Source organism: Pseudophryne corroboree, chromosome 1 (assembly GCF_028390025.1).
Source record: "Pseudophryne corroboree isolate aPseCor3 chromosome 1, aPseCor3.hap2, whole genome shotgun sequence".
Taxonomy (NCBI): Eukaryota; Metazoa; Chordata; class Amphibia; order Anura; family Myobatrachidae; genus Pseudophryne; species Pseudophryne corroboree.
Window position 1 is genome coordinate 464456125 of NC_086444.1, and position 144179 is coordinate 464600303.

A 144179-nucleotide genomic window follows, 5' to 3' on the forward strand; every position below is an offset into this window, starting at 1 on the left:
AAGACCTTACAGTCACTACTCCTATAGCAAGATAGGGAGTGAATACACTAGTGTTCCTTTCTTTATAGGACCGCTGCTTCCCACCATCATATATGGCCCGGAATTCCATGGGAATAGATATATATATATATATATATATATATATACAGGTTGGGTATTCCTCTTATCCAAAATTCAAAATCACACATTTTTGGTTCCCCTACTGAGATAATGACACATATATATGTATATTCTATTCTATATCTATATAATATATCTATATATACACATAATATATAATTTATATGTCATTATCTCAGCAGGGGACCCAAAAATGTGGGATTTTGGATAAGGGACACTCAACCTGTGTATATATATTTATAATCTAAACATATATAAGAGTAAGTGGAGAACAGAAAGGCGACAAAATACAAATATATATATATATATATATATATATATATATATATATGGATGGGCAGACTTTAATAGAGATGCACCCCTTGCCAAAAATATAGTGTTCATTTTGTGGCCCTTGAGGCTACTAGAGTTTGAGACCCCTGGGAGCAATTTTGCAATTGCAATCCATGCTGAATGAGGGCCATTGGCCTTTAGAGGAGGAACATTGTGATGATGATGATGATGATGATGATGATAGTGTGTGTACTGTATGACAGTGTGAGTGTGTGTGTGTGTGTGTGTGTGTGTGTGTGTGACATCACTAAGTAGCTACAAAAATATATATTTTTCCTTGTAGTTTTCAAAATTTTTCTAACTAATGTGTTTACAGAGAAAAGATCCTTTATTTGTTCATTGAAAAGTTATCTTGCATTGTTATAGACTTCTCATATCTGTCTATGGTACTCTGAGAGATAATTCTCACCATAAGATCTTCCTGCACTAATTTCATTCCCATCACATATTGGTTAGTGCCGTGAGGGGTCACCTGGTACACTTAATGAATCACAATAACTTTTGAAAGGCCCGCATTGCCGACACACTACCCTTATATCTCTTTTATACCGAGATCGTGGGTCGCAGCCGGGAGCCTGCCGGGTTGGTGACGTAGACGATGATGCAGCGGGGGCGGCGCTTGGAGATCACATGATCTCCAAGCACTGCCCGTACATTCTCTGTAAACGTGAAGCCGGGTCGATGCAACCCGGCTACCGTTTACACTGCACAGTTTGCCGGGTTGAACATGTGTTCAACCCCGCAAACTACCCGAGCTGGAATACCGGGTCACTCGACCCTTAATATTCCAACTCTGCCCTTTTACACCAACCAGCAACATGGGTTATGCACGTTCATGTGCAATATCCTGTGTTATATGCTGGCGGTGTAAAAGGGGTATTATTCAACTCTCCCTGATTGTCAGAAAGACTTCCTGAAATAATGGTGATCTCCCTGAAGAGTTTATCAATCTCCCTGTGGCAGGGCTGGTTCACACCACAGTGATGACATTGTCACTTTCTGCCCACCGTGGAGGATACACTGACTGTGGAGAAGAATAAGGTGATATGTGCTACAAGAAAATGGCCAATGCTTTCAAGTACATTGAGTGCCAAAGATATGTGGTGAATTACTTGAACCTGGTATACTAAAAGGGAGAGAGTTAGAGGGTTAGAGGGAGTCCTTTAAGATGGTAGAAAAGAGTGCATCATATTGTTAATGCACAGTCATGGTAAAACATCTATCATTATTACATATGCATTGCCTACTCTTCCGGAACAGCTGGGAGGTACCCATAAATGTGGTTGTCCTCCTGGCTGCCTGGAAGAGTGAGCAAGGCTCCCAGTTTCAACTGCACCAGTGACGTGCAGTGGGGTGAGGCAGGTGAGGCAGAGCCTTTCCTGTCATACTAATGTTTGTGTCAGAGTTTACACTGTATAAAGTATATGAAATATACAAAGAATATGTTTGAAATATCTTCTTTGTATTATTCTAATCAATTTTATAGCCAAAACTCTGGAGTAAAAAGTCTATGGCAGGTGAGGCAGTGCCTGTCTTTTCCGCACATCACTGATCAAAACTCACCAAATTTCCAGGAGTTTATAGTACTGCTGCACCTGTGTATAACGCCCAGATGTACCCTTTGGCTCATATATTGCATGTAAATCTGTCTCTGGTGATAGCCAGTGCCTCCTGAGCCATTTAGCTCACCACACGTTCCTGAGCTGCACTCCTGCCCGGCTGGCTACTCTCTCGGAAAGAGCAGCCAGGAAGTCGGCAGTACATGCTCTCTTCAGTGCAGCATGCAAAGGTTTTGCTTTTACAAGCTCCCTTACATGCTTTTTCAAAAGTAGACAAGTATGATAAATGGGAGTGTGGTATACAAGAACTACAATGTCTAGGCTGACAGTCATTAGGTTGACCCATATGGTGGACATGCATTAAGTTGACACTTACAAAATGTCGACATGGACAAAAGGTCAACCTATGAAAGGTCAACACAGGAAAAGGTTGACAAGTACAAAAGGTAGACACATGAAAAGGTCAATGCGGGAAATGGTCAACACAAAAAAGAGGTTGACACACCTTTTTTATGTTATTTTCACTGTCAGGGCACAGGGAACCCAAATGAGTGTACCACGTCTCCTTCATGGCTTGCTTCGCTCATTACTATTCCCAGTTGCAGTAAATTTTATGGTAAAGTATGAAAAAGGTGTAAAAAATGCAAAGAATTTAAAAAGTTGTGTCGACCATTGCCATGTCGCAAATTTGAACCTGTTGACCTTTTGTAGCTACCAATCCTTTCCAGTGTGGACCTTCCATAGGTCGACCTTTTGTCCATGTCAACCTTTTGTCAGTGTCAACCTATTGCATGTCTAATATATGGGGTCAGCCTAGACATAGTCTGGCTATACACTTGAACCTGATAAATGTATTAATTCACACATAAAAAGAATCTCTGAAAACCCGAAGGTTAGTATACAAGTCTGATGTTGGGGGGTAGGGGGGTCTGTCTGTGCATGTGCAGAACAGGTCTTGCAAGCTCGTACAGAGTGACCCCCCCAAGCAGCAGCATGACTGATATGCTGCGGTCGTTTGGTGGTGTGACAGGGGCACCAATGGTGATCCTATGCAGCATCTTCGGACGCAGCACTCGCTCTACGATGATATCAGGTGGCGGCTGTTGTCAGATGCCTCCTGCAGCTGTGCAATACCATACAACTATGAATCAGGCCATTAGAACCTAGGTAAGAACATGGAGGCAGCAAGTGGAAGTTCACATGGCTACTGTTTTCCCACCAATGGTTAAAATTCTATGACTACCCCTCACCCTTTACACTAGTATACTAGAGTACTGTGGTTAAAAATATCTTATTATAAAAGTATTTTTTAATTAATAAAGTATTTACAAAGGCTTTCCTTGATGAAAAAACAAGGTTTCATTTTTATTCAAAAATTATTCCTAGTTAGGTATAGTCAGCAAACCAAGATGTACTAAACCTTGGAGAAAGATAAAGTGGAGAGAGATAAAGTACCAACCAACCAATTTCTGTCATTGTCAAACCCAGCCTGTAACATGGCAGTTAGGAGTTCATTGGCTGGTACGTTATCTCTCTCCACTTTATCTCTCTCCAATGCTCAGTAATTAGATCCTCAAGTATCCTACCGTAATTCTGTCAATCTGGCCACTGGGGCACTGTTCCACTGGAGCAGAGGAGGATTTACCACAAGGCAGACAAGGCGGCTGCTTAGGGCCCTGTGGGTCCCAGGGGAGGTCGCCGATAAGGCTGTATGGAGGGCATTTCTGGACTGCGACCATTGTCAAAAATGTGGGAGCACTGGGCTGGCTGAATACTCCGAAAATGTGGTATGGGGACCTGCTACATTCAGTGAGGGGATCACAGATCTAAAATGCAGTAACTGAGTGGTGTAATAATGGAAGTTAGAGGTGAGGGGACATGGTACAATCAGTGAAGGGGGAAAGTAATATACTGTAATAGAATATAAAGAGGAAAAACAACAAATAATGTAAGAGGCATAAATCAAGAATGAAAATATAGTGCTATTCATTGTTCGAGGTAGAGGGGCCCTAAATCGGTATCTTGCTTAGGGCCCCCGTGAGTTCTAAATCCACCTCTGCATTGGAGTCTAGGGGACTATTAAATTGGCTCAACTTCAACGGCACATCACGATCAGTAACAATGCTAGTTTCTCCCCATGCCCCATAAAGGAGTGCAGGAAAATGACTGCTGTTTAGCTTGCGGTAATACACTGTATGGACATGTGTACACACAAACATCATGGGATGCGCAACGGCACGTTGCCGCTAATTGAATTGACCCTCATGCCTGATATTCCCTTCATATTTTTTACACTACAGTTACTGACAGACAATTTTATTATGAGGGGAATGTCAGAAACAGTGCCAGTAAAGTCTCTCAGTATAGTTTAGCCATGTTGTTCAGTTATCTGAAACTGGGAAAACCTTTAGTCCCAAGAATATAGAACAGTAAAGCCAAACTGTAGCCTATATAAAAACACAATAGGAAATAAATGAGGGTATATTTTCTATTTAAAGCTATTTTTAATCTACAAAGCCATATCAGATAGCCAGATATCTTGAATGTTTCTGTATGTCCTAAAACACCCTACAGTCAATGAACAGATAACTATCTAACCAGTTCAAACTACAAGTCTATACTGTAAATAATATCAGGTATCCAACACGTCTGCTCTTATAAAAATGTCATTCTGCAGGTTTGTAGCAGATCTTTTTTCATGTCCTTCTCACTTTACTGTAATATAGCCAAACTACTATATAATCTTGCAGGGTGAGTACATATTAGATACATTATTGTTGGATAATGACAGGTTAGTCAACCGCTTTGCTCAAAATTGAGCAAAAATGTTTTATTGTCTGTTCTATAATGTGTTCATCTAAAGTTTACTGTATCCCGGAATGTTACTGTATCCTGACAGTTTACTGTATCCCGAAATGTTACTGTATCCCGAAATGTTACTGTATCCTGACAGTATACTGTATCCCGGAATGTTACTGTATCCTGACAGTTTACTGTATCCCGAAATGTTACTGTATCCCGAAATGTTACTGTATCCTGACAGTATACTGTATCCTGAAATGTTACTGTATCCTGAAAGTGTTAGAGAGAACTCTTTATATAAACTAAATTTAGAGCAGAAAACGATTGACAAGGGCTTTGCAATTTACCGCTCAAAGGGGAAAAGCGCACGCTCAATGCTTTTTCTATGGGAAAAATCACAACTTTGACATGTTATTCCTCAACAACCTGACCGCTTATCAAAGTTCTGTGACCTTATTGCAAACCTGTCACACATCCTATGGAATGACACATTAAAATTGGTGTTGTCATTGCAGAGTAGTTGCTCTCACACACAAAATTGCTTAGCTAATTAGATATATAGATGCCTCTACAGTAGGTATGGTACATTAATGGAATGTTCTGGCTTATAGCTGAATATCTTCTATTCACCTCTGCCTATGCCAGAAGGCAGTAATGGTACTGTATGTTCTCTGAGAATAACCGGTCATGAGTGCATGCTTAGCAGTGCCACCAGTGCTGGTTTCCAATTACGGACATTTCAAATACCAACTATGAACAAAAGAGATGATATATATTCAAGTTGTAGGCCTTGTTATAGTATCATTTAGCAATGTGGATGGGTTTTTGTATATACAGGTCCAGTGAATCAGTCATATTGCTTAAAAATAACATTTTTAAAACTGTTCCATATAATATTTGCCTCATTCCGCAATGATGAATTTGCCCATTAGTGTTCCCAGTCCCACCCCAATTACAATACACAGCAGTATGAATTAACTGTCGTCACCTCCGCCCTGATCCTTCTAAATGCACTGCGTAATGACATTCCACAGAATGGCAATGTACAAACAGGAATTCACATCTCTGTGAATCTGCTGCCTTGCCACAAATCGCAACTGGCATGACACTCCACCAGCATTTCACACATCACCCCATACAAGCACTTTCCCAAGGTGGCAGAGAACATGCTTTCAAATAGTTCAGCATATTTCAACTAATTCATTTATCTTTGCTTTAATGGGTACATTTTATGTGATATAAGGTACAGTATATGGGGAACTAAACCTTGAGTAAAGAATCCTTAAGTCTTTGCTTGGCATATCTAATGAATATTGCTTTTATACTGAAATCATGGGTCGCAGCCGGGAGCCTGACACGAGTGCTACCTGGCTGTGACCCGCATCAGCCCCTTTTCCCACTGCAGTCACCAGCCCAGCATTCAGTGGGGCATATGTATTAAGCCTGGAGAAGTGATAAAGCAGTGATAATGGCAAGGTGATAATGCACCAGCCAATCAGCTCCTAACTGGAAATTTACATATTGTAACTGATTGGCTGGTGCGTTATAACCTTGCACGTATCACTGCTTTATCACTTCTCCAGACTTAATACATCTGCCCCAATGTTTGCAGGATATCCTCAGATATTAAGTATAACCCCAAAGTACCATGAAGGGACTGCAGCAGATATCCCCAATAACTGCTGCAGTCCCTCCATTTCCAACAGCTGATGCAGTGTCCATAAGTTTCTAGCTGTCAGATTTACCAAGCTCCGGAATGCAAAGCTAACGCCATCCGATAACTGATACATCTGCCCCTAAGAGTTCTTCTGACTATAGTGTTCTCTATTCTCATACAGTATGTGTAGGATTAGATCATGCAAACTTAAGTGAGCATATGGGGTATTATTTACTATTAGTTTATGGGTGTTCATTTATATTATATGGGGTGTTAATGCTATTCATGGCTATTATGGATAGGGCAATCCTATTTGTCTAAAAATGGAATTCAAACATATACACCAAAAACTACACTACAAGTAAACAAAAATGTCTTGTGAGCGATACACTTAAGGTAAGTTTTTTGATGTACGCATGTTACAGCAGCTGTACAGTAAATATCATGAATGTGATATGTTACTATGTGGAGATTCGGAAACGTAGCTCGCTCATCACATGATAAAACACATACACTGCCATAGAACGCAAGCTCACCTATATCTTAGAAATCCTTAAAAAAAAATAACATCAGTTTGTGTACCAGTATGCTGTATTACACATATTACAGATTACTATATTCTGAATTTATTGCATATTATTATTATTATTCTTATATAGCACAGCAATTTCCGTTGCGCTTTACAATTGGACGCAATGATAAAACAAAATTGGGCAATAACCAACAGTCATAGAGGTAGAAAGGCCCTGCTCGCAAGCTTACAATCTATAGGGAATCAAATAGGTTTGTAGGATCAATAACTGCAAAACCATTTGCTTCCTTTTTGCTATAGAAATAAATGTAGATTGATAGAATTTGGCAAATGTCCCATACTTATCCCATTTTACCTAGAACCACAGCAGCAATGTACAGCATCCTATTGTACTAATACTGCTACAGAACGGTCTGTACTGATTAAGTACTAACAGAATATATAGCAAATTGTTTCTTAACCCCAGGAGAAAACATTTGGGATAGCTAGATTATAAATAATGCTAGTGAGTCTCTGATATCGCAGTTGTGTGGCAGTGCTACATATTGCCCCTTAGACTGAGGTTACAGTCTGTAACTTACATAAGCTTCTATGGAAACTGTAAAATGCACATCTACTATTCTGGCATTATAACTACTTTTATATTTACACATTCAACTTTTTAGGCTCTTTCCAGCAAAGTGTCATATCAGGTAATATAATACACGTGTAGATACTTTTTGCTACATTGTAATACACTATATGTAATACATAATACACTATACAACATTACCTACAGATGAATGTGTACACTTACATGTTACCATAAAAGTCACTTACCTAAAGTTTATGCTGCTTTTAACAAATTCCACCTAAAACAATGTCCCAGAGCAGTCTTGTATTATCCCAGACTCACAGGAGTTGCAGACATTCCCCCAGATCAGCGGAGCAGAGTTCTCCTGTGTAGACAAGGCAGCGGTATCATTATGTGATGCGTTCCCAGCCAGTATACAGCATGTGAATGAGTGCAGTACAACGCCTCTCTCTGTGACTCCCATTACAGGACCTCCTCCTCTGTCATTCTATCAGTGTACTACATAGCTGCTGGGCACATCAGCCCGGACACATTGTAATGGTGATTCTGCACTGCCAAAGGGCACAGATTTTCACAATGCCAAAATACGTTTTTATTTGCAACTGAACTAGAAGAGAAAAAAACAACAGTACAAGTAAAACATACAGTATATGCGGTATATGCAGGTTTCTGCTACCCAGTGTTTATATTCAAAACTGGAGCTCTTTCCTGTCTTGTCTAATACATTAGTATTTAGTTTTATAAACAATACATTGGTATATAGAGGTACTGTATGTGACAGCAAGATACAGCGTATTTTATCACACAGCATTGATAACCAAGCTTTGGAAAAAAAGATCTTTAGGGGCCCTTGTGTTGGGATGGTGAATCAATGATCAAAATGTAGAAAAACATCCTAAACTAGGGATTGGGAGGTAGTGATAATATAAAGGGAACACAAGAAAACGTTTTTGGGTGCCCGTAAGTCATGGGCTTCCGAAGGGCGAGTATGAATTGTTTTGCAGATGGACACAAGTGCTGTGGGCGCCCATTGTTTATGGCCTATATTGTGCTTAAATGAATCAGGAAAAGTGGATAAACCCAAATTATTGGGCAGGCTGGCAAAATGGCACTTTTGCCAATCAAAAGCCCAACTGTGGGTGTTTTAATGGCACTTTTGCCAGTCAAAAGCCCAACTGTGGGTGTTTTTTTTGTTTTTTTGTTCGCCACCTCAGGAGGGTGCAAGCAGAAATAATGGGTGCCTGCAGCACTTGCGCCCATCAGCAAAACAATTGGATTCCTCCATACAATTTACTATTATCACTGTTTACTTTTAACATAAAATGCGTCCAAATCTACATGAGCCCCTGTATGACACATATAGCATATGCTGCTGCTTTAGTAGGTTCAGTATGCAGTGTAGATAGTCACAATGTCAACACTGACACTGTGGACGGCAGAATGCCGAACACTGCACGCCGACATGGTAGTAATGTGATATATAGGACTGTAACCATGTAGGCAGTAGAACTGTAAACATGGCGGTAAAGCATCATGTTTAAAGTTCTAATGCAAACACAGTTAGAATGCATTATATCACATTACTACTGTGTCGGCAACTGGTGTTTGACATTCCACCGTCCACATTGCCGGTGTCATCTTCGACAACTTAACTACACAACGCTTTAGCAGAACTTTAAATCTACTTTCTACGTTAACAACTGGGGGCATATTTACTAAAGTGAAGGTTTTTAGAAGTGGAGATGTTTCCTATAGCAACCAATCAGATTCTAGCTATTATCTTCCAGAATGTGCTAGGTAAATGATAAGTAGAATGTGATTGGTTGCTATTGGTAACATCTTTACTTCCAAAAATCCCCTTGTTGTATCAGTTTTGTCTTTTTAAGATTACTGATTATGTATTTTCAGAATTCCTTGTTTTATACAGTATATATACAGTAAGTGACCACTGTCACTGTTATCCTGTTCAATAACCAAGAGAAAAAATATCTTGGGTATCCACTGGTAAAATAAAATAGTACATCCTCTAATAGAAATCTAGGCAGAAATCTGAGCTGCTTGCCTTTTTGTTCCCTGTGTGCTATCCTGTTCATCCCATAGCTATTGTGATGGACAGGCACGGAATGTGTTTTCTAGTGCCTTGCTTTGTCCAATTTTATGCTCCAATTAATACTTTCATCCATTTTCCAATTCATCACATGGAAATGTCACTTAATTCAGCACAGGTGTTAAAACTAGTGCTGTGTGGAGACTGCAATCATAAGCAGCCGGCTGGGTTTTGTGCCTGACATACTGTAGTATGAAATCAGGATAATAAAATAAATCTGTGAGGATGTAGGACATATCTTCTGAGGTTCTGTTTCACGTACAGTATAACTTCTTTCTACTCATCAGTGGCCCATACAGAGTCTTCTTCCTATTAGCCTCACTAAAAATGATATTAAAAGAGCGGCGTATTGTCGTGTGACAAAAGCTATAACAATGCACTTGGACAATTTTCTTGGGTTTTTTCTTTATCAACCAACATTTGACCTGTTAATTACTTGTGAAGGATGAAAGGGGATCTGAGAGGCATGTGGGTGTTTGATTGACATATAGATAGGTCTGAATGGAGTTTTGGCAGCACATGAGGGATCTAAGGGCATGTTGAGCACCTTGTGGTCAGGTTGGAGTGGTGTATGGAGGTAGTTTTTGGTTATGTTCTTTTTTGTGCTTCAGAACTGTTTGTTTTACATTATTATTTTTGGATTCAGCCAGACGTGCAGAGTTGAGAGAGAGCAAGGTGGGAGCAGAGTAAGTAGGAGGCAAGTATTTGGTTTAAACTTTAAATGTATAATTTTAGCTTATCACTTAAAGGGCAATGTGCTACCCCCTTGAGAGTTGGAGGACCACACATGAGGACCTTGAAATGTATCCAGTTGCCCATCACTGATAGACCACTTTAGGATGTTCTCATATTGGCCCCTCCAGGATCCAGCTGATAGTACTTCATTAGTTAGTGCTATGGCTATATTATGTTATGCTGCCAGTGTCTTCTCGGATTTGTTAATGACCATGAAGACTATTGAAGGCAAAACGAATTATTATAACTGTGCTTTTTATCTTGTGAAAAAAACATGTTTTATTACTTGCGAGACATAATAGGAAACAAATGTGTAGTAACTTGGCAGAAGTGATGGTTTTCATTTAGCAACAAAATAGATCAAATAACATGGACACAGCTAGAAATCATGGGGCATATTTAATAACGAGTGATATTCTTGTTATCACTTGTTAATGATCTTAAATGGTGCTCCAACCAATCATCTCCTAACTGTCAGCTGATTGGTACGAGTTATAACAAGTATATCACTTGTTATTAAATATGTCCCATGTGTGCAGTGATTGTATTTAACCACTCCAATAAGTATCTACTTATTTATCTAGTACCTTCTAGAACAGGGGTGTCAAACTCGCGGCCCGCGGGCCACATGCGGCCCCTACAGCGGGCAGGGGTTCTTATGCAGCCTGCTGGCAGGGGTCCTTTTGCGACAGGGTTAACTCGGGCTGGAAAGAGTTAACCGAGTCCGCCTCCATCCACCTACACTGCATCCTCGTACGCCCACCACCGTCTGCCACATTTGTCTACACTGCCCACCTCATCCAGTTATGGCTGCTGCAGGAGAAGAGGAGGCTGGGTTCTGGGTGGGCTTACCACTACCTGCTCTACCCTCTACACACAGTTATGGCTGCTGCAGGAGGAGAAGATGCTGGGTTCTGGGTGGGCTTACCACTACTTGCACCGCCCTCTGCACTCAGTCATGGCTGCTGCAGGAGGAGAGGAGGCTGGGTTCTGGGTGGGCTTACCATTACTTGCACCGCCCTCTGCACTCAGTCATGGCTGCTGCAGGAGGAGAGGAGGCTGGGTTCTGGGTGGGCTTACCACTACATGCACTGCGCTCTGCACTCAGTCATGGCTGCTGCAGGAGGAGAGAAGGCTGGGTTCTGGGTGGGCTTACCACTACCTGCACCACACTCTGCACTCAGTCATGGCTGCTGCAGGAGGAGAGGAGGCTGGGTTCTGGGTGGGCTTACCACTACTTGCACCGCCCTCTGCACTCAGTCATGGCTGCTGCAGGAAGAGAGGAGGCTGGGTTCTGGGTGGGCTTACCACTACTTGCACTGCCCTCTGCACTCAGTCATGGCTGCTGCAGGAGGAGAGGAGGCTTGGTTCTGGGTGGGCTTACCACTACCTGCACCGCCCTCCGCACTCAGTCATGGCTGCTGCAGGAGGAGAGGAGGCTGGGTTCTTGGTGGGCTTACCACTACCTGCACCGCCCTCTGCACCCAGTCATGGCTGCTACAGGAGGAGAAGAAGCTGGGTTCTGGGTGGGTTTACCACTCTACCTGCACCCAGTCATGGCTGCTGCTGGAGGAGAAGAGGCTGGGTTCTGGATGGACTTACCACTGCCTGCACCACACTCTGCACCCAGTTATGGCTGCTGCAGCAGGAGAGGAGGCTGGGTTCTGGGAGGGTTTACCACTACCTGCACCGCCCACCGGTGCCCATATAAACAAAAGGCCCCACCCTGCTTTCAGAGATGATATCAGATTACATGTCTCCTGTGAGGAGGGAAGCTGCCCTGAGAGCGTAGGCATTTCTATCATGAGTGCAAATGTGGGACCCACACTGCACACATTGCACCATGGGGGCAATTCCAAGTTGATCGCAGCAGGAAATTTTTTAGCAGTTGGGCAAAACCATATGCACTGCAGGGGGGGGGGGGGGGCAGATATAACATCTGCAGAGAGAGTTAGATTTGGGTGGGTTATTTTGTTTCTGTGCAGGGTAAATACTGGCTGCTTTATTTTTACACTGCAATTTAGATTGCAGATTGAACTCACCACACCCAAATCTATCTCTCTCTGCACATGTTATATCTGCCTCCCTGCAGTGCACATGGTTTTACCCAACTGCTAACAAAGTTCCTGCTGCGATCAACTTGGAATTACCCCCCATATTTTAATAAATACCTCTCGCAGTCTAGCGGCTGGCACTGCAGCCACAGCCGCCCATGTGGATGCTGAAGACCATGAATGTGAGTCTCACCCACAGAGATCTTACAGCTACAGTAGTTAAAAGTTAGCCCTTCCATCCATGTCCATACTCTCTGTATGTTACCCTGTTTCCTCACTGTGTGTGATTTCCATGCCTCTCCCCAGAATAGAGAAATATATAGATATAATAAGAATAAGAATAATAAGAGGCTCAATGTTATGTTCATATGCTGGTTTTCACAGTTTGCTATTTGGGAGGTACATGATATTATTATTGTTATGGAATTATTGTTATATATATATATATATATATATATATATATATTAACTAAATTAAGAGGAGAGGAGATTATTCTAATTAATGAAAGCAAACACGTCTCCTGCCTGGTCCAGACTGACAGACTTTCATCTTGGTTCAGTTTTAAAGGTTATCACATCCAATATATTTCTCCTGAAATTGGAAAGTTGGTGAAAGCAAAGAGATGTAACGTATCGGGAAGAAAACATTAAAGTTAATGTTTTCTTCACGATATTATATTGTTGGTTTTTCTAATAAACCTTTGAAAATTGCATATAAGACTTTTTATTTTTCTTGCGGCCCACACATGACTAAAGACCTTGATTATTCGGCCCATTTGGGATTTTGAGTTTGTCATGCCTGTTCTAGAAAATAATAGCTAAAATCTGATTGGTTACTGTCAGCAACATCTCCACTTCTATAAACCCACACTTTAGTAAATAAATATACCCCTAGCAGTGCTTATTACAAACCATGAACAGTCCATCTTTTTTGACAACAAAGTACAAAAATTTTACAAAGACATTTTTGACATCACAAAATGAATCATGTACCCATTGCCATGGATTATACTGTCACATGAGGATCCGTGCTCTGGTAGACTGATGGAACTGGGCAACTGATGAAGGGGCCTGATTTATATTTGTAAGTAAAGCAAGAAAAGCATGTAACTTTGTGTCTGGAACAAACCATGCTGCCGTGCAAGGGGAACAAATACATTTATATTGTTTCTGTGCAGGGTAAATACTGGCTGCTTTTGCATGTAGCCCACAAAAGTTAGACAGCTTTATTTTTACACTGCAATTTAGATTTCAATTAGAACACACCCCACCCAAATCTAAATATCTGTGGAGATGGATAAAGAGTGATAAATGACCAGTCAAGCAGCTTCCTAACTGCCATGTAACAGGCTGTGTTTGAAAAATCACATGTAGGAGATTTAATAAATCTCCCACTTAGTTTCAAGCATGCATTGAGGTACTGTAACAGTTATGGCTGACTTGGGTTCAACTCTACATTGGCCGCTAAGTGCCTGATTACGTGGCAGAGTCCCAATGACAAGATTTCATATAACAGCTAGGAAAAAAAAAGAGCTTCAAGTGGGTTATGTAGGGGTTGATAATACTTTCGCAAGCAATGTTTTATAGCTCGGAAAAAGTCTACATTTTAGCAACAAGTCAGAATGATGCTCACACGAGAGGCACCTCTTATCTCCTTTCTGAGATATGCAATATGGAAATAAAGGCTAATCACACAGTACTTTCTGTGTGTTTACAAACTTTCTCGAGTCATGGCACCGTAAAGTATCAGAGTATTTTCCTGACACCCCTAGGCCAAAAGTAAATTAAGCAAATTCTGCTTATCTGTCACCCCAGGGTTCAGTTATGCGGTGGAGGACAGGATTGTGCTTTTGTTTTATGTGTTTTATGATTAGCAGCCACCAGCACTGGTTTTGCCAATGACACTGACCATTAAAAATGTGACTTGGTCCTGGTCCACTAACCCATGGCACTCATACAAGAACAGAAAGAGGAGAGCCACATGTTTAGTCTAGTGATGTGCACCGGACATTTTTCGGGTTTTGTGTTTTGGTTTTGGATTCGGTTCCGCAGCCGTGTTTTGGATTCGGACGCGTTTTGGCAAAACCTCCCTGAAATTTTTTTGTCGGATTTGGATTCGGGTGTTTTTTTTTACAAAAACCCCTCAAAAACAGCTTAAATCATAGAACTTGGGGGTCATTTTGATCCCATAGTATTATTAACCTCAACAACCATAATTTCCACTCATTTTCAGTCTATTCTGAACACCTCACACCTCACAATATTATTTTTAGTCCTAAAATTTGCACCGAGGTCGCTGGATGACTAAACTAAGCGACCCAAGTGGCCGACACAAACACCTGGCCCATCTAGGAGTGGCACTGCAGTGTCAGACAGGATGGCACTTCAAAAAAATAGTCCCCAAACAACACATGATGCAAAGAAAAATGAAAGAAAAAAGAGGTGCAAGATGGAATTGTCCTTGGGCCCTCCCACCAACTCTTATGTTGTATAAACAGGACATGCACACTTTAACAAACCCATCATTTCAGCGACAGGGTCTGCCACACGACTGTGACTGAAATGACTGGTTGGTTTGGGCCCCCACCAAAAAAGAAGCAATCAATCTCTCCTTGCACAAACTGGCTCTACAGAGGCAAGATGTCCACCTCCTCCTCATCGTCCGATTCCTCACCCCTTTCACTGTGTACATCCCCCTCCTCACAGATTATTAATTCGTCCCCACTGGAATCCACCATCTCAGGTCCCTGTGTACTTTCTGGAGGCAATTGCTGGTGAATGTCTCCACGGAGGAATTGATTATAATTCATTTTGATGAACATCATCTTCTCCACATTTTCTGGAAGTAACCTCGTACGCCCATTGCTGACAAGGTGAGCGGCTGCACTAAACACTCTTTCAGAGTACACACTGGAGGGTGGGCAACTTAGGTAAAATAAAGCCAGTTTCTGCAAGGGCCTCCAAATTGCCTCTTTTTCCCGCCAGTATATGTACGGACTGTCTGACGTGCCTACTTGGATGCGGTCACTCATATAATCCTCCACCATTCTTTCAATGGTGAGAGAATCATATGCAGTGACAGTAGACGACATGTCAGTAATCGTTGGCAGGTCCTTCAGTCCGGACCAGATGTCAGCACTCGCTCCAGACAGCCCTGCATCACCGCCAGCGGGTGGGCTCGGAATTCTTAGCCTTTTCCACGCACCCCCAGTTGCGGGAGAATGTGAAGGAGGAGCTGTTGATGGGTCACGTTCCGCTTGACTTGACAATTTTCTCACCAGCAGGTCTTTGAACCTCTGCAGACTTGTGTCTGCCGGAAAGAGAGATCCAACGTAGGTTTTAAATCTAGGATCGAGCACGGTGGCCAAAATGTAGTGCTCTGATTTCAACAGATTGACCACCCGTGAATCCTGGTTAAGCGAATTAAGGGCTCCATCCACAAGTCCCACATGCCTAGCGGATTCGCTCTGTTTTAGCTCCTCCTTCAATGTCTCCAGCTTCTTCTGCAAAAGCCTGATGAGGGGAATGACCTGACTCAGGCTGGCAGTGTCTGAACTGACTTCACGTGTGGCAAGTTCAAAGGGTTGCAGAACCTTGCACAACGTTGAAGTCATTCTCCACTGCGCTTGAGTCAGGTGCATTCCCCCTCCTTTGCCTATATCGTAGGCAGATGTATAGGCTTGAATGGCCTTTTGCTGCTCCTCCATCCTCTGAAGCATATAGAGGGTTGAATTCCACCTCGTTACCACCTCTTGCTTCAGATGATGGCAGGGCAGGTTCAGGACTGTTTGCTGGTGCTCCAGTTTTTGGAATGTGGTGGCTGAATGCCGAAAGTGGCCCGCAATTCTTCGGGCCACCGACAGCATCTCTTGCATGCCCCTTTCATTTTTTAAATAATTCTGTACCACCAAATTCAATGTATGTGCAAAACATGGGACGTGCTGGAATTTGCCCAGATGTAATGCACGCACAATATTGCTGGCGTTGTCCAATGTCACAAATCCCCAGGAGAGTCCAATTGGGGTAAGCCATTCTGCGATGATGTTCCTCAGTTTCCGTAAGAGGTTGTCAGCTGTGTGCCTCTTCTGGAAAGCGGTGATACAAAGCGTAGCCTGCCTAGGAACGAGTTGGCGTTTGCGAGATGCTGCTACTGGTACCGCCGCTGCTGTTCTTGCTGCGGGAGGCAATACATCTACCCAGTGGGCTGTCACAGTCATATAGTCCTGAGTCTGCCCTGCTCCCCTTGTCCACATGTCCGTGGTTAAGTGGACATTGAGTACAACTGCATTTTTTAGGATACTGGTGACTCTTTTTCTGAGGTCTGTGTACATTTTCGGTATCGCCTGCCTAGAGAAATGGAACCTAGATGGTATTTGGTACCGGGGACACAGTACCTCAATCAAGTCTGTAGTTGCCTGTGAATTAACGGTGGATAACGGAAACACGTTTCTCACCGCCCAGGCTGCCAAGGCCTGAGTTATCCGCTTTGCAGCAGGATGACTGCTGTGATATTTCATCTTCCTCGCAAAGGACTGTTGGACAGTCAATTGCTTACTGGAAGTAGTACAAGTGGTCTTCCGACTTCCCCTCTGGGATGACGATCGACTCCCAGCAGCAACAACAGCAGAGCCAGGAGCAGTAGGCGTTACACTCAAGGATCCATCGGAGGAATCCCAGTCAGGAGAGGACTCGTCAGACTTTCCAGTGACATGGCCTGCAGGACTATTGGCGTTCCTGTCTAAGGAGGAAATTGACACTGAGGGAGTTGGTGGTGTGGTTTGCAGGAGCTTGGTTACAAGAGGAAGGGATTTAGTGGTCAGTGGACTGCTTCCGCTGTCATCCAAAGTTTTTGAACTTGTCACTGACTTATGATGAATGCGCTGCAGGTGACGTATAAGGGAGGATGTTCCGAGGTGGTTAACGTCCTTACCCCTACTTATTACAGCTTGACAAAGGCAACACACGGCTTGACACCTGTTGTCCGCATTTGTGTTAAAATAATTCCACACCAAAGAGGTGATTTTTTTTGTAATTTGACCAGGCATGTCAATGGCCATATTCGTCCCACGGACAACAGGTGTCTCCCCGGGTGCCTGACTTAAACAAACCACCTCACCATCAGAATCCTCCTTGTCAATTTCCTCCTCAGCGCCAGCAACACCCATATCCTCATCCTGGTGTACTTCAACAGTGACATCTTCAATTTGACTATCAGGAACTGGACTGCGGGTGCTCCTTCCAGCACTTGCAGGGGGCGTGCAAATGGTGGAAGGCGCCACCTCTTCCCGTCCAGTGTTGGGAAGGTCAGGCATCGCAGCCGACACAATTGGACTCTCCTTGGGGATTTGTGATTTAGAAGAACGCACAGTTCTTTGCTGTGCTTTTGCCAGCTTAAGGCTTTTCATTTTTCTAGCGAGAGGATGAGTGCTTCCATCCTCATGTGAAGCTGAACCACTAGCCATGAACATAGGCCAGGGCCTCAGCCGTTCCTTGCCACTCCGTGTCGTAAATGGCATATTGGCAAGTTTACGTTTCTCCTCAGACGCTTTTAATTATGATTTTTGGGTCATTTTACTGAACTTTTGTGTTTTGGATTTTACATGCTCTCTACTATGACATTGGGCATCGGCCTTGGCAGATGACGTTGATGGCATTTCATCGTCTCGGCCATGACTAGTGGCAGCAGCTTCAGCACGAGGTGGAAGTGGATCTTGATCTTTCCCTATTTTACCCTCCACATTTTTGTTCTCCATTTTTTAATGTGTGGAATTATATGCCAGTATCAATAGCAATGGCCTACTACTATATATACTGCGCACAACTGAAATGCACCACAGGTATGGATGGATAGTATACTTGACGACACAGAGGTAGGTAGAGCAGTGGCCTACTGTACCGTACTGCTATATATTATATACTGGTGGTCAGCAAACTGTGCAAAGCTGAAATGCACCACAGGTATGGATGGATAGTACAGTATACTTGACGACACAGAGGTAGGTAGAGCAGTGGCCTACTGTACCGTACTGCTATATATTATATACTGGTGGTCAGCAAACTGTGCAAAACTGAAATGCACCACAGGTATGGATGGATAGTATACTTGACGACACAGAGGTAGGTAGAGTAGTGGCCTACTGTACCGTACTGCTATATATTATATACTGGTGGTCAGCAAACTGTGCAAAACTGAAATGCACCACAGGTATGGATGGATAGTATACTTGACGACACAGAGGTAGGTAGAGCAGTGGCCTTCTGTACCGTACTCCAATATATTATATACTAGTGGTCAGCAAAATTATGCACTGTACTCCTACTATATACACTACAATGCAGCACAGATATGGAGCGTTTTTCAGGCAGAGAACGTATAATACTGGTGGTCACTGGTCAGCAAAACTCTGCACTGTACTCCTCCTATATAATACTGCTGGTCCCCAGTCCCCACAATAAAGCAGTGTGAGCACAGATATATGCAGCACACTGAGCACAGATATGGAGCGTTTTTCAGGCAGAGAACGTATAATACTGGTGGTCACTGGTCAGCAAAACTCTGCACTGTACTCCTCCTATATAATATACTGGTGGTCAGCAGTACCCACAATAAAGCAGTGTGAGCACAGATATATGCAGCACACTGAGCACAGATATGGAGCATTTTTCAGGCAGAGAACGTATAATACTGGTGGTCACTGGTCAGCAAAACTCTGCACTGTACTCCTCCTATATAATACTGCTGGTCCCCAGTCCCCACAATAAAGCAGTGTGAGCACAGATATATGTAGCACACTGAGCACAGATATGGAGCGTTTTTCAGGCAGAGAACGTATAATACTGGTGGTCACTGGTCAGCAAAACTCTGCACTGTACTCCTCCTATATAATACTGCTGGTCCCCAGTCCCCACAATAAAGCAGTGTGAGCACAGATATATGCAGCACACTGAGCACAGATATGGAGCATTTTTCAGGCAGACAACGTATAATACTGGTGGTCACTGGTCAGCAAAACTCTGCACTGTACTCCTCCTATATAATATACTGGTGGTCCCCAGTACCCACAATAAAGCAGTGTGAGCACAGATATATGCAGCACACTGAGCACAGATATGGAGCGTTTTTCAGGCAGACAACGTATAATACTGGTGGTCACTGGTCAGCAAAACTCTGCACTGTACTCCTCCTATATAATACTGCTGGTCCCCAGTCCCCACAATAAAGCAGTGTGAGCACAGATATATGCAGCACACTGAGCACAGATTTGGAGCGTTTTTCAGGCAGAGAACGCATAATACTGGTGGTCACTGGTCAGCAAAACTCTGCACTGTACTCCTCCTATAATACTGCTGGTCCCCAGAATAAAGATATTTGCAGCCCCCTGAAACAGTGAGAGGATGCCTGCCACGTCCTCTCACTATCATTTCCAATGCACGAGTGAAAAATGGCGGCGACGCGCGGCTCCTTATAGAGAATCCGAATCTCGAGAGAATCCGACAGCGGGATGATAACGTTCGGGCGCGCTCGGGTTAACTGAGCCATACGGGAGAATCCGAGTCTGCCTTGGACCCGTGTAAAATGGGTGAAGTTCGGGGGGGTTCGGATTCCGAGGAACCGAACCCGCTCATCACTAGTTTAGTCTGTACTTTGAGTTAATGTTTTGACTTTAAAAATTATGTTTATCCATGTCCATCCGATTCTTGACAATATATTTGCAATACTTAGGGCAAGCATCTAAATTTATTCAAGAGAGTGCAAGTGGAACAATAAATGCAGTATGTCTTTAGTGATGAATTATCTAGTCATGTATAATGCATAAACAACTATACACAATGAGCTGAGCTACATTACAATGTTGTATGCATTGTATGTGCCCCGCACTGTGATTTGTACAATAGTGCAACCACAATATTTGAGAGGATGCACAGGAAACGTGTTTCATTTCTCAGTACATGGAGATCAATGAACTAGCATAACAATCTATAGTATATACTGTACATATGGATTTTTTTTTATGTGATACTCCAATTTAAAAAGGATGGTGGACTAGAGATTTAGAGATTTTTTTCCAGGGATAATTCCTGCAGTTGCATGCATCTGTATACAATGGGTTACATGGGGATTCATTTCCATTCACATTCTTTCACACCAATAATCAGAAACCAGTCCGTAATATGAGGATTTATCTTCACATATATGATTGATGAGTAGTGTGGCTTGGTATGTGGTATTAAACACAGTACATGCCTCACTTTGGTATCTGCTTCTTTCCAGGGCTCACATAAACAGTGTTAAATGCTTCCCTGCTGATAGTTTCTTTTAGATGGTGATTATGGGGCGTAATTGCCTATATACTGTACATACTTTTCCTGTGGCTGCACATCTGTCAGTCTTTAAATGGGGGGAGGCTCTTACTTTTATTCTATACTCTTGTTTAGTATTACTGCATATATGTTTTGTTACTGTTTATAGTTTCCTTTATAAAGTAACTGCATAAAGAAATAAAAAAAATAGGGATGAGCGGGTTCGGTTCTCTGAGAACCGACCACCGCCTCCCACCGAACTTTGAGATCTGAGCCCAGATCCGAGTCAGGCTCGGTTTTTCGCGCCTAACTCGGATCCGAAAATGAGGCAAAACGTCATCATCCCGCTGTCGGATCTTGCGGGTTTTGGATTCTATATATAGTCCCGGTGATCTGCGCCATCTTCACTCCGGAATTGGAGAGTGCACAGTAAGAACATGTTCCTTCTGTGCTGTATTCTGTGCTGTAATCGGATAGGCAGTTTAGGGAAGGGGGGAAGAAGAGAGCAGAGCGATTGCAGCAAGAGAGTTAAGTTAACCTGGGGTGCTGCTTGTGTAGGTATGCTGTGACTGTCACTGTGATAGGGCTCTGCATAGTAGACAGTGCACTGCATATAGCATACTGTGGCTGTGTATAGGACCAGGTGTTGTTCTCTGTCTATAAGGGGGTAAGTACTGCCGTACACTACTGCTATATATCCTCTGTATGTGATCCAAAGCAAAAAATATATTTCTATTGGTGCGTCACTCTACTAGTACAGCGGCTGCCATACACTACTGCTATATATCCTCTGTGTGTGATCCAGAGCAAAAAATATATTTCTATTGGTGCGTCACTCAGTGACGAGTACCAGCACCGCCATACATTTCTGCTATATATCCTGTGTGTGATCCAAAGCAAAAAATATATTTCTATTGACGCATCACTCAGTGATGACTATTAGTACTGCCGTTCACTACTGCTATATATCCTCTGCGTGTGATCCATTGCAAAAAATATATTGCTGTTGGTGCGTCGCTCAGTGATGAGTACTAGTACTGCTAGACACTACTGCTATATATCGTCTGTGTGTGATCCAAAGCAAAAAATATATTTCTATTGGGTGTGTCACTCGGACTACTAGTACAGCGGCTGCTGTACACTACTGCTATATATCTGTATGTGATCCAAATCCAAAAATATATTTCCATTATGTATTTGAAAGGGGTACTCTGTCTGCTGTATCTGAAAGGGGTGATCTGTGCGTCCATCCAGGGGCTCCGCCCCAGTGTAAAATTAAAATAAAAACTAAAAGCCTAAAATTCGATTTATAAAAAATATATTTATTTGTTTGTGCTGTACCCCAGTGTACTATACAATTTTATTTCATTTTCATAAGTACTGTGACACTGCTGGTCAGACTGCAGTATATTATTTTCTACTCATAAACACATTGTGCGACACTGTTGGTATAGTCAACCGCAGTACGTAATTATTATATATATTTCTGATTCATTTGTGCGACTCTGTAACCACCTGTATATGATATAAAAAATACTTCTACATATTTTTTACTCATTTGTGCGACACTGTATCCGCAGTGTGTGATATAAAAAATAACATATATATTTTGATTTAAATTAATATTTTGTGCTTTGTCATCCCAGTATACATCCAGGAACTCCAGCTGCTCCATCCATCTAGGGGTGATCTGTCAGTCCACCCAAAATAAAAGACATCTTTTTTTTTTATATTTTGTGCTGTATCCTCCAAGAATACATCCAGACGTGCTCCATCCATTTCAGGGTGTGGTGTCTGTAGCTCATATTTTGTTATAACTTATTGTCCTTTTTTCATAACTCTTCTTATCACCACATTGTAATTAATTCAAATGAATATTATTTATAATAATTATAAATTAGATACATTTAAATTAAATGAATATAAATAAACTCTCCACACTCATATAATGAACTTTCTGCATATCGAAGAATTTGATTCTAAATAAATAAAATAAAATAAATTCTATTAAAATAAATTGAAATAAAAATAAATGAAATCTAAAATTTTGTCTTTTTTTATTCCTCTTTGCCTTAATCATCTGTTTGTGAACTGAAATCTTGAGCCTTGCCTAATGCGTCTTTTTTTAATATACATTCTTTTTTTAATATTTTGTCCTTCCAGTATATACATCCAAGGGCTGCTGCTGTTCTGTCCAGCTACGTTGGTGCAACCTTTTGGCCTAAACTGGATAAAAACAATATTGTGAGCTGTGAGGTGTTCAGAATAGTCTGGAAATGAGTGGAAATTAATGTTATTGAGGCAACAATACTGTAGGAACAAAATATTTAAAAAAAAATATCCAGGTCCAAAACCAGAACCTGCAATCCAGATACAAAACACAAAGTAGATCCAGATCCAAAACCAAAACACAACCCCCCCCCACACACACACACAAAATGGCCCGGGGCATACCACTAAATGACAGAGATATCAAATTTGTTTATTTGTATTTCATTAGAAAGGTTTCCATTTCTTCTATTGCAGTTTTAATCCTTCTCACTTTAGTCACAGAGAACCTTCCTGATTATGGTGACTACCACCCAGGCTACTGAATCTCATGTCTTGATGCAGCTACTTCTTGTGGTCCTCCTAGTTTGCTCATGTTGCCTACTGGGTTTTACCATGCAAGTTTCCCTAGCTACTGTAGGTATGCTGCTTTGTCAAACACCAGTACTGCATGACCAGCCTAGGACTATAGGGAGTAATTCAGATCTGATCGCTGGGCAGCAATTTTTGAAGCCCTGCGATCAGAAAGTCGCCGCCTACAGAGGGAGTGTATTTTCACTGTGCAGGTGTGCGATCGCATGTGTAGCAGAGCTGCACAAACTGATTTTGTGCAGTCTCTGTGCAGTCTAGAACTTACTCAGTCGCTGCGATCACATCAGGCTGATCAGGACCGGATTTGATGTCAGAAACTCCCTGAAAACGCTTGATCCTGCCTGCATTCTCCCTGACTCCCAGTACACGGTCAGTTGCCACCCAAACAACGGCTTCTTTCTGTCAATCTCCTTGTGATCGCCCATGCAAATGGATTTTTTGCACCATCACATCGCAGGGTGCCGATGCCCATTGCAGACGTGAGACATGCCGGTGCACTGTGGCGCATGCGTAGTTCGGATCTGATCGCCTGCTGTGCGACAACTTACAGCAGCGATTAGATCTGAATTAATTAGGCCCATAGTCCAGTCCTGATGGGGCATAGTTGGGTGAATGGGGCTGCAGGCCTGTCTTCATCATCCATAGCAAGCATCATGTTGCACCTGTTTCCATCTAGTGTACAATCTAAACCAATTAGTCTACACGCACATTTGTCGTGATGTTCTTGCAACGATGGTCGTAATGAGAATTTATTTGCAAAGGAAGTAACGGTGGTGTTGTTCTCAAATGCAGGTATGTCGCAACCGTTTCAGGGTATGCTGCAGCTTGCGACTGTGATCTTGTATACAATTACAATGGCGACAATGTTTTAAGCTGGGTACATACTAGACAACATTTTAAACAAATTTGAATGAGCAATCGTTATGACAAAATTCTTAAAATCAATCAGTATGTACAGGGCTGCAATCAGAAATTCTGGGGCCCGGGACCCACAAAATAGGCAGGTGTCCCCCTCCTCCTTCCCCCCCCCTTCCCCCCCAAAAAATAAAAATAAAATTAATATACAGTATATAATAAAAAAATATATATATAATAATAATAATTATATATATATATATATATATATATATATACATACATATATGCACACACACAAAACATACTCATACATACATACATACATGCAGATTCACACACACACACACACACACACACACACACACACACACACACACACACACACACACACACACACACACACACACACACACATTCTCTCTCCCACTCACTCTCCATTAACTTACCTATCACAGGCTGACCGCAGCTGTAGCAGATGTGGTAGCAGCCTAGTCCCGTGTAACTCCGCCCCCTCAATTTCATGTAGCTCCACCCCCTTTTCATGATCGAGATCTGGCACTGTCACAGGAGGGGGAGAGTATGCTGCAAGCTTCTATTGTAAACGTCCCTCCGAAAATGTCCGCCGCCTCAGAGGAAACAGTTATTAAAGATACTAGAGGAGCCTCCTCTAGTATCTTTAATAACGGTCTCCTCTGAGGCGGCAGCCATTTTTGGAGGGACGTTTACAATAGAAGCTTGCAGCGTCCTCTCCTGTGACAATGCCAGGACTTTGTCATGAAAAGTGGGCGGAGCATCGCGGCGGGTGGACGGAGACATGAATGGCCCGGGCCCTCTCCTCTCTGTTAGGAGGCAGGGCCCGGGACAGCTGTACCCACAGCACCCCCCTGATGGTGAGCCCGAGTATGTATGCACTATAATGCTAGCGATGCGCACTCCCATTGGTCTCATTTGTACATGCAGCTCAATTTTGAAAATGTTGCAACTAGAAGCATATCGTGCTGATTCGTGCAGTGTGTACGCTACCAACAACGATCGATATGTTAAATTAGACTGAAATCCAACAATTTGGTAGTGTCGAACAATCCAAGTATATCTTTTGCTCGTTTGTAAAATCACTCAGGGCCTGATGCATCATCGCTTGGAAAGTGATAAAATGGAGAGTGAAAAAGTGCCAGCCAATCAGCTCCTGTCATTTTTCAAACACAGGTTGTGACATGGGAGTTAGAGAAAGTACCAGCCAATCAGCTCCTTTCTCCATTTTATCACTTTCCAAGCGATGATGCATCTAGCCGTCAGTGTGTATATACAATATCGTTTGTCTGTGAGTTCCAGGGAGTTCAATAGAAATCGTGAGCGACATTGTATCATTTGCATATTGTCTAGTGTGTACCCAGCATTACTTCCAACAACCATAGGATTACTGGGAAGGTCAATTATTGGCCCTTGTGTGTCCTCGATATCTGTATCTTTGTGCACAAGCAGCAGATCTCAGACTCAATACAAATCCCGCCAGCTGCGACACTTGCATATTTTCACACAGCCACTACATACTGAGGGGGAAATGTACTAAGCAGTGGTGAATTTCCCATTAGGCACCTAGGGGAGGCACTTGTTTGGGGGCGGCCGTTGGATGCTTCTGTTGGTACTGTCAACCTAAAAAGTACCAGTAACTACAAAAAATTTCCACTGTGGTGAAAAAGAGAAGGGTGAGAGTGGTGATGGCGCTGTATGAATTTGCTGGGTCTGCACGAAGGGGGGGCTATTGACTCTGAAAAAAAATTGGTAGTGGTAGAGAGGTTTGCTCCCCCTTATTCGTGTGGCGCCCAAAATCAGTCTATTGCTGGGTGTGAATAACAGATGTCAGCAATTAAAATAATGGATATTTAATGAAACATTAATATGCACAATAAAAATAAGAATTTACTCACCGGTAATTCTATTTCTCGTAGTCCGACTCCGTAGTGGATGCTGGGGACTCCGTAAGGACCATGGGGAATAGACGGGCTCCGCAGGAGACTGGGCACTCTAAAGAAAGATTAGGTACTATCTGGTGTGCACTGGCTCCTCCCTCTATGCCCCTCCTCCAGACCTCAGTTAAGGAAACTGTGCCCGGAAGAGCTGACATTACAAGGAAAGGATTTTGGAATCCAGGGTAAGACTCATACCAGCCACACCAATCACACCGTACAACTTGTGATAACTTTTTACCCAGTTAACAGTATGAACAACAACCGAGCATCACTCAACGGATGGCTCATAAAAATAACCCTTTATTAAGCAATAACTATATACACGTATTGCAGAAAGTCCGCACTTGGGACGGGCGCCCAGCATCCACTACGGACTACGAGAAATAGAATTACCGGTGAGTAAATTCTTATTTTCTCTAACGTCCTAGTGGATGCTGGGGACTCCGTAAGGACCATGGGGATTATACCAAAGCTCCCAAACAGGCGGGAGAGTGCGGATGACTCTGCAGCACCGAATGGGCAAACACAAGGTCCTCCTCAGCCAGGGTATCAAACTTGTAGAACTTTGCAAATGTGTTTGAACCTGACCAAGTAGCAGCTCGGCAAAGCTGTAAAGCCGAGACCCCTCGGGCAGCCGCCCAAGAAGAGCCCACCTTCCTTGTGGAATGGGCTTTCACTGATTTTGGATGCAGCAATCCAGCCGCCGAATGAGCCTGCTGAATCGTGTTACAGATCCAGCGAGCAATAGTTTGCTTTGAAGCAGGAGCACCCAGCTTGTTGGATGCATACAGGATAAACAGCGAGTCCGTCTTCCTGACTCCAGCTGTTCTGGTGACATAAATCTTCAAAGCCCGGACTACGTCCAGCAACTTGGAGTCCTCCAAGTCACGAGTAGCCGCAGGCACCACAATAGGTTGGTTTAAATGAAAAGATGACACCACCTTTGGCAGAAATTGTGGACGAGTCCACAATTCTGCCCTGTCCATATGGAAAACCAGATAGGGGCTTTTACATGACAAAGCCGCCAATTCTGACACCTGCCTAGCCGAAGCCAAGGCCAACAGCATGACCGCTTTCCACGTGAGATACTTTAGTTCCACAGTTTTAAGTGGCTCAGACCAGTGGGATTTCAGGAAATCCAACACCACATTAAGATCCCATGGTGCCACTGGTGGCACAAAAGGGGGCTGAATATGCAGCACTCCCTTAACAAACGTCTGAACCTCAGGCAGTGAAGCCAGTTCTTTTTGAAAGAAAATGGATAGGGTCGAAATCTGGACCTTTATGGACCCTAATTTTAGGCCCAAAGTCACCCCTGACTGTAGGAAGTGCAGGAATCGACCCAGCTGGAATTCCTCTGTAGGGGCCTTCCTGGCCTCACACCAAGCAACATATTTTCGCCATATACGGTGATAATGTTTTGCTGTCACGTCCTTCCTAGCCTTTATCAGCGTAGGAATAACTTCATCCGGAATGCCCTTTTCTGCTAGGATCCGGCGTTCAACCGCCATGCCGTCAAACGCAGCCGCGGTAAGTCTTGGAACAGACCGGGCCCTTGTTGCAACAGGTCCTGTCTGAGAGGCAGAGGCCAGGGGTCCTCTGTGATCATCTCTAGTAGTTCTGGGTACCAAGTCCTTCTTGGCCAATCCGGAACAATGAGTATTGTTCTCACTCCTCTTTTTCTTACTATTCTCAGCACCTTGGGTATGAGAGGAAGAGGAGGAAACACATAGACCGACTGGAACACCCACGGTGTTGCTAGTGCGTCCACAGCTATCGCCTGAGGGTCCCTTGACCTGGCGCAATATCTTTTTAGTTTTTTGTTGAAGCGGGACGCCATCATGTCCACCTGTGGCAGTTCCCATCGATCTGCGATCTGCGTGAAGACTTCCTGATGAAGTCCCCACTCTCCCGGGTGGAGGTCGTGTCTGCTGAGGAAGTCTGCTTCCCAGTTGTCCACTCCCGGAATGAACACTGCTGACAGTGCTAGCACATGATTCTCCGCCCAACGAAGAATCTTTGTGGCTTCCGCCATTGCCACCCTGCTTCTTGTGCCGCCCTGGCGGTTTACATGGGCGATCGCCGTGATGTTGTCTGACTGAATCAGCACTGGTTGGTCTCGAAGCAGAGGCTCCGCTTGACTCAGGGTGTTGTATATGGCCCTTAGTTCCAGCAGATTTATGTGCAGACAAGTCTCCTGACTTGACTACAACCCTTAGAAGTTTCTTCCCTGAATAACTGCCCCCCATCCGCGGAGGCTTGCATCCGTGGTCACCAGGACCCAGTCCTGTATGCCGAACCTGCGGCCCTCGAGGAGGTGGGCACTTTGCAGCCACCACAGAAGAGACACCCTGGCCCTGGGGGACAGGGTGATCAGACGATGCATCTGAAGATGCGACCCGGACCACTTGTCCAGCAGATCCCACTGAAAGACCCTCGCATGGAATCTGCCGAATGGAATGGCTTCGTATGACGCCACCATCTTTCCCAGGACTCGCGTGCAGTGATGCACCGATACCTGTTTTGGCTTTAGGAGGTCTCTAACCAGAGTCACGAGCTCCTGTGCCTTCTCCTCCGGGAGAAGCACCTTCATCTGGACTGTATCCAGAATCATGCCCAGGAAGGGCAGACGCGTCGTAGGAATCAGCTGCGACTTTGGGATGTTCAGAATCCAACCGTGTCGACGCAACACTTCCTGAGAGTGTGCTACGCTGATCAGCAACTGCTCCCTGGACCTCGCCTTTATGAGGAGATCGTCCAAGTATGGGATAATTTTGACCCCTTGCTTCCGAAGGAGCACCATCATCTCTGCCATCACCTTGGTAAAAATTCTCGGTGCCGTGGACAGGCCAAACGGCAACGTCTGGAATTGGTAATGACAGTCCTGTACCACAAACCTGAGGTACTCCTGATGAGGCGGATAAATGGGGACATGCAAGTAAGCATCCTTGATGTCCAAAGATCCCCCTCTTCCAGGCTTGCAATGACCGCTCTGAGCGATTCCATTTTGAATTTGAATTTCTTCAGATAGATGTTCAGGGATTTTAAATTCAGAATGGGTCTGACCGAACCTTCCGGTTTCTGTACCACAAACCTAGTGGAATAGTAGCCCCTTCCCCTTTGAAGGGGGGGAACCTCTACCACCACCTGCTGGAGAAAGTTTGTGAATTGCCGCCAGCACTACCTCCCTTTCCCTGGGGGAAGCTGGCAAGGCCGATTTTAGGTAACGGTGAGGGGGGGTCACTTCGAATTCCAGCTTGTATCCCTGAGATACAATTTGAATAGCCCAAGGATCTACCTGTGAGCGAACCCACTGGTTGCTGAAATTTCGGAGACGCGCCCCCACCGCTCCTGGCTCTGCCTGTGGAGCCCCAGCGTCATGCGGTGGATTTAGTGGAAGCCGGGGAGGACTTTTGTTCCTGGGAACTGGCTGCGTGGTGCAGCTTTTTTCCTCTACCCCTGCCCCTGGCAAGAAAGGATGCACCTCTGACTTTCTTGCTCTTTTGCGAGCGAAAGGACTGCATTTGGTAATACGGTGCTTTCTTAGGCTGTGGAGGTACATAAGGCAAGAAATTTGACTTCCCAGCCGTAGCTGTGGAAAGTTAACTAGGTCCGAGAGACCGTCCCCAAACAATTCCTCACCCTAATAAGGTAAAACCTCCATGTGCTTTTTTGAGTCGGCATCCCCTGTCCATTTCCGAGTCCATAAGACCCTTCTGGCAGAGATGGACATTGCATTTACTCTAGAGCCCAGCAGGCAAATATCCCTCTGGGCATCCCGCATATATAGGACCGTGTCCTTCATATGTGCCAGGTTCAGCAAAACAGAGTCTCTGTCCAGGGTATCTATCTCCTCAGATAGAGTATCCGTCCATGCCGCTACCGCACTACACATCCACGCCGAAGCAATGGCAGGCCTCAGCAGTGTACCAGAATGTGAGTAAATAGACTTCAGGATAGCTTCCTGCTTTCTATCTGCAGGATCCTTAAGGGCAGCTGTATCCTGAGACGGCAGGGCCACCCTTTTAGACAAGCGCGTTAACGCCTTGTCTACCCTGGGCGAGGATTCCCAGCGTAACCTGTCCGTTGGCGGGAAAGGATACGCCATCAGCAATCTTTTGGAAATCACTTGCTTCCTATCCGGGGAATCCCACGCTTTTTCACATAAATCATTTAATTCATGTGACGGGGGAAAAGTCACTTCTTGCTTTTTCTCCCCATACATATAAATCCTTTTGTCAGGGACAGGATTTTCCTCAGAAATGTGTAATACATCCTTCATTGCCACAATCATGTAGCGGATAGCCTTAGTAATTTTAGGCTGCAATTTTGCCTCATCGTCGTCGACACTGGAATCAGAGTCCGTGTCGACATCTGTGTCAACTAACTGGGATATTGGGCGCTTTTGATACCCTGACGGCCTCTGCGCTGTGGGAGCAGGCATGGGTGGAGACCCCGACTGTCCCAAGGCTACAGCTGTATCCAATCTGTTATGTAAGGAGCTTACATTATCATTTAACACCTTCCACATATCCATCCAATCCCGTGTCTGCACCGTCGGGGGCGACACCACATCTGTTTGCACTTGCTCTGCCTCCACGTATCCTTCCTCATCAAACATGTCGACACAGGCGTACCGACACACCGCACACACACAGGGAATGCTCAGACTGAGGACAGGACCCCACAAAGGCTTTTTGGGGAGACAGAGAGAGAGAGTATGCCAGCACACACCCCAGCGCTATATAACCCAGGAATTACACAGTATTGTAGTGTTTACCCGGTAGCTGCCGTTTTTATATTATATATGTATGCGCCTAAATTTATGTGCCCCCCCTCTCCTTTTTATCTAATGCAGCTGTATACTGCAGGGGAGAGCCTGGAGAGCGTCCTTCCAGCGGAGCTGTGAAGAGAAAATGGCGCTGGTGTGCTGAGGAAGAAGGCCCCGCCCCCTCAGCGGCGGGCTTCTGTCCCGCGTCTCATGTGTAAAAATGGCGGGGGCTCGCACCTATATACAGTGCCTGACTGTATATATGTGTATTTTGCCATCAGGTATCTTAATTGCTGCCCAGGGCGCCCCCCCCCCTGCGCCCTGCACCCTACAGTGACCGGAGTTGCAGTGCTGTGCGCTACCTTTAGTGAAGACAGGAGTCTTCTGCCGCCGATTTCAAAGTCTTCTTTGCTTCTGTACTTCTAGCTCTGTGAGGGGGACGACGGCGCGGCTCCGGGAACGGACGATCAAGGTTAGGGTCCTGTGTTCGATCCCTCTGGAGCTTATGGTGTCCAGTAGCCTAAGAAGCGCAACCTAGCCACAGTTAGTAGGTTTGCTTCTCTCCCCTCAGTCCCACGTAGCAGAGAGTCTGTTGCCAGCAGAAGCTCTCTGAAAATGAAAAACCTAACAAAATACTTTCTTTACTAGTAAGCTCAGGAGAGCCCACTAGGAGCACCCAGCTCTGGCCGGGCACAGATTCTAACTGAGGTCTGGAGGAAGGGCATAGAGGGAGGAGCCAGTGCACACTAGATAGTACCTAATCTTTCTTTAGAGTGCCCAGTCTCCTGCGGAGCCCGTCTATTCCCCATGGTCCTTACGGAGTCCCCAGCATCCACTACGGACTACAAGAAATAGAATTACCGGTGAGTAAATTCTTATTTTTATTGTGCATATTAATGTTTCATTAAATATCCATTATTTTAATTGCTGACATCTGTTATTCACACCCAGCAATAGACTGATTTTGGGCGCCACACGAATAAGGGGGAGCAAACCTCTCTACCACTACCAATTTAGAACGTTAGAGAAAACATGTGAAATTGTGACTAAAAACAAGAGTGGAGACTGTACTGGCAGGAAAAAGTCATACCGGTGAAGGCAAATGGAGCCACAGGTGTCAGACAAGCAAGGTATCCCGGGATATACCCTGCTTAGGCTCCAAAGAGTTTAATCCCACCAGCCGTCGATGGAAAGTTCTGGATGTCCGTCCGTGTTGAAGATAGGCACAGCAGGGCAGCGCTGACGCGTTTCGGGACTATCCCGTCCCTTTTTCAAAGCAGGTTTGTCCCGACGGCTGGTGGGATTAAACTCTTTGGAGCCTAAGCAGGGTATATCCTGGGATACCTTGCTTGTCTGACACCTGTGGCTCCATTTGCCTTCACCGGTATGACTTTTTCCTGCCAGTACAGTCTCCACTCTTGTTTTTAGTCACAATTTCACATGTTTTTATTGTGCATATTAATGTTTCATTAAATATCCATTATTTTAATTGCTGACATCTGTTATTGACACCAAGCAATAGACTGATTTTGGGCGCCACACGAATAAGGGGGAGCGAACCTCTCTACCACTGCCAAAATATTTCCACTGTACTCATACTGTACCATATGCCAGTGCCGTAACTAGACATTTTAGCGCTGTGTGCAAGTAATCTCATTGGCTTCTTACCCCCCCTATTTATACAAAACTGGGTCAGTGCGCGCCTCAGGCGCGCACCAAAATTATAGGGGCATGGCTTCATGGGGAAGGGACACAAAATATAAATACATATTACGCTGTACAGAAGTGTCCATTATTCAAATTACACCACACAGTAGCGTCACTTACACACATTACGCCAGGTAGAGCCCCATTTTTCACATCACTCCAGGTAGAGCCCCCCTTTTACACATTACGGCAGCACAGTCACCCTTTTTACACATTACAGTGCACACACCTAGTTATGGCACTGGGTCCCAGTACTGTGCTGTATGACACACACAGACACTACGCATCCCAGTACAGTAACATGGAGATGTTATACACGGTCCCTGACATATGCATTACCGCAGGACAATACACGGCAGTACAGAGAGCAGGGCCGGGCATCCCCCTGTCATTGCGGCACTTGGATGCCGCCCAGCTCCACCAACCCTGTGCCCGGGACTAGGTGACATCCACACCCCACACAGCGCTGCTCTCGCTTTATGACCCTCTTCTCCTCCTCCGCAGCCCAAGCAACACGAGCTGTTACCTTCAGTAAACAGCCACGCAGGTCTGAGCGGAGTCCTCTATATCCACTGAACGGGCGGTGAAGAGGACTCTGACAGCCGCGGCACTTCCAGCTCTGCCTCTGGACGCTGACGCTGACAGGCGCCGCGCGAGAATCTCACAGCACAGAGAGGCACGGGAGCACTAGACCACCAGGGCTGTTTGAGGAGCGGAGGAGGAGACTGCCTTGCAACGCAGCAGCCGGGGTTGGTGCTGCGGCATGGGATGACACTGCCACACTTGCAGGGTAGGACAGCGACAGCCAATCAGGGATAAGGCGCATCTGATGCGCTCCAATCACAAATGCGCTGTGTGCAGTGCACACAGCGCACACACCTAGTTACGGCACTGCCATATACCATCTTGAATGGAAGGTAAATGGTAGGACATGCACATACTGCCCCTGTAAGCTGTTCTACTTAGTAAATATGTATACATAATTAAAATGCCATAGTGGCTTTTTTTAATTATTCTATTAAATTGGATATAATCAAATGAGGGCTTATAACCAATCAATAAAAATAATAAAATTAGTCAGGTAGTGATAAGGTGGAGAGAGATAAAGTACCAGCCAATCACCTGCTAGCTGCCAAGTTACAGGCTGTACTTATAAGATGGCAGGAGGTGACTGGTTGGTACTATGGGCCTAATTCTGAGTTGATCGCAGCAGCAAATATGTTAGCAGTTGGGCAAAACCATGTGCACTGCAGGGGGGACAAATATAACATGTGCAGAGAGAGTTAGATTTGGGTGGGGTGTATTCAAACTGAAATCTAACTTGCAGTGTAAAAATAAAGCAGCCAGTATTTACCCTGCACAGAAACAAAATAACCCACCCAAATCTAACTCTCTCTGCAAATGTTATATCTGCTCCCCTTCAGTGCACATGGTTTTGCCCAATTGCTAACAAACTTGCTGCTGCGATCAAATCAGAATTACCCCCTAAATCTTTCTCCACTTTATCTCTTTCCAAGGCTTAGTACATATGCCCCTTTTTCGCAGCTGCAACATCTGCGTACATCTCTGAATCAGGAACCCCTCACAGACTGATTCAGCCAGGAGTAGACCATTCCTAACAGGAGTTCTTACCTTCATATCTACTGTAGTTACCACTATACCATTAAAGAGAGCAACACAAGACATGCCCTATAGCTTTTAAGGTCTTTTTAGGTAGCCACAAGCTGTGCAAATGATTTTCAGATATTATTGCCTTTATGATTAACAACTCTTTAGTAAGAGAAACACAATAACATTCTCTTTTTTTCCACTGCAACTAATTCATTCATTTAATTCTTAATTTAATAATAATATCCTGTAACTAGCATGGGATGTTTCAGTTCAGTGAGCACTGGATACACAAACTAAGGATACAACTGATGCAACATATGTAATGCTGTACCTAGAATATACTATTAGGAAATGAATAAGCCTTGAAATCTTTTAGCTCTGACTCGGCCTAAAATAAACAAATTTGTAGCAGAAATATGTTATAAGGACAAATATCATGTTATCAGCCAGTCAAAATGATGGAAAACATAACAGTAATGTCAGCACCAGCAGCTGTGCGCACCCAAAAGGAGTGGCCGCTGGTGCACAAAACACTTACATTCCCCCCATAGATATAAGGAGCAGCGTAAGCCTTTTATTATATAGGATTGTAATAATATAAAATGGTAATAATGTTATAGTAAGAACGACTACAGTATATTGTTCTTTCATTTAAAGTACTTAGGGGTCTATTTACTAAGCCTTGGGTAGAGTTAAAGTGGACAGTGATAAAGTACCAGCTAATCAGCTCCTAAATGCCATGTCACAGGATGTGTTTAAAAAATGACAGAAGCTGATTGGCTGGTATTTTATCTCTCACCACTTTATCTCCATCCAAGGCTTAGTAAATAGACCCCACTACGATCTGCTGCAAGTACCCCATTACATACCTCCCAATATATGGTCCCAGGTCTTAGGGACCCTTGCGTGCTGGAGGTGCACACACTCTAGAAAGTGGGTGTGGCCTTAGCTGGGAGGGGTGTGGCCTTATCGGAAGTGCCGCAATCATGAGCCACACCCTTGTTTTCGTCACTGTGGAGACATTCCCAGTGCTCTATAAGCTGCTGGCCATGACCCTAGACCCTCTGCCAGTGAATAGATGCCGGTGCGCATAGTGTGTATTCACTGCTCTGCAGCAAGTTAGAGAGGATCTCCCAACTGCCCCCCCACTACGGGACACTGCGGCCTGCGGGTGGGACAGTGCCAAAAAATGGGACTGTCCCACTAAAATCGGGACAGTTAGAAGATATGCCATCAGAAAGGGGGCATTAATTTTACCGGATGTCAGGATCCCGGCTGTCAGGACACCGACGCCAGAATCCTGACAGCTGGTGAAATACCAGCGGTCGGAATCCCAACGTTGTGATGTTAGTGTATTAGAATGCTTATTATTTGTAGACACTCCCTTACTAATGTGTGTAAGCTTGAATCTTCAGTGATGGTCCCTGGGACCAGGGGGATGCTGGGAAGTGGGTGGTCCAGTGTGCAGTGTGCCTGGAGTTGGTGATGGAATAAAAAGCACAGCAGTTAACTCACATGTCTGTGTCCTTATGACAGGATTTACAAACATATGAAAAAACATGGTGTCAGAAGTAGTTTAACTTGGACTGCTAGTGCTCTCAGAGTGTGAAAGAATCCTGCAGCAGTCTGTAAAGCTGTGATACTCTGTCTGCAAAGCCTGCCGTGTGCTCCTCTCTTCAAACAGTGAGTAACCATGGATAAACTAGTTCCTCCAACCGGCATGCTGATGTCTGGTAACTTGTCTGAAAACTGGAAAAGATTTAAGCAAAGGTTTAATATATATCTTGCTGCATGTGGAGCTGATACAGAGGCTGACAAAACTAAGGCATCCATTTTCCTCCATGTGATAGGAGAGGATGTGCTGGACATTTATAATAGTTTTCAGTTTGCCGAGGGGCAGAATATGGTGTTTTCTTCTATAATGCAAAAGTTTGAAGATTACTGTGTGCCAAGGAAAAATGTGACATATGAAAGATATAAGTTTTTCACATGTAATTAGAAGTCTGTAGATGGATTTGATCAGTATGTTACAGAGCTGCAATCACTCAGTAAAACCTGTGAGTTTGGTGATTTAAAGGATTCACTGATTAGAGATCGTATTGTCTGTGGAATACCTGATAATGGACTCAGAGAGAGACTGCTGAGAGAGCAAGACCTAACACTAGACAAGGCAGTGACTATGTGTAGATCTGCAGAAATAAATAGATTTCAAGCCAAAACGTTACACAAGGAAGTTGATGCTGCTGTCAATGTAGTGCAGACAACAGAGCCAAGCAAAACTCCATTCTCAAGAATGAAGCCGTCTAAGCCACAGTCTTATAAGGAAATGTGTAGTAGATGTGGAAATGCTCACAATCCTAAAATGTGCCCGGCTTATGGTAAAACCTGCATGAAAAGTGGTAGACTTAATCACTTTGCAAAATGCTGTAAAATTAAAAGTAAAACAACCAATGTGCATGCTGTTAAACAAAAAGAGGAATTCTTTGTGGATTGCATCGAACTTTGCAGTGCAGATAAGAAAGAATGGATTGTCCCTTTAACTGTGAACGAGATGGTCATTCCCTTTAAGCTTGATACTGGCGTGCAGGTGAATTTAATATTGTTTCAAGACTATAAGACTTTTAGAGTAAAACCTAAAATTCATCCAGCCAAAGTGAAAGTTACAGGGAACACTGGGGAGGAAATTCCTGTGAAAGGTACATGCTTAGTGAGGAAAAAATTTGTATAGCTTGCTGCACTGTGAAAAAAGCTGCTCAGGTTATTATGGAGTGCAGTATTGGAGATTTGAGCCGAGCGCTATGTATGCTGATGAGTGGTGTTCTGTGCAAATATGTAGAAAAGTAATAAAGATAAAATAAAAATAAAAAAAATAAGTAAAATAAATAAAATTAATAATAATAATAATAATAATACAAGAAAAAGAAAAAGAAAAAATAGAAAAATAATAATAGGGGAAGGGGGAGGGGGGATTGCAATGTTTACAGCTCCTTGTTGATATTTTGTTGGAGCTTTAAGACACTTTTTCAGCAGGGAGGAAAGAACAGTCTTTTAAATGAGCTATCCCTAACTTACCCGGTTTCTTTTTCTTTGCTGTGGCCGTGACCGGGAGTAACTTCTGGTAATGCTGATGTTATTGGCGGTGGTGTTACTTTAACTGGGTAAGCTAGCCTCTCCTGTGTTTAGGCTGTGGCTGCTACCAGAGTCCCTTTTCCACTTGCCGTGCTGTGGCTGTCCGATCCACCGTAACCGGAAGTTCGGATCTTCACTTCACTTAGTTCGAGTGCTGGCGGCGGCGGTGCTGGCGTCCTTTGTGTCTGCTTCTTCTTATCCCAACGCATTTCGAATCCCAATCTGGATTCTTTCTCAAGGAGGTGTTAAATTGTTTGTGGTTATATTCCTTTTTATATGCTAACTTTATTAAAAAAACAGGAAGTGACCGGAACCTTACATGTTTCTAAGTTCCAATACAGCCGAATTAAGTGATTTGTGGTCTGAGGCGTGAGCTTCTTCAGCTGGGTGTAATGAAGCAATGATTGCAGTATACATGCAGTATACTAAAGTTTTAATAAAGTTAGCATATAAAAAGTAATATAACCACAAACAATTTAACACCTCCTTGAGAAAGAATCCAGATTGGGATTCGAAACGAGTTGGAATAAGAAGCAGACACAAAGGACGCCAGCACCGCTGCCGCCAGCACTCGAACTACAGGAAGTGAAGATCCGAACTTCCGGTTACGGTGGATCGGACAGCCACAGCACGGCAAGTGGATAAGGGACTCGGGTAGCAGCCACAGCCTAAACACAGGAGAGGCTAGCTTACCCAGTTAAAGTAACACCACCGCCAATAATATCAGCATTACTGGAAGTTACTCCCGGTCACAGCCACAGCAAAAAAGAAGAAACAGGGTAAGTTAGGGATAGCTCATTTAAAAGACTGTTCTTTCCTCCCTGCTGAAAAAGTGTCTTAAAGCTCCAACAAAATATCAACAGAGGAGCTGTAAACATTGCAATCCCCCCTCCCCCTATTATTTTTCTATTTTTCTTTTTCTTTTATTAATATTATTATTAATTTTATTTATTTTACTTATTTTTAGTTTATCTTTATTATTTTTCTACATATTTGCACAGAACACCACGCATCAGCATACATAGCGCTCGGCTCAAATCTCCAATACATGCTTAGTGACACTGAAATATAAGGGACAACAGTTTAAAACATCTCTACTGATTGTGGATAAAAATGTGCAACCGATTCTAGGATTAAGTTCCTGTGAAAAACTAAGCTTGCTAAAGAAAGTTTTTATAGTGACATCACAAGTAGAAGATGACTGCAAATCAATGTTTACAGAATACAGAGACTTGTTTGAAGGTCTAGGTTGTTTGCCTGGAGAGCATACAATAGATATAGACACGCAAGTTTCTTCAGTGATACACCCCTGTAGAAAAGTGCCGTTTGCGCTGAGAGAAAAACTGAAACTAGAGTAAATCGCATGGAAGCCTTGGGTGTGATACAGAAAGTTGATGAGCCTACTGAATGGGTAAGCTCCTTAGTATTTGTTGAAAAGAAAAATGGACAACACAGAATATGTCTAGACCCCAGAGATTTAAACAAAGCTATTAAACGAGAACATTTCAAACTACCAACCAGAGATGAAATCATGTCGCAATTTGCGGGAGCAAAATGGTTCAGTAAATTGGATGCATCTTCAGGATTCTGGCAAATGAATCTAGATGAGGCCAGCTCAAAGCTTTGTACATTTAATACACCAGAAGGTCGATACAGATTTCTTTGACTACCATATGGAATATTGTCTGCTGCAGAAGTATATCACAAAAAGATACACATGATTTTTGAACATATTCCAGGTGTTGAAACAATGATGGATGACATTATTGTCTGGGGATCTACAAAGGAAGAACATGATTCTAGATTGAGACAAGTAATGGAACTTGTCAAGAAAGTGAATCTAAAGCTAAACAAGGACAAATGTGAATTTGGCGTGAATACACTTACCTTTATGGGTGACGTGGTCTCGGATCAAGGTGTAAAACCAAACCCAAGGAAAATATCAGCCATAGTGAACATGGAACGTCCTAACAAAGACGACGTCAGAAGATTCCTAGGAAAGATTACTTACTTAGGAAAGTTTATTTCTCAACTCTCTGAACGAACAGCCTCTCTTAGATGGTTGTTGGACAAAGATAACGAGTGGATGTGGTCACATGAACAAGTAGAAAGTTGGCAAAACTTGAAACAGATCATTACAGAGCACCAGTGCTAAAATTCTTTGATCCTGCGAAAAGAATAAGAATTTCAGCAGATGCGTCGCAATTTGGCCTATTCTCAGTGCTGTTACAAGAACATGAGGATACATGGCAACCCGTAATCTATGCATCAAGAGCACTGACAAGTGCTGAAACAAGGTATGCTCAGATAGAAAAATAACTTCTAGCGATCACATATGCATGTGAGCGATTCCATCAGTTTGTGTATGGTCAAACATTTACAGTGGAAACTGACCACAAGCCATTGGTAGCTATCATGACTAAATAATTGCATGACTGTCCCATGAGACTTCAACGAATGCTTATCAGACTACAGAAATATGTTGTACACTTGCTGTACTGTCCCAGCAAATACATGTACATTGCTGATACACTTTCTCGTGCTGTGGACAAAAGTGAAGGCTCCAAAAGTCTGATGGATGAAGAGATAGAAGCCTATGTTAATTTGATTGTAGCTTCTCTACCAGTGTCTCTTGCAAGACAAGAACAGATTAGGAATGAAACAGAGACAGATGACACAATGAAAGTGTTGAAAGATATCATTCTGAAAGGTTGGCCAGCAGAAAGACATGCGTGCCCGCTGTCTATCCATGATTATTGGATGTACCACAGTGACCTTACAGTTGTCGATGGTATTATTTACAAAGGCAATAGGTTTGTCATACCTGCACGACTAAGAAAAACTATGCTGTGTGAGATACATGAAGGCCACTTAGGAGAAGAAAAATGTAAGCAGAGAGCACGTGAAGTTATGTATTGGCCTAGAATGAACCAAGACATAGCACAGACTACAGCTACATGTGAATTATGTCTTACGTATAGACCGAAACAACAAGTCGAGCCACTGAGTCCTCACGCAGTGCCAGAGAGACCGTACCAGAAAGTTGGCGCAGATTTGTTTGATTGTAATGGGAAAACGTACATTGTTGTGACTGATTATTACTCTAACTACCCTGAGGTGAAGACACTACATACAATTACTAGTAAAGCCGTAATCAATTGCATGAAGTCAATCTTTGCAAGGCATGGTGTTCCTATGGAAGTGTTCACAGACAATGGTCCTCAGTTTTCCAGTGCTGAATTTAGACAATTTGCTGATGAGTGGGAATTTGTCCATACTACGTCAAGTCCCCACTATCCACGCTCAAATGGGTTGGTGGAAAGTTCAGTAATAACTGTAGAGTCATGAAAAAAGCTCAAGAAGGTAAAGAAGATTTCTACAAAAGTCTTTTAATCTACCGCAGTACACCTTTACAGAATGGACTTTCTCCTGCACAAATGCTGATTGGAAGGAGGATTAGAGCAGATCTCCCGATACATGATGAACTGCTTAATACACATAACTCAGCGTTGGTCAGACTGAGTAAGGAATATCAACAGGCGAAACAGAAACTGTTCCATGACAGGCGAGCAAAATGTTTATCTGATCTAAAATCGGGTGCCCAAGTCCGTCTCAGAGATCACGAGAAAGGTATTTGGGTGCAGAAAGGTATTGTGCAAGCACAAGTAGCACCAAGATCTTATACTATACGTACAGAGCGTGGAACGGAAGTAAGAAGAAATCGGGTGGATTTAAGATCTCAACCTAACCATAATGAAGACAACATAACTGAAGAATACCCTTCATCTGACATGTATGATGATCCTGATAATGGTGAACAAACCACGATTCTAGAAAGGTCCAACATGGTCGATGAAACACAGACTGTGTATGAAAGACCCAAAAGGGAAATACGCAGACCTGAGAGACTCATTGAAACGTGTTAGATGATGTTCTTTATATGACGTTGTTAATTGTTGCATTGAAGCGTACAGGGCTTATCTTTAAAGAAAAGAGGATGTGATGTTAGTGTATTAGAATGCATAATATTTGTAGACACTCCCTTACTAATGTGTGTAAGCCTGAATCCTCAGTGATGGTCCCTGGGACCAGGGGGATGCTGGGAAGTGGGTGGTCCAGTGTGCAGTGTGCCTGGAGTTGGTGATGGAATAAAAAGCACAGCAGTGAACTCACATGTCTGTGTCCTTATGACTGGATTTACAAACATATGAACAAAACAAACGTCGGCTGGGGTCCCCACTCAGGCCCGTAACTACGTGTGTGCCAGCAATACCTGGCAAACAGCGCAGTCGCCCTGAGTGCGCAACTGCCATATCCCCGTTGTGATGCCACATCGCCACCACAATGGGGATGCGCTCAACACCACCAGGATATGAAACCAGGCAGCCGCTAGTATGCTGGGAAACACAGCGGTGCTCCCAGCCTGTCCTTGCTGCACATTCCAAGCCTCGTACTGCACATCCGGACCCAGGCGTTTCCCGCTGGATTCCAGGCTGGTTGTAATTTCTCTCATCTGCACACTCACTGCAAAGGGGCTAAAGTGGGCGTCCTGATATACCAGGCACTGCCAGGTACAGCTGTTAGCTGTCCTGCTACTGCAACACAGGCGGATCTAAACTTTTCTCTTAGGGGAGGGCTGTCTGCATTTTATATTACTAATATGACACATGTGCTACAGTTAGATCAGGGCCAGCATGCAATTGCCAATGACTGGGGTCATAACTGGGCTCAGAATATGTTATATTTTTTATTAATCATTTAGGGGCTGATTCTGTGGCCACGGCTGCTTCACGGACGATTTCATTAAAACTGAGAGCCCACTTGCAGCTTCTAAAATCAGTGCAGTTCCATCTCAGTGCATCTTTAGTCGCCCCTACGGCAGGTGCAGTTTCTCCGTCCAAGTATGGCCTCATGTGTGAGTGGTTGTGACTCTTACAGCATCAGGCCCACATTTGCTTTGCCACCCCCCTGTCACCTCCAAGGAATGCCCTCTGATTTTCACAGAACCTGTTCTGCCCCTCTGAACGCTAAGAATCAAGACGCTTGTGCTGTCCAACTGGAATGGGTGTAACTGGAATGCATGCACTGTGTGACTGGGACGTGTGCGCTGTGTGACTGGGACGTGTGCGCTGTGGGAGTGAGACACGCACTGTGTCACTGGTACGCGTGCTCTGTGTCACTGGGACACGTGCGCTATGCAGGGGTTAAAGTGAGCCGGAATGGGGCGGAAGTGCGTTCTGTCAGTTCCACTTGGAGATGTAACGCCTCCTCCGACTCACCTAACCCGACGTGTGTCCGGCGCCGCAGGAAGATGCCGAGCGCCCCCTGAGATTGTGTTACCAGCAGGCGCCTGGCTTTCCACAGTGGAAGCCGGTGGTAGGAGCTCACTGCCGAGCTCTGGCTTCCGGCACCCGGCTTTGTCAGTGTGCGCTATGGGAGAGACGTCATAACGTCTCTCCCATAGTGCAAAGGAGCGGACGCCGGAAGGACCACAGCTGTCGGACACAGAAGCGGGGCTTGGTGAGTATGGTGGGGTTTTTTTTTAAACATATGTGCGAGTGTATTAGCGGTGCATCTACTGAGGGGAAAGTACAAGGGGGATAGCTACAAGGTGGCAAGCTACTGGGGGCAAACTACAAGGGGACAAGCTACTGGGGGCAAACTACAAGGGGGCAAACTACAAGGGGGCACATTACTACTGGGGGCATAACTACAGGGGCATTACTACTGGGAGCCAAAACTAAAGGGGCATTACTACCTGGGGGAAAACTACTGGGGCCATTACTACTTGGGGGCTAAACTACAGGGGGGGGGGGGCAAACTGCATGGGGAAAACTACATGGGGCTAAACTACTGGAGGCATAACTGCAGGAGCTAAACTACAGGGGGCATTACCACTGGGGGCAAACTACATGGGGAAAACTACATGGGGCCTACATGGGGCAAACTACTGAGGCATTACCACTGGGAGGCTAAACTAAAAGGGGGGGGGGTAAACTACTGGGGTCATAACTAGTGGGCCTAAACTACAGGGGGCTAAATGGCTGGGGGCATTACTACAGGTGAAATTACTACTGGGGGCAATACTACACGGGCATTACCATTAATGGCATTACTAAAGGGGGCACTACTAATGAGGGCATTGTAAAGGGGGCACTTCATAAGGGCATCACTCCTTGGGACATAAGGGACACTACTACTGCGGCCATTGCATAAGGGGCACCACTACTATGCACTCTATATAAGGGGCACTACCACTGTGGGCACTACCAGTACAGTGGACATTGCATAAGGAGCACTACTACTGTGGGCATTGTGTATTACGGGGTGCTACTATGGGCATTATGTGTATTAGGGGTGCTACTACTGTGGGCATTATTACTATTGTGTAACCACACCCCTTGCTTTTTGAGACCACGCCCCTAATACCGTTATTGCATAGGCGTTGGGAGGGGGGGGGGTGAGTTACACTGTGTGACTGGGATGTGTACGCTGTGTGAGTGAGACATGCACTGTGTGACTGGGACGCGTGCTCTGTGTGACTGGAACATGCGCTGTGTAACTGAGACATGCACTGTGTGACTGGGACACGTGCACTGTGTAACTGGAACATGCGTTGAGTGACTGAGATACATGGGACTCTGCCTGACGTAATGTGTAAAAAGGGGATTGCCTGCTGAAATTTAAAAAAAACGGATTGGCTGCCGTAATGTGTAAAAAGGGGACTGTGCCTGCTATAATGTCTAAAAAAGGGACTCTACCTGGCGTAATATGTAAAAGGGCTCTACCTGGTGTAGTGGCGCTACTGTGCAGCATAATTTGAATAATGGAGACTACTGTGCAGTGTAATATGAAAATCGGTATTATTTTGTGGCCACACCCCTTCCCCAGAAAGCCACGCCCATAAATTTCTGATGCATGCCAGCGGCACACACTGCCCCTATTTTAAATAGGGGGTGGGCGCCGATGCTGTTTCTTGCACACAGCGCTAAAATTATGTAACTGTCCCCATCACCCGAGGAGGAATATAACCCTGTGTCACCACCTGGCCTGTTGTGTGGTGAGCAGAGCGAGACCACGAGGGGACATGCTGCGCTCACCGACAGTATTCCGGCTGTCGGTCTCCTGAACGCCTGGATCCCGAGACCCGGCATATCATACTGAATCCCATTAGAACACTATCAACAGGTGAACACAACAGGCCATACAAGGTCTTATACTTATAGGTTACAATGAGGTATCTGAGTTCAGTAAGCACATAAAAGAGAATTCATAGAAGCTTAACCCGTACAGATTGAGCCTTTGCCAAAGGTAAAATAAATCCAAATTTCATGAGGGATTGAAGTACCTCAACGGCACCAGTTTATACCACATCCCACAGCCATGCTTAACAGACAGGGCTGTAGCATGATGATGTAGCAATTAGCGGTGAGGCCCTGCTGCATCCCTCTCTGATTAAATTCTTCACTCCCCCTCGTTTCCATCTTGCCTGGAGGGGAGAGGTGGGTAATACAGTGTTGATTCATCCTTGGTGCAAGGGGCCCACAAGTAAAGGAAATGGCATAGTGCCCCCTTGTGCAGCGTTCCTGGACCTCAATCTCTGCACCATATTCAGATATGTCAGTGCTGGAAGCATGTTTATTTCATTGTACTGTAGAACAATGGGCCTAATTCAGAGTTGATCGCAGCAGCAAATTTGTTAGCAGTTGGGCAAAACCACGTGCACTGCAGGTGGGGCAGATATCATATAACATGTGCAGAGACAGTTAGATTTGGGTGGGATGTGTAAAAATAAAGCAGCCAGCATTTACCATGCACAGAAACAATATAACCCACCCAAATCTAACTCTCTCTGCACATTTTATATCTGCTCCAACTGCAGTGCACATGGGCCCTCATTCCGAGTTGATCGGTCGCAAGGCGAATTTAGCAGAGTTACACACGCTAAGCCGCCGCCTACTGGGAGTGAATCTTAGCTTCTTAAAATTGCGACCGATGTATTCGCAATATTGCGATTACTAACTACTTAGCAGTTTCAGAGTAGCTCCAGACTTACTCTGCCTGTGCGATCAGTTCAGTGCTTGTCGTTCCTGGTTGACGTCACAAACACACCCAGCGTTCGCCCAGGCACTCCCACCGTTTCTCCGGCCACTCCTGCGTTTTTCCCGGAAACGGTAGCGTTTTCAGCCACACGCCCCTGAAACGCCGTGTTTCTGCCCAGTAACACCCATTTCCTGTCAATCACATTACGATCGCCGGAGCGATGAAAAAGCCGTGAGTAAAAATACTTTCTTCATAGTAAAGTTACTTGGCGCAGTCGCAGTGCGAACATTGCGCATGCGTACTAAGCGGATTTTCATTGCGATGCGATGAAAAATACAGAGCGAACAACTCGGAATGAGGGCCATGGGCCCTAATTCCGAGTTGATCGCTCGCTAACTACTTTTAGCAAACACATAGTCGCAGCCCACGGGGGGAGTGTATTTTCGCTTTGCAAATGTGCGATCGCATGTGCAGCTGAGCGGTACAAAAACATTTTGTGCAAAACAAGACCAGCCCTGTAGTTACTTATCCTGTGCGATGATCGTAGCGTCGGAGGTCCCGGAATGGACGTCAGATATCCACCCTGCAAACGCCTGGTCACGCCTGCGTTTTCCCTACCACTCACAGAAAACGGTCAGTTGACACCCACAAACGCCCTCTTCCTATCAATCTCCTTGCGATCGGCTGTGCGAATGGATTAGTCGCTAGAAGCATTGCACAGCAACGATGCTGTTTGTACCCGTACGACGTGCATGCGCATTGCGGTGCATATGCATGCGCAGTTTTGCCATTTTTTTACCTGATCGCTGCGCTGCGAAAATCGCAGCGTGCGATCAACTCGGAATGACCCCCATGGATTTTGCCCAACTGCTAACAAATTTGCTGCTGCAATCAACTTTGAGTTACCCCCAATGTGCTAGGATGCTTGTTGCTGCACTTCTGCATCTAGAACAAACCTTTGATATAGGGGTCTGTTTATTAAAATTATTTTTACAAAAATAATGTGAAAATGGGTGTTTGTTTTCACACCCTTTTTCACATTATTTTAGTATCACCTGAATGTATTAAAGGGCATTTGGAGCAGTTTTCATAAAAACTGCTCCAAACCAATTCACTTTTTTTTAGTAACCCACATCGCATTCCCCATACTTATAACTGGGAAATGTGATGTGGGCAAATTTATGAATTTTTTTTTTTTTTTTTTAAATACCGCAGTGTGCACTTTGATAATCTCGTGAGCTCAGGCTGGCGAGTTCACAGGGCAGCACTGCGATGTGCACCCTTTTGCCCAGCTTTCTCTGCCCCTGGCAGAGAAAGCTGAGCGAGGGCCCGGCAGAGTGATCAGCTATGTGTGTCCGATTGACACACAAGCTGATCAGTGTAAAAAAAAACCCAAAAAACAAAACAAAAAAACCCTACTCACCTGTCCAGGGAGTCGGTGTCCGCTGCTCCGGTAAGCGCTGCCGGGCGCCGGGTCCCCCATATGCTGCGCTGTGACCCCGGTGCAGTAAAGTGACGCTGCAAAACGGCAGCGCACTTTACAGCACCAGGGGTCACAGCGCAGGAGAAGGACCCGGCGCCCGGCAGCCTCCTGAAGCAGCGCGGACCGGGGTCCCTGGACAGGTGAGTATTAGTGATGAGCGCCTGAAATTTTTCGGGTTTTGTGTTTTGGTTTTGGGTTCGGTTCCGCGGCCGTGTTTTGGGTTCGACCGCGTTTTGGCAAAACCTCACCGAATTTTTTTTGTCGGATTCGGGTGTGTTTTGGATTCGGGTGTTTTTTTCAAAAAACCCTAAAAAACAGCTTAAATCATAGAATTTGGGGGTCATTTTGATCCCAAAGTATTATTAACCTCAAAAACCATAATTTCCACTCATTTTCAGTCTATTCTGAATACCTCACACCTCACAATATTATTTTTAGTCCTAAAATTTGCACCGAGGTCGCTGTGTGAGTAAGATAAGCGACCCTAGTGGCCGACACAAACACCGGGCCCATCTAGGAGTGGCACTGCAGTGTCACGCAGGATGTCCCTTCCAAAAAACCCTCCCCAAACAGCACATGACGCAAAGAAAAAAAGAGGCGCAATGAGGTAGCTGTGTGAGTAAGATTAGCGACCCTAGTGGCCGACACAAACACCGGGCCCATCTAGGAGTGGCACTGCAGTGTCACGCAGGATGGCCCTTCCAAAAAACCCTCCCCAAACAGCACATGACGCAAAGAAAAAAAGTGGCGTAATGAGGTAGCTGTGTGAGTAAGATTAGCGACCCTAGTGGCCGACACAAACACCGGGCCCATCTAGGAGTGGCACTGCAGTGTCACGCAGGATGTCCCTTCCAAAAAACCCTCCCCAAACAGCACATGACGCAAAGAAAAAAAGAGGCGCAATGAGGTAGCTGACTGTGTGAGTAAGATAAGCGACCCTAGTGGCCGACACAAACACCGGGCCCATCTAGGAGTGGCACTGCAGTGTCACGCAGGATGGCCCTTCCAAAAAACCCTCCCCAAACAGCACATGACGCAAAGAAAAAAAGAGGCGCAATGAGGTAGCTGACTGTGTGAGTAAGATAAGCGACCCTAGTGGCCGACACAAACACCGGGCCCATCTAGGAGTGGCACTGCAGTGTCACGCAGGATGTCCCTTCCAAAAAACCCTCCCCAAACAGCACATGACGCAAAGAAAAAAAGAGGCGCAATGAGGTAGCTGTGTGAGTAAGATTAGCGACCCTAGTGGCCGACACAAACACCGGGCCCATCTAGGAGTGGCACTGCAGTGTCACGCAGGATGGCCCTTCCAAAAAACCCTCCCCAAACAGCACATGACGCAAAGAAAAAAAGAGGCGCAATGAGGTAGCTGTGTGAGTAAGATTAGCGACCCTAGTGGCCGACACAAACACCGGGCCCATCTAGGAGTGGCACTGCAGTGTCACGCAGGATGTCCCTTCCAAAAAACCCTCCCCAAACAGCACATGATGCAAAGAAAAAAAGAGGCGCAATGAGGTAGCTGACTGTGTGAGTAAGATAAGCGACCCTAGTGGCCGACACAAACACCGGGCCCATCTAGGAGTGGCACTGCAGTGTCACGCAGGATGGCCCTTCCAAAAAACCCTCCCCAAACAGCACATGACGCAAAGAAAAAAAGAGGCGCAATGAGGTAGCTGACTGTGTGAGTAAGATAAGCGACCCTAGTGGCCGACACAAACACCGGGCCCATCTAGGAGTGGCACTGCAGTGTCACGCAGGATGTCCCTTCCAAAAAACCCTCCCCAAACAGCACATGACGCAAAGAAAAAAAGAGGCGCAATGAGGTAGCTGACTGTGTGAGTAAGATAAGCGACCCTAGTGGCCGACACAAACACCGGGCCCATCTAGGAGTGGCACTGCAGTGTCACGTAGGATGGCCCTTCCAAAAAACCCTCCCCAAACAGCACATGACGCAAAGAAAAATAAAAGAAAAAAGAGGTGCAAGATGGAATTGTCCTTGGGCCCTCCCACCCACCCTTATGTTGTATAAACAAAACAGGACATGCACACTTTAACCAACCCATCATTTCAGTGACAGGGTCTGCCACACGACTGTGACTGATATGACGGGTTGGTTTGGACCCCCCCCAAAAAAGAAGCAATTAATCTCTCCTTGCACAAACTGGCTCTACAGAGGCAAGATGTCCACCTCATCATCATCCTCCGATATATCACCGTGTACATCCCCCTCCTCACAGATTATCAATTCGTCCCCACTGGAATCCACCATCTCAGCTCCCTGTGTACTTTGTGGAGGCAATTGCTGCTGGTCAATGTCTCCGCGGAGGAATTGATTATAATTCATTTTAATGAACATCATCTTCTCCACATTTTCTGGATGTAACCTCGTACGCCGATTGCTGACAAGGTGAGCGGCGGCACTAAACACTCTTTCGGAGTACACACTTGTGGGAGGGCAACTTAGGTAGAATAAAGCCAGTTTGTGCAAGGGCCTCCAAATTGCCTCTTTTTCCTGCCAGTATAAGTATGGGCTGTGTGACGTGCCTACTTGGATGCGGTCACTCATATAATCCTCCACCATTCTTTCAATGGTGAGAGAATCATATGCAGTGACAGTAGACGACATGTCCGTAATCGTTGTCAGGTCCTTCAGTCCGGACCAGATGTCAGCATCAGCAGTCGCTCCAGACTGCCCTGCATCACCGCCAGCGGGTGGGCTCGGAATTCTGAGCCTTTTCCTCGCACCCCAAGTTGCGGGAGAATGTGAAGGAGGAGATGTTGACAGGTCGCGTTCCGCTTGACTTGACAATTTTCTCACCAGCAGGTCTTTCAACCCCAGCAGACTTGTGTCTGCCGGAAAGAGAGATCCAAGGTAGGCTTTAAATCTAGGATCGAGCATGGTGGCCAAAATGTAGTGCTCTGATTTCATCAGATTGACCACCCGTGAATCCTTGTTAAGCGAATTAAGGGCTCCATCCACAAGTCCCACATGCCTAGCGGAATCGCTCCGTGTTAGCTCCTCCTTCAATGTCTCCAGCTTCTTCTGCAAAAGCCTGATGAGGGGAATGACCTGACTCAGGCTGGCAGTGTCTGAACTGACTTCACGTGTGGCAAGTTCAAAGGGCATCAGAACCTTGCACAACGTTGAAATCATTCTCCACTGCGCTTGAGACAGGTGCATTCCACCTCCTATATCGTGCTCAATTGTATAGGCTTGAATGGCCTTTTGCTGCTCCTCCAACCTCTGAAGCATATAGAGGGTTGAATTCCACCTCGTTACCACTTCTTGCTTCAGATGATGGCAGGGCAGGTTCAGTAGTTTTTGGTGGTGCTCCAGTCTTCTGTACGTGGTGCCTGTACGCCGAAAGTGTCCCGCAATTCTTCTGGCCACCGACAGCATCTCTTGCACGCCCCTGTCGTTTTTTAAATAATTCTGCACCACCAAATTCAAGGTATGTGCAAAACATGGGACGTGCTGGAATTTGCCCATATTTAATGCACACACAATATTGCTGGCGTTGTCCGATGCCACAAATCCACAGGAGAGTCCAATTGGGGTAAGCCATTCCGCGATGATCTTCCTCAGTTGCCGTAAGAGGTTTTCAGCTGTGTGCGTATTCTGGAAACCGGTGATACAAAGCGTAGCCTGCCTAGGAAAGAGTTGGCGTTTGCGAGATGCTGCTACTGGTGCCGCCGCTGCTGTTCTTGCGGCGGGAGTCCATACATCTACCCAGTGGGCTGTCACAGTCATATAGTCCTGACCCTGCCCTGCTCCACTTGTCCACATGTCCGTGGTTAAGTGGACATTGGGTACAGCTGCATTTTTTAGGACACTGGTGACTCTTTTTCTGAGGTCTGTGTACATTTTCGGTATCGCCTGCCTAGAGAAATGGAACCTAGATGGTATTTTGTACCGGGGACACAGTACCTCCAACAAGTCTCTAGTTGGCGCTGCAGTAATGATGGATACCGGAACCACGTTTCTCACCACCCAGGATGCCAAGGCCTCAGTTATCCGCTTTGCAGTAGGATGACTGCTGTGATATTTCATCTTCCTCGCAAAGGACTGTTGGACAGTCAATTGCTTGGTGGAAGTAGTAAAAGTGGTCTTACGACTTCCCCTCTGGGATGACCATCGACTCCCAGCAGCAACAACAGCAGCGCCAGCAGCAGTAGGCGTTACACGCAAGGATGCATCGGAGGAATCCCAGGAAGGAGAGGAATCGTCAGAATTGCCAGTGACATGGCCTGCAGGACTATTGGCATTCCTGGGGAAGGAGGAAATTGACACTGAGGGAGTTGGTGGGGTGGTTTGCGTGAGCTTGGTTACAAGAGGAAGGGATTTACTGGTCAGTGGACTGCTTCCGCTGTCACCCAAAGTTTTTGAACTTGTCACTGACTTATTATGAATGCGCTGCAGGTGACGTATAAGGGAGGATGTTCCGAGGTGGTTAACGTCCTTACCCCTACTTATTACAGCTTGACAAAGGGAACACACGGCTTGACACCTGTTGTCCGCATTTCTGTTGAAATAGTTCCACACCGAAGAGCTGATTTTTTTGGTATTTTCACCAGGCATGTCAACGGCCATATTCCTCCCACGGACAACAGGTGTCTCCCCGGGTGCCTGACTTAAACAAACCACCTCACCATCAGAATCCTCCTGGTCAATTTCCTCCCCAGCGCCAGCAACACCCATATCCTCCTCATCCTGGTGTACTTCAACACTGACATCTTCAATCTGACTATCAGGAACTGGACTGCGGGTGCTCCTTCCAGCACTTGCAGGGGGCGTGCAAATGGTGGAAGGCGCATGCTCTTCACGTCCAGTGTTGGGAAGGTCAGGCATCGCAACCGACACAATTGGACTCTCCTTGTGGATTTGGGATTTCGAAGAACGCACAGTTCTTTGCGGTGCTACTGCTTTTGCCAGCTTGAGTCTTTTCATTTTTCTAGCGAGAGGCTGAGTGCCTCCATCCTCATGTGAAGCTGAACCACTAGCCATGAACATAGGCCAGGGCCTCAGCCGTTCCTTGCCACTCCGTGTGGTAAATGGCATATTGGCAAGTTTACGCTTCTCCTCCGACAATTTTATTTTAGGTTTTGGAGTCCTTTTTTTACTGATATTTGGTGTTTTGGATTTGACATGCTCTGTACTATGACATTGGGCATCGGCCTTGGCAGACGACGTTGCTGGCATTTCATCGTCTCGGCCATGACTAGTGGCAGCAGCTTCAGCACGAGGTGGAAGTGGATCTTGATCTTTCCCTAATTTTGGAACCTCAACATTTTTGTTCTCCATATTTTAATAGGCACAACTAAAAGGCACCTCAGGTAAACAATGGAGATGGATGGATACTAGTATACAATTATGGACGGACTGCCGAGTGCCGACACAGAGGTAGCTACAGCCGTGGACTACTGTACTGTGTCTGCTGCTAATATAGATTGGTTGATAAAGAGATGTAGTATGTATGTATAAAGAAGAAAGAAAAAAAAACCACGGGTAGGTGGTATACAATTATGGATGGACTGCCGAGTGCCGACACAGAGGTAGCTACAGCCGTGGACTACCGTACTGTACTGTGTCTGCTGCTAATATAGACTGGTTGATAATGAGATGTAGTATGTATGTATGTATAAAGAAGAAAGAAAAAAAAACCACGGGTAGGTGGTATACAATTATGGACGGACTGCCGAGTGCCGACACAGAGGTAGCTACAGCCGTGGACTACCGTACTGTACTGTGTCTGCTGCTAATATAGACTGGATGATAATGAGATGTAGTATGTATAAAGAAGAAAGAAATAAAAACCACGGGTAGGTGGTATACAATTATGGATGGACTGCCGAGTGCCGACACAGAGGTAGCTACAGCCGTGGACTACCGTACTGTGTCTGCTGCTAATATAGACTGGTTGATAAAGAGATGTAGTATGTATGTATAAAGAAGAAAGAAAAAAAAACCACGGGTAGGTGGTATACAATTATGGATGGACTGCCGAGTGCCGACACAGAGGTAGCTACAGCCGTGGACTACTGTACTGTGTCTGCTGCTAATATAGACTGGTTGATAAAGAGATGTAGTATGTATGTATAAAGAAGAAAGAAAAAAAAAACCACGGATAGGTGGTATACAATTATGGATGGACTGCCGAGTGCCGACACAGAGGTAGCTACAGCCGTGGACTACCGTACTGTACTGTGTCTGCTGCTAATATAGACTGGTTGATAAAGAGATGTAGTATGTATGTATAAAGAAGAAAGAAAAAAAAAACCACGGGTAGGTGGTATACAATTATGGACGGACTGCCGAGTGCTGACACAGAGGTAGCTACAGCCGTGGACTACCGTACTGTACTGTGTCTGCTGCTAATATAGACTGGATGATAATGAGATGTAGTATGTATAAAGAAGAAAGAAAAAAAAACCACGGGTAGGTGGTATACAATTATGGATGGACTGCCGAGTGCCGACACAGAGGTAGCTACAGCCGTGGACTACCGTACTGTACTGTGTCTGCTGCTAATATAGACTGGTTGATAATGAGATGTAGTATGTATGTATAAAGAAGAAAGAAAAAAAAAACCACGGGTAGGTGGTATACAATTATGGACGGACTGCCGAGTGCCGACACAGAGGTAGCTACAGCCGTGGACTACCGTACTGTACTGTGTCTGCTGCTAATATAGACTGGTTGATAATGAGATGTAGTATGTATGTATAAAGAAGAAAGAAAAAAAACCACGGGTAGGTGGTATACAATTATGGACGGACTGCCGAGTGCCGACACAGAGGTAGCTACAGCCGTGGACTACCGTACTGTACTGTGTCTGCTGCTAATATAGACTGGTTGATAATGAGATGTAGTATGTATGTATAAAGAAGAAAGAAAAAAAAACCACGGGTAGGTGGTATACAATTATGGACGGACTGCCGAGTGCCGACACAGAGGTAGCTACAGTCGTGGACTACCGTACTGTACTGTGTCTGCTGCTAATATAGACTGGTTGATAATGAGATGTAGTATGTATGTATAAAGAAGAAAGAAAAAAAAACCACGGGTAGGTGGTATACAATTATGGACGGACTGCCGAGTGCCGATACAGAGGTAGCTACAGCCGTGGACTACCGTACTGTACTGTGTCTGCTGCTAATATAGACTGGTTGATAATGAGATGTAGTATGTATGTATAAAGAAGAAAGGAAAAAAAAACCGCGGGTAGGTGGTATACAATTATGGACGGACTGCCGAGTGCCGACACAGAGGTAGCTACAGCCGTGGACTACCGTACTGTACTGTGTCTGCTGCTAATATAGACTGGATGATAATGAGATGTAGTATGTATAAAGAAGAAAGAAAAAAAAACCACGGGTAGGTGGTATACAATTATGGATGGACTGCCGAGTGCCGACACAGAGGTAGCTACAGCCGTGAACTACCGTACTGTGTCTGCTGCGACTGGATGATAAATAATGATATAAAAAATATATATATATATCACTACTGCAGCCGGACAGGTATATATTATATAATGACGGACCTGCTGGACACTGTCTGTCAGCAGAATGAGTTTTTTATAGAATAAAAAAAAAAATACCACACAAGTCACACGACGAGTATTTAACTTTTTCAGGCAATCACAATATAGTATACTACTAACTATACTGGTGGTCAGTGTGGTCAGGTCACTGGTCAGTCACACTGGCAGTGGCACTCCTGCAGCAAAAGTGTGCACTGTTTAATTTTAATAATATGTACTCCTGGCTCCTGCTATAACCTATAACTGGCACTGCTCCCCAGTCTCCCCCACAATTATAAGCTGTGTGAGCACAGTCAGATATATACATAGATGATGCAGCACACTGGGCTGAGCAGTGCACACAGATATGGTATGTGACTGAGTCACTGTGTATCGTTTTTTTCAGGCAGAGAACGGATTATATTAAATAAAACTGCACTGTCTGGTGGTCACTGTGGTCAGTCACTAGTAAACTCTGCACTCTCTACAGTACTCCTAAGCTCCAGTAAATCAAGTGTCTCTGTCTCAAATCAATCTCACTCTCTCTCTTCTAATCTAAATGGAGAGGACGCCAGCCACGTCCTCTCCCTATCAATCTCAATGCACGTGTGAAAATGGCGGCGACGCGCGGCTCCTTATATAGAATCCGAGTCTCGCGATAGAATCCGAGCCTCGCGAGAATCCGACAGCGTCATGATGACGTTCGGGCGCGCTCGGGTTAACCGAGCAAGGCGGGAAGATCCGAGTCGCTCGGACCCGTGAGAAAAAACATGAAGTTCGGGCGGGTTCGGATTCAGAGGAACCGAACCCGCTCATCTCTAGTGAGTATATTGATCTTCTGGGATGGGGTTCGCGGCGCGTGTAAGTAGTCGCGACGGGGCACAGCTGTAACTAGACTTTTTGGTGCTCTGTGCCAGAGAGAGAATTGGCGCCCACTGCCCCCCATTTTTCCAATAAGGGCATAAGGCGCATGCCTTGTGGGGAAGGGGCATGACAAGATTGATCCCAGAGAAAGCACCCTTTTTATATATAATATATTGTAATATATTATACTATACAGGTTGAGTATCTCATATCCAAATATTCCGAAATACGGAGAGTGAGCTAGTGAAACCTTTGTTTTTTGATGGCTCAATGTACACAAACTTTGTTTAATACACACAGTTATTAAAAATATTGTGTTAAATGACCTTCAGGCTGTGTTTCTAAGGTGTATATGAAACATAAATGAATTGTGTGAATGTAGACACACTTTGTTTAATGCACAACGTTACAAAAAATACTGGCTAAAATTACCTTCAGGCTGTGTGTATAAGGTGTATATGTAACATAAATGCATTCTGTGCTTAGATTTAGGTCCCATCACCATGATCTCATTATGGTATGCAATTATTCCAAAATACGGAAAAATCCGATATCCAAAATACTTCTGGTCCCAAGCATTTTGGATAAGGGATACTCAACCTGTACTATATATATATATATATATATATATATATATAAAACTTGAGAGCTTGTTGTTATTCAGTTACAAAACACTTTATTAAATAACTATACTGCGATACCCAGGATTCAAACCTATAACCTGTTGAATTCTAATCAGACACCCTACTCATTGAGCTATTTGATCCTACATAAAAACTATGAACACTATATAAAGCTACTGGTACTTTGTAAAAAATAATGATCAGCATTGCAGTTGAGCAGATCTATGTAGTGTGCAGCCACACATCCAATCTCTTGCAGCCACACACTACATAGATCTGCTCAGCTGCAATGCTGATCATTGTTTCACAAAGTACAAGGTAAGCCTCAATTCGTTAGAATTCTCTAGCTTAGAATTATCTACCTTTCCATACAAGGGCAGATAGCTCAATTAATAGATGTCTGACTGCAATGCCACAGGCAATGGGTTCGAATCCCGGGTATGCCAGCATCTTGAAATGTAATAAAGGACAGTGTGACTGAATAACAAAGAAACCACAAGTTGAGTTCATGAATGTTGTATAGGTATTAGTGATAGAAGGGGTCAGGGTAGGAGACAGCGACGGTCAGGAGATGCCGGGCTTCAAAAAAAGGGGAAGCTGCAAGTGAAAGTAATTAAAACAGATAATTGACAAGTGCCGCCAACAGCGCCCCCTACCCTGCAGCGCTATGTGCGGTGCCCCCTCCGCACACACCTAGTTACGGCCCTGCGACGGGGTCGACCGGGCAGCGGTGGTAGCGGCGATTTCGGCGGGGGCGGCGCATGCGCAGCAAGACATCGGGGTATTTTTTACGAAAAATACCCCGATGATGCTGCGAAGAGGCATCGCAGGGACAGAGCTTGACCGCAAGCTATGTTCCTGCATGCGATAATTGATACATCCCTGCGATGTAATCAATTATCGCAGTGCGAGTTTGGGCGATTTTATCACCTATCATCCGCATCCTGGATGCGGATGGTGATAATTTTAAATAGGCCCCAGAATCACTAAAGTTAACCTGGATAAGCCAGAAAAGAGAACAGCTTGTTGTCACTGGTATTGCTAGCTGAAGTATGTGCCAGCAATAAATAATGTAAGCAGTACATCTGTACCTTTGAAATTTGAGAATTTTTTTAGCTAAAAAAATGCAAGTGCAAAAAACACAGATATACGGAAGAACTCTATATATTATACACTGTAGCTCTTGTAAACAATTCCTTATATTGAATAATTAAAACATATTCTCATTTAGCTGATGTGTTTCCATGCTTTCGCTATAAAGCTGGTAATATACCTTCATGTGATCAATAAGCAAATATATTTTTCTTACTTTGATATAGCCTAGGTAATAGTTTTCCATATAGTAATTTCATTAGATTGTGCATTTGTGCTCTGGGTCAATGTGCTATCGATCTTTCCTCTCGTGATATTACTCAGAAATGCATATACTAATCTTTTCTTGGAAGAATCATCAACAATGTTGTTTTTTTGTCGTATTCTTAAATTATTAATATGATATTCCCAATAGAAGTTTGTTATGTTGAAATGTTGGTCCCTGGCAAGAAAGGGGATGCAGTTAAAATGCCAGCCGTCGGGATCTCTGCGTTCAGGAGACTGACGCCGGAATCCGGACAGCTGGCATTTTTGCCGCCGGACAGAAGCTTGACACCTGCCGATAGAACCTGTGGTGAGCGAAGCAGACCACCGGCCCAAAGTGCAGTGAGCGAAGTGAGCCCGCGAGGAGACTCGCAGGAATTCCGGCAGATGGAGTGCCGCTGTCGGTTTGCTGACAGCTGGCATCCCGTCTGAATTACTGTAATCTCCTTCTAACTGGCCTCCCTGACAATTACCTCTCTCCACTCCAATCTATCCTCAATGCTGCTGCCCGGCTCATCTTCCTCACCAAACACACTAAATCCACCTCCCCTCTCCTACAAGCCCTTCACTGGCTTCCCTTCCCTTTCAGAATCCAATTCAAACTTCTCACACTCACTTACAAAGCACTCATCCACTCTTCTCCCACATCTCTGACCTTATCTCCCTTTACTCCCCCACCCGTCCTCTTCGCTCTGCTAATGCACGCCAACTCTCCTGTCCGTTCTGATTACTTCCTCCCACTCCTACCTCCAAGATTTTTCACGTGCTGCTCGCTTACACTGGAATTCTTTACCTCTCCCCCTCAGACTCTCCACCTCTCTACAGAACTTAAATCGGGCTCTTAAGACCCACTTCTTTACCAAAACCTGCCAAATCTCATCCTAACCTTCTGTCTCACGCTCGGTCTATCCCATCTGTGTCACCCCTGTCTGTCTGCCCCTCCCCTTTAGAATGTAAGCTCTCACAAGTAGGGCCCTCTTCCCTCATGTGCTTACCCGTTTCTTACTTTAATAATCCTCAACTGCCCAAATCCTGCAGTTTTTCGGCCACCTTGAAACTTATCTCAGTGTCATCTACTGATGTAGTTATGCTTAGTTACCCTGTACTTGTCCTATATTGTCTTCAACTGTAAGTCACTGTTTTCCTGTTTTGATTATGTGTACTCTGTAATTGGGCGCTGCGAAACCCTTGTGGCGCCATATAAATAAAGGATAATAATAATATTAATAATAATAATAATAATAATAATAATAATAATAATAATAGGTGCAGGGTGTACTGTGTGCAGGCTCGCTGTCTGTCTACTGATAAGTGGACACCGCGTTGCGGACATCCAGTGATAACTTAGGAAAGATGGTGCTGTTCATTGAAAGCAATGACTGCCACTGTGCCAGAGCCTTTGCCAACGTCAGTGCATGCATCATCTCCCAGAATATTACTGGGAAGATGGCTCTGGTACGGAAAGTAGGGGGAGAAGTGTGCCTGCTGTATGGGTGCGGTGGGAGTGGGTGGGTGGGGTTGCTGTATTTGGGCCTCCCTGGCAATGTCCAAGATGGCAGGTTAGATGCATCATCGCTTGGAAAGTGATAAAATGGAGAGTGAAAAAGTACCAGCCAATCAGGTCCTAATTACCATGTCACAGGCTGTGTTTGAAAAATGGCAGTTAGGAGCCGATTGGCTGGTACTTTTTCACTCTCCATTTTATCACTTTCCAAGTGATGATGCATCTGGCCCATAGACTTCTAATCTTTTTTTGTGACTAATTTTCTATTTAGACAATTAATGTGGAGGAGATGTAAACTATTGCCAGCAACTAATTGATCTTTCCACTTAATACTTAACCAAAAGGTTTATAACCATGGAAGGAAGCATGCTGCTGGTTCCACTAAAAAATGGGGTCAGAAAGTAATGTGGGTTAATAATAATCTGATGTTATAGAATGGGAAGGGGAACAAATGGCCGGCTCAACATTTACTCAAGGGGTGCCAGCCTGCAGAGGATACTGCTAGGAGCAAGACAAATTAGTAATGGCCACCAATGGCTCTGCCATCAAAGGTCAGTTGTTTTTCACCATCAGTAATTAATAATAGATGGCAAGTCATTGATGATTAAGCTATGCACCTGCGTAGAAGGCACCAGTGCATGCACGCAGCGCTGCTGACGCTTACCATCGGGGATCAGCCACTAAAGCCTCACCATTGGTGGCATCCCATCAATGGTGAAAACACTCATCATCAGACCATTAATGGTTGGCCACCCCTAAGACAAATGTTCCATTCACGGAGCCCAGCATGCAAGACTCAGAGGAAGGATGATAGGGCTAGGGATTTTCTCTTTCACCTCCAACACGGACCCACGATCACCCTCTTGGCAACAGTACAACAGAAAGTGAGAGGCAGGGGGAGGATGGGGTAAATTCTGTGTGCTCCTTTCCATCTGTGAAAGGGTCTGTCCGCCCCTAAAGGGCAGTTCAGGTGACCAGTGTATTTCAGCAGGGACAGGAAGATAGGTAAAAGCAATTGGTGCAATCAGCATCCCCTTTTGCCAGATGAAAACACAGAAGTAAGGAAGTGCTAGTCATAGTACTGATGAGTACTGGAAGGCAGAAATATTGCCAAGATTTATCACGCCTTGGAGAGTGATACATTGCACGGTGATAAAGTATAAGCCAATCAGCTCCTAACTGCCATGTTACAAGCTGGGTTTAAAAAATGACAGGAGCTGATTGGTTGCTACTTTATCACTGTGCAATTTATCACTCTACAAGGCTTGATGATTATTATTATTATTATTATTATCATCCTTTATTTATATGGCGCCACAAGGGATCCACAGCGCCCATTGCACAGTACATAATAGCAAACAAGAAAACAGCACTTACAGTACAGGACAAAATAGGACAGGTATAGAAAACCAGGGGTTTTGACAATGGAGACTTCTATGTAGATGGCAAGTGTTTCATTAGAATGGAATGGCCCACTGATGGCTATTGTCACAGGTCACCGGTGACATGGTGGTCCTATCTGATGCCATGGGAAAGTAAGCAGGAATGGCTTGGAGATGTACAAACTATGATCAATTAGGTATTGGTGTTAGGAGAGAAAGATGAGCTCTTCCTTATTGTTTGTCCTTGGATGAAAGAGATCCATAAAATAGGATGCAGATACGACCTAATGACAGTAAATACAATCTCTCAGGATGACTGTATCACTTGCGTGCTAATGCGGGTGTTGCTGTAAAAATGTACAATAAATACTGGACACATATAGATATATAATCCATAACATAAACATTTCTTTAAAATCCATATATAGAGAATAATGTAATTGTATGTAGAGAATAAAATATAACTGGCACTTTCCCGCAATTTGATGGAAAAAAGTACCCTCATAGAATCGGGAACACTGATGGTTGCTAACCATCGGCTTCTGATATGCAATCCTAGGATGAATGAAGGGGTCTCTGTGCATGGATGCAAACAGCGTATGTCTGTCCTGTTCTGACTATGACGGAACTTGGCTGTAGCTGTATTTCCGTGAAATTCTGCATTTCAGGGCAGGGACTGGGACACATGGAATTGCATCAACTTGTGGGCGGGTCAGGGGAGTGTATTCAGGGAAAGCTTGTTTCAGATTTTTTTCTTGCACCTAGCATGATGGTGATTGTGGCAGCTGCCATAAAATCAATGGGCGCCCCAGCTTTCCTCCTGCAGATGTATGGACCCCTGGATTAACTGGATGGAAGCACTCTGCAAGGCTTAGTGCATCTGCCCCTATATCTGGCTACTGCAGCTGCCAGCAAATACAGCCACTTTGTGTGCGACTCTTAAGGGCCGTATTCACGGCACAATATAGGGAGAGATGTGTGCTGAGCGAACCGCTCAGCACACATCTCTCCCCCCGCTCAGCACAGCGCGATGTGTGCTGAGCGTGTGGAGGGAGACCGGGGGGGGGCGCTCATTTCACCCAGCGGGTGAAGTGACTGACCTGCTAGATTGGCCTGTCCACCACCTGCAGGCCAATCTAGCGCCAGCGATAGAGCGATGCGCGGGGCTGCGCATCGCTATCGCTGTGAGGGGTACACACGGAGAGATCACTGCTTAAATTCTAAGCAATCTAGTCAGATTGCTTAGATTTTAAGCAGCGATCGCTCCGTGAGTACCCCCCTTTAGTGGTATTAGTGTACAATCTTACTTAAATCTTCAACAGATATTCCAAATGAGTCCAATCAATCAAATTGTATCATGACAGGCTTATTAGCTGCTATTTCTTAAAGAGATGCCACATAACCACTGAAGTCTCTGTCTGGGGGTATTGTTTTGGTCTTCCATGTATGTCAAGGCAAATAGGAAAGTATGATCTATATGGTATAATCACCCAGACTTCCAAGATGGTGTACAGAAGGCCATATGTTGCTCAATGTTTCTTCCATGGGTGCTGGGAATCATCTGCTACGGGTGGGTCTCAGGAGTGAGTATTGGAGGGAAGGAGCATTAGAGTATCCCCTTTGCACCAGATACAGTAGCTGCAGACTCTGCACTGTATCACCTGTACCTACAGTTCTTCTTGATTACCTAATGCTGGGCCTGGTGAGAGGTATATTTATGGCTGTGGACCAATAACATACAGTATGTCTCTTCATTTCCAGGCTGTCACATAACTTGTAGCAAATCAGTAAATAACACTTAGTTCATCAGTTCAACAGTAGACAATAAAACATTTGTACTTGATCAGTGAGTATAAACGAATGTGCAAATAAAGACATGCAACACAATTTCCAAGGGCAGATCCAAACGGGTAAATGGAAACTTACAGAACAAGGGCAGAAGGCGGATACAAATGGGCAGATGAAAATTTGTAGAGGGAGATCAGGAGATTACACAAGTAGGTACACAGTGAAGACAAAGACAGGAGAGATACAGGGAATACATATTATTTACCGGCGGGCGGGATGCCTGCTGTCAAGATTCCGACAGCAGCATCCTGCCCGCCAGAATGCCGGCAACAGGGTGAGCTCTAAGAGTCCCATTGCAGGCTCGCTGCACTCACCACGCTGTTACTCGACATAGGTTCTATTCTCACTCTATGGGTGTCGTGGACACCCACAAATGGGAATAGCCCCTGTGCACCGGAATTCCAACTGTTGGCATTGTCGGCTGTCAGGATTCCGGCATCGGTATACTGACAGCCGGGATCCCTACAGCCGGCAAATTGATTGCATCCCAAATACAGATGCGTTCTCACTTATGTATCCCTCTGACTTAGTAAGAGCAGCATGAAATGATACAGTTCAAGTGAAGAGGTGTTACAAACATTTATTTTATAGTACACTATTCTCTATAGATGTAGCCAGCAGAGGATTCCCCTGGCAATTGCTGCCACACATGCATGGTCATTCAAGTGTAAAGGGGTAATTTATCATTAGGCATTGGAGATCATATGATCCCGCACTTGGTTCTATATATGTGTAAGGGAGTGCATTTATCGGATATTGACATAGGCATATTTATATATTGCTTATTGTCTGTAACGGATTTAATGACTGTATCTATGTTTTTATTTGAGGGGGGCCCTGGTATTGGCAGGGCCGTTGAGAGCCATGCCAGGCCCCGGTAAAGGCCTGGGGGCATGGCTAATTAAGTGGGCACGGCTTTGTCCTTTAGTATAAAAATATGTGAATAATAAAATAATTGATGCTGGCCACTAGAGAACAAAGACTCTAGAACAGTGCCAGAGTCTTTGCTTTTTATGAGCGGTGTCATCTTTCTGAAGGTATAACTGGGAGGATAGTGCCCCCGATGGTTGGCCACAATACAGATATCCTCGGGGAGGAAGGAGGTGTTAGCGGACCAGGCCGCCCCAGCAGCCCGGGCCCTGGTAATTTGTACCCGCTCCCCCTACCTCTTGGCGCCACAGGGTATTGGCTGTGGTGGTTGTGGTCCTGTAAGGGCTGTCAGCCCAGAGTTTGGGTTATTATACCCCAGTTTGGGTTTGTCCCCAGGATGGAAGGCATCAGGCGGCAGCATGATGGACAGTGGACACTGTTAATGTGGCACTTGGCTTATGGCTTATCCAGTGTGCTGTATGTGGCCCAGTGGTCAGTGGGTTGCTCTGTATGCCCCTCCCTTAAAACTGGAGGGCTTAACATTTAAGGTTATGGCCATTTTCTCTCAAATGCTTGCTGTTGTGTCAATGAGTGATAGGTAGCTGAACTGTGGCACACAGATGCAAATATATATATATACATATATATATATATAAAAACAAATATGATATAGCGCTGATTAATATCAAGCAGAGTATTTAACATATATAAATGATGTGTATATAAAAATACACTTGACGTGTGTCCATATAGTTGAATCACTGCAACTTCTTATAGATGCTACAAATGTGCACTAGATCCTCGTTTTATTAGTAGGACCGCAGCTCCCCTTCCAGCAATCCGAACTCCTCCGGAGAAGAAATATCTGTCAATAGAACATATATAGGGGGCGCTCCATAGTGCGTAAAAACTTTTTATTTTTAAAAATATACACAAAGTGTTAAAACCAGCTGTTTTATATTCGTACCAGAAGGCAACCAGTGTGGGCTGGTTACCACGTGATTCAAATCAAATGATCGATGGGTATAGCAGGAACAAGTGTCAAGCGATCATACCGGATACCTCCACCCGCCGGCGGCTGGTCTCCCCAGGGTCTCGGGCAGGAATCACAGACGTCCCCGACTCCTCGCTCAGCAATACCAACGATCCTGTACGTCACCAGACTCCGCCCCAACGCGTTTCGTCATAGACTTCGTCAGAGGGCTGGAGTCTGTGACGTTCAGATCCATTATAAAGTGTTCACTGTCTAATTTACATAAATGTGAAATTGACTACACCTGAGCTGCAGGCTGTCGTTTGGTGCTATGACAGGCATATACCGTCTAGGTATTCCATGATTTTACATGGATGTCTAATACTAGTAGACTATAAATTAGTGTCTTAAAAGATATTATTAATACCAACTCACCGTTAAAGGTGTAGGGATTACAGGAGCTGTACTAGCTTCATTTTTATACTATTACACCAATTTCGCTAATTTACAAACCACAGTGTGCAGCTGAGTTTACAATGCATTAAGTGTCTAATTTATACAGATATCTCAACTACAACACCTAAGCCGCAGGCTGTCGTTTGATTTAAATATATACGTTCTGATTATTCCGAAATACTGCATGGAAGCGTGATGTTATTTAGCTGTAATTTAGTAGCTTAATAGCATTAAATACTGCTCAGCATTGAAGATGTATATGTTACAATAATAGTATTGCTTCCATATTTTAACTGATTTAGCCGATTAACAAACCACAGTATGCGGCTAGGTTTAACAATATATCTAAAATGATGGAGACATTGTCCAGCAACCCTAGTGATACATTATAAAAATGATGCATACACCAGAACTTATTACTTAACATCCATTTATGAAAATATTTTTTTTTTTTTTTTTATATAAATATAGATTAGTTTTTAGTGGAAGATATATACATGTAAGAATATATAGCCAACTCTTTTGGCTTCTATAAAACTACAGTACAGGTATATTGAGGAATAGTAAGAACAAAAATGACAAAATAATTAAATAAAATATATAAATATGGATATACATAGGATTATTAGCTGAAGTCTTATTTATAAATTTCATTTGAGGAACGGGGTGATCTCAAACCCTTCATTTAACCCCTCTGGCTTCAATGTTTTAAGAGTGAGTATCCAGAACGTTTCTCTTCGTTCCAGTTCTAGGTCCCTGTCTCCACCATTCTTGTTCACACTTATATGTTCAATACCTTTAAATCGGAGCTTCAAAGGGTCACTGGAATGATGTTCCCTGAAGTGCCGTGGGACACTATGATTGGTGACCTGATTTTTTATGTTTCTAGTATGTTCAAGTATACGTGTTTTTAGCATTCTTTTTGTTTTACCTATATATCTATATCCGCAAGGACATATAATCATGTATACTACATGAGTGGAGTTACAATTAATAAAACTGTTAATTTGATATGTTTTAGTTTTATTTTTGTCATAAAAAACAGTTTTTTCCTTATCAATGAGTTTGCACACCTTACAACTGCCACATGCATGACTACCTTTGAGGTCATCCAAAAAATGTTTTTCTTTTTTCTCTCTAATGGGTTCTAGCCGACTTCTTGATACCATTGTTTTAACATTTTTGGCTTTCCTATAGAAAACCCCTGGGTGATTGGGAAGATGTTCCCCTAGTATAGGGTCTAATTGTAAAATGTGCCAGTTCTTTTTAAGTATCATTTTTATATCTCCTGCTTCATTATTGAAATCTGTGATAAATGGACATATGTTTTTATTTTTCTCCAACTCCATGCTTCTTGCTTTATCCTTATATACAAGTAGGTCTTGTCTATCCTTATCCCTTGCTCGTTTTTTGGAATGTTCAATTAAGCCTAATGGGTAACCTCGATCCAGAAACCTCTCTGTATATATTGAGGCTTGTTCATCAAATTTGTCCAAAGTGGCACAATTTCGTCTTAGTCTAGTAAACTGAGAAAAAGGAATATTTCTTTTCCAGCTTGGTAAATGACAGCTATAAAAATCAAGGTAGCTGTTGCAGTCGACTTTTTTAAAAAATGTGCATGTATTGATTTTTCCAGTGGTTATAGATTCAGTGCTATCAAGAGTAAGATCTAAAAATTTGATTTTAAATTTATCCACCTTATGTGTAAACTTTAAATTATATTCATTGATATTAATAGTATTAATGAATGTCTTCAACAGCTCCTCACCCCCCTTCCATATTATCAGAATATCGTCTATAAATCTTTTGAATAAGACTATGTGGTCCGCGAATTGACCTATTGATGAATTTTCCCATTCACCCATATATATGTTCGCTAGACTTGGGCGGAGTCTGGTGACGTACAGGATCGTTGGTATTGCTGAGCGAGGAGTCGGGGACGTCTGTGATTCCTGCCCGAGACCCTGGGGAGACCAGCCGCCGGCGGGTGGAGGTATCCGGTATGATCGCTTGACACTTGTTCCTGCTATACCCATCGATCATTTGATTTGAATCACGTGGTAACCAGCCCACACTGGTTGCCTTCTGGTACGAATATAAAACAGCTGGTTTTAACACTTTGTGTATATTTTTAAAAATAAAAAGTTTTTACGCACTATGGAGCGCCCCCTATATATGTTCTATTGACAGATATATATATATATATATATATATATATATAATGGTAGATGCTCAATCAGCTTAATTATATCATTCAGGTGCTCGAAAGGGAGGGGTATTTCTAAGCAAGGGGAAAAAAAAAGAGACATTGTTTCCCCCAGCACCCTGAATGATAACAGTAACCAGATATAAATCCCACATAATATTGGCATTTAGAGATCTTCGTTACACATATTTGCGCAAATGTGTGAATAAGCCCCAAAGCCGCATCAAGGCGTCTCTGTATATTTGTGGTCCCTAGCGCTATATCTAGGTGCAGGGTGTGGCACCCCAAAACACCAGCATAAGCCAGAAAGCCCAGCGTAGCATACCAGTAAAAAAACTATAGTGTTAATAAATTAGTAGTTAGGGAGCCGAAGCTATAGAGAAGGAGATACAAAAATGAAATGTAATTAAAATAGAGAATTAGTGTTAAAAAAATTAATAAGTGAAGTGAAAAGTGTTAATAGAATGTAAAGGTATGCCACACTAAAGCCATCCAGCTCAGCCAGTCCAGAGGCACCACACCTCAAACCTCCATTACCCCAATCTGGGTCTATGATTAACCAGCAAGAAGCCACTTGATAATGGCTCCTTACTACAATATGTCTAAGCTAAGAGCTACCTACTTTGGAGCAACCCCATTAATGCTCCATGTGGCATGTCAGGGCCTGCACCTCCTCCTAATGCAGGAACCTCTCTGCCTCTCACAACAGACATATATAGTAGCAGATGCTCAATCAGCTTAATGATATCATTCAGGTGCTCGAAAGGGAGGGGTATTTCTAAGCAAGAAAAAAACAGACATTGTTTCCCCCAGCACCCTGAATGATAACAGTAACCAGATCTAAATCCCACATAATATTGGAATTCAGAGATCTTCGTTACACATATTTGCGCAAATGTGTGAATAAGCCCCAAAGCCGCATCAAGGCATCTCTGTATATTTGGGGTCCCTAGCGCTATATCTAGGTGCAACAGATGCAAATAACATCCCTATCTAAAGTATAAATCTCTCTTATCTATTCTGGTCATCTTTTTTACATGTCCTTGTTGCAATTAATATTTTGTCTAATCAGTTGCTAGACATGTTTGTGGCTTGTGGTCTGTAAATAAAGGAACTTTTTATATCATAACTCTACAGTTTCTTCTTTCACATTTATTGTTATGTGGTTTTAGACAGAAAGTCCCCAACCCTAACAGTTCATCCGACAAAACATGTGACAGGTATGCACTTAGATATTACATAGTCCTAGCAGGGCCGTAACTAGGTATGTGCCGAGTGTGTCACCACACGTAGCGCTGCAAGGTAGGGGGCGCTGTTGGCAGCACTTGTCAATTATATGTATATATCACTTTCACTTGCAGCCTCTCCCCTTTTGAAGGCCAGCATCTCCTGACCGCTCCTGTCTCCTACCCCCAGTGATGAATGGGCACATGCCTAGGGGTGACACTTGCTGGGTGGGTGGGGGGATGGGGGGGGGGGTGCGGAACAGCATGCTCAACAGATTAGGTCAGGTGACTCTTTATTTTGTTTTCTCATTACAACTTTTTGTTTTGTAACTGGTGAGGGGGGCGGGGGTGAGGTTGGGCTATTTTGGCAGTCCAGAAGCCCCAACATGAATTAGGAAGTGACATGATGGGGGATGACCGACAATGTTGTGTCTAGGGGCAGCCTGGCCCCTAAAACTTGCCCATGCTTCTGTCGCTAATACCTATGCAACATTCATGAACTTAGCTTGATAGCTCTCCTTTATTACATTTCAAGATGCTGACATACCCAGGATTTTAACCCATTGCCTGTGCCATTGCAGGCAGACACTCTTTTAATTGAGCTATCGGCCCTTGCATAAAAAGTTAGAGAATTCTAACTATTTGAAGCTAACATTGTACTTTGCGAGAAAATTATCAGCATTGCAGCTGAGCAGATATATATATATATATATATATATATATATATATGTGTGTGGCTGCACAATTGCAATGCAATTTTTTTTTTTTACAAAGTATAAGCAGCTTCATGTAGTTAGAAATGTCATGGCTTTTATGCAGGATCAAATAGCTCAATGAGCAGGATGTTTGACTGGAATGCAACAGATTACAGATTTGAATCCTGGGTATGGCAGTATATTGAAACGTGTTATCAATGAAGGGTATTGTAACTGAATAACAGCAAGCTTTCTAGTTAAGTGTATATATGTGGTATAAAGAGTATTTGCGTCCAAATCCAATTTCTTGCAGTGTTCTATAAATGTATGTGTAATATATTATATGTGTAATATATTATATGTGTAATATATTATATATACACATACATACATACATACATACATAGCTCAAAAACTATGGACTGCTTTGGCTTTTACACTGCAAACACCCACACTGTATATATATATATATATATATATATATATATATATATATATATATATATATATATACATACATACTGCTCAAAAAAATAAAGGGAACACTTAAACAACACAATGTAACTCCAAGTCAATCACACTTCTGTGAAATCAAACTGTCCACTTAGGAAGCAACACTGATTGACAATCAATTTCACATGCTGTTGTGCAAATGGACTAGACAACAGGTGGAAATTATAGGCAATTAGCAAGACACCCCCAATAAAGGAGTTGTTCTGCAGGTGGTGACCACAGACCACTTCTCAGCTCCTATGCTTTCTGGACGATGTTTTGGTCACTTTTGAAAGCTGGCGGTGCTTTCACTCCAGTGGTAGCATGAGATGGAGTCTACAACCCACACAAGTGGCTCAGGTAGTGCAGCTCATCCAGGATGGCACATCAATGCGAGCTGTGGTAAGAAGGTTTGCTGTGTCTGTCAGCGTAGGTCCAGAGCATGGAGGCGCTACCAGGAGACAGGCCAGTACATCAGGAGACGTGGAGGAGGCCGTAGGAGGACAATAACCCTGCAGCAGGACCACTACCTCCGCCTTTGTGCAAGGAGGAACAGGAGGAGCACTGCCAGAGCCCTGCAAAATGACCTCCAGCAAGCCACAAATGTGCATGTGTCTACTCAAACAATCAGAAACAGACTCCATGAGGGCCCGATGTCCACAGGTGGGGGTTATGCTAACAGCCCAACACCGTGCAGGACGTATGGCATTTGCCAGAGAACACCAAGATTGGCAAATTCGCCACTGGCGCCCTGTGCTCTCCACAGATGAAAGCAGGTTCTCACTGAGCACATGTGACAGAGTCTGGAGACGCCAAGGAGAACGTTCTGCTGCCTGCAACATCCTCCAGCATGACCGGTTTGGCAGTGGGTCAGTAATGGTGTGGGGTGGCATTTCTTTGGGGGGCCGCACAGCCCTCCATGTGCTCGCCAGAGGTAGCCTGACTGCCATTAGGTACCGAGATGAGATCCTCAGACCCCTTGTGAGACCATATGCTGGTGCGGTTGGCCCTGGGATCCTCCTAATGCAAGACAATGCTAGACCTCATGTGGCTGGAGTGTGTCAGCAGTTCCTGCAAGACGAAGGCATTGATGCTATGGACTGGCCCGCCCGTTCCCCAGACCTGAATCCAATTAAGCACATCTGGGACATCATGTCTCGCTCCATCCACCAATGCCACGTTGCACCACAGACTGTCCAGGAGTTGGCAGATGCTTTAGTCCAGGTCTGGGAGGAGATCCCTCAGGAGACCATCAACCACCTCATCAGGAGCATGCCCAGGCATTGTAGGGAGGTCATACAGGCACGTGGAGGCCACACACACTACTGAGCCTCATTTGACTTGTTTTAAGGACATTACATCAAAGTTGGAACAGCCTGTAGTGTGTTTTTCCACTTAAATTTTGAGTGCGACTCCAAATCCATACCACCATGGGTTAATAAATTTGATTACCATTGATAATTTGTATGTGATTTTGTTGTCATCACATTCAACTATGTAAAGAACAAAGTATTTAATAAGAATATTTCATTCATTCAGATCTAGGATGTGTTGTTTAAGTGTTCCCTTTATTTTTTTGAGCTGTGTGTGTGTGTGTGTGTGTGTGTGTGTGTGTGTATATATATATATATATATATATATATATACAACAAAGAATGACGAGGCGGCACTCGGAGGCTTGCAAAAACTTCAAACGTGTATTAAGTGCTGTCAACGTTTCGGGGACCACCTCCCCTTCGTCAGGATAACTACAACAGTGTGTAAAACAATCTTATATAGTGATACACTTACCCCCCTTCACTTGCTCCCACACGTGCGTTCTCCCCTGGCCACGTCAATTGGGTTTCCCGTTCGGCGTCACCGCTCGCATCAGCGGAACCGGAAGTGACGACGCGGCTCCCTCCTGCGTGGCCATGGAGACGCTGTAAACAAAACAACACATGTAAAAGACACTCGTGCCTAATTAAAAGATTCTGATAGTACATACATTATAGATAAACAAAAGTGCATGATAGTGCTATTGAAGGCCAACAACATTTTGGCAATATGCAATAAACAATTTGTAAGTGACTTTTAAGTGATCGTGCATAAAGCGCTAGTTATACATATAACTATGTCTATCGGTGTCACATACTAAATCGACATAATACACTGTGTACATGATATATATAAAGAACTACTGACCAAAGGGGCTGAGACATATCTAAAACAGACTATGTGCCATATCAATACTGTCTATAATCCTGTTCAAAGTATCTATGTGTAAGTCTCAAATGTCAGTAAAATGTCAGCATAACTCTGTTAGGTACCCCCTAAAAACGGTCTACACTCATATATAAACATGGCATAAAAAGGGTGAAGAAAAATCTGAACATACCATCACTGTCCTAACCTGCTCTCTTTGATCACAAGAAGTTAATGAGCCCAAGACTGTCATTAAGCCCGCCCGGTTTAAGGGTATTGAGCCTATGTATCCACATAGACTCAAGTTGAAGGAGTTTCTTGCCCCTATTGCCCCCCCGGGGAGATTCAGGGACATGATCTATTATCCGGTGTTTAAATGTGGCCATGCTATGTCTATATTCTACAAAGTGCTTAGCCACTGGCTGTTCCCCGTTACCTGATGCCAGCGCATTCCTTATAGCTAGCCTGTGTTGGGCCATCCTCACCTTGAATTGGCATTCGGTTTTCCCGATGTAGTAACGTCCGCATGGACAGATGATGGCGTATATCACGTATTTAGAGGTACAGGTAAGGGGCCATCTGATACTGTATTTTTTCCCAGAGAAAGGATGCGAGATACTGTCCCCTGGGGACATATGGGTGCACGTAGTGCACCCTGTACATTTAAAGCACCCATTTCTGCGGGTCAGAAAATGTCTAGTGAGAGGAGTCTTCAACTTAGCCATGTCGGTCTTGACTACCATATCTCTGATGTTACGACCCCTGGTATAGCTGGGCATTACCCTTTTGTCATGAAATACTTTTAACTCAGGGTCTGTAGATACTATGGGCCACAAATGTCGCAACTTCCTGGAGTCTTGTTCGCTGTATATATTAAATTCTTTAACCCACGGGATGGTTCTAGACATGTCCCGTGTCTGCGTGGGCTTTAGTAACTCCTCCCTATTTTTGGCTACAGCCCTCTGTCTGGCCGTGCAAAGGAGGTCCCGAGGATAGCCTCTTTTAGCAAACCTCTGCTCCATTTCCTCCAGCTGCGCATCTCTAACGGCACTGTCACTGTTCACCCTACACACCCGCAGGAATTGGGAGAATGGTAGACCCTGTACCGTGGGTCTGGGATGACAACTTTCGAACCTCAAGATTGTGTTACGGTCGGACGGTTTTTTATATAAACTCGTCTCCACCTTTCCTGCTCTGAGGTTCAATTGGATGTCTAAGAAACAGATCTCAGTATTGCTATGGTTCATGGTTAGCTTCACGGGGCTGTCTGTAGAGTTATGCATTGTCACAAGATCAACCAGATCTTGCACGTCACCTCTCCAAAATAGTAGCAGGTCATCTATGTACCTGTAATAGATGAACAGCCTTTGGGCTATTTGGGGATCAGTGAAAAAAAGCACCCGCTCCACCTCCCACATATACGCATTGGCGAACGAGGGTGCCAACGCCATCAAACATAAAAAAATTATGTGATAAGGTGAACCGTAACAGTGCAATGAAGAAATCTATGTCCGGGCCTACATAGGCCTTATTACCAATAATCAACTGCCTCACGGCCTGTAATCCCTGCTCGTGTGGAATACACGTGTACAGGCTTGTGACGTCTATAGTAGCCAGGGTGACATCGTCTGGTATATGACTTATCTGTAGAAGCCTCTGTAATAACATGCTTGAATCTTTCAAATGGGAAAATGTACCCTGTATGCACGGTTGTAGGTACGCGTCTAGGTATATTGCTAAAGGTTCACACAGGGAGCCCCGGGCAGATATGATGGGTCTCCCCGGGGGCCTCTGTGCGTCCTTGTGTACCTTGGGAATGGTATAAAACAGAGGAATGACAGGCCACTCAGAGAATAATTTTTGTGCAACATTAGAATTAATAATTCCCTCCTCTTTGGCTTTCTGTAGTAACTGAGTCAATTCAGCTTGGTACAACTTGGTGGGGTCCTTGGATAACGTGCAATATGTGTCCCCATCGGACAGCAACCGCTGGCACTCCTGCGTATAGTCCGTGACCTCCTGCACCACGATTGCTCCCCCCTTGTCCGCACTGCGAATCACAATGTCAGTCCGTTTACTTAGTGCCTTAAGCGCTTGTCTTTCTTCATGTTGTAAATTGTGGAATTTCTTACCCCGCGTGTCACTTTCTGGACTGTCTAACATGCGGTGAAAGGTCTTAAGAGACGCACTGTTGGATATTGGGTCGAAGCGGGACTTCGGGCCTAGCCTCTGGACCCTGGCAGGTAATGGAGTGTCAGTGGTAACAGAGGGCGTTTTATAATAGTGGTCTTTTAACTTCAATGTGCGATGTAACCTAAAGGTGTCAACTTTCCTTTTAAAATCATCATCATAGTTGGTGGGGACAAATGATAAGCCTTTGTTAAGCACCCTTACCTCGGCTGGGGCAAGGGGAGTCCTTGATAAATTAAAGATCAGTGCTTCTTCGTCTTCACCGTTTTTGATTTTTTGTCTTTGGTTTTGTCGGCCCCTCCGCGTGCACTTAGGCCTTTTCCTGGTGCTGCTATCCCAGCACGGGTGCGAACCCCTAAAGGGGCCTCCCGGTGTGGCGTTGTTGAAGAACTGTTATGTGTATCATCTGAATCACTTGCTGACGTTCGTCCGAATTTGCCCCCATCTCTATGCCGGCGCATCCGGAAAGGGCCTGCCCCTCTGTTGGAATGTGAGGCGCTGCCAAGCCAGGTGTATACCCTGTGATGGGCATAATCCAACTGTACTTTGCTTAATTTTTCCTTTTTGAATTTAAGTAAGTTGGATTTGTACTGTTCCACCTGCTCTTGTAATTTTGTCATCCATCCTTTAGACTGTTCAGCAGAAAGTAAGTCAGTGTGTTCAGTTTCAAACTTGGTAATCAGGTCCCTGGTGATGCCATGTTCTTTCGATGACTCCTCGATTACAAGCAACATCAAGTCCATGGAGCACTTATTCAGCACAGACACCCATTTTTTACAAAACTCCATGTTATATCGTCCGATGGTGGGTATGTTGTGCACCCTGAAGCCGCGGGGCAACTGCTTTGCCCTGTAATAGTCAGACAATGTGCGGCTATGAAACAAATAATCAAGCTCACGTTTCTTAAGGCGCAATAAATCTCTGTATGCCTCCTCATTAGTGGTGATGGTAGCTTCAGAAAACACTGGATCTTTGTGCAAAATCTGCTCAGCCTCAATGTCAGAAAAGCTGAGAGTATCATATGTATCACAGTGCAACAAAAAAGAAGTAAAATCAACCTGGTCAGCAGCTGCCGCCGCCATGGTGCGTGATGGCAAAGTGCTGGTGCTTCAATAGTGCAAATTGACGTAATGGGCTTGTGCCAATCTACGAGCAAAGCATGTGCAAATGTGCAAACAAATAAAGTGTTCTCGTGCTGTGGAAAAGAAATCATGGAGGGTGGTAAGTCACTGGACTAAACAATTCTGGGTGCCTTGAGAAGAAGTCCCGTGTGCCTGCACGGCACGCTCGGGTCCACTTACATACAACTCTCAGCTCCGGCACTCCAGACGTCCCTTAGGACCTACTTGCAGGTCCCAAGTCTTACCTATATAACAAATGTTAATATTAAACGTCATTCATTCATTTACATGTCTGTAGTGTGGTGAAGGGTTAACACTCTTGTTACGTAAGTAGTCCATGCTGCATGACATCAGCTGGAAGTCTAACTCTGGAGCTTCCTGGACTGCACTGCACCTGGTGATTTCATTTGTTATTTAGGTAAGACTTGTTCTGTTGTATGTATATGCCTGACGAAGGTTTGTGATTAAAACCGAAACGTTGCACATCAAAATCGGGAAACTGGACCCGTTTATTTGAATTAAGTCCTGGAGTGCCGCTTCATTGTGCTTATATCTTCAAACTGCAAAGTTGATTTAGAGGGCACCGGGCAAGCTGACTGTGATGTTTATTTCATGAGTGTCGAATACAAATACTATTTATATACCTAGGTGTGTGCATACACTCCTATCATTAAGGCACCAGACACCGTGATTCTGCAAGCACCAGCGCATGTTCTAAGTCGGGACATTTGCTTTTAAACATTCACGTGTGATTCTGCACAGCACTTTTTTCTATGGATACGGCAACTGATGGAGAGACGGGATTCCGCAGTACAGTTTACCCGCCGGGTGAACTGTTAAATTTGTCTGATGTGGACGTGGATAGAATACTGTTTAAAGACAAGTTAATAACAGTTTCTGGAGTGGACACTAATGAACACTGTTTCAATCATTTGCTGAAATAAAAAAAAACGTGAAGTTGACTTTTACCTACATGGAGTAACTTTGTCGGACTACTACCGTGATCGCAAAATTCCTAGAGGATTCAGGATCCGCAATAATCCTTCAATTGGACGCTACAATCCGTCATTCTGTCGGAAGTGGGTAGCTGTCCTTAATAAAGCATCCTTCGACCTTATTCTCCTCGTCATTGAAGAATCATCACGAGAACTGACTGAGGTACGGGAGAAGATTAAGACATTTGAATCTACTTGCTTGGATGAACTAAAGGCTGACACTAGCACTAATTGGATAGATCAATTACAAGCACAGATTGACAAATACAGAAGTGAACTGATCAATTTCAAGTCAAAGAAATACACCGCAGTATCACGAGATTACAAGGAGAATCGGGTGTACGACTGGACATCTAGCCGACAACGTGGTCAGAAACAATTCCACCCACGATACGCTAGGAATCAGAAAAAATCCTCCCAAGATTCAGACAATTCTAGTGCTAGTTCCCAAAGTGAGTCTGAAGGAGCACGTGCAGCAGTGAGATCAAAGCACATCCCTTTAGGCGTCAAGACCAAGGCTCAGAGAGGAGCACCAATAGAAGAAGAACCAGACGAGGCCGCCAGTGTGAAAGGCAGAGGCGCAACGAATTCAAAGACAAAGAAATAATCTTTAATTTATCCTCTAGTCCTCTTACACCTTTGGAGACTGCAGTATTACGACGAGGTCTCAGCTTCGTCCCTACGAACACTCACCGGCAATTTGACAGCAAGATTGACCGAGCCCGCTTCAGCAGACAGTTACGCCTTAGTGAATACTTTGACAAAAAGGATACTTTACCAAAAGCAACTGAGGACACCACATCTACATGTCCCATTCGGACTAAATCTAACTTTGACCCTTTATCTCTGAATTCCACAATTTGTGCCTTTTCACGCACCATGACGAAAGAAATCGAGTCCACAACTATTGATGTCGGAGGTAAGATTAACAACCTTTCTGCAGCTGAACGTTCTGCATTGAAGTCACTCTCTACAAGAACTGATATCACTATCCGTCCGGCTGATAAAGGTGGAGGGATAGTTGTACAGGACTTACAAGACTATCTTGCTGAGGCTTATGCACAGCTATCAGATACAGCCGTTTATCAGAAATTGGACAGAGATCCTACTGATTTATATAAACATGAACTGAATGACTGTTTGAGGTATGCATTTGATGAGGGAATCATTGATGCCTCAACTATGGAGGCATTAAGGATCCCTGAACCAACAATCCCTGTGCTATATACCCTGCCCAAACTGCACAAAAACCGGATAAAGCCTCCGGGACGTCCAATTGTTTCTGCTCGTAATTCCATATTTTACCAGGTAGCAAGATACTTAGACCATTACCTGCAACCAGTAATTCAGAATGAGCAGACATATTTGAAGGACACGTCAACTTTTTTGTGTAAACTGCGTAATCTTGACCCTATTACTTCAGATACATGGTTGTGTACAGCTGACGTTGTAAGTTTATACACGAACATTCCACACAGCTGAGGTATTACAGCTGTTGAGAGCTTGATTAGCAACAATACACTGTACAATGGTCCAGATAAATCTCTGTTTGTGAAATTACTACAATTGGTTCTCACACGTAACTACTTCCTATTCAACAAGGAATATTACTTACAAACTCTTGGCTGTGCCATGGGGTCTCCGGTCGCACCGGCCTATGCCAATGCCTTTATGTTCAAAGTTGAACATGATCTGTTCTTTGGTAAACCTGAATATGCAAGCAAAATCATTTTCTACACCAGGTACATAGATGACGTCAAAAAAACCCACACAGTTGAGACTGTTCAACCACTGATGTTTAAACTGTCAAAACTGTGTAACAATCAAGCGCACTGAACTTAACTCCTTTTGATGGGTACCAATTTAAAAAATATATTTGCAGCTCCCAATGGAGTACTCTACCTTACTCCAAGCATAAACACTAAAACCATATACCATATAAATTATGTATATTACAAGGAAGCGCATATATATTTTGATCTGTTTGATTAAAATTATATATTTATTTATTGTTTAATAATTAAATTACTTGTTAATGCACAACATAAAAAATTAGTAAAATCTTTAAAACACACCAGGGCTACAATATTGAAATGTCCAGAAACTGTAACTGTTACCGTCCAAATAACCCTATACCGCTGGAGCTCCAATAAGGATTTTTCTTTAAGCACACAAGGTGCTATTTATATAACTCCCCGGTGAAGAGCTGGTTATTTTGTGACGATGTCCGTTATTACTTTGTATCCACAGACTGAAACAGTAAGCTTGGTAAAAACTGCAAGTGTTCACAGTTGTGTCTGCCGCACAACAACTGGTGTCACCCTCTTCTATCCCCACCGCCAATATTTTAATGACACCAGTTGTTGTGCGGCAGACACAACTGTGAACACTTGCAGTTTTTACCAAGCTTACTGTTTCAGTCTGTGGATACAAAGTAATAACGGACATCAGGGCCGGCTCTAGGCATGTTCGAATAGAGCGGCCGCGCAGGGCGCCACCCTTAATGGGCGCCACGCGCTGGCGCCGCCATATTCGATGCTGGAGCCGGCCCTGTGTGTGTGCTGCTGCAGCATTTGGCGGTCGCGCTGTGTATGCGCGCTGCGCGGCACCGGTATCTAACGTCAGACGCCGGCGCCGCGCATAGCCCGCCTGCACAAGTGGCCGCCCACCCGCCCGCCAGCCCGGACCCAGGCTCAGGCTCACTCGCCCGGCCTCCCGCCCGCCCGCCAGCGCTCCCACACAGGCGGACAGCAGTACTCCTCCCCAGCGCCGCAGGTATTTTTTTTGGGGGGGGGGGGGGGGGGATCCGCACTGTGGGGGCATTTCTGGCACTGTGGGGGCATTTTTGGTTATGTGGGGGCATTTCTGGCACTGTGGGGGCATTTCTGGCTCTGTGGGGGGCATTTCTGGCTCTGTGGGGGGCATTTCTGGCACTGTGGGGGCATTTCTGGCACTGTGGGGGCATTGCATATCTGGCTCTGTGGGGGCATATTTGGCACTGTGGGGGCATATCAGGCACTGTGGGGACATATCTGGCCCTGTGGGGGCATATCAGGCACTGTGGGGACATTTCTGGCACTGTGGGGGCATTTCTGGCACTGTGTGGGCATTTCTGGCACTGTGGGGGCATTTCTGGCACTGTGGGGGCATTTCTGGCTCTGTGGGGGCATTTATCTGGCTCTGTGGGGGCATTTATCTGGCACTGTGGGGGCATTTCTGGCACTGTGGGGGCATTTCTGGCACTGTGGGGACATATCAGGCACTGTGGGGGCATATCTGGCACTGTGGGGGCATATCTGGCACTGTGGGGGCATTTCTGGCACTGTGGGGGCATTTCTGGCACTGTGGGGGCATTTATCTGGCTCTGTGGGGGCATTTATCTGGCACTGTGGGGGCATTTATCTGGCACTGTGGGGGCATTTATCTGGCACTGTGGGGGCATTTATCTGGCACTGTGGGGGCATTTATCTGGCACTGTGGGGGCATTTCTGGCACCGTGGGGGCATATCTGGCACTGTGGGGGCATATCTGGCACTGTGGGGACATATCTGGCACTGTGGGGGCATTTATCTGGCTCTGTGGGGGCATTTATGTATCAGGCACCGTGGGGGCATTTATGTATCAGGCACCGTGGGGGCATTTATGTATCATGCACCGTGGGGGCATTTATGTATCATGCACCGTGGGGGCATTTATGTATCAGGCACCGTGGGGACATTTATGTATCTGGCACCGTGGGGGCATTTATGTATCTGGCACCGTGGGGGCATTTATGTATCTGGCACCGTGGGGGCATTTATGTATCAGGCACCGTGGGGGCATTTATGTATCTGGCACCGTGGGGGCATTTATGTATCTGGCACCGTGGGGGCATTTATGTATCTGGCACCGTGGGGGCATTTATGTATCTGGCACCGTGGGGGCATTTCTTGCACTGTGGGGGCATTTCTTGCACTGTGGGGACATTTCTTGCACTGTGGGGACATTTCTTGCACTGTGAGGGCATTAATGTATGTGGCACTGTGGGGGCATATCTGCGCTGTGGGGGCATTTATCCATCTGGAACTGTGTGGCCATTTATGTAGCTGGCACTGCTGGGGGGCATGTCACGTGTAGCTGGCACTGCTGGGGGGCATGTCATGTGTAGCTGGCACTGCTGGGGGGCATATCATGTAGTGTTCCCGCTAGGCGTCTGTGGCTGGGCAGTGTGTCTCAGTGCTCTACCTGGCGCAATGTGTCTAACGTGCTCTTATAGGAGGTTCTACCTGGTGCAATGTGTATTAGCTGCACTACTGTGTGGTGTAATGTGAATTGCCACTATAATGTGGCTACGCACCTTCCCCACGAAGTAACTCCCCTAAATTTTTGCTGCGCACCTTCGGCGCGCACTGTCCATGCTTTAGCGTGTGGAAATGGGAACAACAAGCATTACAGTATGTACATCATTTTGCCCACCTAACTTAAAAATGTGCCCTCCCTGTGATCAGCAACCTGCCCTAAAAAGTGAACACTAGCACGTGTAGCTGGCACTGCTGGAGGGCATGTCATGTGTAGCTGGCACTGCTGGGGGACGAGACCACGCCCACTTTTTCAAGAGGCCACGCCCACTTTTCCAAGAGCGCGCGCGCCGAAGGCACTTTTACATTTTCTCGCTCAGGGTGCTAGTAGGCCTGGAGCCGGCCCTGACGGACATCGTCACAAAATAACCAGCTCTTCACCGGGGAGTTATATAAATAGCACCTTGTGTGCTTAAAGAAAAATCCTTATTGGAGCTCCAGCGGTATAGGGTTATTTGGACGGTAACAGTTACAGTTTCTGGACATTTCAATATTGTAGCCCTGGTGTGTTTTAAAGATTTTACTAATTTTTTATGTTGTGCATTAACAAGTAATTTGATTATTAAACAATAAATAAATATATAATTTTAATCAAACAGATCAAAATATATATGCGCTTCCTTGTAATATACATAATTTATATGGTATATGGTTTTAACATAGATGACGTGTTCCTCCTTTGGCGAGGCACGAGGTGTGAGTCTTTGAGCATGATGGCTGACATTAATACCCAAGATAACAATATCAAATTCACTTTTGATATTCAGGAGAAAGATATACACTTTCTTGATGTACTTGTGAGTCGAGATGGTGAGGTGTTAAGTACCTCTCTTTACACTAAGCCTACTGACTGTAACAATTTATTATTAGCTTCAAGCCATCATCCTGCTCCACTTACAAAGGGTCTACCGTACTCTCAGTTCTTGAGAGTACATCGCATCTGTAGTAATTTTGATGATGAATGTAAACAGCTTGATATTATGACCACTAAGTTCCTAGAAAGGGGATATTCCAACAATGCACTAACCAGTGCTAGGAAAAAGGCGCTCGCAGCGCCGAAGGTTAAAGAACCAGACATTTCTAGTCAGAGCCGCATAACAAATACTATGATTTATGTGAATCAGTATACAACTGCCAGTACTAGATTAATGTCAAAGGCGAAGGGTATTTGGCCTATTGTTCAAACTGACCCTGACCTACCATCTTTGTCCAAGAAATGGATAATGCCTTGTTATAAACGAGGACGTAGTTTTCGTGACATGATTGTGCACAGTGACATTTCTGATTTTGACTCCCAGGCACCCCAACATTTTCTTACCAAAAAAACGGGTAATTATAATTGTTTAGGGTGTACCACTTGCACATACCTAGAAACAGGAGACACTATAGTACATCCGCACTCTGGCAAACAAATCAAACTGCAACATTGTTTCACATGTACCTCACGCTATGTGGTGTATTGTATCATTTGCCCATGTGGATTATACTACATAGGGAAGACCACATGCATGTTTAAAGTACGCATGGCCCAACACAGGAGCGATATTAAATCCGCGCTTGAAGGCAAACCAGCCGAACAACCTGTTTCTAAACATTTTAAGTTACGAGGACACACTTTGTCTTCATTAAAATACAAAATGATAGACATGGTCCCGGAAAGCAGGAGACGTGGTTACAGATCTAGGCTCTTGCTACAAAGGGAAGCAAAGTGGATTGACAGGCTCAACACTAACACCTAAGGGGTTAAATGAAACACTTTCTTACAGCAGTTTTCTGTGATGTTTTTCTTTATCTCTACATGTTGTTTTCATTAATTGATCTAATTGATTCCCCCTGGTTAACCATTTAAGTCAATTGTGATATGGTGTTGTTTAATCACCCCGATTGCTATACTCATATATAATCTTTGATATAACTTGTTGCATTTTATCCTGTGGATGATCATTGTATTTACAAAGTATCGTTTGAATATTAAACGTCATTCATTCATTTCCATGTCTGTAGTGTGGTGAAGGGTTAACACTCTCTTGTTACGTAAGTAGTCCATGCTGCATGACATCAGCTGGAAGTCTAACTCTGGGGCTTCCTGGACTGCACCTGGTGATTTCATTTGTTATATAGGTAAGACTTGTTCTGTTGTATGTATATGCCTGACGAAGGTTTGTGATTAAAACCGAAACGTTGCACATCAAAATCGGGAGACTGGACCCGTTTATCTGAATTAAGTCTTGGAGTGCCGCTTCATTGTGCTTATATCTTCAACCTGCAAAGTTGATTTAGAGGGCACCGGGCAAGCTGACTGATGTTTATTTCATGAGTGCCGAATACAAATAATAATAAATATATATATATATATATATATATATATATATATATATATATATATATATATATAATCTGGTACAAATCCGGCACTCAAATGGTCACTGCCTGTGTGCCTTTGCTGAATTATTCATATATGCAATAGTTCAGAACAGTTTCCCTTCAGAACAGACACGGCACTCCAGGACTTAGTGAAATTTTTTTTATATCAACACATGTACAAAATGTGTATATCACCCAACTGCACTTAAGAAAGGCCTTCCTCGCTCACAAATGCTTTGAGTGGCAAGAATCACCAGTGAACATTCGTTATTGGACGATGCCTTACAGGTAGTGGCAGATAAATTTGCGAAAAGGGGTTATGACATCAAAGAACTGGAATCCACGAAATCGGACATCATGTGTATGGATCGAGACACAATATTTCAACAACGCCCCAAAGTAGCACAAGATAGATTCATATGGTCCACTCGATACTCCACAGCCAGTCCCATTATACCACGGGCAACCAAGGCTTTATGGCCCATTGTAAAATCTGACAAATCACTGGCTTGTTTCCAGAATACACAAGTGATGACCAGCTACAGACGAGGCCGCAATTTGCGGGACCATTTAGTAAAGACGGACATAACCGACTAATCTCCGAAAGTCGGTATTTTTGGAGTAAGCAAGAAACCCGGCTGCTACCGTTGTCCATCTTGTACTACGTGCACTGCCTTGATCTCAGGATCAGAATTTGTTCATCCTTTAACTAAAAAGAAATTCACCTTTAGGCATGTGATGACCTGTACCACTCGCTTTATCATTTATTGCATTATTTGTCCATATCAACTGTTATATGTGGGCCTCTCGAGTCGCACTTTAAGAGAACGGATGGCGTTACACCGCTCGAATATTAATCGAGCCTTGTGCGGTACAGCGAATGATCAGCCAGTGTCGCGACATTTTTGTGCTCAAGCTCATGCTCTTTCTGATCTTAAATATCAACTCATTGATCATGTCCCCCCTTTACATCGAGGTGGAGACAGATTACTCACATTGCATAGATTAGAAGCAAAATGGATCATGAAGCTCAATACTTTACAACCACATGGTTTAAATGAAAAAATCAATTGGAATGCCCTCCGTTCTAATTAACTGTCACTCAGTGGCAGTATATTGATATTGCCTTAATACTGTTCTCCTGTTTTGCCCTCACTAATACTCCCATTTCATTTAATATACTGTTATAGATGGTATTCAGTCTCTCTACATCTTTCCATCATGTTTTCTTCCTTTCTCTCTCCTTTTTGTTCGTTGTCTGGGACTGTTTCCCGTGACAACGCAGTGATGTATTTACATATGAGGCTGTGACATTACGGGCGGGCATTTTTATATTTTATATGTGCCACCCTGTATATTCAGTTCTTGTCTGCTGTAGATGTATATGTTATGTAGTTATTTAGCAGTGTTTTGTTCTGTTTACATTTAGCTTCTCCTTGCAAGGCTATGGTGACCTCAGCGGCGCTGTAGTGAACGGCATAGCCGGGTTGCCATGACTACTGAGCATCTGAGTGATGTCATCAGGATGGCGCCCTGAGACTACAGGAAGCTCCACGTGGACCGGAGGCTGCACACGCCGGCATGGGGAGGTTATTTAGGTAAGTTCACTGTTGTCACCGTGTACATGTCTGTTTTTTCTTTTATTTTAAGCACTTGCATGTACCTGAAGGGACCCTGCGGGGCCTGAAATGCAGCATTGTAGTTGCCAGTGCTTGTAATACACATTTTGTACATGTGTTGATATAAAAAAAATGTCACTAAGTCCTGGAGTGCCGTGTCTGTTCTGAAGGGATACTGTTCTGAACTATTGCATATATATATATATATATATATATATATATATACACACACACACACACACACACACACACACACACACACACACACACACACACATATACACACACACACACACACACACACACACACACACACACACACACACACACACACACACACACACACACACACACTGGGAAGGGGCAACATAGCCATTTTGCATCAGACATGATTATCAGTTTCTAATGGTAATGTAATTTTGTGTTTAGATCCAAATATATGATCTCATAAGATTTTTGAGATATTTTTAAACATTTAAATAATAAAGTATTTAGGAGGAGATGTATACACCTTGGAAAGTCATAATGGGGTAAATGTACGAAGCAGTGAAAAGTGTGGAGAAGTGAGCCAGTGGAGAAGTTGCCCATGGCAACCAATCAGCATTGAAGTAACATTTATAATTTGCATACTATACAATTATACAGAGCAGCTGATTGGCTGCCATGGGCAAATTCTCCACTGGCTCATTTCTCCACTCTTATCACTGCTTCATACATTTACCCCAATGAGATAAAAAGTACCAGCCACTTAGCCTTAACTGCCATGTTACAGGCTATGAGCTCAATCCAATTATACTCTACAGCTGCCTGAACTCACACAAAAATGCTCCCTGCCCCATAAGGCTCCAAGCAATTTATTCTGAATTCGGACTGATTTCAGCCCGCAAAGGGTGGAGATCAGGTACTGTTGCCAGTGTTGAAACGCTGCGGCAATGGCTCACTGCACCATTTGCATATAATTGGTTTGAGCCCTATGTTTGAAAAATGACAGGAGCGGATTGGTAGTATGTACTAAGCCTTGGAGAGAGATAAAATGTATGAAGATAAAGTATCAACTTCTGTCATTTATTAAACACAGCCTGTAACATGGCACATAGGAGCTGATTGGTTGGTTCTTTTTTCCATCCACTTTATCTCTCTCCAAGGCTCAGGACATCTCCTCTTAAATCACAGTGTTCGGCAAGATTCCCTTCTACCTGCGCAAAAAGGGATACGCTTCCTGCCCAGACACCTCATCCTCTATGTCAACAGAATCCCCCTCCTCATCTTTCTCATTCTTCTACATGTGCTAGTCCTAGAACCCTTTTCTTAGTTCTGAATGCCATGTTGCTTGCTTACTGTTTTCTGTGATAATGGGACAGCAGAGATACTAGAAATCGCCATATCATAAATTTATAAAAGTGGCCAGAGAGAGAGAAACGTCAAGTACACTCATAGTTGCCTACCCTCCCTCATTCTGCAGGAAACTCCCGGAAATAGTAGCAATCTCCCTGACTCCCTGAATAGACCAGCAATCTCCCTGATTGCACCTTGCCCCATTACGGGGGGTATTCAATTGTTGTCGGAAACTGCAGTCTTGTCGGAAAGACGGCAGTTTCTGACATTTTTAGGTCGGAAACTGTTCCAACATATTCAATGGGGCTGCTTTTTTCCCAACAAGTCAGTAATTCAGCATCTCTAGAAGATCCTACAACTAAGAAAAAATTACTGCTATAAAACGCCAATGTGAATAAATATTCTGTTACTGGTCTCTCATTCGCTGCTGAGGAGGAAGAGGAGGAGGAGGAGGAGGAAGAGGAGGAGGAGGAGGAGGAGGAGGAGGAGGAGGAGGAAGATCTTAACATCACACAATATACACATAACTAAATACACAATAAAATATTCAATTATGATATTATAAAAATGATAAAAACTTGCTCACTGGATACCGCGGTTAATAAATAAGCTGCTTGTGGCAATAATCAGATACCATTCCACAGAGCCTTAGAGTCGTGGTAATTAGCGTATATGCAGTTGTTTGGCTCAATGTGGATAAAGGCTGAAAACAATGTTCATGTGGCAATTGTTACCACAACAGCCGTTTTGCAAATAGAACTTGTTACAGAGTATCTCGGCAAAGTTACTGTGTGCACATTGTACCTGAGAAGAGTTAAGTGCCAGAGCTCCCAATGGAAGTTAAAAGTAGCAGTGATTTGTCCACTTTGACCAACGTCTGCCGCGGCAATTACAAATGAAGTAGATGCCAGGTATTTGGATTACCTCTCCCATGGGCTGGTAAACCCGAGCATCCTCAGGTAAAGTCCACTGTGATACCCACTCCTGCGTTGTAGGGGAGAGATGAGCCTGCGACCGCTTCAGTGTTTGAGTAATTGGGGCTACAGAAACCGTGCGGTGATTCCGGTGAGATGAAGGGAGGAATCCTGATGCGTTTTGTCACAGATCACGAGACTTTTTTTCTGTAGAAGATCCGGACTGGCCACGAAGGGCCTGGTATGCGGAGCAATGAGGATTGTTTGAACCTTTTCCCTTTTTATTCTTTTTAGAATTCTCGGGATCAGAGGAAGTGGAGGAAACACGTACACCAGCTGGTAGACTCACGGAATCGTCAGAGCGTCTACCGCCACTGCCTGTGGGTCTCCTGGCCTGGAACAATACCGCTTGAGCTTCCTGTTGAGTTGAGAGGCCATCATGTCCATTTGTGGATATCCCCACCAACATGTAAACCACCTGAACACCTCTGGGTGAAGACCCCACTCCCCTGGGTGCAGGTCGTGTCTGCTGAGGAAGTCTGCTTCCCAGGTGTCTACTCCGGGAATGAAGACCGCCGACAACGCCATGGCATGTTTTTCCACCCAGAGGAGAATTCTTGACACCTCTGACATTGCGGCTCTGCTTTTCGTTCCGCCCTGTCGGTTTATGTACGTCACTGCCGTCACATTGTCCGACTGGACCTGAATGGCCTGATTTTGAAGAAGAGATGAGGCCTGCAGAAGGGCATTGTATATAGCCCTGAGTTCCAGGATGTTTGTTGGAAGAACGACCTCATGATTTGACCATCTTCTCTGAAACTGCACCCCCTGGGTGACTGCTCCCCAACCTCTGAGGCATGCGTCTGTGGTTAGCAGAATCCAATTCTGAATCCCGAACCTCCGACCCTCGGCTAGGTGAGAAGTCTGTAGCCACCACAGAAGGGAGATCCTGGCTTTTGGCGACAGAAGGTTCCTCTGGTGCATGTGAAGATGCGATTCGGACCATTTGTCCAACAGATCTAGCTGGAAGGGCCTCACATGAAACCTTCTGTACTGAAGCGCCTCGTAAGAGGCCACCATGTTCCCCAGAATGCGAATGTACCGAGATCCGGGTTGGCTTCAGGACAGCCCAAACCATTGTCTGGATTACCATTGCCTTTTCCAAGGGAAGGAACACCTTCTGAGACTCTGTGTCCAGTATCATTCCCAGTAAAGGAAGCCTCTGTGTTGGTTCTAGGTGAGATTTTGGTAGGTTCAGAATCCACCCGTGATCCAGGAGTAGTCTGGTTGAGAGGCCTATGCTGTCCAACAACCGCTCCATGGACGGCACCTTTATCAGAAGATCATACAAGTACATAATTATGTTCACCCCCTGTTTGCGGAGTAGAAACATAATCTCTGCCATCACTTTGGTGAACACCCTCGGTGCCATGGAGAGACTAGATGGCAGGGCCTGTGTCACTGGCCTAGACTGAGGGTGTTGTGAACTCGGGGACTCTTCCGATGGTTGGGAAGAGGAACCACAACTGAGCCAGAAAAGGGGAGGCCTAATATAGTATTTCCTCATACAGGACGCTGACAATGGAGTTTGATGAAATATTGAAGAGTTTATTGTAGGGAAAACAACTTAAAGTCAAATGACAAAAGGGGTAAATGAGGGAAATGTCCAGACCCACTGAAGGGTTTTATGAGCAGGATTTGAGATGCTGGTAACTGGAGAAACTGTGGGGGATGTTTAAAAGTCACTGATAACTTATAAATGATGATAAAGGCACAGGTGGAAAAGAACTTGTAAGCGGTGACAGAGACGCTGATGATGTGAAGAACTGAAGTGCAGGGGTTTTAGACGCTGTTATTTTGTAGAACTTGTGAACGGTGACTGAGACGCTGATGATGTGAGGAACTGAAGTGCAGGGGTTTTAGACGCTGTTAATTTGTAGAACTTGAGAACGGTGACTGAGACGCTGATGATGTGAGGAACTGAAGTGCAGGGGTTTTAGACGCTGTTAGTTTGTAGAACTTGAGAACGGTGACTGAGATGCTGATGATGTGAGGAACTGAAGTGCAGGGGTTTTAGACGCTGTTAATTTGTAGAACTTGAGAACGGTGACTGAGACGCTGTTAATTGTAGAACTTGAGAACGGTGATTTAGACCCGCAGCCACGCTGATTCCTAGGAGCACTGGTGACTGGATCACAGAGAGATATACCGGCCGCTGAGTACACTGGAACCAGTGCAGCGGACTGGCAGACTGGAAATGCCGGAGACACTGGAGTACAACTGCAGAGATCCTTGCCGGGAACAAGAGCGCTGGCATCTACGTCAGGGAAAGACGATACTCAGGCACTGAGGCTCCGTCCGGCGTCTGACTTTGAATTCCCCGCCACCGCTGGATTGGCGGAGCAGTCTGATGACGTCACCCGCCCCCCGTCCACGTGAAGCCGGGTGTCATGGCGGCGCCCATGCCCCGGAGAACCGCCGGGAGCTGCGCCAGCCAGACGCCGGAGCCCGTGGCCCACCAAAGGCAGAGGCCGCAACACCGACCAGCAGGGGTAAGCGCGGCGAACGCCGCCTCTGGTGTGTGACAGCCTGGAACTGGTAGTGACTTTCCTGCAGTGCAAACCGTAGATAAGCCTGATCAGGTGGCCAGATCGGAATGTGAAGGTATGCATCCTTGATATCCAGAGACACTAGGAATTCCCCCTCCTCCAGACCTGAGATCACCGCTCTCAGAGACTCCCTCTTGAATTTGAACACTCATAAGTACGGGTTCAGCGACTTGAGGTTCAGAATCAGTTTTAACGAACCGTATGGTTTTGGTACTACAAACAAGTTGGAATAGTACCCCTTGTTTTGCAGGTGAGGTGAAACTGGAACAATGACTTGAGGCTGTACCAGTTTTTAAATGGCGTCCAGTAAAGTTATACTTGCCTCTTGAGGAAGTCCCAAGGCATTGTGGGACAAACGCGTTGATGCCGCACTCCTGAAATTTTGCACTGGTATTTCATCAAGGGAAACTGAAAGCGTTCACTACCATCCACTGCTAACTCCGCTGCTTCATACATCCGAGAGAGGTGGTGTGCTCCCGCAAGCTGCAGGCAATTCCAGCATCGCAGTATCTTGCCGATTCACATATACAATATCCGAGCCCACGGTGATCACTTTCCAGTTGGGAGCCTGCAGTTCCACCCATTTGGATTTCCCATCCCGGCGTATATCACACGGGGCGGTGACGGCTTCACCACTGGGTGAAAACGGGACGGACACGTGATATTACAGGGAGGATCAGTGGTAAATATATACACCGCATTCAGTATCTTATTGAACAGCCTTCACATTACAGCCGGGACGCCGGCATACAAAGTAACTATTCCCGTGTGTGGACCCAGTGTATAAAACTGCTTGCTACAGTGTTACACACTGCCTAACAAAGACTCCAGCACTTCACTCATATTAACTGTTGCATATGAAGCTATTTAAACAGCCTTACGTATTTTATGCTGATTAGGGAGTGTTCCCTTTCTTTTATGCATGCATATGTTATTAGCATTTAGTGTATGTTTTTGTATGTGTTAGTTAATAAAATTAACTTTTGTGATACTTGCGGAAGTCTCCCGATTTCATCACTGATTCATACAGAGCCACCTATATAATTTTTTATGTTTATATATATTTATTATAAAATTCATATTTTCATCAAATTAATAACCAGCAATACACAGCGCAATGTTTTAAATATTCCTATATCCTCTTGTGAAACTGTTAAACCTGAATTGAAGAATCTGTGAGGTGGGAGCACCTGGAACTCCAGTCTGTAGCCCTGGGATATAAGGTCTATGACCCAGGGATCCTGGCACGATCCTGTCCAGATGTGACTGAAGAATTTTAGCTGGGCTCCCACCTGCCAGTCTTCTAGGTATCGCGGTCCACTGTCATGCAGACGGCTTTGAGGAAGCAGATACTGAGCTCTGTTCCTGTGAACCGGCAGTTGCTGGTTTGCGTGGTTTACCTCTAGCGCCTCTGGTGGTGGTATAAGAACCTCTGGCCTTGCCCCTAAACTTAGCAGTCCAAAAGGACTGTAAATTGGGTCCTGAGTAGGCCCTCCCTAGTTGGGGGACCTGCAGAAGGAAGGTATGTGGACTTACCCGCCGTAGCTTTGAAGATCCATTTGTCTAGTTCATCTCCAAATAAAGGCCTCCCCTGTGAAAGGTAGGCCTTCCACACCTTTCCTGGAGTCCGCATCCGCAGTCCACTGGTGTAGCCATAGACCCCTGCGTGCAGACACTGCCATAGCTGTAGTACGTGCATTAAGCAAGCCTATTTCTTTTATGGCTTCCACCATAAAGTTTGCAGAGTCCTGTACATGTTGCAGGAGCAAAACAACATCCCCTTGAGATAAGGTATCTAACCCCTCAATTAGGTTACCCGACCATTTAGCAATGGCTCGCGTAATCCATTTTACGATCAGCCGCGTCTATTAGGGAGGCTGCAACCGGGACAGGCAATACAATTTTTCGCAAAAGCCTGGAAACTGATTCATCCACTATTGGTGGATTTTCCCATTTTTCCTATACTCAGGAGGAAAAGGAAAGGATGATAACAACCGCTTAGGGATTTGAAATTTCCTATCAGGATTAACCCACGGTTCTTCACACAGGGTATTTAGTTCCTTTGACACAGGAAAAGTGGCTGAGGATTTCTTTTTATATTAAAATAAGATTCCTCACTCTCCTCTTTCACCTTATCAGAGATATTTAGAACTTCTCTGATAACTTCTATGAGAGCCTCTGTTCCCTGCGACAGAGTACACTCCCCCACCACTGAGTCCTCCTCACCATCCTCCATTTCTGGCTGTCACAATCCGGGTAACTGGACACCGTTTCCTGCCTGTTAATGTGTCTCCTGAGGTTGGCTCAGCGGGCTAGGGCCGGGCTATAACTATCTTTTGGGTTACATCTCATGTGTCAGGATTCTGATTTTGTCTGTTCCCGGAGGGGGCACTAGTGGGTCAGTGTTGGAATGACGTATGAAACGTGGAGACTGAATAAAGTCCTGCGCACATGCGCTGATGTTTACTAAACACAAAGGTGACAGAACAATGATATAATAATAGATGGCACGTAGCATTGGTAGCAGCAGAAATTAAATGATAAACGGTAACTGGATGCAAATGGTTTTAAGCGAAATAAAGTCACTGGTAACACAAATGGGAAATATCTTGGTAGCTGGATGTAAACGGATTTGTAAATAACTGAAACAAAGCTAAACTCCAGTAACGTGGAATAACTTGATAAAAGCAAATGGTTTGCAAAACAGAACTCCGGTGATACTTGCAAGGCACACAGTCTCTGATAACAAAACGTGGAATGACTTGGTAAATGAATAATTGGAAAATAGAACTTTGGAAATATTGATAAAACACACAGTCTCTGTATCGCTTAGTTCTTATTACCACACAGGGCCCAGGCAGGAGACAGTCCCATAACAGCAAGCCTTGTTAAATGCTGAATGCACGGGTTGATATATTGATAACGAGGTGCACAGGTTAGGCAATTAAATAAACACCTGAGGAGAGTCTCTTACTGCTGATGAACTGTGGCTGGAGTCTGGAGCAAGCAGGAGAAATGCAGAATGATGAATGGAATGAAATGATGAGAGGAACCATAGGGAACCACTGGAGACAGGCACACGGGGACCCACTGGAGAACTTGACACACTAAATGTGACTCGTCCGAGGCAATGAGACTGAGCCAGGAACTGGAGTTTACACCCCTTGGTCTGTGATGATTGGATGTTGCATCTCTGTGAGAACACACCCCGCTGGATTGGGTGTTCAGATCAGCTGTGAGTTAGCTGGAGCTAATGATCCATCAGGAGAGTAATTCTGCAATGCACTGCTGATTGCTGGCTGGGCTCAGTAGTGCACCGGGAGTAAATGCTGTTAACTAGAAGCACTGTGTACTCCAGGCTGCTAGCTGAAACCAGTAGTTTACCAAATGATAGTACTGGTTGGGTGGAGCACAGTGAGCTGTAGGCTGCAGGAGACTGAAGACTGGAACTGGAACTGCTGGGACCTGTAGTTCCACAGGTCCAATTCACAGGGGATACTCTGAAGACAGAGGACTGAAGCCAGGAGACACCTGTTCACAGGAAGTGATGCGTTAAAGAATGCAAATTCCTGACATCATGGTTATTGCCTGCAGCACTGGTTCAGTGGCCTCCTTAGTGTATACACTTACGGTGGTGTGGTGCTCTCAGTCCCGTCGCGGCCGTCACTGCCGCGCCTGTGGTCTTCCACTGGATGTGCGTCCTCTGTGTGCTGCGGCTGCCACCGCCATCCCTGTGGCTGCTGTGCGCGTCTGGCCGCGCGGAGTTTCTGCTGCTGCGGCCTTTGCCGCAATTACCATTTGACACATGGTTTCTGAGTGCTTCTTTCCCCTTCAATCTCCGTCAATGGGTGCAGCCATTTTGGATCAAACCACATGATACCTTCCTCACCTATCCGCAGTGCTGCCGGAGCCTGAGCATAATTGTCAGCCAATCCCTGCTATTCAGCAGGTATAAAGATCCTGTCTCTGCACCCAGAAGGTTGTCAGCGCTTCCATTGTCTCTCCAGTGTTCCAGTATGCAGTGTCTCTAAGGACTCTCCTGTGAACACTCCCTGCAGTTTTGCCTGACTCCCTTGTGGTTACTCTCTGTGGTGCAGCTTTAGTATTCCTGTGCTGATGCTCTGTGGTGCTTCCTGATTCCCTTGTTCCCGCACCCAGCTCTAGCAGAGTGTATGACTCCGGCTTCCAGCAGCCACTCTCTAGCAGTCCTCTGTCTCCATTACTACCAGTACTCATCATAACACCATACTTGCCTACCTGACCCTCTCCATGAGGGAGAAAATGCTCTGTTTCTGGACTTTCCTGGTAATGTATGATTTCCATCATCTGTGGTGAAACACCTTTCTTATCAATTAACTAGCTCACCACAGGTGATGGCAATCATACATTACCAGGAAAGTCCAGGAACAGAGCATTTTCTCCCTCATAGAGAGGGTCAGGAAGGCAAGTATGCATAACACTCAAGTTATACCTACGATTCCTAACATCACTCAAGTTATACCTGTGATCCCTAGCATCACTCAAGTTATACCTGTGATCCCTAGCATCACTCAAGCTTTACCTGTGATCAATAGCATCACTCAAGCCATACCTGCGATCCCTAGCACCACTTTACGTTCCACCTGTGTTCCCAAAGCACTCCCATTTATACTCCGGATTACTGGTCTCAACCAGTTGTGATTCAGAGACTCACTTGTGACATTTATTGTTTGGTTGCACATTCTTTTGACTTTTATGATGTAATAAAAACCCTCAAAGGTACCTCCTGTTGTTGTGGTTACGCCTTCGGGCATTTGGTACTACTGTCTCAGCACATGTCTAGGAGTCCCCTCCTACCTCCTAAATTCACGTACCCGTCAGCCTCTACAACTGACCTAATGGATCCGGTCGGAGACCAAGTCCAAGGGACCAGGCCAATAGAAGAACTGGCAGCCCATCTTGAACATCAGGAGGCTGCACAAGGCCATGTTATCCAATGTCTCCAGGACCTCTCCTCCCGACTGGATGAGATTCAGGCAACCCTCCGTGGGTGAGGGGCGTCCAGTGTGCCGACTGTAGTACCTCCGGTGGTATCTCCACCCACCGTACCCACTTCTCCTTCACGTCTTCATTTGCCAACACCTGCTAAATCCCCGAAAGCCTGCAGGGGTTTCCTAAACAAGTGCAAGATCCACTTTGAGTTGCAACCCGGCAGTTTTCCTACAGACCGCACCAAAGTTGTGTATATCATCTCCTTACTCAGTGGCGCTGCCCTCGACTGGGCATCACCCTTATGGGAAAGATCTGATACCCTGCTGTCATCCTACCCCGACTTCGTGGCAACATTCAGACGTATCTTTGATCAGCCAGGCCGAGTGTCGTCAGCTTCCTCTGAGATTCTTCGGCTGCATCAGGGGACACAAACTGTCGGCCAGTATTTAGTACAATTCCAGACGTTGGCATCTGAGGTTACCTGGAATGAGGAAGCGCTCTATGCAGCCTTTTGGCAAGGCCTCTCTGAACGTATTAAAGATGAGCTCACCACCAGAGACTTGCCCTCGAAATTGAATGAGCTCATATCGCTCTGCACAAAAGTTGACCTACGGTTTCGTGAAAGGGCTATGGAGCGAGGCAGGTCAACAGTGCATAAGACTCCTTCTATTCCTCCTCCTCGTCAGCTGTCTCCATCCAAAGATGAACCTATGCAGATAGGTCATTCACGATTGTCTCCAGCAGAGCGCAGAAGACGTTTATCTAACCGCTTTTGCCTGTATTGTGCTGCACCTTTTCACCTTAATAACGCCTATCCCAAGTGTCCGGGAAACTCCAAACCCTAGCCCGCCAAGGAGAGGGTCGGCTAGGAGTAATGAATTCCTCTCCGTCTTCAAGTGACTGCAACCTCTCAGTTTCTCTTGAGGTGGCTCAGCGTACCAAGAATCTTCTTGCCTTGTTGGATTCTGGAGCAGCCAGGAACTTTATAACTGAGAAGTTTGTTAAGCAGTGGTCTCTACCCACTGAGAGACTGTTATCTCCTATATCTTTAACTGCCGTGGACGGCAGTAGGATTCACGATTCGGTGATTACCTCCAAGACCCTACCTATCCGTCTGAAGGTAGGGGTTTTGCATACAGAGTTGATTTCTTTCCTGGTTATCCCAAGAGCCACTCATCCTGTGGTTCTAGGCCTTCTATGGCTTCGTTTGCATAATCCTCAAGTTGATTGGAAGTTGATTGGAAAATGACCCATATCCTGGCATGGGGTCCTTCCTGTTCTAAGACATGTCTACATAAAGTGCTTCCAGTTTGCAACTCCTCCTCTAAATCTCCTGATGTTCCACCTTCTCCATATCAAGATTTCACCGATGTATTCATTAAGTATTCAGCCGATATTCTTCCTCCCCATAGAGAATGGGATTGCCCTATCGATCTCATTCCAGGGAAAACTCCTCCACGTGGACGCACGTATCCATTGTCGTTGCCTGAGACCCACTCCATGGAGGAGTATATCAAGGAAAATGTGGCTAAAGGGTTTATCCGGCCTTCCTCTTCTCCAGCTGGCGCAGGCTTCTTCTTCGTAAAGATGAAAGATGGCAGCCTGCGGCCTTGTATTGATTACTGGGGTCTGAATGACATCACAGTAAAAAATCGGTACCCTCTGCCGCTTATCACCGAGTTACTTGACTGCGTCAGTGGAGCCACTATCTTCACAAAGTTAGATCTGAGGGGTGCTTATAATCTCATCCGAATCCGAAAGGGTGACGAGTGGAAGACTGCTTTTAACACCCGTGACGGACATTACGAGTACCTCTTCATGCCTTTCGGACTCAGCAATGCTGCAGCGGTATTCCAACACTTCGTGACTGAGATTTTCAGAGACATTCTTTATCATCATGTTGTGGTTTATCTCGATGATATCCTTATCTTCGCGAATGATCTGGAGGAACATCGGTTCTGGGTGAAAGAGGTCTTGTCCCGTCTCCGTACCAATCATCTGTATTGCAAACTGGAAAAGTGCGTCTTTGAAGTAAAATCCATCCCGTTCCTGGGGTATATTGTATCCGGCTCGGTCTGGAGATGGATCCCGAGGAACTTCAAGCGATCCGAGATTGGCCGATTCCTGTAACCCTCAAGGGCATCCAGAGATTCCTAGGGTTTGACAATTAGTACAGGAAATTTATGCGAGACTTTTCTACCGTTGTAGTGCCTATTACGGCTCTTACCTAAAAAGGTGACAATCCTTCCAAATGGTCAGAAGAAGCTACCCAAGCCTTTCATTTGTTGAAACAAAGATTCATCTCTGCTCCAGTTTTGAAACAGCCAGATACCAGTTCACCCTTCATCCTTGAGGTGGACGCCTCTTCTGTTGGAGTTGGCGCAGTACTGTCTCAAAGAGCTAACGATGGTCATCTACATCCTTGTGGCTTCTTCTCACGAAAGTTCTCTCCTGCCGAGCGTAATTACACCATTGGCGATCAAGAACTTTTGGCGATTAAGCTCGCTTTGGAAGAGTGGAGGTACTTATTAGAAGGAGCTTCTCATACCATCACCATCATGACAGATCACAAGAATCTCCTGTACCTAAAAGGTGCTCAATGTCTTAACCCTCGCCAAGCCAGTTGGGCACTTTTCTTTTCCAGATTTGACTCAAATTACAGTTTTGTACAGGGTCACAGAATCGCAAGGCTGATGCCCTTTCCCACTCCTGGGAGCAAGAAAATGAGTCTACTGACAAGCAGTATATCATTGATCCAGTGGCGTTCTCCGCAGTGAGGACTGACTCTATGCCCCCGCCAGGGAAAAGTTTTGTGAAGCCGGCTCTCAGAAGGAAGCTCTTGCATTGGGCACATTCCTCTCGCTTTGCCGGACACGCGGGCATACACAAGACCTTAGAATTTGTTTCCAGATCATACTGGTGGCCGACCCTAAAGAAGGACATTGGTGAATTTGTGGCCTCCTGCCCAAAATGTGCCTAACACAAAGTACCCCGCCAGTCACCCGCTGGGCAATTGGTTCCTTTGTCTGTTCCTCATCATTCGTGGACCCATCTTTCAATGGATTTCGTCACAGATCTCCCTGTGTGTAACAAATTCAACACCATCTGGGTGGTAGTTGACCAGTTCACCAAGATGGCTCATTTCATTCCTCTCACCAGTCTCCCGTCAGCTTCCAAGTTGGCACAAGTCTTTATTCAAGAAATCTTCAGATTACAGGGTCTCCCTGTGGAGATAATTTCCGATAGAGGTGTTCTGGCGAAGTCTTTGTCATGCGCTTCAAGTCAAGCTGAAATTCTCTACAGCCTATCACCCTCAAACCAATGGGCAAACTGAGAGGGTGAATCAGGACTTGTAGGCCTTCCTCCGTATTTACGTATCTTCTTCCCAGGATGATTGGGTTCAACTTCTCCCATGGGCTGAATTCTGCCACAACAATCAGTATCATTCTTCATCTTCCTCCACGCCATTCTTCACCAATTATGGGTTTCACCCAAAAGTTCCTGAGTTCCAACCGCTTCCAGCAACATCGGTGCCTTCAGCTGATATCACGATTCGGCAGTTTTCAAATAACTGGAAGAATGTTCGTGCAGCTCTTTTGAAAGCATCCTCCAGGTACAAGAGATTTGCGGATAAGAAGCGTAGGGCAATTCCTGCCCTTAAAGTTGGTGATCGCGTTTGGCTGTCTACAAAGAATTTACGACTGAGGGTTCCGAGTATGAAATTCGTTCACCGCTTTATCGGACCCTTTCTGATTGAACAAGTTGTCAACCCAGTGGCTTACAAGCTTCAGCTACGTCCGTTTCTGAAAGTTCCTAGGACGTTCCATGTCTCACTCCTCAAACCAGTGATTCTGAAACGCTTCCATTCTTGAGTATGAGGTCGCCAAGATCCTGGATTCACGTATCAGATATGGTCATCTCCAGTATTTGATTGATTGGAAGGGCTATGGTCCTGAGGAACGTTCCTGGACAAATGCATCTGATGTCCATGCTCCTAAACTGATTCAGAAATTCCATACTAAATTTCCGCAAAAACCTAAGAAGTGTCCTGGGGCCACTCCTAAAGGGGGGGTGGGGGGGTGCTGTCACGATCCGGGTAACTGGACGCCGTTTCCTGCCTGTTAGGTGTCTCCTGAGGTTGGGGCCGGGCTATAACTATCTTTTGGGTTACATCTCATGGTTATTGCCTGCAGCACTGGTTCAGCGGCCTCCTTAGTGTATACATTTACGGTGGTGTGGCGCTCTCAGCCCCGTCGTGGCCGTCACTGCCGCTCCTGTGGTCTTCCACTGGATGTGCGTCCTCTGTGTGCTGCGCCCGCCACCGCCATCCCAGTGGCCGCTGTGCGCGTCTGGGCACGTGGAGTTTCTGCTGCTGCGGCCTTCGCCGCCATTACCATTTGACACATGGTTTCTGAGTGCTTCTTTCCCCTTCAATCTCCATCAATGGGCGCAGCCATTTTGGATCAAACCACATGATACCTTCCTCACCTATCTGCAGTGCTGCCGGAGCCTGAGCATAATTGTCAGCCAATCCCTGCTATCCAGCAGGTATAAATATCCTGTCTCTGCACCCAGAAGGTTGTCAGTGCTTCCATTGTCTCTCCAGCATTCCTGTATGCAGTTTCTCTAAGGACTCTCCTGTGAACACTCCCTGCAGTTTTGCCTGACTCCCTTGTGGTTACTCTCTGTGGTGCAGCTCCAGTATTCCTGTGCTGATGCTCTGTGGTGCGACCTGACTCCTTTGTTTCCGCACCCAGCGCTAGCAGAGTGTATGACTCTGGCTTCCAGCAGCCACTCTCTAGCAGTCCTCTGTCTCCACTACTACCAGTACTCATCATAACACTCAAGTTATACCTACGATCCCTAGCATCACTCAAGCTTTACCTGCGATCCCTAGCATCACTCAAGTTATACCTGTGATCCCTAGCATCACTCAAGCTTTACCTGCGATCCCTAGCACCACTTTACGTTCCACCTGTGTTCCCAAAGCACTCCCATTTATACTCCGGATTACTGGTCTCAACCAGTTGTGATTCAGAGACTCACTTGTGACATTTATTGTTTGGTTGCACATTCTTTTGACTTTTATGATTTAATAAAAACCCTCAAAGGTACCTCCTGTTGTTGTGGTCACGCCTTCTGGCATTTGGTACTACTGTCTCAGCACATGTCTAGGAGTCCCCTCCTACATCCTAAATTCACGTACCCGTCAGCCTCTACAACTGAGGCTTCCAGCTACCGACACCAGCCCTCAGTTGCAATACTGACCCCTCATCATCTGAGTCAGACTGATATGGGCCAAAGTGCGTTTTTGCGGACAAATGGCAGGGGACTGAGATGCTGGTTTGGGTACTGAGTCTCTTTTCATAAACTCAGTCATAGATTGTCTTAAGTATTGCGTCTCTTTCTCATTCCGAGATAACGTAGTAGAGATTGTGGAAATCATTCCCCTAATGGAATCCAGCCATGCTGGCTCTGCCCCATTAGCCTGGGAAGGGACACTACATTGAGTACACACTAGTGAACCCCCTGGGGAAGAGGAACACTGTGCCTTACATGAAACACACTATTTGCCTGACATACTGTAATAGTGACAGCACACACACACACACACACACACACACACACACACACACACACACACACACACACACACACACACACACACAAGAAAAGGTTAAATGCACAATTAACCCATAAATAGCCCTTCCAGGGAGACACAGAGGGAGTATAGAACCAGCACACGGCACCCTTAACGCTAATGCCAACATTAGCCGGGTCGCAGACTAAGTACCCAGATTGGGGACTTAGTACAGTAATAATCGCTCCTCCCCTGCTATGACCCCCTGGTACCGCTGAGGTAATCTGGAGTCTCTCCGGAGGAGCTGCGCGTGTCAGTCAGTGTCTGTGTCAGTGTGGAGATGTGCCCTGTGTCCCAGGGCACATCAGCACTGCAGGGTGCAGGGGATCTGTGTCCCCTGCAGAGCGCAAGGGTGGACAGCGCTGGGGCAGCTTGTCTGTCCCCAGCGCTGGGTGTACAGCAGCGGCGGGTGTCTGGTGCAGGGATCAGACGTTTCCCTGCACCAGGCTGTCGTCGTCGGCGGGTAGCGGCGCGGCAGCGGCGCTTTGAACTTGGCGCCATTCTGGCCGCCAATCAAAAGCGCCGCCCGCGGCTTTTCAAATCCGGCGCCGTCCGCGAGCCAGTCGCGGCTCGCGGGGCGCTGGCCAATCAGAAGCGGGTGCGGCGAGCCAATCGGCGCTCGCCGCGTCACAGGCCCCGCCCCCGGCTTCAGATCCAGGCGGGAGCCGAGGAGAGAAGAAGCCGCGCCGAAGAGCGGCGTAGATCGGAGTGGCGCCAGGAGGAGGAAGGCGTCGCGGAAGAAGCACCGGTGGCCGCGGAAGAGGCCAGAAGACACCAGGCTCCAGAAAGAAGATGTCCAGCGGCGGCTGGACACGGAGAAGAGACGGCGGCGCCGCAGGCCAGGACGGGCCAGCGGCAGAAGAGCTCATCCAGGCCAAGAAGCGCTGCAGTGGTGGGAAGCAATTGAGCTGTGCAGTTCCCCACTGCAGCCTTCTCCACCGCAGGTAGGCCCTTCTAAGGTGCCCCCCCTCTCCTCCCTAGACCACCGGGTGTTCGGGCATTAGGCCCGTGGGCACAGTCAGGCCCTTCCGGCCTGTGGGCATTTAGTCGGGCCCTCCTGGCCCGTGGGGGCATTTAGTCGGGCCCTCCTGGCCCGTGGGGGCATTTAGTCGGGCCCTCCTGGCCCGTGGGGGCATTTAGTTGGGCCCTCCTGGCCCGTGGGGGCATTTAGTCGGGCCCTCCTAGCCCGTGGGGGCATTTAGTCGGGCCCTCCTGACCCGTGGCCACGTGTAGTCGGGGTCCCCCCGGCCCGTGGCCCTGATAGGCGGGCATTAGGCCTGAGGGCACATAGTGGGCACTAGGCCCGTAAGGATAGTCAGGCCACCGGCCTGTGGCACCAGTTAGGCGGGTATTAGGCCCGAGGGCCATATCAGGCAATAGGCCTGTGGGGCATTAGAGGGCATTAGGCCCTAGTGTATGTTGGCCAATTAGGTTAATGTAAGGTGACGCTGGGTTCTAGGCTCAGGTCACCCAACGTGCGCGAATAGGGGGCGCTAGGCCCGATAAATAAGTGGTTCCCCCGAAGGTGAATAGAGGTGGCACTGGGCACTAGGCCCAGTCCACCCCAAGGTGTTTAGGCAGGCAGGCCCGCTCGGCCTGAGCCCCTGGAAAGAGAGTACGGGAGGTGGGTGAGCTGTGCGGGCCCCCCCCCCACTACCTGGTGTTCTGATTCAGGTACTTAAAGGGACAGCACCGTGGTAGTTGCTTGCGCTGTGGATTGTGATTGGATATGTTGTTACTGTGCAGGGCAAAGTGTGAGCTTGTTAAGTCTGTGTTTAGTTTTGTTGCACCACACCCACACAGCTAGTTTGAGGGCTCTGCCGTTGTAGTTAGTTTAGGGGTTGTGACACTAGGTTAGAGTTAGGTCAAGCACGGCTGTTTGCTTGTCTGTTTGCCTCCTTACAGGGACCTGTAAGAGAAGAAGACGTTCACAGTGCGGAACTGACGGTGAGTAGCATCTGTGTACGTTTGTCCCTTTGTCTGTCCCCGAGCGTCGGAATAGTGGTTTGCTCACGGACGTGAGAACTCCTTCATCACACTACGCGCGACACTGACTTCTGTGTGGCTGAGGCTTTGTGCCAGTGATGACCTTTCACCCAACCGGTGAAGGTCGCCGTCACCCCTGGGGTATCCCCTTTTCCGGTGGAAGAAGGGTTGATACCCCCCTTAAGGTAGGCTATTTTCTCCTCAGCTCGTTCGTCTGTCAGCTCCGAGAGGAAATCGCCGTGTCCGGATCCGACTGAAGATTTCCAGGTCCGTTGAAGGTTCCGGTACCTGAAGGTGAGAGAGAGCGGCGCCTGGTGAGTACCGAAACTACACCTGCACGGCAGCAGGCACCACCACACGCACCGCCGCCCTCTTACATTTTGGCGTAGTCGGCAGGATCAAGGACCGCGGACACGATGTAGAACGTCCTCAAGAAGACCTCCGTGCGGACGGCTCCGGAACAGACCCACCCCCGGATGTGTGCAGACCAGAGCGACTGGGTGACGGTGTCTGGGGCAGACCTCCTGAAGATGGTGCAGCGGTCGGTCCAGCGTGGAAAGGAAGAGCGCCGGGAGAAGGGGCTCAAGAAAGCCGCTGTGACGCCCTGCAAGAAATGTCGGCAAACGGGACACTTTGCCGATGAATGTACTTGGCGAGAGACATCCCCAAAGAAGGTGGTCCAGGAAGCGGACCGAAGACGTCAGAAGGGCCATGCGAAGAAAGAGTCCTGGTGTTTGCTCTGCGGAAACTACGGGCATGAGCATAACAGTTGTCCCTGGGATGAAGAGTTGAGCCAAGACGAGGTTGATTCCTGGTGTGAAAGCTGTGCAGATCCCCGACATCGGCTCCTGGAATGTCCATGGACTGAAGACAGGACAGACTACGAGGCCACGGTGAAGCAGCTGACGGAGTATCGTCAGCAACTTTGGGACGGGGTGGCTGCAGAGCCCGTGTGTGCGCTCTGCGATGCGAGGGGACATGCGCTTCCCGATTTTCCGTGGAATGAAGAACGGATGATTGCGGATGGTCGTGCCCAGAGATGGGAGGAGGAAACCAGGGAAATGGAGCGGAAGACCCTGCTTGAAGTTAGTTCGCAGTTGCCCATTTCCTCTGAGCCGGAACCAACGGGTGAAGATCCCTCAATGAAGGAGGTGGCCAAGGAACCCGTCTTGGAGAAGGTGGCAGTGGCCCTCCCTTGTTGGAAGTGTCGGCTACCAGGACATGCGGCCAGTGAGTGCCCCTGGGAAGATGCCGCGGACCTACTTTGTCCCAAGAAAGCGACCCCAGTAACGAAGGATCCTTTCCAACATCAGGCGGGGGTGGACGATTGGGAGGAGAAGAAACCACGTTGTGAAGAAAGGCGTGAAGACCCAGTGACGAGGATGTCCGGAATCTCCCCGCGTTGGAACCGTCCACGACCAGGACGTGCGGAACAGGTGTGTCCTGGGTACCAAAAGATGCCAGCGGAAGTGAAGGAGTACGCTGAGGAAGTAGAGGTGCCAGCGGAAGGGACTCAGTACGCTGAGGAGGAAAGTAATCCCCTAGTCCAGGTATCGGAGGAGGACTCGGACTACGGTGAAATGTCCGCCGACGAATCCCTCCAAGAACAGATGGAAGACGACTCTGGCATCGGGAGTGCCGACGAGGGTGACTGGCAGGATCGGGTGGAGTCGTGCTCCCAGTTGATTGCCCTCCGTGAAGAGGAGGAGATAGTCCTGGAGCAAGAATACCTGCCGGAAGTGACGAGTTGGACGTACGTACGGGGAGAGGATCGTGATGCCGTGGGAGGACCTGTTCCAGAGGTAGACATAGGACCTTTGGAGATGCCCCACGAGGAAATGCGACAGATGGTGGCTGTTGCCCGGGAGGAAACGGATGCCCCGGAGGACTCCGCTGTTGGGTGGTGGTCGGTACCACACCCTGGAGACAGGGACGATGTCCCAGATGATATGGGAGGCCAAGAGTGGGTGACTGTTGTCCCCGTGGAGGAAGATTTCCCTTGCTGGCCCACGTCGAGCGACCGTGAGGAGATGCCACTTCCCCAGAGGACCCACCGATGGAGGTCAGGAGGAACGAAGAGGTGGAATCCGGAACCGGTGGAGGAAGGAGGTGGGGTCACAGTCTGTCCGGGCTGGGCCCTCGAACACATCCTCGCCGGAGGGACCTCGGAATTCCCTGACCCGCGGACAATGGACGTCGTGGAGACCTTTGTAGGGACTACAAAGGAAAAGGGGGGGGGGGAATGTGGAGATGTGCCCTGTGTCCCAGGGCACATCAGCACTGCAGGGTGCAGGGGATCTGTGTCCCCTGCAGAGCGCAAGGGTGGACAGCGCTGGGGCAGCTTGTCTGTCCCCAGCGCTGGGTGTACAGCAGCGGCGGGTGTCTGGTGCAGGGATCAGACGTTTCCCTGCACCAGGCTGTCGGCGGCGGCGGGTAGCGGTGCAGCAGCGGCGCTTTAAACTTGGCGCCATTTTGGCCGCCAATCAAAAGCGCCTCCCGCGGCTTTTCAAATCCGTCGCCGTCCGCGAGCCAATCGCGGCTTGCCGGCCAATCAGAGGCGGGTGCGGCGAGCCAATCGGCGCTCGCCACGTCACAGGCCCCGCCCCCGGCGTCAGAAGCCGGGCGGGAGCCGAAGAGAGAAGAAGCCGCGCCGAAGAGTGGCGAAGATCGGAGTGGCGCCAGGAGGAGGAAGACGACGCGGAAGAAGCTCCGGGGGCCGCGGAACAGGCCAGAAGACTCCAGGCTCTGGAAAGAAGAGACGGCGGCGCCGCTGGCCAGGACGGGCCAGCGGCAGAAGAGCTCATCCAGGCCGAGAAGCGCTGCAGTGGTGGGAAGCAATTGAGCTGTGCAGTTCCCCACTGCAGCCTTCTCCACCGCAGGTAGGCCCTTCTAAGGTGCCCCCCCCTCTCCTCCCTAGACCACCGGGTGTTCGGGCATTAGGCCCGTGGGCACAGTCAGGCCCTTCCGGCCTGTGGGCATTTAGTCGGGCCCTCCTGGCCCGTGGGGGCATTTAGTCGGGCCCTCCTGGCCCGTGGGGGCATTTAGTCGGGCCCTCCTGGCCCGTGGGGGCATTTAGTCGGGCCCTCCTGGCCCGTGGCCACGTGTAGTCGGGGACCCCCCGGCCTGTGGCCCTGATAGGCGGGCATTAGGCCTGAGGGTACATAGTAGGCACTAGGCCCGTAAGGATAGTCAGGCCACCGGCCTGTGGCACCAGTTAGGCGGGTATTAGGCCCGAGGGGCATATCAGGCAATAGGCCTGTGGGGCATTAGAGGGCATTAGGCCCTAGTGTATGTTGGCCAATTAGGTTAATGTAAGGTGACGCTGGGTACTAGGCTCAGGTCACCCAACGTGCGCGAATAGGGGGCGCTAGGCCCGATAAATAAGCGGTTCCCCCGAAGGTGAATAGAGGTGGCACTGGGCACTAGGCCCAGTCCACCCCAAGGTGTTTAGGCAGGCAGGCCCGCTCGGCCTGAGCCCCTGGAAAGAGAGTACGGGAGGTGGGTGAGCTGTGCGCCCCCCCCCCACTACCTGGTGTTCTGATTCAGGTACTTAAAGGGACAGCACCGTGGTAGTTGCTTGCACTGTGGACTGTGATTGGATATGTTGTTACCGTGCAGGGCAAAGTGTGAGCTTGTTCAGTCTGTGTTTAGTTTTGTTGCACCACACCCACACAGCTAGTTTGAGGGCTCTGCCGTTGTAGTTAGTATAGGGGTGTGACACTAGGTTAGAGTTAGGTCCTGCACGGCTGTTTGCTTGTCTGTTTGCCTCCTTACAGGGACCTGTAAGAGAAGAAGACGTTCGCAGTGCGGAACTGACGGTGAGTAGCATCTGTGTACATTTGTCCCTTTGTCTGTCCCCGAGCGCCGGAATAGGGGTTTGCTCACGGACGTGAGAACCCCTTCATCACACTACGTGCGAGAGTGCGAGTGGGTGACTTCTGGGTGGCTGAGGCTTTGTGCCAGTGATGACCTTTCACCCAACCGGTGAAGGTCGCCGTCACCCCTGGGGTATCCCCTTTTCCGGTGGAAGAAGGGTTGATACCCCCCTTAAGGTAGACTATTTTCTCCTCAGCTCGTTCGTCTGTCAGCTCCGAGAGGGAATCGCCGTGTCCGGATCCGACTGAAGATTTCCAGGTCCGTTGAAGGTTCCGGTACCTGAAAGTGAGAGAGAGCGGCGCCTGGTGAGTACCGAAACTACACCTGCACGGCAGCAGGCACCACCACACGCACCGCCGCCCTCTTACATCAGCTGCAGGGGGAAATGGTGCTGGTGAGCTGCTGGATCTGCTCATAGTGAAGCCCCGCCCCTTCAATGGCGTGCTGTCTTCCCGCTCTTTTTTATACTGGCTGTATGTGTCTAAGTGCATAAAATGGAGACAAACTCCTTTTATGGCTGTGTTGCCAGTCTTGGTACTGTGTCCGCTGTTTAGTGTCTGTCCTTACACAGCGGGAGACGCAGTCCGCCCCGTTTAGAAGCCGTGCATCTCCGTACCCTCATGCCGCCATAATGGCCGGTGACCCGCTAACCGGGATGCCTGCTTAGTACTCACCACTCTTCTTTCTTCTTGCTCTGCTAGGAGTGGCGGCGTGCTGCGGGAATGTATGCTCGCCGTGGTGGGGCTTGCAAATAGTTCCCTCAGGAGCTAGTGTCCTGTCAGCGGGGAACGGGACCATTAACCCTGAGAGAGATTGGGCTGTTCCCCTTCCCCCTAAGTCCCACGAAGCAGGCAGGCTGGTGCCAACCAGTCCGGCCTGAAAACAACAACCTCAGAAAATAAATGCAAAAAACTCTTTAGGAGCTTCCAGGGACGTGAACAGCTCCTCCGGGCACATTTTCTAAACTGAGTCTGGCAAGAGGGGCATAGAAGGAGGAGCCAGCGAACACTATCAATTTCTTAAAGTGCCCATGGCTTCTATAGGACCTATCTATACCCCATGGTACTAAATGGATTTCCAGTATCCCCTAAGACGTAAGAGTAAATCAGAGATATATACATTTAAATGGTATCATCAGGGCCATTTCCCTGCATTCCCCTGCATAGGTTATAAGGCACAATGATCCCTATGGCTACATTCATTTTAAATAAGGTTTCTCTTGGCCACTTATCGTATATGGAACCTCTTGTAAACCACAATACACAAACAATTCCTGCAAAATATCAGCATCTTTTCTTCAACAAGTAGATCTTACTAACTTTGTGCTCATTTACATTTGGATGAAAGTAATTTTCATGGCACGCCGCTTAGATGTAGCGGCACACGTTGTTACTTTGACAATCTCCCTGAAATGCTTTTTGGAAAGTATGAGTAAACTCAATTAGTTGAGTCTCATAAAATCATTTTACCTCTGCTTCACATTAGGGCCCTCATTCCGAGTTGATCGCACCATGCAACTTTTTGCTGCTGGTGCAATCAACTAATCTCCGCCTATGGGGGAGTGTATTTTAGCATAGCAGGGCTGCGAACGCTTGTGCAGCCCTGCTATGCTAAAAAAGTTTCACACAAAACAAGACCAGGGCTGGACATGCCCTATGCGACGTGTCCAGCGATGAGGGTCACGGCTTTGACGCCAGACATCCGCCCTCCGTTCGCCTGGACACGCCTGCGTTTTTCTTACCAGGCCCCAAAAACGGCTACAAATGGTGAGTTGCCGCCCCGGAACGCCTTCCTGCAGTCAATCTTCTTGCGGTCACTACTGCGACCGCTTTCTTCGTAGTCAGCATCGTTGCCCAGCGATGGCTGTCGCTGGGCAATGACGCGCGTGCACATTCCAGACCCGATCACACCACTGCGAGGAAGTGCAGCGTGCGATCGGGTCGGAATCAGCCCCTAAGTTGGGCCTAATAAGGAATTTCTTGAAATCTCTGGAAACGAAGGCCAGGCTTTCAGTTTTCTGAAGGAAAAGTTTCCTAAGTTAAGAGAAACAAGGCTAAAAGAGAGCATATTTGTTGGCTCTCCCAAAGTAGGAAACTGCTCAAGGATTAATTATTTAATGCTAAATTAACTAATAAATGTGATGTGATAGAGAAAATATGTATTTTTTCACGGAATTCAGCATCCCTAAAATAGGCAAAAACACATATTGACATGCCAGATGCTGACATTTTTTTTAAAATATGTTAGTAGAGTAATAAAGGACAAGGGCAATATGTCCAATGTATATTGTTTCTCAGAAGATTTAATAGCAAACAACTGTAGCTTTCATAAAAGTTGATATGTGAATCCTGTGCTGGGAGCTCATAATTGTAATATTCACCCGTTAGTGCAAACGTATATTATGAAGTTCAGTAGAGAAGTTAGTTTTCTTTTTTTAAATTTATACTTTTATTGACAGGTTAATAAAACTGACAAAATAAAACATCATGTCAGACAGTAGTAGTTTTCTAACAAGAACTCACCAATATACTATTATCAGTCACACAAAGTAGTGGTTTGACTGCTCTAGCAACAACACGGAATTGCAATGGCACATATGTGCAGTTTAGAACTTCAGTGCCTAAAGATTTTATTATGTGACCACCATAGGCAATGAGGTTCACAGAATTTTTGAGATGAATAAGCATCTGTGGGGTAGTTTTGTAAAGTAGATCTCTTGACATTACATTACATTTAGCACTAGTGTCAATCATTACTTTGACCACATTGAGGCTGTATTTGTCTTGCAAGTTTGTGAATATTTCACCTTTTTTTGGTTTTCATGTCAATGCGTTCATAGTGCAAATCACCAGCAGGCTCAGTTTCTGGCTCGGTCTCCAGAGTATTAATCTTGTGTGGTTGTCCCTCACTTTGTGTTACTGTAGTTTGACTTCTGACCTTTCATTGTATTTGCAACCTTTAGCACAGTAGTCTAAGTTACGGCATTTATTAAATGTTAGGCATTTGTAGCGGGAATGGCAGTTACTGCTTTAGCATTGCACTAGTTGTTGTGGCCAATACTGGATATTACAAACATCACCTCCTCTTTTGTAAACTTATGATAGGTTATTTATGAAACATACTTTATTGCAATTTCCAAAATAGTTGCTTTATCCTGCAGCAGACTTGTGTGTTTGTACTCACATTCATACTACATACAAAACTGTCTCTGATTAATTTGTTAGTGATGGAGCTATCAGAGCCGGCCCTAAGCAATATGATGCCCTAGGCAAGATTTTGGCTGGTGCCCCCTAGCTCTACTGCCAGCACCATCACCCCTCACCCATAGCAGTCCTTATTTTGGTGTTTGGTGTTTTGGTGTTTGTAGGGGCATGGCCACACAATAATAACCCCAATTCCAATAATGCAACACAGTACTGCAACTTTATTCACTTTTGATCATGCGATAGTGTCCATAATTCATATTACATCCCACAGTAGTATCACTTTACCTTATATATATTACTCCTCACAGTAGAGCCCCTTATTCACATTACATCACACTGAATTGCTCCTTATTCACATTACACCACACCCTATTGCTCTTTATTCACATTAGACAACACGGTAGTGCCCTTTCTATGTGCAACGCCACATAGTAGAGCACCTTATACACATAATGCCACACATAGTAATGCATTTATACACATTATTCCACACAGTAATGTCCCTTACACATATGAGACACATTATTAATGTCCTTATAAACAAAATGCACCTTACACATTATGACAACTTTTATTAATGCCCTTTTACACATAATGTCCCTTACACATATGCCGCACATTATTAATGCCCTTACACATAATGACACACATAGTGCCCCCTACACATTTGCTGCACATTATTAGTGCCCCTATACACATAATGACACACGTACAGTAGTACCCTGTTACACATATGCCGCACATTATTAATGCCCTTATACACATAATGACACACATAGTGCCTCTTACACATATGTTGCACATTTTTACATGACACACATAATGCTCCTTACACATATTCTGAACACTACTGCACAACCACCCCACTGACATGCACACAGCACTCACACTGCCACTAACACTGTGACCTCTGCCTCTGCTTGGATACAGATGTGTCCTCATAAAGCTTGCCTCAATGCTAACGTCGGGCACCCCTTTTTTTTTATGAAAATGCATCTTATTTTCATTGCTCTGTGGCTATGATGCACAAGCAGCTTCTGCTGATTAAAATGATATGCAGCATGCTTATATACTGTGTGAGACTGTGGCTGTATCTGCTATGAAATGCTACACACAGAATATAGGCATGCCACATATCATTTTAATCAGCAGAAGCTGCTGATGCCCCTAGGCATATCAAATGCCCTAGGCAATTGCCTAGTTTGCCTATGCCTATGGCCGGTTCTGGGAGCTATAGGGCCTAATTCAGATCTGATCGCAACAGCAAAATTGTTCTCTGATGGGCAAAACCATGTGCACTGCAGGGGGGGAGGCAGATATAATCTGTGCAGGGAGAGTTACATTTGGGTAGGTTATTTTGTTTCTGTGCATGGTAAATACTGGCTGCTTTATTTTTACACTGCAATTTAGATTTCAGTTTAAACACACCCCACTCAAATCTAACTCTCTCTGCACGTTAAATCTGTCCCACCTGTAGTGCACATGGTTTTGCCCATTCGAGAACAATTTTGCTGCTGCGATCAGGCCTGAACTAGGCCCTTAGTCACATCTTTTTGCAAGTACCTTTAGTTGGCAGACTATACTTTCGTTTCATTCTGAACCATACTTGCCTATTTTTGAAAAAGCATATCAGGGAGATGTGACAGTAACACCTATCAGTGCGGACATGTACTGCTAAATCTGAGAGGTGTGTCATGAAAATGACTTACATCCAAATGTAAATGAGCCCCAAAGTTAGTAAGATCTACATGTTGAAGAAAAGACCCTGATATTTTTCAGGATTTGTTTGTGTATTGTGTTTTACAAGAAGTTCCATATACTGTAAGTGGCCATAAGAAACCTTATTTAAAATGCATGTAGCTATATGGATCATTGTGCCTTATGCAGGGAAATGGTTCTGATAATCCCATTTGAATGCATATATCTCCATTTTCTTTTTCTCCCAAGCATATAACAGCTACATAATGGGGGTAAGGTAAAATCAGGGAGATTGCTGGTCTGTTCAGGGAGTCAAGGAGATTGCTGCTATTTCAGGGAGAGTAGGCAACTATGTTTTGAACACATGTCTATCCATAATAATATTCTTGACTGGCAGGCAATCTTTTGAATTAGGGTTTCACGATCTTCCTTATCCCCTTTAGTACAAACAAATGTGTCTGCTTTGTCAACTGCCTCTGTTCCCATAAAGTTTAATAAAGTATACAGTAAGCCGTAAGCCTGTACCTTTTTGACTTCCAGATCTTCAGCTACCTATCCCACAAAGTTGTCATTGAAAACCAGTAGATCTACATCAGAGAACATGAGCCATGTCTGCCAACCTTCTGACAACAGGTAAAAAGATGTATAGCTAGAGTGTAACCGAGAAAGCTTCATCTACACTTCCTATCACTGATTGGTTGGAAAGATATCACTTCCGCCAATCAAGCTTAACACACATCTACACAGAGTGCATGTCACGACACCAAAATTTGTACATTCATTTTTATATAATAGTAGCAGCTGGCAGAATGATTTTTATTCATACAAAATAAATAATGGGGGAGATGGGACTACAGACAGAACTGGATTAGGTGAATGTACAGGGGGTGTGTGCCCCTGGGCCTCCTTTCTAAGGCCCCCCCTGCACCTGACATTTATTAAAACAGTCTCGTAAAAAAAGGACCTAGTTGGCACCCAATTACCATGGATAGGGACTGTACCAAAGTGGGAGCCAGATCTGAGTTATCTGCTTCCCTATGGTTTGCCCCTCCCCAGGAACCAGCCACCCTATTACTTGTGTTGCACAGATCAGCCCAGTGCTGATCTGTCCCTCCCCTTCTCCTCTTGTCCTCTCATCAGTCCCAGTGCCTCTCAGCTTTTGTATGTTCCTCTGTCAATTATTGGCAGGTACCTACAAGTTGGTAGGTGCCTAGTATGAGCAAGGAGGTTAGTCCACATGTTGACTCCAAACCAGAGTAGGTTTTGTTGAAGATAACTGGATACAGGTAATAGAAGATAAACAGCAGTCAAAAGGAAAATGTATCAATCTCTCCTTGGCTAAGTAATGTACAGCTGTACAGCACTGTGGTGCTCCAATAACACAGTGACAGGCGTGTGCATATGCAGGCCTCTTTATAGAGCCAAGTAACAACATGAACCAGCAGTCTAATTAGCCTGACCATTAAGACTGGTGACTCAGACATGCGATGTGATTGTGACTGATGAGTCATGCAAAATATGACAGGTATGTGATGTTACTGTGATGCAGGCATGCACAATAACACCCAGTTAAGAGACAGCTTGTAGCCTATAAGCATTTAAGTGCAATAAATAATAATAATAATAATAATAATAATAATAATAATGTCAATATGATTAATGTAGGTGGCTGTTGCAGTATTGGATATTGCTATCATCTCTCTTTTTTTTTTGCAAGACACATTCATTTATTTTTAGTAGTTACATATTTCCAACAATTAGAGCACTCTAACTGAATATTGTTATAACAGTCTATTATTTACCTTTATACGTTTCTAAATACCATTTTACATCATGGGTCTTATTCTGAATCAGAGGCATTGTCGATGCTGCGCACAGTAAGGATGTGCATGTGTCTGAGTAGCACAGAAAATTCTTAGTGCCCAGAAACGCAGTACAGAATTGGACATAGGGTCTGTGAATTGTGGTGGGCGTTCCTGGGAGGTAACAGGGGGGTGGCCATGCTGGCATGTTCAGGTACGTCACTGAAAGTGGCTGCATCAAAAGATGCACAGACATTCACACAGAGGCCATACTCAGATGAAGAAACTGAATCTGCCATAGGGCTGGTGCAAGTTTGGATGATGCATCTAAGATGCACAGAGTTGATGCTGCAAGTGGGCATCTCAGTTGTATGAAAATCATCTGCGGCCGACTCAGAATCAGACCAAATGTGCTTGAATTTATTAATTGAAGCATATTTATTAATATTTAGACTGCCCTGAAATTATTCTTATCACTCCAATTTGTGCAAATCAGGAATCTTTATTTGTCTAAATGTATCATTCTGTGTCGTTGGGACTGGGGCTTCAACAGGTTTGTGAGAAGTCAAGTGATTTAATATGCTATTACTTACTTCCTGCATCATATCTCCGCAGCAGTGCTACACATGCACTGACATCTGTTGGCATTGGTGTTTAAATGTACAATATTCCAGTTAATTCTACTACAGAGTTGGTGACACAAATACATAGTTCGGTTTTGTATCAGTATGGCCTGTATACAGTGATCAATGAGTATCAGGTGTGTGATATTTGTGTGATCTGTGTATAATGATCATTGTGTATCAAGTGTGTGATGTCAGTGTGACCTGAGCATAGTGATCAGTGTATCAGGTATGTGACGTCAGTGTGACCCGTGTACAGTGATCGGTGTATCAAGTGTGTGACGTCAGTGTGATCTGCGTACAGATGTAGCCCGGCTCATCGTGGCTTCACCATGGTGAGCCGTTCATGCCAGGCGCACCTAGTCCCACCTGCATCCGGCCGTGCCTAGCTGCAGCAATTGCCACTCAATACATTCTCAATGGAGCACGAGCACGACTAACATGTACGTGCACGCTGGGCATGCATGCGGTCGCGACAAACGAGGTGCATTCATGCCCAGATATAGCCATGATGAGCGTGGCTACATCTGTATGTTTAGGTGGGCAGAGCCGTAGCAACTTATAGCATCCTGGAAGAGAATGAGAGAACCGGTGCTCCCTCCCCAAGGAATAAATATATAGATTTATTAGATTTATTTACGTTGTGCCCCCTGTCCCCGTTATATCATTTATTTAAGTTGTGCCGTCTGTCCCTCCTTATATCATACTAGCGTTTGCCCGCTGCTTTGCTCGCGTGGGTGTCTTCTGAAAAAAAATATTTAATCTGTATAGTTCATAAACAGTCCCTAGCAGTATATTTATCCCCAAAAAATATATATTTATATACATATAGTAATTTTTTTACTTGAGCCTGCACACTGCACGTGTTGAAAGTCAAGCGTCTGTTTTTTCCTTTCTTGCTAGTCTCCCTGATGTCACATGGAGATCATACATAACATCTATCTATCATATTTATTAAAGTTGTGCCCCATCTCCCTTATATATTTAAGTTGTGCCCTCTGTTACCCCTTTTATGATGCACAGTATTTCTTGAAGTTATGCCCCTGAACCCCCTCATATATTTATTAAAGTTGTGCCCTCCCTTCACTTAAGTTGAGCTATGACCTTTGTCCCTTGTTATATAATATATATTTATTTAAGTTGTGCCTTCTGTCCTCCCCTTTTCATATGTAGTACTGCCGGGTCCTCCCCGTGCAGGGTAACATATGCAATTGGTATTAATGTGGTAAGTGGCGGAATGTACCTGATCCTTTGGTAGATCCTGCCCCCTTTGATTTATCATCATCTTTGTTGAAACAGCTGGCTAAAATTAGCTGGACTCAGCATGGCAGGGGAGTCTCCAGGCTGTCTGGGAGAGAAGAACTGCTCCACATTGGAGCGTCCCTTCATTTTTCAGCTCATCTTTGTCTTCAAGTTCTCGCATCTTGGGAGATAAGGCATCATGATGTTTCAGCTTTATTGTTACACTTGCTGAGACCGGAGAGTGATCAGTGGGAGAGGCCGTGTAGATAGGAACAGCCCAGTAGGGTGGTTATTAAGTAATTAGGTGAGGATGACAATTTATTTCATTAGGCATATCAGGGAGACAGACTGGGGCAATAGCTGTGCCACACTCAGGACATTGCTCCCTCGATGACAGCAGCGACAATACTGCCCTTGCTACAAACCCTGCAGGTGTGTGATATCAGTGTTACCTATGTATCGGAGCCTGAGCATGGCAGGGAGATAGGGCTGGTGCAGTAGCTGTGCTGCCTCTAGTGCACCGGGAGGCGGAGTATCTCAGCTAGTGATGTGCACCGGAAATTTTTCGGGTTTTGTGTTTTGGTTTTGGATTCGGTTCCGTGGCTGTGTTTTGGATTCGGACGCGTTTTGGCAAAACCTCCCTGAAAATTTTTAAATCATAGAATTTGGGGGTCATTTTGATCCCATAGTATTATTAACCTCAATAACCATAATTTCCACTCAGTTCCAGTCTATTCTGAACACCTCACACCTCACAATATTATTTTTAGTCCTAAAATTAGCACCGAGGTCGCTGGATGACTAAGCAAAGCGACCCAAGTGCCCGACACAAACACCTGGCCCATCTAGGAGTGGCACTGCAGTGTCAGACAGGATGGCAGATTTAAAAAATAGTCCCCAAACAGGACATGATGCAAAGAAAAAAAGAGGTGCACCAAGGTCACTGGATGGCTAAGCCAAGCGACCCAAGTGGCCGACACAAACACCTGGCCCATCTAGGAGTGGCATTGCAGTGTCAGACAGGATGGCACTTCAAAAAAAAGTCCCCAAACAGCACATGATGCAAAGATAAATTAAAGTAAAAAGAGTTGCAAGATGGATTTGTCCTTGGGCCCTCCCACCCACCCTTATGTTGTATAAACAGGACATGCACACTTTAACAAACCCATCATTTCAGCGACAGGGTCTGCCACACGACTGTGACTGAAATGACTGTTTGGTTTGGGCCCCCACCTAAAAAGATGCAATCAATCTCTCCTTGCACAAACTGGCTCTACACAGGCAAGATGTCCACCTCATCATCCTCCGATTCCTCACCCCTTTCACTGTGTACATCCTCCTCCTCACAGATTATTAATTCGTCCCCACTGGAATCCACCATCTCAGGTCCCTGTGTACTTTCTGGAGGCAATTGCTGGTGAATGTCTCCACGGAGGAATTGATTATAATTCATTTTGATGAACATCATCTTCTCCACATTTTCTGGAAGTAACCTCGTACGCCGATTGCTGACAAGGTGAGCGGCTGCACTAAACACTAGTGATGTGCACCGGAAATTTTTTGGGTTTTTTGTTTTAGTTTTGGATTCGGTTCCGAGGCCGTGTTTTGGATACGGACGCGTTTTGGCAAAACCTCTCTGAAAATTTTTTGTCGGATTCGGGTGTGTTTTGGATTCGGGTGTTTTTTTACAAAAAACCCTCAAAAACAGCTTAAATCATAGAATTTGGGGGTCATTTTGATCCCATAGTATTATTAACCTCAATAACCATAATTTCCACTCATTTTCAGTCTATTCTGAACACCTCACACCTCACAATAGTATTTTTAGTCCTAAAATTTGCACCGAGGTCGCCGGATGACTAAGCTAAGCGACCCAAGTGGCCGACACAAACACCTGGCCCATCTAGGAGTGGCACTGCAATGTCAGACAGGATGGCACTTCAAAAAAATAGTCCCCAAACAGCACATGATGCAAAGAAAAAAAGAGGCGCAATGAGGTAGCTGTGTGACTAAGCTAAGAGACACAAGTGGCCGACACAAACACTTGGCCTATCTAGGAGTGGCACTGCAGTGTCAGACAGGATGGCAGATTTAAAAAATAGTCCCCAAACAGCACATGATGCAAAGAAAAAAAGAGGCGCAATGAGGTCGCTGTGTGACTAAGCTAAGCGACCCAAGTGGCCGACACAAACACCTGGCCCATCTAGGAGTGGCACTGCAGTGTCAGACAGGATGGCAGATTTAAAAAATAGTCCCCAAACAGCACATGATGCAAAGAAAAAAAAGAGGTGCACCAAGGTCACTGGATGGCTAAGCGACCCAAGTGGCCGACACAAACACCTGGCCCATCTAGGAGTGGCACTGCAGTGTCAGACAGGATGGCAGATTTAAAAAAAAGTCCCCAAACAGCACATGATGCAAAGAAAAAAAGAGGTGCACCAAAGTCGCTGGATGGCTAAGCTAAGCGACCCAAGTGGCCGACACAAACACCTGGCCCATCTAGGAGTGGCACTGCAGTGTCAGACAGGATGGCAGATTTAAAAAATAGTCCCCAAACAGCACATGATGCAAAGAAAAAAAGAGGTCTACCAAGGTTGCTGGATGGCTAAGCTAAGCGACACAAGTGTCCGACACAAACACCTGGCCCATCTAGGAGTGGCACTGCAGTGTCAGGCAGGATGGCAGATTTAAAAAATAGTCCCCAAACAGCACATGATGCAAAGAAAAAAAGAGGTGCACCAAGGTCGCTGGATGGCTAAGCTAAGCGACACAAGTGGCCGACACAAACACCTGGCCCATCTAGGAGTGGCACTGCAGTGTCAGACAGGATGGCAGATTTAAAAAATAGTCCCCAAACAGCACATGATGCAAAGAAAAAAAGAGGTGCACCAAGGTCGCTGGATGGCTAAGCTAAGCGACACAAGCGGCCGACACAAACACCTGGCCGATCTAGGAGTGGCACTGCAGTGTCAGGCAGGATGGCACTTCAAAAAAATAGTCCCCAAACAGCACATGATGCAAAGAAAAATGAAAGAAAAAAGAGGTGCAAAATGGAATTGTCCTTGGGCCCTCCCACCCACCATTATGTTGTATAAACAGGACATGCACACTTTAACAAACCCATCATTTCAGCAACAGGGTCTGCCACACGACTGTGACTGAAATGACTGGTTGGTTTGGGCCCCCACCAAAAAAGAAGCAATCAATCTCTCCTTGCACAAACTGGCTCTACAGAGGCAAGATGTCCACCTCCTCCTCATCGTCCGATTCCTCACCCCTTTCACTGTGTACATCCCCCTCCTCACAGATTATTAATTCGTCCCCACTGGAATCCACCATCTCAGGTCCCTGTGTACTTTCTGGAGGCAATTGCTGGTGAATGTCTCCACGGAGGAATTGATTATAATTCATTTTGATGAACATCATCTTCTCCACATTTTCTGGAAGTAACCTCGTACGCCGATTGCTGACAAGGTGAACGGCTGCACTAAACACTCTTTCGGAGTACACACTGGAGGGGGGGCAACTTAGGTAAAATAAAGCCAGTTTGTGCAAGGGCCTCCAAATTGCCTCTTTTTCCTGCCAGTATACGTACGGACTGTCTGACGTGCCTACTTGGATACGGTCACTCATATAATCCTCCACCATTCTTTCAATGGTGACAGAATCATATGCAGTGACAGTAGACGACATGTCAGTAATCGTTGGCAGGTCCTTCAGTCCGGACCAGATGTCAGCACTCGCTCCAGACTGCCCTGCATCACCGCCAGCGGGTGGGCTCGGAATTCTTAGCCTTTTCCTCGCACCCCCAGTTGCGGGAGAATGTGAAGGAGGAGCTGTTGACGGGTCACGTTTCGCTTGACTTGACAATTTTCTCACCAGCAGGTCTTTGAACCTCTGCAGACTTGTGTCTGCCAGAAAGAGAGATACAACGTAGGTTTTAAATCTAGGATCGAGCACGGTGGCCAAAATGTAGTGCTCTGATTTCAACAGATTGACCACCCGTGAATCCTGGTTAAGCGAATGAAGGGCTCCATCCACAAGTCCCACATGCCTAGCGGAATCGCTCTGTTTTAGCTCCTCCTTCAATTTCTCCAGCTTCTTCTGCAAAAGCCTGATGAGGGGAATGACCTGACTCAGGCTGGCAGTGTCTGAACTGACTTCACGTGTGGCAAGTTCAAAGGGTTGCAGAACCTTGCACAACATTGAAATCATTCTCCACTGCGCTTGAGTCAGGTGCATTCCCCCTCCTTTGCCTATATTGTAGGCAGATGTATAGGCTTGAATGGCCTTTTGCTGCTCCTCCATCCTCTGAAGCATATAGAGGGTTGAATTCCACCTCGTTACCACCTCTTGCTTCAGATGATGGCGGGACAGGTTCAGGAGTGTTTGCTGGTGCTCCAGTCTACGGCACGCGGTGGCTAAACGGCAAAAGTGGCCTGCAATTCTTCGGGCCACCGACAGCATCTCTTGCACGCCCCTGTCGTTTTTAAAAAAAGTCTGCACCACCAAATTCAATGTATTTGCAAAACATGGGACGTGCTGGAATTTGCCCACATGTAATGCACGCACAATATTGGTGGCGTTGTCCGATGTCACAAATCCCCAGGAGAGTCCAATTGGGGTAAGCCATTCTGCGATGATGTTCCTCAGTTTCCGTAAGAGGTTGTCAGCTGTGTGCCTCTTCTGGAAAGCGGTGATACAAAGCGTAGCCTGCCTAGGAACGAGTTGGCATTTGCGAGATGCTGCTACTGGTGCCGCCGCTGCTGTTCTTGCTGTGGGAGGCAATACATCTACCCAGTGGGCTGTCACAGTCATATAGTCCTGAGTTTGCCCTGCTCCACTTGTCCACATGTCCGTGGTTAAGTGGACATTGGGTACAACTGCATTTTTTAGGACACTGGTGACTCTTTTTCTGAGGTCTGTGTACGGTATCGCCTGCCTAGAGAAGTGGAACCTAGATGGTATTTGGTACCAGGGACACACTAACTCAATAAATTGTCTAATTCCCTGTGAATTAACGGTGGATACCGGACAAACATTTAACACCACCCAGGCTGCCAAGGCCTGAGTTATCTGCTTTGCAGCAGGATGACTGCTGTGATATTTCATCTTCCTCGCAAAGGACTGTTGGACAGTCAATTGCTTACTGGAAGTAGTACAAGTGGTCTTCCGACTTCCCCTTTGGGATGACGATCGACTCCCAGCAGCAACAACAGCAGCGCCAGCAGCATTAGGGGTTACACTCAAGGATGCATCGGAGGAATCCCAGGCAGGCGAGGACTCGTCAGACTTGCCAGTGACATGGCCTGCAGGACTATTGTCTTTCCTGTCTAAGGAGGAAATTGACACTGAGGGAGTTGGTGGTGTGGTTTGCAGGAGCTTGGTTACAAGAGGAAGGGATTTAGTTGTCAGTGGACTGCTTCCGCTGTCACCCAAAGTTTTTGAACTTGTCAATGACTTCTGATGAATGCGTTCCAGGTGATGTATAAGGGAGGATGTTCCTAGATGGTTAACGTCCTTACCCCTACTTATTACAGCTTGACAAAGGCAACACATGGCTTGACACCTGTTGTCCGCATTTCTGTTAAAATAATTCCACACCGAAGAGGTGATTTTTTTTTGTAATTTGACCAGGCATGTCAATAGCCATATTCGTCCCACGGACAACAGGTGTCTCCCAGGGTGCCTGACTTAAACAAACCACCTCACCATCAGAATCCTCCTTGTTAATTTCCTCCTCAGCGCCAGCAACACCCATATCCTCATCCTGATGTACTTCAACAGTGACATCTTCAATTTCTATATCAGGAACTGGACTGTGGGTGCTCCTTCCAGCACTTGCAGGGGGCGTGCAAATGGTGGAAGGTGCCACCTCTTCCAGTCCAGTGTTGGGAAGGTCAGGCATCGCAACCGACACAAATGGACTCTCCTTGGGGATTTGTGATTTAGAAGAACGCGCAGTTCTTTGCTGTGCTTTTGCCAGCTTAAGTCTTTTCATTTTTCTAGCGAGAGGATGAGTGCTTCCATCCTCATGTGAATCTGAACCACTAGCCATGAACATAGGCCAGGGCCTCAGCCGTTCCTTGCCCTCCGTGTCGTAAATGGCATATTGGCAAGTTTACGCTTCTCATCAGATGCTTTTAATTTTGATTTTTGGGTCATTTTACTGAACTTTTGTTTTTTGGAATTTACATGCTCTCTACTATGACATTGGGCATCGGCCTTGGCAGACGACGTTGATGGCATTTCATCGTCTCGGCCATGACTAGTGGAAGCAGCTTCAGCACGAGGTGGAAGTGGATCTTGAGCTTTCCCTATTTTACCCTCAACATTTTTATTCTCCATTTTTTAATGTGTGGAATTATATGCCAGTATTATATCAATAGCAATGGCCTACTGTACCGTACTGCTATATATATACTGGTGGTTAGCAAAATTCTGCACTGTCCTCCTACTATATACTGCGCACAACTAAAATGCAGCACAGGTATGGATGGATAGTATACTTGACGACACAGAGGTAGAGCAATGGACTACTGTACCATACTGCTATATATATACTGGTGGTCTGCAAAATTCTGCACTGTCCTCTTACTATATACTGCGCACAACTAAAATGCAGCACACATATGGATGGATAGTATACTTGAGGACACAGAGGTAAAGCAATGTACAACTCTACCGTACTGCTATATATATACTGGTGGTAAGCAAAATTCTGCACTGTCCTCCTACTATATACTGCGCACAACTAAAATGCAGCACAGGTATGGATGGATAGTATACTTGACGACACAGAGGTAGAGCAATGGACTACTGTACCATACTGCTATATATATATATACTGGTGGTCAGCAAAATTCTGCACTGCCCTCCTACTATATACTGCGCACAACTAAAATGCAGCACAGGTATGGATGGATAGTATACTTGACAACACAGAGGTAGAGCAATGGACTACTGTACCGTACTGCTATATATATATATTATATACTGGTGGTCAGCAAAATTCTGCACTTTCCTCCTACTATATACTGCGCACAACTAAAATGCAGCACAGGTATGGATGGATAGTATACTTGATGACACAGAGGTAGAGCAATGTACTACTGTACCGTACTGCTATATATATACTGGTGGTCATCAAAATTCTGCACTGTCCTCCTACTATATACTGCGCACAACTAAAATGCAGCACAGGTATGGATGGATAGTATACTTGATGACACAGAGGTAGAGCAATGGCCTACTGTACCGTACTGCTATATATATATACTGGTGGTCAGCAAAATTCTGCACTGTCCTCCTACTATATACTGCGCACAACTAAAATGCAGCACAGGTATGGATGGATAGTATACTTGACGACACAGAGGTAGAGCAATGGACTACTGTACCGTACTGCTATATATATATATTATATACTGGTGGTCAGCAAAATTCTGCACTTTCCTCCTACTATATACTGCGCACAACTAAAATGCAGCACAGGTATGGATGGATAGTATACTTGACGACACAGAGGTAGAGCGATGTACTACTGTACTGTACTGCTATATATATACTGGTGGTCATCAAAATTCTGCACTGTCCTCCTACTATATACTGCGCTCAACTAAAATGCAGCACAGGTATGGATGGATAGTATACTTGACGACACAGAGGTAGAGCAATGGACTACTGTACCGTACTGCTATATATATATATATTATATACTGGTGGTCAGCAAAATTCTGCACTTTCCTCCTACTATATACTGCGCACAACTAAAATGCAGCACAGGTATGGATGGATAGTATACTTGACGACACAGAGGTAGAGCAATGTACTACTGTACCGTACTGCTATATATATACTGGTGGTCATCAAAATTCTGCACTGTCCTCCTACTATATACTGCGCACAACTAAAATGCAGCACAGGTATGGATGGATAGTATACTTGATGACACAGAGGTAGAGCAATGGCCTACTGTACCGTACTGCTATATATATACTAGTGGTCAGTAAAATTAGGCACTGTCCTCCTACTATATACTGCGCACAACTAAAATGCAGCACACATATTGATGGATAGTATACTTGACGAGGGTTCAGTATGATATGCCGGCGGTCGGGCTCCCAGCGACCAGCATACCGGCGCCGGGAGTATGACCACTGGCTTACTGACAGTGTGGCGAGCGCAAATGAGCCCCTTGCGGGCTCACTGCGCTCGCCACGCTATGGGCACGGTGGCGCGCTACGCTCGCCAGGCTATTTTATTCTCCCTCCAGGGGGGTCGTGGACCCCCACGAGGGAGAATAAGTGTCGGTATGCCGGCTGTCGGGATTCCAGCGCCGGTATACTGTGCGCCGGGATCCCGTCAGTCGGCATACTGAAGACCACCCTTTGACGACACAGAGGTAGAGCAATGGACTACTGTACCATACTGTTATATATATACTGGTGGTCAGCAAAATTCTGCACTGTCCTCCTACTATATACTGCGCACAACTAAAATGCAGCAAAGGTATGGATGGATAGTATACTTGACGACACAGAGGTAGAGCAATGGACTACTGTACCGTACTGCTATATATATACTGGTGGTCAGCAAAATTCTGCACTGTCCTCCTACTATATACTACAATGCAGCACAGATATGGAGCGTTTTTCATGCAGAGAATGTAGATATTTTCAGCACACTGAGCACAGATATTTGCAGCACTCTGAGCACTGATATTTGCAGCACACTGAGCACAGAAACTGAGAGAACGCAGTCACGTCCTCTCGCTATCATCTCCAAAGCACGAGTGAAAATAGCGGCGACGCGCGGCTCCTTATATAGAATATGATTCTCGCGAGAATCCGACAGCGGGATGATGACGTTCGGGCGCGCTCTGGTTAACCGAGAAAGGCGGGAGGATCCGAGGCTGCTTCGGAACCGTGTAAAATGGGTGAAGTTCGGGGGGGGTTCGGATCCCGAGGAACTGAGGGAGACAGAGAAGGGGAAGAACAAAAAGGGGGGGATCAGGGAGAGAGAGAGGGAGGTGTTGGAGAGAGGGTGTCAGGGAAAGAGTGGGAATGCTAAAATCTGCTAGCAAGCGAACAACTCGAAATCAACCCCTATATCTTTTAGGTGTAAGTAAAGGGACCTACTATGGCTTGTGTATCCTTTTTAAGTTTACAACTTTCATTTTTAGTATAATAACAATAGTTAGCTGTGTCTTGTGTATCCTTAAGTGTCAATAAGAAAAAATAAGTTTGTCGTATATAGTATGTAAAAATATGTGAAATAAAAGAAATGAGCAAATATATCATGAAAGTACAGTATGTATTACAATGTTTAGTTGCTGGGGTCCATACTAGTACCATGGGGTATAGCCGGGTCCACTAGGAGCCACTAGCACTTTAAGAGTTTAATAGTGTGGGCTGGCTCCTCCCTCTATGCTTCTCCTACCAGACTCAGTCTAGAAACTGTGCCCGAGGAGACCAACAACTTCGAGAGAAGGATTATAAACAGATAGTGGCGAGAGTCACACCAGCTCACACAAACAAGGCAAACCAAGCTAACTAGCTTGAAAACTCAGCAACAGCTGAATAACATTAATGAACCAAGTAATAACGCAGTACTTAACAAAGAACAACGTAGTACTGAACCAAGCAACCACTGCAGATTAACGAAGCACTGGGCGGGCGCCCAGCATCCTCTAGGGGCTACGAGAAAAGGATTTACCAGTAGGTAATTAAAATCCTATTTTTTCTTACGTCCTAGAGCAGTGTTTCCCAACCACGGGCCTCAAGGCACACTAACAGTCCAGGTTTTAGTGATATCCCTGCTTGAACATAGGTGACTTAATTAGTACCTCAGTTATTTTGATTTAACCATCTGTGCTGAAGCCTGGATATCACTAAAACCTGCACTGTTTGTGTGCCTTGAGGACCGCGGTTGGGAATGCCTGTCCTAGAGGATGCTGGGGTCCACATTAGTACCATGGGGATGTACCAAAGCTCCCAGATCGGGAGGGAGAACCGGAGGCTCCTGCAGAACTGTTTGACCAAATTTTAGCGGCCAAAGTATCGAACTTGTATAACTTAGCAAACGTATTCGACCCAGACCAAGTAGCCGCTCGCCAAAGCTGTAAAGCCAAGACACCCCGGGCAGCCGCCCAGGTAGAACCCACTTTACGAGTAGAGTGGGCCTTAACAGATTTTGGACATGGCAATCCTGCTGTCGAATATGCATGCTGGATAGTGAACCTGATCCAGTGGGAGATCATCTGCTTAGAAGCAGGACACACAATTTTCTTGGGATCATACAGGACAAACAGAGAGTTCGACTTTCTGTGACGAGCAGTTCTCTTCACATAAATTTTCAGAGCCCATACAACATCCAAGGACTTTGATGGAATTGAGGAGCCAGTAGCAACTGGCACCACAATAGGCTGATTGATATGAAAAGCCGACACAACCTTTGGAAGGCAGTGTTGAAGTGTCCGGAGCTCAGCTCTATCTTCATGGAAGATCAAGTAGGGACTTTTACAAGACAAAGCCCCCAACTCCGACACACGTCTAGCAGAAGCTAAGGCCAACAAAGTGACAGCCTTCCACATGAGAAACTTGACCTCAACCCCCTGTAGAAGCTCGAACCAATCCGATTGGAGGAACTGCAACACCACGTTAAGATCCCAGGGTGCCGTAGGCGACACAAAGGGAGGCTGGATGTGCAGAACCCCTTTCAAGAAAGTCTGAACCCCAGGGAGGGAAGCCAGTTGTTTCTGAAAGAAAATGGATAAGGCCGAAATCTGGACCTTTACGGATCCCAACCTCATGCCCATATCTATCCACACCTGCTTGTAGGAAGAGGAGAAATCATTCCAGTTGAAACTCCACCGTAGGAAACTTCTTGGATTCACACCAAGATACATACCGTTTTCAAATGCGATGGTAATGTTTATACTTTACTACTTTCCTAGCCTATATCAGGGTAGGAATAACCTTGTTTGGAATGCCCTTCCGAGCTAGTTTCTGGTGTTCAACTTCCATGCCGTCAAACGTAGCCACAATGGCCCTCATTCCGAGTTGTTCGCTCATTATTTTTCATCGCTTTGCAGCGATTTTCCGCAAACTGCGCATGCGCAATGTTCGCACTGCAGCTGCGCAAAGTGAATTTGCTAAGAAGTTTGGTATTTTACTCACGGCATTACGAGGTTTTTTCTTCGTTCTGGTGATCGTAGTGTGATTGACAGGAAGTGGGTGTTTCTGGGCGGAAACTGGCCGTTTTATGGGAGTGTGGGAAAAAACGCTGCCGTTTCTTGGAAAAACGCGGGAGTGGCTGGAGAAACGGGGGAGTGTCTGGGCGAACGCTGGGTGTGTTTGTGACGTCAAACCAGGAACGACAAGCACTGAACTGATCGCACTGGAAGAGTAAGTCTCGAGCTACTCAGAAACTGCAAAGTAAAATCATTTTGCAATATTGCGAATACATCGTTCGCAATTCAGCTAAGATTCACTCCCAGAGGGCGGCGGCTTAGCGTGTGCATTGCTGCGAAAAGCGGCTAGCGAGCGAACAACTCGGAATGAGGGCCAATAAGTCTTGATAGGCGAACGGCCAGTGTTGCAGCAGGTCCTCCTGAAGAGGGAGAGGCCTCGGGTCTTCCAGCAGTAGACCCAGAATGTCCACGTACCAATCCCTTCTTGGCCAATCTGGAGCGATGAGGATTGTCTGAACTTTTGTTCTCCTTATGAGCTTTAGGATCCTTAAAATGAGTGGAAGTGAAGGGAACACGTACACTGACTGGAACACCCACGGAGTCACCAAGGCATCCACTGCTTGCAGGTCTCTTGACCTGGAACAATACCTCCGAAGCTTCTTGTTGAGATGGGAGGCCATCATGTCTATTTGAGGTACACTCCAAAGATTTGTCACCTCCGTAAACACCTCTGGATGGAGGCCCCTCTCACCTGGATGGAGATCGTGTCTGCTGAGGAAGTCCACTTCCCAGTTGTCCACTCCCGGAATGGAAATTGCTGACAGCACCAACGCGTGCATTTCTGCCCAGAGGATGATTTTTGTTACCTCCGACATTGCAGCTCTGCTCTTCATTCCGCCCTGTCGGTTTATGTAGGCCACCATTGTTACATTGTCTGACTGTACTTGAATGGCCCGATCTCGAAGAAGATGTGCCGCTTGGAGATGACCATTGTACACGGCTCTTAGATCCAGAATGTTTATTGGAAGACTGGATTCCAGACTTGACCACCTTCCTTGGAATGTTTCCCCTTGAGTGACTGCGCCCCATCCCCTGAGACATGCATGTGTGGTTAGAAGGATCCAGTCCTTAATCCCGAACCTGCGGCCCTCCAGAAGGTGAGGTATTTGCAGCCACCAGAGGAGTGAAATCCTTGCTTTTGGCTACAGATGTATGCTCTGGTGCATTTGTAGATCAGAACCCGACCACTTGTCTAGGAGGTCCAGTTGGAAGGAACGAGCATGAAATCTGCCGTACTGTAGAGCCTCGTAGGAGGCCACCATCTTTCCCAGAAGGCGACTGCACTGATGAACCGATACCCAGGCAGGCTTCAAGACATCCCGGACCATCGATCGTATCACCAACGCTTTCTCCACTGGTAGAATCACCCTCTGCACTTCCATGTCAAGGATCATCCCCAGGAAAGACAATCTCCTCGTCGGTTCCAAATGTGACTTTGGAAGGTTCAGGATCCAACCATGTTCCCTGAGCAGACGAGTCGTGATAGCAATGGACTGCAACAACCTCTCCCTGGACGATGCCTTTATCAGCAGATCGGCCAGACATGGAATAATGTTCAATCCCTGTCTGCAGAGGAGAACCATCATCTCTGCCATCACCTTGGTGAACACCCTCGTGCTATGGAGAGCCCGAATGGCAGTGCCTAAAACTGATAGTGACTGTCTAACAGTGCAAATCTGAGATAAGCCTGATGCAGCGGCCAAATCGGGAAGTGGAGGTACGCATCCTTGATATCCAGAGATACCAGAAACTCTCCCTCCTCCAGACCTGAGATCACCGCTCTCAGAGACTCCATTTTGAATTTGAACTCCCTCAAATAAGAGTTTAACGATTTCAAGTTCAAAATTGGTCTGACCGAACCATCCGGTTTCGGTACCATGAAAAGGTTTGAATAGTAACCCATGTGATGCATATGAGGTGGAATTGTAACAATGACCTCTGACTTTTCCAATTTTTGGATAGCTTCCTGTAGGATAGCCCTGTCTGTCAGTAAAGCTGGCAAGCCTGATTTGAAGAATCAGTAAGGCGGGAGTTCTTGGAACTCCAGTCTGTACCCCTGGGACACAATAACCTGTACCCAGGGATCCATGCCGGATGACACCCAGACGTGGCTGAAACATCGCACCCACCAATCCGTTCTCCAGGCTGTGCGGTCCACCGTCATGCTGATGATTTTGAGGAACCAAAAGCAGGCTTCTGGTCCTGGGAGCCTGCAGGAGCAGGCTTCTTGGATTTTGCCTGACCACTTCTAAAGAAAGTGGTAGGAGGTTCGGACTTTATCGTCTTAACGGTCTGAAAGGACTGCGATGCCGAAGAAGAAAAGGGTTTCTTCACAGAAGGAGCAGCTGGGGGAAGAAAAGGTGACTTACCCGTGGTAGCCGTGGAAATCCACGCATCCAACGCTTCCCCAAATAGAGCCTGACCTGTGAAGAGTAGGTTCTCCACACTTCTCCTGGATTCCGAGTCTGCAGACCACTGGCATAGCCAGAGTCCCCTGTCAGCTGAGACCAACATGGAAGATATTCTTGCATTCAGCGTACCCAGGTCCTTCATGGACTCCACCATGAAACCCGCAGAATCCTGTATGTTACGTAAAAACAGTTCAATGTCACTTCTATCCATTGTATCTAAGTCTTCTAGTAACGTGCCTGACCACTTTACTATAGCTTCAGAAATCTATGCACAGGCAATAGTAGGCCTTAACGCCACCCCTGAAGAAGTGTATATGGATTTGAGCGTAGTGCCAATTTTACGATCAGCCGGTTCTTTTAACGCGGTAGATCCGGGATCAGGTAACACTACCTTTTTTGACAGCCTGGAAACAGATGCGTCAACTATGGGCGGGTTTTCCCATTTTTTTCTATCCTCCTCAGGGAAGGGAAAAGCAACCAGAACCCTCTTGGGAATCTGGAATTTTTTCTCTGGGGTTTCCCAGGATTTTTCAATAGAGCGTTTAATTCTTTAGACGCAGGGAAGGTTAGCGAGGCTTTCTTATTGTCTGTGAAGTAAGCCTCCTCAACCTGCTCTGGTGGTGTATCAGTAATGCTTAATACTTCTCTAATGGCATCAATCATGAGCTGCACCCCCTTTGCAAGGGATGCTGCCCTCCTCAGCACATCTCCATCATCTTCTATTGTATCAGAGTCGGTATCCGTGTGGGCTTGCATAATCTGGGCAAGCGCACGTTTCTGTGGGTATATGCTAGGGGCTTTTAGAAGGAATAGGAACAGAACCTGACCAAACTGCCATAGAATTCTTTAAAACCTGAGTTTCAGACTCAGTATGAGCCACCCTAGTAGCAATCTGAGAGATCATTCCCTTTATTGTAGTCAGCCATTCTGGCTCAGAGATAGAAGCCTGAGACAAGACACTACATTCCTGGATACAGGGGATGGATTCCTCTGGAGAAGAAACTTCATCTGCAGCATAAGACACAGAGTCCCTGGACATGGCTATGTGAGAGAACATACACCCACACGCACACAGGGAAAGTCAGACACAGTTTCCCCCCCCAAGTACCTTCAGAGAAACACAGAGCTTGGAGCCAGCACACACAGCGCTTAATTAGGCAGTTGTAAACAAAATACCTGGCGCTGACTGTGTACCCTTAATAGACTAAACAGTAATTTACAGCCTCCCCCCCTTCTACAACCAGTGCCGTAACTACCTATGGCCGCCCGCCAACCAGCCATCACCAGTTATCTGCAGCGCTGTGGCTACCCGAGAAGGATAGCACCCAAGCCCCGGCTCCCTTTCTGACTGATAACATGGGCAGTGGCGCGCTGCAGCTGAATGCCTGCACGTTCCGCCCCCTCTGTCCGGACTCCCGAGACCTGGTGCTGGGCATAACGAGGAACCTGTGCTGCGCTGGGCACTTCTCCCTGTCCCCCAACGCTGCACACTCTATTGAGACCAGCAATGCTATTGCCCAGCCTCCCGCCAGCACCAGACATGAGTCTGTGGGGGACATAAAAAGCGCAGCAACAACCCGCAGCCCCTGCCGTCTATATCGACACAGGGACTGGCTGTGGTGAGTCCCTCCCTCCTTCATCATAACTTATGTCTGGCCCACAGTTTATATATATGAGACTCTGCTGCCGTAATGTGTAAAAAGGGGGACGCTGTCTGCCGTAATGTGTAAAAAGGGGGGCGCTGTCTCCCATAATATGTAAAAAGGGGGACGCCGTCTGCCGTAATGTGTAAAAAGGGGACGCCGTCTGCCGTAATGTGTAAAAAGGGTGACGCTGTGTGCCGTAATGTGTAAAAAGGGGGACGCTGTCTGCTGTAATGTGTAAAAAGGGGACGCCGTCTGCCGTAATGTGTAAAAAGGGGACGCTGTCCGTTGTAATGTGTAAAAAGGGGGGCTCTGCTGCCGTAATGTGTAAAAAGGGGGATGCTGTCTGCCGTAATGTGTAAAAAGGGGGACGCTGTCTGCCGTAATGTGTAAAAAGGGGGGCTCTGCTGCCATAATGTGTAAAAGGGAGCTCTGTGGCTACGCCCTTTCCCCATGAAGCCACGCCCCTAAATTTTTGTACACGCCTAGAGCGCACACTGGCCCTGTCTTGTATATGGGGGGGGGGGGGCGCCGATGCTGTTTCTTGCACACAAAAAAGGGGGACGCTGTCTGCTGTAATGTGTAAAAAGGGGGGCGCTGTCTCCCATAATATGTAAAAAGGGGGACGCTGTCTGCCATAATGTGTAAAAAGGGGACGCCGTCTGCCATAATGTGTAAAAAGGGTGACGCTGTCTGCCGTAATGTGTAAAAAGGGGACGCCATCTGCCGTAATTGGTAAAAAGAGGGACGCTGTCTGCCGTAATGTGTAAAAAGGGGACGCCGTCTGCCGTAATGTGTAAAAAGGGGGACGCTGTCTGCCGTAATGTGTAAAAAGGGGGCGCCATCTGCCGTAATTGGTAAAAAGGGGGACGCTGTCTGCCGTAATGTGTAAAAAGCAGACGCTGTCTGCCGTAATGTGTAAAAAGGGGGACGCTGTCCACCGTAATGTGTAAAAAGGGGGGCTCTGCTGCCGTAATCTGTAAAAAGGGAACGCTGTCTGCTGTAATGTGTAAAAAGGGGGACGCTGTCCACCGTAATGTGTAAAAAGGGGGGCTCTGCTGCCGTAATGTGTAAAAAGGGGACGCTGTCTATCATAATGTGTAAAAAGGGGAACGCTGTCTGCCGTAAGTGTAAAAAGGGTGGCTCTGCTGCCATAATGTGTAAAAAGGGGGGCTCTGCTGCCATAATGTGCAAAAGGGAGCTCTGTGGCTACGCCCCTTCCCCATGAAGCCACGCCCCTACATTTTTGTACACGCCTAGAGCGCACATTGGCCCTGTCTTGTGTATGGGGGGGGGACGCCGATGCTGTTTCTTGCACACAGCGCTAAAATGTCTAGTTACGGCACTGTCTACAACCACCTGGTACCGCACAGGAGTCGTGTGGAAGGACAGCACTCCCAGTCATCGTCTCTGTAGCTGTATCTGCAGGGAGAAAATGGCACTGGAAGCTGCTGGGTCCGCTCTGAGGAGAGTACCTGACAGCCTTGAGTGACCAGTGTAGGGTGTCTGTGCTAGCTCAGGGCGACCCTCATAGCTCCGCACTGTGTACCGCAGAGCTCTCCGGAGCGCAGTTAGAACTGCACTCCTACCCTGTTGCCACCATTCACACCGGCTCCCTGCTTGTCAGGTCGTCGGTGACTCACTCGCTACCGAAATCTTCTGGCTCTGTTAGGGGGTGGCGGCATGCTGCGGGAGTGAGCGGTCACCTCGGGCGGCTAACGATCATCACCCTCAGGAGCTCAGTGTCCTGTCAGCGGAGATAGTGGCCATTAAACTCTCAGGGTTGGACACTACTCCCCCCTAAGTCTCACGAAGCAGGGAGGCTGTTGCCAGCAGCCTCCCTGTGCCTAATTCTAAGAAAAATAATAAAACTAGAAAAACTCCTATGGAGCTCCCCTAGCTGTGACCGGCTCCTCCGGGCACATTTTCTAAACTCAGTCTGGTAGGAGGGGCATAGAGGGATGAGCCAGCCCACACTTTTAAACTCTTAAAGTGCCCGTTGCTCCTAGCGGACCCGTCTATACCCCATGGTACTAATGTGGACCCCAGCATTCTCTAGGACGTAAGAGAAATTCAGTGATAATGGGAGTATAGATAATTTTATCCTGTGTACCCTGTTCTTCATTATCTTGCACATCCAGGGCCGGCGACAGGAGGGGTCAAAGGAGACACCCGTACCAGGCCCCAAGGATTAGAGGGGCCCCAAGGTTACGCCCCTTAGTACCCAGCAGGGAAGTGAGCCATCTTGTCCAAATAGGGCAACGAGCTGTAGGCTGGGTGGGCGCAGCCTCAGAGTGACAGGAGCGCCTCACACACAGTGACTGTGCGACACAAGTGTGAGTCCGCTCTTCTAGGTCCAGCTCTGTTGCAGGCAGCTACGGGACATGGCAGCAGCTCTGCTGGCCAGGATTCCCATGCCCTGTACTGGCTTTTTCTGGTGGGGTGTAAGGTGAGTCTCTCCCCGGGGTAAGAGTGGACTTTTGAGGGCTTTGGGATGGGGTGAGGGAGCTGGGAGACACAGCCTGTGGGTTGTGTGGAGGAGGAAGGAGAGGTATAAATATTTATATATGTGTATAGATAAATATGTTTATTATTTATTAACAGTTTCTTATACAGCACAGAAAATTTTGTTGCATACATACATACATATATTTTAATTTCTCTTTTTAATCCTTTTGGTTATTAGGTATTTGTGTATTTATTGCATTTACACTGTATTATTTGTTTGATGTTTTATTAGTATTGTTCACTGTGGACCTATACTTACCTGGTGAGCAGCCGGCCCTGGACATATGTTAGATGTGGTTACCTACATGTGGGGGCGTATGTGCTTCGATCCTATGATGTAGTATGTCTATGCAGATTTGTTGCGGGGCAACTTAAATCACAACCTCTAGTGTTGTTGTCCTGGGGTACCAACGCTGTTATTGTATTTTTCCATTACATTGCAAAACCCTGCATGGATTATGTATCTGAATAATGACTTAACAGCAGTGAGGGTTGATGATGTTGCCGCTGTTGTCTGTTGCTAGGCGACTTAAACTACAGCCAGCGCTGATACTACATGTTCCTTCAAATTATAGAACTCAGTTTGGAGTGAGTATGTATTTGACTAGTGATAATGATTAAACTATGATGAGGGTAAGTGGTGTTGTCGCTGTGATCGCCTTGTGGGTGGAGCCGATGGGAGGAGCCTTGTACGTCCCCGTGGTGTTGTGCGCTCCGCCACGAGCGCTATTGATGACGGGACCGGAAGTACGCGTCTTTCTACAGGAAGTGCTATGCGTTCCAAGACGGCCGCGTGTGTTCCACAGCGCTAACAGCCGTGTTATGGCTGCTAACAGAGGTAATAATCTGAATATTACTATTTTTACTAATATGGGTGAGCTCTGCATGGACATAGTATATGGTGCTCTACTTATGAAGTGAGTGTATACTTTCTATATTTGTTTTTGAGTGACTAATGGTATTTATGGTTCCACAGTGAGTGACTGGTGCAGGGGAAGTAGCAGCCTGTATCTGTGGTCTTGACAAAGGTCCTGGCAGGGACCGAAACGTTGACCGACCGTGACCCTGTAAATATGATGAGGTATTAAATTCACTTTTTTCACCTTGGACAAGACTGGTGAGTGTATTCCTTGAAAAATGTTGCTATTATTGAGACCTAGCTTGGTTTGGATTATGCACCCCAGCAGATGTGGATGATATTAATTGTGAGTGCAACTCTTTGGGCTGAAAAAAATAAAATAAAAAACATAAAAAAAAAAAAAAAAATATATATATATATATATATATATATATATATATAATCTGAGGGGTCCACAGAGATGTCACTGTACAGAGCCCCAATATTTCTGTTGCCTGCCCTGTGCACATCAGCCCTTATATAGTCATTCTAACCCACATTATTCGCAAACCTTGCTTATATTCAGTATATTAGCCGACAACTTTTTATTTTGTCAGATAGCATTGTGCCAATTTATCTGGTATTAGCACTGCATACAAAAAAAAGAATAATTAATTTTTTTTAATTTAATTATAATATTACTGCTGCATCGACCTTCAACATTAACTGCCCTTTCATCTTTTTTCATTTGTTGTTTATACCTTAAGTCAGTTAATGATGTTACTCCGTCTCATTCTATCATTGGCTTTTTTGCTTACCTGGATTTATTCCAAGGCTCCCATATCTGTTGAAACTTAAGTTCTTCCTCTCTAACGCTATACACAAGTCTTCCATGTTGAACCAATAGTCTAACCAAAGACAACCATGAAGAAAGAACAGGACTTTCGGGAGCCATCCATAGTCGAGCTATGGAAACTCTAGCAAGTGCATACATATTTATGATGAATTGGCGTTCATATTTATTGGAACTGCCTACCCTCATTGCTCCTAAACAACATACCTTTGAAGTAAACAGCGCCCTTGAAAGTTCCAGCACATTATTTAATTATTTGATTATGTTAGAAACTGCTAAACGGACACTTATCCATCTATTCTGCAAAGCCACCCAAAGGTAAGCTACTGGTTCCCACCATGGCCCTAACGGTGTGGAGTTTGTATATTCTCTTCGTACTTGCGTGGGTTTCCTCCAGGTACTCCGGTTTCCTCCCACAATCCAAAAATATACTGGTTGGTTAATTGGCTTCTGACAAAATTAACCCTAGTATGACTATGTGTGCGTATAAATGTGCTAAGGAATATAGATTGTAAGCTCCACTGGGTCAGCGACTGATGTGAATGGCCAAATATTCTCTGTAAAGCGCTGGGGAGTATGTGTGCGCTATATAAATAACTGGTAATAAATAAATAAATGGTGCCAGTTACAAATTATGATCACATTGACAAACTAGGTTATGATGAAATAGTTATCGTTATACATCTACCCAATAGTAGGAAATCAAATGTATTTGAACAGCTTTGTGGGTCTTGAAGACTCCCATAGTCACCTGTCTCCTACAGAATATTTCACTGTGTGAAGCACAATGAAGAAGAATGAATGAAAACTGATATATAGTACATTATAGAGCTTGGACAGACAGACAGACTTCTACACTAGGGCTGTAACTAAGCAGGGCACAACATATTAGTACAGTATACTAGATTAATTTTAAGAACAATTTAGGGCTTGGTGAGATGACAAATTTCTTTCTTGATTCAGGAACCCAAAATTTCAATTAATGGCTTTATTATACATATTAACTATGAGTAAGATTACATGTGATGCATGGTTACAGAAACATTTGGGCAGCACAGATGGTGTAATGGTTAGTATTACTGCCTCACAGCACTGAGGTCATGGGTTCAATTCCCACCATGGCCCTAACTGTGTGGAGTTTGTATATTGTTCCTGTGCTTGCGTGGTTTTCCTCCAGGTACTCCGGTTTCCTCCCACAATCCAAAAATATACTGGTAGGTTAATTGGCTCCCTTCAAATTAACCTTAGCGTGAATATGTATGCGTGTACATGTGGTAGGGTATATAGAGTGTAAGCTCCACTGGTGCCGGGACTGATATGAATGGCCAAAATATTCTCTGTAAAGCGCTGCGGAATATATGTGCGCTATATAAATAACTGGTAGTAAATAGTAATAATAATTAGATTAACATGAAACAAGCAATAGGATCGCCTTACATAGAAAGAAAAGGGATGGACAGTGGACCTATGCTAAACAGTAATGATTGATCCATTGGGGCAGGTGTACTAAGCCTGGAGAAGTGATAAAGCAGTGATAAGTGGAAGGTGATAACTCACCAGCTCATAATTACGGGTTTGGAAAATGACAGTTAGGAGCTGATGGGCTGGTGCATTATCACCTTCCACTTATCACTGCTTTATCGCTTCTCCAGGTATAATACATGTGCCCCATTGTCTGTAATATTCTCTTAATCCTGAGATGTGACGGATGGTGTCTCCTGTATGTTAATGTGATCGCTTTTATTTCTCACGATCCCATTTCTCCAGCTACTGTCGGATAAAAGAAGGAAAAAGAGGATGGGGAATAGGACACAGGTTACTGATTCTAGAGCTGGGCTAGGAGAAACATGTTTTATAGGTCGTGACACTAGAGATGTGCACAGACCGCCATGTTTTGGTTTTAGTTCTAATTCATCATTGTGTTTTGGCTTTCATTTTGTCAAAACCACCCTCAAGTGTTTTGGGTCAGATTTGGTTTTGAATCGATTTTGAATTTCTTTAAAATAGATAAAATAAATTAACAAAATCAATAAAAACAGGTAAAATCATGTAATGTGGACCTATTATATGCAATAAAAAAATCCAAGTTTGGTTTCTAAATCTGAGTTCCGAACTGAGAACAGACCTGAGCTGGGTCTCGGTTCCACTTGGAACAACACCAAAGTGATTCCGAGCTTGGACTTGATTCAACTCAGAACCCCTAAGGTCAGGTGTGTTTGTATTTCAGAAAAACCGAACTGCACATCTCTACATGACATATAGTATATCACATGATGAGTTTCTAAATGCAGTAATTTGATACGTCATAATATCAATATTGGGTATACGTACCAGTGACATGCGGTGGGGTGAGGCAGAGCCTTTCCTGTCATACTTACGTTTATGTCAGAGTTTTGACTGTGTAAAGTATATGACAAATACAAAGAATATGTTAGAAATATCTCCTTTGCATTATTCTAATAATTATTATAGCCAAAACTCTGGAGTAAAAAGTCTATGGCAGGTGAGGCGCCTGTCTTTTCTGCACATCTCTGATCAAACCTTACCAGATTTCCAGCAGTTTATACTGCTGCACCTGTGTATTATGCCCAGATGTACCCTTTGACTCATATATTGTGTGTAAATCTGGCTCTGGGGCCAGCTAGTGCCTCCTGAGCCATTTAGCTCACCGCACTGCCCTGGCCCCTGTGTAGTCAAATACAATCAATATTGGGGAAGAAGTTATAATACCGCCAGTCGGGATTACGTTGGTCACAATACTGATGCCGGAATCCTGACAGGGGGTGAAATGCCGCTTCCGGAATACCGTCAAGACAGGCTATTCTCTCTCTGTGTCCACGACACCCCCATAGTGAGAATATAACCTTTGGCTAGCGCAGCGTGACGGATGGGATCCTGCTGTTGGGATCATGACATAATTATTATGTCATGATCCCAACAGCAGGATCCCATCCGTCACGCTGCGCTAGCCAAAGGTTATATTCTCACTATGGGGGTGTCGTGGACACAGAGAGAGAATAGCCTGTCTTGACGGTATTCCGGCAGCGGCATTTCACCCCCTGTCAGGATTCCGGCGTCAGTATTGTGACCAACGTAATCCCGACTGGCGGTATTATAACTTCTTCCCCAATATTGATTGTATTTGACTTACCAGTAGGGTCTGTTACCTGCTAGAACCAAACAACCTCTATGCTATTCCGTGTGTAACGCTGATACACCGTGGTGGTCATTCCGAGTTGATGGCTAGCAGCATTTGTTCGCAGCACACCGATCAGGCTAAAAAACGTCAGTTCTGCACATGCGTATTTGCGACGTACGGGCACAACGAACGATGCAGTTTTGCACAGGGTCTATTGATGCATTTCAGTCGCACTGGTTGCCACAGAGTGATTGACATGAAGTGGGCGTTTCTAGGTGGCAACTGACCGTTTTCAGGGAGTGTTCGGAAAAATGCAGGCATGCTAAGGAAAGCGCAGGCGTGGCTGGGCAAACGCTGGGCGGGTGTGTGATGTCAAATCCAGAACTGAATAGTCTGAAGTGATCGCAAGCGCTGAGTAGGTTTTGAGCTACTCTGAAACGACACAAAAAAATGTTGCAGGCGCTCTGCAATACGACCTTTCGCATTTCTGCTAAGCTAAAATACACTCCCAGTGGGCGGAGGCATAGCATTTGCACGGCTGCTAAAAACTGCTAGCGAGCGATCAACTTGGAATGACCCCCGTGTTCCTTGGCCAGTCAGTTATATCTAGCTCTGGGACACCACACAGCATTACCTGTAACCCCAATTGCCATTCTCTTACACTGTATTCCCAGTATACCGCTGTAACTACAAACAGCCAAAGCCTATTTCTGCTGCGGTGTACACTGGGCTCCACAGGGAATAACATCGGGGGTGTAGAGTAGGTGCACCATGCTCTGAGCAGGGACCAGGGAAGACTTCTTCCAGTTGATGAGCCACCCGTGGGCTTGCAGAAACTGGAGCGTCAGATCCAGATGACGTAGGAGAATTTCTGGGGAATTTGCCAGGATCAACAAGTCATCCAGATACGGGAGGATCCTGACCCCTTGACGGTAAAGTACAGTCATCATTACCACCATGACCTTTGTGAAGACACGCGGGGCTGTGGTCAAACCAAAAGGTAAAGCCCAAAATTGATAATGGAGGTTGCCCACAGCAAACCGCAGGTACTGCTGATGCGACATTGCAATAGGAATATGCAGGCAAGCATCCTGTATGTCCAGGGAGACCATATAATCCCCAGGCTCCAAGGCCAGAACAATAGAGCGCAGTTTCCATACGAAACTTGGAGACTGTCACAAATCTGTTCAAGGACCTGAGGTTGAGAATGGGCGGAGAGGACCCATTCGGTTTCAGGACTAGGAACAGCGGTGAATAGTACCCCTTGCCTTTCTGAGCCAGAGGCACCTGTACTACCACTCCTGTGTCCAGGAGGGACTCTACCACCGAATGAAGAGTTTTTGCCTGAGGGACATCTGTCACGCAAAATCGATGAGGGGGACGATTCTTGAAGGATAGGGTGTATCTGCGAGTGACGACTTCCTGTACCCAGGCATCGGAAGTGGTCTTCAACCATTCCTGTGTAAACCCTAGTAGTCGGCCTCCCACACTGGGATCCCCCAGAGGGAGGCCCGCCCCATCATGCAGCAGGTTTGTCAATTTTGGAAGCAGGCTGACGGGAAGCCCAGGCCTGTTTAGGCTTGGGCTTAGAGGTTTTGGAAGTGCAAGCCTGTTTCGGGTACGCCTGACCTTTTGCTTTACCTGAAAGACGAAAGGAGCGAAAGGAAGTACTCTTAGCCTTCAGAACCGAAGGAGCAGTACTAGGTAGGCACGCTGTTTTAGCAGAAGCTAAGTCAGCCACTATCTTGTTGAGGTCCTCTCCAAAATGAATGTTTCCCTTAAAAGGGAGCACCTCCAGGGTTTTTTTAGAATCCAGATCCACAGACCAGGACCGTAACCATAGAATCCGGCGGGCCAAAATGGACATAGTAGAAGCCTTGGCCGCCAAAATACCAGCATCAGAAGCCACCTCATTAATGTAATGAGAGGCTGTGACAATATACGAGAGACATTGTCTAGCATTATCAGAAAAGTTGGAAGGCAGCTCTGCTTCCACCTCCTGAGCCCACGCTTCAATAGCTTCTGCAGCCCATGTTGCTGCAATAGTGGGTCGATGCACAGCACCCGCTAGGGTGTAAATTGCCTTTAAACAACCCTCCACAAGCTTATCCATCGGTTCTTTCAGAGAAGTGTCGGTAGTTACAGGTAGAGCTGAGGATACCACCAGCCACGCCACTTGCGAATCCACTGGAGGGGGTGTTTACCAATTTTTACTTAGCTCCGCCGCGAGGGGATAGCGAGCCAGCAACTTCTTATGAGGTGTAAATTTATTTCCTGGATTTTCCCAGGACGTATGTCAACTAAATGGTCAGAATGAGGTAAAAATTGTTTAACGACTTTCTGACGTTTAAATCTGTCCGGTTTCTTAGGGGCAGCATCAGGCTCTGAATCATCAGTAATTTGAAGAATTAGCATGATAGCCTCCAATAAGTCAGGAACATTCACCTGAGAGACCGATTCCCCATCAGAATCATCAGGGTCAGTGTCTGTGGGGTCAGTATACACGCCATCCTCATCAGACGAGGTGTCAGGGACGTGGGTGGATTGTGAGGAAGTAATAGCCTGCTTAGAGGACCTCTTTGTTTTGGGTGGACGAGGGTTAGATTTCTGTTTAGTCAGTGATTGGTTCAATTGCTGTAACTGATTGGACAGGTGATCTGCCCATGGCGGATTAACCGCAGGGACCATTAGCAGATGTACCGGCACAAGAGGTCCCATAGGGGGCGTAAGTTTAGTTACCAGCGTACTTAATAACATGGAGAAAGTAGCCCAAGGCGGGTAATTTTGAACCCCTGTTGCTCAGGTCCCACTAGGGGGTAAGGAACCCCCAGAACCTGAACCCTCTGCTGCTATGTTTTCCTCTAACGTGTCTGCAGTGTCACCACCACGCAATGAGGGATCAGCACCAGCTCCGTTGCCCCTTGTAGCTGACATAACTGAAAGCTCAGTCTATGGGCAACCCAGTACAATATCAGCAGCCTAATCCCTTAACAAGAAGTCCCTGTGCAGTGTAAACACAAGAGAAATCAAGAGGTGACTGAAAATCACAGAGATAAATACACAATAAGCATATCCTGTGAAACACCTATATTAAATAATAACCCTGACGCACCTAGCCCCCTCAGGGTACAGAATATAGGGATAGCAATCTGAGTGAGATACACAAAATGGAAGTCACGCAGCAGCTGTATATGCACACACCCAGTCACATGTACAATGCAGAAATTATGACATGCACAATAAAACTGCACTGGACTAGCAATACTAAGTAATACTAAGTATAGCTATACACTCATTAGATATTTTAATGCACAGTAAATACTGGATGTATATCACAGGGTACTTGTACTACATAACCCTGATTAAATGCACTGTTTCTTAACTAACGCTGTCAGCAGACATGTAGTTTACTTAAGTGTCCTATAAAATGCACAGCATTGACAGGCAGGCGGCTTTACAGAGGAGGATTTGCCCAAATAGTCCCAGGATCAGCTCAGCATGCGGGAAATGGTGCCCAAACACTGACAGGGAGTGAGGGAGAGAGAGAGATGCAGCTCCAGGGCGGGAACATTTACTCTAAATGGCGCCCTGGGGCTGGGGGAGGGGCTACAGGTCAAAGCCTTATCCCCTTGCTGGACTTCACCACCGGGTACTGCGGGCAATGTACCAAACGATTTTTAGTAAAACCAACCTGTGCCCTTGACCTGGTGGTCTAGTGGGGTCCCTGTACTACCACAGTGTCCACGCCAGCGCGCGCGGCCCGCCTGCCACTGGCCGCGCTGGATTGTGATTACCAGCGGGTCCCGACTGGGGGACCCTCTTACCTCCTCCCAAAGTGCATCCACGCGATCCTGGAGAGCTGCGACGGGGTGTGTGACTAACTGAAGCAAACCGGAGCCTCCGCTGTAAGTTCCCGGCAACCAGGGCGCGGGAGGCGATGGAGCTGCAGCAGATGTCAGAGTGACATCTAACACTCACAGTGTCTCTTCTGCAGCCCTTGAAGTCTTCAAAGTTCATTTAAGAAAGCTCTTCTGAGGGCTGCTGGAGCAGCCCACCTGTTGTATGCCTGCACTGCATGGCACTAACTACAAAACTGAGCTCCTGTGCACGGAGGCGGGGTTATAGAGGAGGCGGCGCTATGCATTCTGCGAACAGTCAAAGCTTTTAGCCTGTTGGTGCCTCGGATCAAGATCCTACTCTACACCTCCAATGTTATTCCCTGTGAAGCCCAGTGTACCTCGCAGAAAGAGATTTAACAACGGTAAGTTCTTACCATAAATCTAGTTTTACCCACTCATGATAAACATCCTGTAGCACTTTCAGCTAACACTTGACTCCCAGCTGTTCCATGAACCGAGTGTAAGACTATGCTCTGCACACCAGTTAATATATCTTATCAGTTGACTTGTTTACAATATATGTCATACCTCCAACTCTTTCTCCTCAAAGCACTGCAGTCACTGCACAGGGACTACGCTTTTAAATCTCTCCAGGAAATGATGTTCCCCTATGTACTGTATAATTTCCACGTAACCATTAGGGTACAATTAAAGAAGAGGGACCAAAAGTGTTACAACGTGTTTTCCTTTTAAAGATAAGCATGAATGAAAGAAATACAATATCAGACCAGTATTATTATTATTATTATTATTATTATTATTAATTATTATATATTAATGATATTAAAGGAGGAATATTAATTTAATTCTAAATTGGTGTTATTTTTTTTAATTATATTATGATGTGGGCACCATTTATATAGCCTTAATATAATATATATTGCTTCATCATAAAAAAACATTGTTTAACACCCATTAACAATTAAGATATTTCTTCTCTACTATAATAAATAAATAAATAATATTGCTCTCAATGAAATGAAACATTAGTTTTACCACTTAATACGTTAATAAAAAAATATTACCCCATTAGAGAATTTGCCTTCTTATTTCATATATAACAATTGTCCTGATTATAAATGTATTATGAGTCCTCACCTTCTGATTGGCCAACAGAATCTGGATGTTTGTAAACTGAGACTCATCAACAGCGGTTTCAAAACACCATCAAACCACTGAATAGTAAATTCAGTGGTTAGGGCGATGTCCAGCAGATTTACATTGTGTGGGAAACAGTTATTTGTTACATTTTGCAACTTATGTACATTTTCTTACCCAATGGATTCTTCTTTGTTAGCCTGAGTAACCCGAATGTCTAATCTCATGTCATGGGATGTGCCTCTTCCTTGCATGTCCATTTTGCAGAAAAGAACATCCTGAAGTCCCAATCCTCAATGTTATTGTCTCTGCAGTCTTTTGTCTTTAGTCTCTATTGTCTTTGCTGAAGCGCAGATATCATTGCAAATACTTTTTTTTAGCTTGATTTCAAAACACTACAGCAGAGATGAAGGATAAAGAAATACAAGAAAGATGTTTTCTACCATCTGACACTCTTGAAACAGTCGCATCTGAGTTGCCACTCCACCGTTACGCCAAACTAACAGTGATCGCTGTCACTATTGCAGCACATTCACAGTGTGACTTAGATGCATGCGCAGTGGCAAAAAATCAAGAGTGTGCCCATCTCTGAACCAGGCCCTGAGTCACTAGCTGTTGATACCAGTATATCCAGCACATATGCAATTTACTAATCAGTGTCTACCAGAGGAGGTATACACTTTGGTATCCAAAGTCTCAGTGCAATTAATCTCTTGAATGAATCTGAATATTAAATGTGGACATTGAGTCTAAAGAGAAGAAAACTGCTAAAGTAGAAAATTATATAAAGTAGATACAGGGCTCATTGATGTTACACTATAATTCTTTTAATTTTATTTTCTAAACTTTATATTTAGTAGGGCCATTAGTGGTAAAGCCGCAAATAGGTGGTTGTTATTTCAATTATATATATTTTATTTGCTTTTTGTGTTTTTTTTTAATGAATAAATTACTATGCAATTGACTGATAATTCTGCAGAGATCCTGCAGTGTCATGTGACTACCATGTCAACCACAGTCACATGACACATGATGAAGTGAGAAGAGAAGCCAGTCAACTACTCTCTGAGCTCTATCCCCTCCTTCGCCCCCCTTCGCCATCACATGACAAACTGAGTGCTGTGAAGCATCGTATTTTGTTGCTATGCATCCTGCCACTCTTCGCAAGCATCGCAGGGTTTATTAACGTCATATGCTTGAAGAAAATCCTAACAGCTCTTGTGGTAAGTGCTGTCCTTCGCGATGATAGGACTTCCGGGTTTATGATCTGAAGTCCTATCTGCAAATGTGTGGGCTGAGGAGTGGGTTGCTGGGAGGGATCCTATAGGCTTCTATAGGGCATATACCATCTAAAGATGACGTTTCCCACCCCATCTAAGCTCCAGAATCTATTGCATTCCAGGGCTTGGTGCATATGCGTTAAGTAGCCAATCAGTTTTATTATGAAGGCACAAACAGACTAAAGATGAGCGGGTTCGGTTTTACTCGGATTTACTCGGGTATTTCGGGTTTTGCTTATTGGCTATCCAAAACGTGTGACATCCATGATCCAATAAGATGCCGTTTCGAGCCCCGAGTAAATCCGAGTGCAACCGAACCTGAACATCTCTAAAACAGACTTGACCATACTTGTCTACTTTTGAAAAAGCATTTCAGGGAGATGTGAAAGTAACACCTATCAGCGTGGAGGTGTACTGCTACATCTGAGAGGTGTGTCATAAAAATGACTTACATCCAAATGTAAATGAGCCCCAAAGTTAGTAAGATCTAATTGTTGAAGAAAAGACACTGATATTTTGCAGTATTTGTTTGTGTACTGTGCTTTACAAGAGGTTCCATATACTGTAAGTGGCCCACGAGAAACTTTTATTTAAAATGCATGTAGCCATAGGGATCATTGGGCCTAATTCAGAGTTGATCGCAGCAGCAAATTTGTTAGCAGTTGGGCAAAACCATGTGCACTGCATGGGGGGGGGGGGGGGGGGGGACTCCAGTGGCGCACCCAGGGGGGGTTCCGAGTACCCAGAAACCCCCCTCCACTGAAATTTTTTTTTTTTTTTTTTTGCTGCATGAGTATTATTAATGACTGTCTAGCGTCCTCTGCAGCCTGCTGTCTTCCTGGTGGCACTTGTAAGTGCAATAAAAGTTTACTTTATTTTAATTATAGTACATATATATCCATGCGCCTACATATATACACATGTATATACATACATACATACATATAAACACACACACACACACACACACACACACACACACACACACACACACACACACACACACACACATGATATATATATATACATGTGTATATATATGTGTACTGTATGTGTGTGTATATATATATACAGGTTGAGTATCCCGTATCCAAATATTCCGAAATACGGAATATTCCGAAATACGGACTTTTTTGAGTGAGATTGAGATAGTGAAACCTTTGTTTTCTGATGGCTCAATGTACACAAACTTTGTTTAATACACAAAGTTATTAAAAATATTGTATTAAATGACCTTCAGGCTGTGTGTATAAGGTGTATATGAAACATAAATGAATTGTGTGAATGTACACACACTTTGTTTAATGCACAAAGTTATAAAAAATATTGGCTAAAATGACCTTCAGGCTGTGTGTATAAGGTGTATATGTAACATAAATGCATTGTGTGCTTAGACTTAGGTCCCATCACCATGATATCTCATTATGGTATGCAATTATTCCAAAATACGGAAAAATCCGATATCCAAAATACCTCTGGTCCCAAGCATTTTGGATAAGGGAGACTCAACCTGTATATGTATGCATGTTTAATATGCTA

The 144179-nt window shown here is 45.5% G+C and overlaps 1 protein-coding gene across 1 annotated transcript in view; it reads right to left on the reverse strand.

The window, feature by feature from the left end:
* The window catches only part of S1PR3 (sphingosine-1-phosphate receptor 3), a 19970-nt gene extending 11988 nt beyond the window's left edge, over positions 1-7982 (reverse strand). The window contains exon 1 of the mRNA XM_063914503.1: positions 7823-7982. The gene's annotated coding sequence lies outside the window, so the exon portion shown is untranslated. The remainder of the gene's footprint in view (positions 1-7822) is intronic.
* Positions 7983-144179: the final 136197 nt, after the last annotated feature.